The sequence below is a fragment of the Engraulis encrasicolus genome, chromosome 21 (genome assembly GCF_034702125.1).
Source record: "Engraulis encrasicolus isolate BLACKSEA-1 chromosome 21, IST_EnEncr_1.0, whole genome shotgun sequence".
NCBI classification, from domain to species: domain Eukaryota; kingdom Metazoa; phylum Chordata; class Actinopteri; order Clupeiformes; family Engraulidae; genus Engraulis; species Engraulis encrasicolus.
Window position 1 is genome coordinate 6,865,263 of NC_085877.1, and position 121,896 is coordinate 6,987,158.

The 121,896-nt window shown below is 42.9% G+C and overlaps 6 protein-coding genes and 1 non-coding gene across 10 annotated transcripts in view; 5 read left to right on the plus strand and 2 right to left on the minus strand.

Moving 5' to 3' along the window:
* gal3st4 (galactose-3-O-sulfotransferase 4) overlaps positions 1-20 on the plus strand; it is a 20,353-nt gene extending 20,333 nt beyond the window's left edge. For both annotated transcript variants that reach the window (XM_063187404.1, XM_063187403.1), the window contains exon 4: positions 1-20. This exon is cut by the window's left edge and continues 3,995 nt beyond it. The gene's annotated coding sequence lies outside the window, so the exon portion shown is untranslated.
* Positions 21-1,088: 1,068 nt separating this feature from the next.
* trappc14 (trafficking protein particle complex subunit 14) lies at positions 1,089-16,794 on the plus strand. The gene is made up of 10 exons (XM_063186983.1): positions 1,089-1,784; positions 3,804-3,899; positions 4,641-4,770; positions 5,684-5,770; positions 6,978-7,098; positions 8,120-8,267; positions 9,142-9,379; positions 10,637-10,773; positions 11,383-11,585; positions 16,001-16,794. The coding sequence occupies exons 1-10, from the start codon at positions 1,305-1,307 to the stop codon at positions 16,152-16,154; spliced, it is 1,794 nt and encodes a 597-aa protein (XP_063043053.1). The 5' UTR covers positions 1,089-1,304; the 3' UTR covers positions 16,155-16,794.
* Positions 16,795-19,129: 2,335 nt separating this feature from the next.
* On the minus strand, positions 19,130-81,984 carry zanl (zonadhesin, like). The gene is made up of 110 exons (XM_063187632.1): positions 81,974-81,984; positions 81,778-81,797; positions 80,752-80,898; positions 80,106-80,371; positions 79,687-79,771; positions 79,417-79,572; positions 79,123-79,290; positions 78,631-78,728; positions 78,062-78,140; positions 77,806-77,910; positions 77,257-77,459; positions 77,032-77,173; positions 76,662-76,906; positions 76,291-76,439; positions 75,959-76,087; positions 75,673-75,811; positions 75,436-75,577; positions 75,128-75,327; positions 74,874-75,012; positions 72,943-73,187; positions 72,651-72,799; positions 72,379-72,507; positions 72,139-72,277; positions 71,899-72,040; positions 71,583-71,782; positions 71,329-71,467; positions 70,597-70,683; positions 69,672-69,874; positions 69,435-69,576; positions 69,099-69,343; positions 68,755-68,903; positions 68,439-68,567; positions 68,199-68,337; positions 67,957-68,098; positions 67,624-67,823; positions 67,370-67,508; positions 67,180-67,254; positions 65,733-65,926; positions 65,498-65,639; positions 64,856-65,100; positions 64,489-64,637; positions 64,178-64,306; positions 63,933-64,071; positions 63,692-63,833; positions 63,399-63,598; positions 63,099-63,237; positions 62,895-62,981; positions 62,465-62,667; positions 62,228-62,369; positions 61,866-62,110; positions 61,508-61,656; positions 61,206-61,334; positions 60,960-61,098; positions 60,718-60,859; positions 60,425-60,624; positions 60,131-60,269; positions 59,941-60,027; positions 58,951-59,153; positions 58,714-58,855; positions 58,352-58,596; positions 57,660-57,808; positions 55,676-55,804; positions 55,434-55,572; positions 55,198-55,339; positions 54,897-55,096; positions 54,599-54,737; positions 54,391-54,462; positions 54,122-54,169; positions 53,741-53,934; positions 53,487-53,628; positions 52,405-52,649; positions 51,989-52,137; positions 51,601-51,729; positions 50,913-51,051; positions 50,115-50,256; positions 49,500-49,696; positions 49,091-49,229; positions 48,503-48,619; positions 47,945-48,069; positions 46,753-46,898; positions 46,178-46,321; positions 45,555-45,662; positions 44,843-45,012; positions 43,839-44,041; positions 43,026-43,167; positions 42,301-42,548; positions 41,783-41,960; positions 40,835-40,943; positions 40,200-40,294; positions 39,634-39,813; positions 38,588-38,790; positions 38,083-38,227; positions 37,150-37,391; positions 35,050-35,214; positions 34,740-34,867; positions 33,363-33,634; positions 32,741-32,946; positions 30,969-31,113; positions 30,253-30,500; positions 29,515-29,644; positions 27,205-27,406; positions 25,848-26,015; positions 24,393-24,523; positions 23,483-23,685; positions 22,734-22,869; positions 22,058-22,201; positions 21,203-21,296; positions 20,651-20,692; positions 19,888-19,937; positions 19,130-19,476 (listed from the first exon to the last, which is right to left on the minus strand). The coding sequence occupies exons 1-110, from the start codon at positions 81,982-81,984 to the stop codon at positions 19,397-19,399; spliced, it is 16,740 nt and encodes a 5,579-aa protein (XP_063043702.1). The 3' UTR covers positions 19,130-19,396.
* Positions 81,985-93,039: 11,055 nt separating this feature from the next.
* On the minus strand, positions 93,040-107,653 carry zmat2 (zinc finger, matrin-type 2). Of its 2 annotated transcripts, none has more exons than XM_063187405.1 (7): positions 107,582-107,653; positions 106,440-106,534; positions 105,920-106,013; positions 98,479-98,602; positions 96,788-96,861; positions 96,437-96,582; positions 93,040-93,522 (listed from the first exon to the last, which is right to left on the minus strand). In XM_063187405.1, exons 1-7 carry the CDS (start codon positions 107,640-107,642, stop codon positions 93,379-93,381), a joined length of 738 nt encoding a protein of 245 aa, XP_063043475.1. In that variant the 5' UTR covers positions 107,643-107,653; the 3' UTR covers positions 93,040-93,378. The 2 variants fall into 2 exon arrangements, with proteins under 2 accessions (XP_063043475.1, XP_063043476.1); XM_063187406.1 differs by lacking the exon at positions 107,582-107,653 and adding an exon at positions 107,390-107,432.
* Positions 107,654-108,103: 450 nt separating this feature from the next.
* trnas-uga (transfer RNA serine (anticodon UGA)) lies at positions 108,104-108,185 on the plus strand. Its single transcript has one exon. It is a non-coding gene; the product is annotated as a tRNA-Ser (tRNA).
* A 2,536-nt stretch (positions 108,186-110,721) lies between these two features.
* Positions 110,722-114,738, plus strand: LOC134437499 (uncharacterized). 2 transcript variants are annotated; one of them, XM_063186984.1, is made up of 8 exons: positions 110,722-110,798; positions 110,974-111,189; positions 111,583-111,721; positions 111,871-112,013; positions 112,135-112,187; positions 112,982-113,106; positions 113,375-113,689; positions 114,226-114,738. In XM_063186984.1, exons 2-8 carry the CDS (start codon positions 110,975-110,977, stop codon positions 114,568-114,570), a joined length of 1,335 nt encoding a protein of 444 aa, XP_063043054.1. In that variant the 5' UTR covers positions 110,722-110,798; position 110,974; the 3' UTR covers positions 114,571-114,738. The 2 variants fall into 2 exon arrangements, with proteins under 2 accessions (XP_063043054.1, XP_063043055.1); XM_063186985.1 differs by lacking the exon at positions 110,722-110,798 and having other exon boundaries at positions 110,955-111,189.
* A 132-nt stretch (positions 114,739-114,870) lies between these two features.
* Positions 114,871-121,605, plus strand: LOC134437500 (uncharacterized). Its single transcript, XM_063186986.1, has 7 exons — positions 114,871-115,632; positions 116,406-116,544; positions 118,408-118,550; positions 118,631-118,683; positions 119,217-119,341; positions 119,536-119,850; positions 120,684-121,605. Exons 1-7 carry the CDS (start codon positions 115,427-115,429, stop codon positions 121,026-121,028), a joined length of 1,326 nt encoding a protein of 441 aa, XP_063043056.1. The 5' UTR covers positions 114,871-115,426; the 3' UTR covers positions 121,029-121,605.
* The last annotated feature ends 291 nt before the right edge of the window (positions 121,606-121,896 follow it).

Below are 121,896 nucleotides of genomic sequence, written 5' to 3' on the forward strand. Positions count from 1 at the left end.
TGTGTTTGTGTTAAAGTGGAGATCACGAATGTCATCTGTTTTTGCACACCAAAGAGTCATCATTTTTGTGTCTTGTTGTTAGAATGGAATGACAATGATAGGTTTAGTCATTATGTTGACAGGAGGGGAGTAGGATGGCTCAAGTTTTGATAGTTTGTAAGAAGATGAAAGGCAGGATTTTTTTGTTTAAAACGCAGCCAGCATGATTTCTGACATGAGAACTAATGAACCACAGATGAACCAGATGGCCTTCAAGATGAGTCATTGTGTTTGGCTAGGAAGTAGGCGATCAACGCAAGGGTCCAAACAAGAACGCAGTGCTGAAAACTGTAAATCTTAACGCTATAATTCAGTTCAAGGTATCTGATGGTGATTATAAGGATAGTCTGTTTTGCTCTGAAGTGTAATGTACATACTTAATAATCAGTGATTCCATGACATCAGATGGGAGGTAGGCCTACTACAGTGCAGACACTAAAGCATTACATGAAAAAAGGTCTATCCTGTTTATGGAATTTCTCGTATTACTTGAATTTTCGTAATGTAAGATTGGGTACACATCAATTTTCTAATTTATGTTTTCATGCTACCTGATGTTAGGCTACAATAATTGGTTATCCTTATCATGATTTGTGCTCTATTGCACCTAGGCTGACCTTTACATACATAGATGAAGAAATCACTTGCTATTTTTCATATGCTTTTACTGTTGTATTAATTAAATAAACTTGACTGGAAACAAAGCAGCTGCGCTCGTGTTTATTATAGGGGCTGGGTACATATGAGTAAATTGGGCCAGATAGCATAGGGCCAGGGGTCTCAGGACTTCTCATCAATTTAAGATATCAAGGAGGTGGTGATGTCAGTCTTAAATGCACCTAGAATAATTAAGATGTTCACAAAAACAACAGGTCACCTCATGTCAGCACATTTCCATGAATAAAATTAAAGCGTGGATTACTATCGATAATTCTGCGCTCTGCTGCTGCGCACTCGGGGCTCGATTGAGGAAACTTGCACTGTTGTCACTTGGACTTGCATGAGCCAATGAATGCAGCGTTAACCCAAGCTAGCAAGGCAGCGGGCTAGCAGGTGCACCGGCGGAAATAATGGGCTGCTTATAAACATCATATTAAGTTGTAATTATTAGTCTTTTACATTTCAATGATTCGATCTAGTAACGTGTGAACGTGCACAATGAACAGTACGAATATGTAACAAATTTCGTTTCGTGGTGTAGACTAACGCACAACAGAATGCTTTCTGACTGATGTCAGTTACTTGCCATTGTTTTATCGTCAGTGATGCTTTTAATGATGGAGTCCCAGTGTGAATATTTCATGTATTTTCCGGCCGTTCCAATCTCCGATTTGTCTGACCCTGCTCGATATCGCTCACTTCCACGTCGCAGTCACCTCTACCTGGGCGAGACTGTGCGCTTTTTGCTCGTCCTGCGCTCTCAAAATGGTGCGTCGGGTATCATTGGTGGCAGCGGAGGTGAGCATCCCAACAGCGGGGCCTGGAAGGACCTCGCCAATTCTTTGTGCGCGGTCGCCAGCGTTTGTCCCGGTGACAGCCGGCAGCGATCATCACACATGTATCATGATTACCACAGTAGCGGAGATGAGGGCATGGAAGATGTTGATGATGACTATATGGCGGCTGGTGGTTGTGGAGGAGGAGGAGGGGGCCCTAGAAGACGTGGATTCCGAGAGTGCAAGCCATTGCTTATTCACAACAGTGCCGGTAACGGTGTGCGAGAATTCCGCAAGGCACCCATGCAGGTATGAATGAATGTCTGTAATGGGTGGTTGGGAATGCAAATAATGAGGCGAGACGCGTGTACTGTACAGCATCCTGTTGGCGGACCGACTGACATTTCACTAACAGGAAGTCTGCTTGTTTCCTCTGTCTAGCCAAGGATGCCACATAGAACTCTCTTATGTCAAGAAGTAGCCACAGCTCCTTTCATACCCCTGTAATGCTTGCCAAGTTGTCATTCAGTTATTCTGTGTACATTACAGCCAATTACCAATAGCCTATTCTCTGTTCTCTGGCTGATGATTCGAGAGATTCTGAATAATTAGTTCAGGAACCGACTTGTTCAAATATGTGGCAAGGTGTTTAGTGCTTCCTGAAGCCGGGTCTCTGCCTGTGCCAGTTATGTTTGCATAGGCTATCTTTTCCTACTTAACCCCCGCTTGAACGTCCTGTGAAGTCAACTGGAGATAGGGCTGTGTGGCTCTGTCCTCTATTGGTTTAATCCTCAGCTGTCAGTGGTTTCTGAGTCATTGCAGATTGAGGATTACTCGTATCAACAAAGTCATGCAGATAAAAATGACATGGCAGACTCAAAGAAATAAACAGACAGTTTTCACCTGAGTTTGGAGGGCATTTGGAGATAATGTGCATCTTGATTTTTAAAAAATTATAATGAAACTACTTTAAATTGGAGGTGTCAAAAGTAAAAAAAAAGAAACACCATTTCCTTCCAACTAACTTATCTGAGTAACCCGTAGACTTGTGCACCTGTCTTGTGACATCAATGTGCTGATTGCATTGGATCAAATTTGAGGTGGGTTCTTGTTAGGGTTTTAGTGTTCTTTAGTAACACCACTGTCTATCCACCTCATTTGGTACGATGGATTAACTGGTGTAACAGCTATGTATATATCATGCCAGTGTTGTACTTACACTTCAAATTTACCTTTGACACCTCTGCTTTAAATAAACAATAAGCCATTGCTCAATGGGCAGCCATGGCTCAATGGTTTAGATCAGAGGGTTGCAGAATGAAATCCTGCCCTCACCAGCACCTTCATCCATGGCTGAAGTGCCCTTGAGTGAGGCACCTAACCCCACATTGCTCCAGGGACTGTAACCAATATCCTGTGCCTAAAATAAGTCTCTTTGGATAAAACGCGTCATCTAAGTGTAATGTAATAATAATAAAGCCAGTGGGAAACATAAAGGATACAAACATGCATAACTCCAACCAAGTAGTTTTCTATCGACTTCGTTCCCTATGTTTTGCGAAAAGGAACTTTGTTTACTTGCTTTGTTTACTTTGCTCTAGATCCGCCTATTTTGTGCCCTAAGGACAGGATGATGGAATGGCAGCCTATGGTTGAGTTATGCAGGGAGTCTAGTGTGCTCAGTCATTGAGAACCCCCGTGAGTCATAGCTGTGCAGCAATAATCCTGTGCGCAAATAATACTGTTCATGATGGCGTTCCAAGCAGGTCTTATCCGCTGTGTGTTGTGTTACAGGGCAGTTTTGACCCAGCTGCAGTTTATAATGTGTCATGCTGTTTATCTAAATGTTGTTCTCATTGGCCTTGGTGACATGGGACATTTAATCCCGAATTAATTCAATTTAATTCCGAATTAAACTTTATTACGCTTTGAAAACATCATGTAAACACTTCACAATTTGTTAATTTATGTTAATAGATTTAATGTTAAATTTATGTTAAACTGTTTCCCACGACACTCCCACGCGGACCGTCAAAAGTTAGATGTGGGGTTTCAGACAGTGAAAGTGGTCGCGAGAGTCATCGTTCACTTACTAATGACTCAAATGAGCATCGGCTGACTTGGGACAGTGATTAATTAAACTTTTAATCCCACATAGAGCCCCTTTAAATGAAAGTGCAATGTAAACTCGATGGAACTATTTAATTCTGAATTATAAATTCGGCACGAAAAGCACCATGTAAACGAGGCCATTTTCCATCTGAATTCTTGTCCACTCTGCATTCTAGTCCCTTTTGAATGTTTATTCTTCCCTTCCATGCGTTGCAGTCCCTGGTGGATGAGCCTGTGGTCCTGAATGATGAGGTCATTTTCCCGCTCACCGTGTCCCTGGACAAGCTTCCTGTCAGCACCCTGAAAGTGAAGGTGAGAGACAAAGGGCCCCATAACCTCTGTAACTAACACACACCACCACCACCACCACCACACCGACCCTCCCTAAAGTATCTTACTGCGCTACCTGCGTTCCTTATCAGCCCTACTTTATTGTTAAGACATTTACAGATTAGATAGAGTAGGTACACATTTTTTGGAATCTGCACGGTGAATAAATGACATTTACCTGATTGTGTCTTGTTTTGTCTGCCGGGAAAATATGTTTGCTCTATGGCTAATGATTAGCATAGCACATAGAACTGTGAACGGTTTCACACTAGGGAGGTCGATGTGATTCATGAGCATGTTTGCACATAGAAACACTCCCCCAACTTTAATATTGACACCCCACACATCATAGTGACAGTTTGGAAGTTTGGACACAGTTTCGGACAGTTTGCACTTAAAAACACTCCCCTAAATGTAGCATTTGTCTCAGTCACACAGTATATTTTTGCAGTGTGTTAATTCAACTCTTAGAGAGTGGAGTGTATAACACCTATAGTGCTCCTGCTCTGTCAGTATTTTTGGGGGGCTTTTCAAGCCTTTCTTAGTTTTTTTTATGAGAAAGGACAGTGAAGATAGCGACAGCAAGCGAGTTGGGAGAGAGACGGGGAAAGGTTGGCAAAGGACCTGAGTGGGAATCGAACCCGGGTCGGCCGTTAGCACCACGGTAGGGCCGCTCTGTCAGTGTTGACTGACCACTGGGGCATTTTACTGTGTTTCTTTCAGATCATAGTGACGGTGTGGAAGCAGGAGGAAGAGCGGCCGGAGATCCAGGATCATGGTTACCTCAACATCCTGCAGCAGAAAAGCCCTTGCCAGACCTTCCATCAAGACCTCAACACCTTCAAAGCCCAAGGTAAGAGAAGTGTGGAGAATCCCAGTCAAGTTCAAGTTCAAGTTCAATGAGCAACCCAGAGGGTATGTTCGAATATGTGACCTTGAGTCCTCCACTTGTGCTTGTGACCTCGTACCAGGAAGTAATATGTCATGATGACATCACTGACAACAGCATTATATTTCAGTATCTCGCAAAAGTTCAATTGTAAAGTCATTTTCTCATTTCCAAACTGGATGGTGAATGAAGAATAGTCCCCCAAAAATAGTTTTGGCTAGGTTGACAGCGGGGAAACTTTATTGTTTTCTCCACGGAGGAGGGACCAGAAGGCGGGGCGAGGCCACAAGGCACAAGCACAAGTGGAGGACGCAAGGTAGCTTGGAATGCACCCAGAGTCGCCATAGTACGGCGCCATCTTGGAACGTCATGTCACACGTGCACAGTCAGATCTCACGCACATTCGATTTCTTTTAGCCGGGTGCAGAGTCAAGACGTAAAGTTCGTGTAAGGCAAGGGAGACCCGCACATCAATGAGCTCCCTTTTATTTCATTTTTATTCTTGTGACGTTTCGGGCCACCACGACCCTTCAGCTCATCAGTGTGTGGTTCTTTCTTGCCCTACAAGGGGAGTGACAAGGCTACTTTGTCCAAACCACCTACATGCTTTTCAGACTGAGGACATAAACCATATGCCAAGGCACTCGCACACACCCCCACATACAGCCACGGTGACACACCAGTATTGATCTTGCTATTTTAATCCTTTGCCTAATTTCTGCTTTCTTTCTCTCTCTCTCTCTCTCTCTCTCTCTCTCTCTCTTCCTCTCTCTCTCTCTCTCTCTCTCTCTCTCTCTCTCTCTCTCTCTCTCTCTCTCTCTCTCTCTCTCTCTCTCTCCATTTAAACATCCTACTATTGGTTGGATGCCCTGATAAGTAAGCACTACCTTGAACGTCCTGCCCCCTCCTGCCTTGAAATGTCAGCAGATGACAGTGTCTGGAAAACACCTCACCGTGCTGAAAGGTGAGGACCGACGCCTTGGCATGACCTCAGTAGGCAGTGATGGACAAGCTGCTTATCTTGAGTTAGGATGTAGTATCATGTTTTTTCCATCAACATGGTTTCATGCGCTAAAATGCACACATAGTTTCATGTGTTTTTTCCAGTGGATCACATTGCCAGTAAAGCAGTGGGCCTATTCACTCTTTGCTGACAGCATTCAACAACATTATAACAACATTGCAATGGCCGGCTATTACCAGCCGTCTTTAGTGACAGATTAAGACTTGGACATTACCATTTTGGTGACATTAAGGTTGAAACAAGAGCCAATTACCTGATTCAGAAAGAGGAGAGGGTTATATAAATGACCTGTATTACGTTCACGGGTCCAGCCAGGTCAATGTGGTATTACATTTCAGATTCTGAGTCCAGGTTTCCCATCATTTGTTGTAGGGAGCATTTAATCACAAATGAATGTCTTTATCCTCAGAGCCATGAATGCTTTTGAATGTAGCCCATGTCAGAGTCCATATTAGCCCCATTTTATCTCAGAGCTGGACTGAACTTGCTTTTACACCCACTCTCGCAGTAGTGCGAGGCAGTACTGTGTGCTAGTTTTTGGGTCATCACAGCATGGTGGGGAAGTACATTGTGGGTAGGGGAGCCCTGACGACAACTGTAATTTGAATAAATGCAAAAGAATCCTGCATTTGAAGCCATGTTGTTGGCATGGTGCTTCCACACCCATACCTTGGTGATGTTTGACCATTATCAACCACGGGAGACAAATACATTAATTTCTTCAAGAATACTGTAGGTGATAAGCATGAAATTGAAGCAGGAAAGAACAGAGAGTTTTGTGTTCTTGAGTTTAAGTTTGTATATTCCCAGAGCTGTTAGAAGAAACTTCTTTTTTACACCGCAGCTGAAAAGCAGGCCTTCAGTGGCCTCTATTGTCCCTTCATAGTGCCGCGTGAGAACTTAACTATTCAGATACAAAACATTATTCAGAGAAAATATGTTATTTAGACATAAAATGTAGTTCAAACACAAAATGCACTTCCTTGTTTCAAAATCGCAGCCAATTCTACAACAAAAGGAACTGATCCACTGATGTTTTATCAGGGGAAATGGAATATGCAATGGAATACTGCGTGTTTGTGGTTGGATCTTTTCTTCTTTGAGTTGCATAATGTCTTTGTGCTGTGTGTGTCCCACCTGCGTGTAGTCCTGAATGGGAGCTCGCAGGAGGAGGTGTGCGTCCGTGACATCCGAATCCTGCCCAACTTCAACGCCTCATACCTTCCCATGATGCCCGATGGCTCAGTCCTGCTGGTGGACAACGTCTGGTACGACCAAGGCACTTTGTTAACACGACAAAACATTTTTTTTGCTTTGTTTTTAAGGCACATTTATATTTTATAAATGAAATATGTTATATGTACCTGACTATTTTGTGGCTTGCTTTATGATTCTGATGGGTTCTGTAAAATTACAGTGACCCGGCTACACCACACTTTGGATGTGAATTGTGATATTGGGGGGATAGTGCACAAAACATTAAAATCATTGCAAGTCAGAAGATTTCTGTTCTCATAGTCCAGTGAGAAGGGGTGGGGGGATCGTCCTTCTCACAGGGACCAACCGTCCCTTTTTCATTTTGAGATGTGAATTGTGTGAAATTTGATTCTAGCTACAGTGTAACATATTGTGCTGGTTATACAGATGGCATTCGCTTTTCACTGCTCCAACAGACCTGCATGGGCTCTCATTGTTTCTAAAGTGTTTGACTTTGTCCTGAGTCATCATATTTGTTTAACTCTTAATACTTCCATCGGTTTATTCTTGCACACATTGATCAATTCAGAGCATCAAGACTGAAGGCCTCACCGCTCCCGCTTACACACCCTAAAAAGTAAATCACCATTCACAATACCATACGTTCCTATGATGTGCTTTCAAAGTTAGCCTGCATATGCCTATACATGGGTTTTTTGTTTACAAACATTCATGTTTTTTTTTTTTATTTTTTGTTTTTTTTTATTTAAGTATGTGGTGCGGTTATATTAAACTCAATCATGTATTTATTTTATTTATATGGACTGAAGATGTCAAATAAATTTCATCATTCATCATTCATTCATTCATTCAACCGCATGAGCTCGTTTTTTGACCGACAGCAGTTTCCAGCAGAGGTTGAACATTGCTCAGCCAGGGTTGTACATGTATAGTAATGGACATGTTCTTTGCATTAAAGTCATTAGCGCGTGTATGAGTCGGCTAGACTGAATCCAGTTGTGCTATCTGACTCTACATTCTCCTTGTGAGCTGGATCATTCTCATTCGCTCTGTCGTGTTTCTGTGTTCCAGCCACCAGTCGGGCGAGGTTGGCATGGCGTCCTTCTTCAGAATGGACAGCATGACCAACCCCCTTCCCAGCATGCTCAGCGCCCTGGAGGAGCAGAACTTCCTGTTTCAGATGCAGCTGAATGATCAGCCGCAGGAGGACACAAACGAGGTGCGAGTTTAAAACTGTAAAACAAATGAATGAATTATGCTTAACTATCAGCAATGATCGTCAACCTGCCTTGAGAAGACAAAGTACAGCACCACATATTTGTTTGGCCGTTCACTAAGTCAGCGGATAGTAATTGCCAAAGTCTGCTGTAAGGTAGAGGAATCAGAGGGATTATTTTCTGATATTGTTTATATGTTAGAGGAGAGTTCCAGTGTGAATTAAGCCGTATCCCTGATTTCCAAGGTCAGCGAGTGCTGCTGTGGGTAGAAAGAGAACAGGAACATTTGACGCAACGTAGAGAGAATTTGGACCTATGCCCCGGGTCAGTTAGTTTTGGAGCCAGGGGATTTGTAACGTGTGGTATTGGATTGTAGCCTCTGAATTTGCCTACCACTACATATCCAGGCTTCAATCTAAGTGGAATTAACAAAACAACACTCCAAACTTCCATTTAAACAAAACATCTGAGAAGTATGCGATGTGGGCTCCGTCTGCTGCCTCAACATGGGTACTGTTAACTGGAGTTCAGGCAGTAACTACCCGTTGGTAAATATATTGGGCAGTCATGGGTAAGCGGTTAGGGCGTCAGACTTGTTGTAGCCCAAAGGTTACCGGTTTGACTCCCGACTCGCCAGGTTGGTGGGGGTAGTAATAAACCAGTGCTCTCCCCCATCCTCCTCCATTACTGAGGTACCCTGGTTCATGGTACCATCCCGCCGCACTGCTCCCTTTCGGGCACCATTGGGGGCTGCCCCCTTGCATGGGTGAGGCATAAACACAATTTCGTTGTATTCAGTGTGCACTTGTGTGCTGTGTCACAATGACAATGGGAATGAATAAGAATATGCAGTAACATAGTCCTTGTCCCCCTCAGGGTCTGGAGGTTCCCCTGGTGGCCGTGCTGCAGTGGTCCACGTCCAAGCTGCCCCACACCAGCTCCATCTACACGCACTACAGCCTGCCCAGTGTCCGGCTGGACCGGCCTCGCTTCGTCATGACCGCCCGCTGCCCCAGCGCCGTCAGGGCGCGAGAGCACTTCCGGGTCCGCTACACGCTGCTCAACAACCTGCAGGACTTCCTGGCTGTCCGGCTGGTCTGGACGCCGCCTGAGGGTAAGGGAGGCTTCACAACAATTAGATATTGAATTATAGTCTAATAATGATGTTCTATTGATTTACAGTTGTAGTAGTTATACATATGTTGTAATCATCCATTGTGCTACATATTATTAATAGTGATGATTTATTACATGTTATTATAATTATACAATAACTACATTTAGTAATTAACCATTTACAGTGGATGAGATTTTAGATCGAGTTGTGGACTTACAGTATGATCTTCACTTCTGCTATATGTATGAGACTTTTAGAGTGGTGGACACATGTTTGGTTCAGAGAGACGAAAAAAATGATTGGTTTGGGTTCCAAGGCAATTCTATAGAGTAGAAGGAGAGTTCGGTACTTCTCGCCTGTTCATTGGCAGTTAAAGCTGCGGGAACTTTCAGCGAACGTTCCATGAAAGAGTGGCGAGTGTGTGTACGCCGCTTCTGAACCAGCTGATTGTCATAACTACAGCTGTCTTTATAAGGGAGATAAGAGAGAGGGTGTTTTGAGTAGAAAAGGGAGTTTTGTAAGGAACCGCCAGCTGCATGACTTCATGTTTCAGGACCAGGCCAGAGAGAGAGGGATGTGCCATGAGGTGGGGCGCGGCCATTGTAACAGAGACACACAGACACACACACACACTCCAGATGTTCGCATGGAGTGGATCGGCAGTTAGACATTTAAAACACTCCGACTGTGTGTTTGTGGACTCAGGGCTGGGGGACAGATGATGTAAGGGTCTTGCTTGCGCGGCTGTGAAACCGCTCTACAAGAGTGTGACCGCACACATGGGGCCGTTTAAGGGGCCACAGGGGCTTCTCATAACACACCCACACTCTCCCTCCCTCCCTCTCTTGGCTGCCAGTACTCCCACATAGCATAGACATATACACACACATTTCAGACTCGTGCTTATGTTGTTTTCACAATGTAGAAACAATAGGACCTTTTCGTTGTCTTTGTCTGGTACCCGCCTTGTTTTATTTAGAAAATGAGGAATGGGTCACTTTTTAGTTCAGTATGTGCCACATAACAATTGTTTTGTATTGTCCATTTTTATATTATATTTTATATTATATTGTCAATGTATGAGCCATTTTGTAATATATATATTTTTTGTGCAATATATACAATATGTATAAAAAAAAATTCTATGGGTAGAACAATATATTATATTTTCCATGTATGAGCCATTTTGTAAGCTTTATATATATGTGTATATTATATACGGTATATATACATCTGTCTGTTTTCTATGGGTAGGCCGAGGTCATAAGGAGGACCCTGCGGCCAAGGCGGTGGTGTGCCACTCGCCCCTCAGCAACCTGGGCTACTGTCGCAAGGGCAGCACCCTCTCCGTCACCGTGGCCTTTCAGGTCCTCAAGGCTGGATTGTTTGAGGTTAGGGATTTGGGAATTTGTTGGAGTTTATACCTCATGGTATTTGACAACGCACTTTGATACAAAGTAAAGCGTACTTGGTTGAATTAAAATTATAACCAATGCAATTTAGGAGTGAGTGTGTGTGTGCGGGCGAGAGGATGCCTGTGTGCGTGAGTGGATGTGTGTGTGCACGCACATGCATAAGAGAATCAGTGCAGTGTATACGTTAAAAGATTGTGGTCTTGTGATGCTGTGTGTATGTCCTGTCTTAATTGAGTCTTGCTCAGGGATGCAAAATGAATTTCAGTGTAAACTGACAATAAAGTATTATCGTATCATATCATATCATATCATATCATAGATTGAAAGGAAGGGCTGCATTAATACGCCATGTTTTTTACTCAGATAAATGGTCCACAAATTTTCACTTGAAGAAGCCAACTTCTCCTTACCCAAATCTGTACACGTTAAAGACATGTCCAGGTTTTAATGTATTACTGTGGAGTGTTATTGCAGTGCAGCATTATGGTAGCTAAGCCTTTTCAGTGGCTATTACAGCATTCCAGTGGTGGAACAGTGTGTGCATTACGGGGCTACCACCTCTTGCTATGTCTCTTACCTCACCAGCTGAGCCAGCATATGAAGCTGAAGCTGCAGTTCACGGCGTCCGTCTCAAACCCTCCGCCCGACGCCCGGCCCCTGTCTCGCAAGAGCAGCCCCTCCAGCCCGGCCGTGCGGGAGCTACTGGAGCGCCACCACCAGGCCAGCCTGAGCCTCGGACGATCACAGTCCTTCTCCCACCAGCAGCCGTCCAAGTCCCATCTCATGAGGTACAGTGTGTGTAGTAGCGTAGTAATAATAATAATAACAATAACAATAATAATAATAATAATAATAATAATACATTTTATTTTAAATGTGCCTTTCAAAACACTCAAGGACTCTGTACAGAGACAAGGAATAATACAAAAACAAGACTCATTGAAAGCTCATAGATTGTAAACACAAAATAAAAGTTTTAAAGAATAGGAGTCAATATTGCAGATGTCAGGGGTAAGTGTACTTTATTGTCCCCAGGGAGAAATTTGTATTGGGCTTCGCCCACATTCACCCACATTACATGCAGTACTCACATACCCAGCATACAACATAACATATAAAACATAAAAACATAGAAAGCGTAAAAACATAAAACTGTGCCATGCACAATGTATGCTGCCCATTTACAAAGTTGGATCTGTTCAATAATATTTACTAATTATTAAGCTTAATGTTTACAGGCCTGACCAATGTACTGTGAGTTTTTCAGCCAAAGATGTCTAACTGGTAATTCAAAATGATGGACATTGAGAAAAGTGAAGTATTTCATGTAAAAGTCTTAATGAATACCTACAAATTGATGGTGGTGCAGTGATATAGATAATTGAAAAAGATAACATTTGTGAATGGGTAGTATACATTTTGGATGTAAAGTACAAAAAAATTACATACTAGCTTCCCCCTTGTACATGTTTAAATGAATATTCACCTTAAGACATCGAGCCTTTTGACTCAATACATTTTTGATCAATTCATAATCACTTCTGCTGCATTTATTTCACTGACTGAAGTATGACAGCCTGCTGTCGACCATCATGTAGAATAGAATGTTTCAAGTCAATGTCATCCAAAAAATCCTGACAGAGTCAAAACAATGGCATGTCATTCATTAACAGCTTTTTTGAGAGTAAGTACTGAACACTACTCCAGATGAAGGAATTGGGGGCGCAAAACAGGTTAGTCCATAAGAGCAGGTAGGTATCGTCATAACATATGGCCTCTAGTGGCATGTCACGCGCAGAGGCATGCACACACTCTTACGTAATACACATCAATGAGCATGTTTACAATGCACTTCAGTATGCCGATGAATATATGGCTTATCCTGACTTTGATCACATAATGGATAAGGTGCTTGTATGAATGCCCAGTGTTCGGGTGCCAAAAAAAAAATCATGATTTATTTCGGAGTATTAATTTCCCACCTAGCATATCCCGATTCATCCAAAGCTGGGATAAGGTCTTAAAAAGTCTTTACATGCTCAAATGCTCAGCCAGAATACTTAATATTCCTAACATTGCAAATGGGCTCAGGTTTGGTGTTGAACTCTGTAGTCGTCTGTAGAATTCAAAGCCGCCGAGATTATATTTGCTGAAGGAACAGCACTGCCATGTGTAACTTTGAAACCCATCTCCTCTGTTTCTTGCTAAGCCCATTCTCCATGTGTTTGGTAATTTATGCGGTTGATTGTGTGACTGTAATTACAGTTTTTCTCGATTGTTTCCACACAATTTCTGGTACTTCACACACAATTTTCGAAACATCTCACCCATTTCCCAACTCCCCTAACTAATGTCACTGAACTTTAAACACAATTCCTTCTTTACACTCACATTTCAGTTTTAAAACACACTCTTTTCAAAACATTACACACAATTATCTGGATTAGACACAATTTTCATGAAGAAAATCCCTGTTTTTGAGAATTTGAGACCTGATTCCGAAAATGTTGTGTAACCAATCAAGAAAAACTGTAAAGCGGTTATCTCAATTGGAGACATTGACAATGGGTTAAGGCCAAAGTATTGCTGAAAGCCACCATGAACTTCACGATGAACTTCCAGAACCAACATACTCATCTGCACTTGGCATATCATCAGAAGAACAAGAGGCCATGTTTTTTTTGTTCTTCCTCCAGCATTGAATTACTATTCTAAGAGGTAAATTAAGCACTGTAGAGTGTTTCAGGCCCAGAAGTAATCAGTACCATCTGGATCTGGATCTGTCAAACAGCAACAATGATTGGAATTGGAGTGTGGTCATATGGTGGGATTTGTATCAGCTGAAAAATGGCCTGGGATCCTACTGTGCAAAAGAGAGAGAGAGAGAGAGAGAGAGAGAGAGAGAGAGAGAGAGAGAGAGAGAGAGAGAGAGAGAGACTAAAGCGAAATGTGAGAGAGAGACAATGGGAACTGTGCAAGCACGCAGCCACCTAACCACATCTTCTCTGTCGTGCTTTCTTAAGCAAAATAGTCACTTCCTGTCTGGGTCAGTGGCGGTGACTTGCAACATGATAAGACACTGTCTACATTTAGCTTTCGTATACACTTCTCTGCCTCTGAGATTCTCTGTGATAGATAGATAGATAGATAGATAGATAGATAGATAGATAGATAGATAGATAGATAGATAGATAGATAGATAGATAGATAGATAGATAGATAGATAGATAGATAGATAGATAGATAGATTTCATAGTCCCAAGGGGAAATTCATTTTCACCACCATCATGACTTGTCACCAATAGATGACTGATATGACCACAGACTCCTCAAACTGAGCACTCTGTCAAGCTGAAATATCGGCTTCCACAGTAGAAGTACTTGTACTTGTGGGCCTTGTCGTGCTCTCTCTCTCTCTCTCTCTCTCTCTCTCTCTCTCTCTCTCTCTCTCTCTCTCTCTCTCTCTCTCACACACGCCCTGACTCCTCCAAATCATCTCTGTGTTCTTGAGGGTCGGGAGGGTCGGGAAGGCTTGGCTGGAGCTCCGGCATGTGTAATGTAATGGGACACTAATCTAAAGTCAAAGCAAAACAGCAACGCAGCTCTTCAAGGAGCTATCCCCTCTCCTCAAGACATTCTTAGTTGAGATCAGAAAGGCTAATAAGGGTGTCTTGGTCTGAAGTTTTCGGAGATTTCACAGATTTCAAGGACCATCTACTGTGCCCCCCCCCCGACTTTTTTTTTATTTTTGGTCGGCTGTGGCTTTTTTATTTAGCAGCACGTATTCATAGCTCTAAATATATTTGAATATTATAAATTGTCGGGTAAGCATGTTTCCGTACATGGAAAAGTGTTTGGGATTTAGTAACATATTAACCACAGTGGGAGGGAAGGAAGGAGAATGGAAAGGAAGGAGGTAGGGAGGAGGAGAGAAAGGAAGAGAGAGGGGGGGGGCTGGTAAGGAGGAAGAGAGAAAGAGAGGGATAGTGTGAGAGAAAGAGATGACATTTAAATCACCCTGCACCAAGGAGTAAATTAACAACAGCAGACCAGGCAGCAGCATCCAGTGTTTTTTTCTCTCCTTTGAGATGGCTCCACTTTTATGAATTGCTTACATGGAGAGAAGGTCTATTGCAGTCCACCGTACCGCCTTGTTTGGCAGTTTATAAAACACAAAAGCCCTAAGTGAAAGAAGATGTTTTTCACCACTATGCTGCAAGCTTCCTCTGCCGGCCTGAGGCGATGGAACGTGCGACTCAGCTCCGGTCTGCCTGGTTACATCTCAGTGTGTTAAAAGCCACTGTGCTCTTGACTCGTGCTGGTGCTTGTATGTGCAATTTATGTCCCCGGCACACTTCCCGTTGCCCCAAGACAACAATCTCAGTCTTTCCTCTGCTTTTGCACTGCTACATCCCCATCACTAATTAAAAGTCCCTTTATTATGTTGTCCTTGCTTGCTGGGGTCAGTGAGAGCGATCTTTTATATGGTGGGGCCACGTCTCTTTCTGCCTCTGCCTGCCGCAGGTGCTGTTCTTCAGTTGTCCAGCTGTACGGGGGGTCTGTGAGTCCCATTCGCCACAGATATTTTGTTTGCACAAACTTTTTAATATATTTGGGGGGGGGGTGGCTTTTAGTACGTCTGGAAGGTATTTGGTCACTGTCTAAGTAATCTGAATGTAGACGTATGTATAATTCCAAGACAATCCCTGAAATATGAACATGTGAAATATGTATAACAGAAGTTACAGCAATAGGAATATAGGAAGCAAGGGATGGAATGCTGTGACATCATTTGATTGGTGGCCATGTGTACTGAATGTACTGTATATATACGTGTGTGTGTGTGTGTGTGTGTGTGTGTGTGTGTGTGTGTGTGTGTGTGTGTGTGTGTGTGTGTGTGTGTGTGTGTGTGTGTGTGTGTGTGTGTGTGTGTGTGTGTGTGTGTGTGTGTGTGTGTGTGTGTGTGTCTGTGAGAGAGAGAGAGAGAGAGAGAAAGAGAGAGAGAGAGAGATTTTTTATGAATAGGCACTAGAATTGTGTGTGTGTGAGACCATGTGTTTCAGGAATCACATTCATTTATTGGGTGTGGGAGAGAGAGAGAGAGAGAGAGAGATAGAGAAAGAGATAGAGACAGAGAGAGAGACTTTCCAGAAGTGCATTCATTTATTGGGTGTGGGGTCTTTGTGTGTGTTTGTCTCTGCAGGACTGGAAGTGTTATGGAGCGGAGGGCCATCACCCCTCCTGTGGGATCCCCCGTGGGCCGCCCTCTCTACCTCCCCCCCGAGCGAAGCATCCTCTCCCTGGACAAGATTGCCAAGCGGGAGTGCAAGGTGTTGGTTCTGGATGCAGCTAGATAAACACTCTGTCAGAGATGCGATACACTCTTAAATACTGCACACCACACTGGAGTATTGGGAATTTAGGTGTAAATATTGTGGAATGAAGAAGATACTTAAAGAGGGTGAGCTGTGAGAGAATATGTGAAATGTATTAATATGTGAGAACTTGAACAGCACACTCCACAGAACACACGTATAGATGCCTTCTGTTTTAAGATTACAAGAATTGCAAGGATTTTTTATTTGGCACATGCACAGACATAAAAGTACAGTATAACATGCCGTGAAAGTAGATTAGCTGTGATTATAGAATTCAACAAGTGAACATTTCAGTCCGGACATTTCATACAGTTCTTATAAAAGGTTCTTGTTGTTGAGCTTTTCAGAAGGTTCCTTTGGGTTGGGTTTGTTTACTGTTTTTTTTGGTGAAGGGACTGTTAGTCTGAACAAAAATGTCAGCCCATGTACGCACAGCCTCTGTCTGTCTCTGTCTGCCTGTTTCTCCCTCTCTCTCTCTCTCTCTCTCTCTCTCACACACGCACGCACGCACACACGGTAAAACCCAAAACATTGAACTAACTTAATACTGTGATCTGTTGCTTGGATCCTTTACTGTTCAAGCATGGTGAACACACATGGTGTTGTGTAAAAAGATCTACACCACCACCACCACCACCACCACCACCACACACACACACACACACACACACACACACACACACACACACACACACACACGCACACACATTCCACACAACAGACAGCCCATGCATTAGGAATGCTGTAGAGCACATATTGCCTGTATGTCTGACGTGGGCACACTGACATCCCAACCCAAATACACTCTCTCTCACCCATTCCTATTTGCAATGTTATATATCTCCTGTCTGTGTGTAAGGGGGCAGCTAAGACAAACACTGGGCCAAGATGTGAACTGGTCAGTCGGACCGCACTGTGAGAGTCTCTAGACTGTACTGTGCGTGTGTGTGTGTGTGTGTGTGTGTGTGTGTGTGTGTGTGTGTGTGTGTGTGTGTGTGTGTGTGTGTGTGTGTGTGTGTGTGTGTGTGTGTGTGTGTGTGTGTGTGTGTACGGGTGCGTGTGTTATTTGCTGACAGCTCCTTGTCAGTGTGGATTGTGTTCTCACAGCCTGTTGATAGGCTGGCCCATGCCACCACTCTCTTCAGTTTGTTTGTTTTGTTTTTCATTTCATCATCTTTTACAGTTGCCTCAAGAAATAGCGAAACGGAAACTTATTTTTAACTCGTTTGTTCATCTCAACGTCTGTGCACTCGTTAAGAAAAGATTTGTTTGCACTGTTTTATTTAATTCCTTGGTTAAAATGTTGTCCTAAAATGGTCTTATCTGTAATGGCATTTTTCCTTCACTTCATTCCATGTAACTTTTACTTTTTTATTTTTGTTTGTGTGCCATCCTCACTTTATGTGCCTCTCTTTTTTATTTAAAAACTCTCGCAGTCTCCCTCTACGGCCTATTGTTCTGTTGTGCCAACTGCTTGACTTATTACTCGCCCTCCCATGACCAAAATATGCTACCATGGCTTTAACCTCCCCCAGGTCCACAACTCCTCCATTCTGGAGGCGAGTCATGCGCTTGCTTATCTTCCTCCCTATTCCAGTATCTCCTACTAATTGCCACACGTTGTTGATTTACGTAACCCCCCCACCACCCCCCATAATTCCTCCCACGGCAGCCTTCGTCTTGTCCTGTTGTCAACTCAGTTGTTGCGTCCTTACCCCCACCCCCCGCCTGTTCATTTCCCATCTGCAATGCCATTCATCATCACTGAACTATGACGGTTGTGTCACTGCAGCCGTCGCTATGTGCCCCCCCCTCTCTCTTCTTTGCCCCCCTTTCTGCCCCAAACAGCTGAATGTGAATAAATGCTGCTACCCAGTGCTAGCCCCGCCCCCTGCCCGTGGGCTGTATTGGTGATCGGCCAGCCTGTCGTTGTCACTGCTGCTGCAGTGGATGTGAATGGGGCTAGTTAATTGATTTTATGAGCACCGTGTTAAAATGTTTACAGCTGTGTCCGAATCCTGGAAGCTGCCGGTTTGGAAGTTCATAACTGGGCAGTTTTAATAGATTTGTTTGTGGGGACTGCAACACAGAACATCCTTGTAGCACGATAAGCAAAGCGTTGTGCACTCCTCTCTAAAAGGAGACTTGGTTTCATTTGTTTGCCCCCAGACTGATGTGTACACTCTTTGGGGAGTAAAGCAGACAATCCAATGTGAGTCTGTGACTGGGGGGATGATCAATAGCATTCCTGTGCACTCTTGAACTGTGGCGTTGTTCTGCTTGAATGTTTTTTGTTTTTTTTGCTGCTGCTCCTTTTGTGTAGTAGCTTTGCTGAAGAGTTTCTCTCTCTCTCTCTCTCTCTCTCTCTCTCTCTCTCTCTCTCTCTCTCTCTCTCTCTCTCTCTCTCTCTCTCTCTCTCTCTCTCTCTGTCCTCAATTTCAGTACAATTCTTGGATGTTCTTGAATGTATGAGTAGGCACAATGATGTCCTGTTTCAACTCCCAAAAGAGCAGCTACTTCACACAAAATCATTCATGTCTTGGGTTTACTTTTTTGATGGTCTGTCCATTTCAGTTTCGGTCAAACATCTGACAGGGTTTAATTTTGTTTGTGTTATTTTAAAGGGGATTTATTTATATTTTTTGTTTTCAAGCACTTTATTTTTACAGATTTAAGTTATTACATTCCAGAAAAGAAAAGAACTTTGTAATGTCAATGTATTGGCTCCATGTTCTGTCTTATTTTTCCAATTTTTTTGAAGATATTTTTATTGTTGGCTGAATGTTTTAACGTGTTGAATGTCTGGAAAAATGTGATGTACTTATCCTTGAGCTTGAATAAATAAATGCAGGGGCTTTTTGTCTCTTTTCTTGCCTTGTAGTTACTGTTGTAGGCTACTGCTGTACTTACTGTTGTATTTACAGTTTTTAGTTGAGAAAGACAATGGAGAGAAGTTTTGCTGAAAAATATAATTTTTATTTATTAAATGTACCTGCAATATCACCTTTTCCCTCAAGAAAAAAAATCACTATGCCATACGGCCAAACATTACACCATGCAGAAATAAGTTAATGTCAAAGCTATACAAATTACATACATGAAAAGTAGCACAACAGAAAAAAATCAATAGGACATCATATTAATTGCGTTTGCAAATAAATACAAAAAAACACCTGTCATCACATCTCAAAATGAATATTCTTGATTTTCCAAAAGTGTTTTCAGAGAGCGGAAGACTTCAACACTTTATCCTTTTCCTGTTCACTCCTCTTCAGTAAGTCCAGATCATCACTTGCTCGTCCTTGTTAAAAGATATTAAAGACATTGTTATTGTTATAGTATAGTACATATGGTAGAACTATGCAGTCTTCCTGTGCTAGTAGGCTAGGTCTTGATGTTATGAATTTAGGCTGTTGGGATGTTATGATCGCTTTCATAGTGATCTTTTTTAGGACTATTATTACTGTGTGTGGGGTGTGTGTGTGTGTGTGTGTGTGTGTGTGTGTGCGCTTTCTCACGTGTACCTCGGACAATTTGGCGGCGTAAGGCAGCCTCCAGAGCTGGTGTGTAAATGTGTATGTGTATGTGTATTTGGAAAGCGCTTTGAGTCATCTTCATCGTTGTGATACTGCGCCATAACTACATGTTGTGTTGTATTGTATTGCACATGCACATGTCAACTGGCATACGAAGTGTTTTGCTATGTGCTTACCTGTCGAGGACAGCTCCACACTACTGGAGTCGTAGCTTCCTTTTCTTTTGCTGCATAGAAGATCAAGAGAGCATTATTTCACTTGTATTCATGGTACATGCATCGTTCATTCGGAAACTAAAACACATGCATACACTCTAAGACAATTTTTTGACCCACTTACAAACACGCTCAATCTCATTCTCTTTTAAATTACACACTAATACACATACACACACACACTGGTTACTTGCTTACTGTTGCATCCACATGCATGCACATGCATGCATGCATCTGTTACACACACACACACACACACACACACACACACACACACACACACACACACACACACACACACACACACACACACACACACACACACACACACACACACACACACACACACACACACTGGTTAGAGAGACATGCAGTGCAGCACATGTGAGGGAGAAGAACACATCAGTGCGATGACAGATCCATGACCCAGCAAAGGAACACATCTGCTCTCGTGGTGTTAACGGAGAGCAGACTAGCGTTAAGAGCAGACACAGGCAAATCTGCTGCCATTTGCGTAGGAATTACACGGCGGCAAATTTGTCTGAATAATTTCCGGTCTTCATTACCTTATCTTACACCTTTTTTACAAGTAAGATAAGTAACAGAACGAGAAATTACATAACAGAAAAGCCGTCAAGCTTAAATGCATGCGTATGTATACGGTACGTCAAGTGTAAATGCATGCGTATGTATACGTCAAGTTTAAATGCATGCGTATGTATACCTATAATAGTCCGCATAATGGCTGGGATCATAACTCTTTGACCTGTGCAGGTGTCGAGGGGGAAAAAAGGAGAAAAAAGAAAATGTTCCTTACTGCTTTTAAACAAACAAAAAATGCTCATGGTTAGGATTGTTCGAAGTCGGCAAAACACATGCTTGCCCCACTGTACATCTGAGCATTTCTCCGCCAGGGGGCTTATAATGAGCAACCAGAGTTACGCGGTAAAACCAAACCACTCTCTGTTAATTAGCTACCAAACCACCTACTTTAAGTAGAATACTTACCCCAATGTCACTGTGTGCACTTTAAAGTAGAATACTTATCCCAATGTCATTGTGTGCACGTTAAAGTAGAATACTTATCCCAGTGTCACTGAGTGCACGTTAAAGTCGAATACTTATCCCAATGTCACTGAGTGCACGTTAAAGTAGAATACTTATCCCAATGTCACTGAGTGCACTTCTCAACACAACTGCAGCCCACAACCATTGTTGACTTTTCAAACACATAAAAGGAGTCAACATATAAGAGATAAATAATTTGACATCTTACCGTGCTCTTCTGCAGCAGCAGCAGCCGATGATGAGGGCTATTAGTATTACACCCAAAGGCACCAGCACTGCTATCAGTATGATTGTCTGTTTATCTGAAATGTAAAAAAAGCACACATAAATGAAATTCCTGTATGGATATACCAGCTCACAATGATGGGTTTATAGAATTTTTTCATGTCGCTCTATAGTAGGCGATGTTAAAGGCTAATATATAATTACAGAAAGTCAGTTAAAAACATCCAATGTATGCTCATCATTACTGAGTCAGGGACACTGTTGAATGAGCAGAGTGCTTAGGGCACCAACCAGTGAGTGGGCCACCAACTACTTTGGGGCCTCTTAAATAAAGGGGGGCCTCCTTAACGGGACACTGTGTGAGATTTTTAGTTGCTTATTTCCAGAATTCATGCTGCCCATTCACTAATGTGTAATTCACTAATTTTTCATGAATACTGACCACCACCATCAAATTCAATGTATTCATTATGACTGGGAAAATTGCACTTTTCATACATGAAAAGAGGGATCTTCTCCAAGGTCTGCCATTTTGAATTTTCAGAAATAGCCATTTTTAGCTGCAAAAATGACTCTACTTGGACCATACTAGAAAATATTTGTTTATTACTTAGAAAACTTTCATGTAAAGATCAAATTTGGCAATAGGCAGCTCAGTGTCAATGAGCAGCATAGTTGCAGTACCCTTTTTGACCATTTCCTGCACAGTGTCCCTTTAAGGCCTCCAAAACCATAGTAGCAGCCGTGTACATAAGCACTACTTGAGAGCTTTTGGGAAACGCAGCCCAGAGTAAGGGTAGCATCTGTATTGGTGGTCTTGCGTTTGTGGAGGGCATACCTAGTCCGCCAGGGGTGGGCTGCTTCTCTATCTCGCAACTGGAGCCCTCAAAGCCCTCGGGACAGATGCAGGTGTAGCCAGGCTCCCCAACGGCCTCCTGACATGTGCCTCCATTCTCACAAGGGTGGGTGAGGCATGGACCCTCTGGGAGAGGAACAAGAACAAGAGTGTTGGTGTGGGTGGGTGGGACAGCATTGATTCACATTCCTCTGATCACTCATAAATAACAACCACATACACAAATGCAAGACCCGCTGAGAGAAGAAAAATGTGTGTGTGAGTGTGCATGTGTGTGTGTGCGGGGGAGAGGGGGAGAGAGAGAGAGAGAGAGAGAGAGAGAGAGAGAGAGAGAGAGAGAGAGAGAGAGAGGGTAGGGATGTCACTCTACATTCATGGACCACTCGGAAGAATACAATCAGCTTGGGTCATCACAACGCCACCGGCCTAATAGCCAATATGGCCATATACTGTAAATACAAACATTCTCACATGCACATAAAAACAAACAAGCGTACTGTAAGCATCCGGTCAACAAATTAGCACATGCGCAAATTCAAAATCACACACACACACACACACACACACACACACACACACACACACACACACACACACACACACACACACACACACACACACACACACAGATGTAGATGCATGCATTTGGTCCACTCACTTTTGTAACAGCCGCGGGTGAGGTTGTATATGGTGCAGACATCGGTGTCTGGGCAGCCCTCTGGTTGGCACACGGCCCCCAGGGCAGTACACTCACATCTTTGGCCACAGTCCTCTGTCACAAACCTCTCTTTCAGCTAGAGGGGGGGAGGCAGAGGGGTGGAAACAGGGTTGGGGAGGGGGGGAGGAAATAGGAAAGAGGGTTAACCTCAAAATGTCAACACAACATCAGCAACAGTAACAATACGCCTCCGAACAACACCATGTTGATCTGTTGTCGATTAGAAAAACAAACAAACAAATAAGCTTTGCTTCCCATTTTTGACTTGCAAATAAACAAAACACTGCAATAAAGCACAACATTTTATTCACAAAACCTGACAGCTCCAGTCCACGGACGCACAGCAATTTGATATGTTCAGTGTCTCCAAGTGATAATCTACCAACCATGAATCCTTTTTTTTTGCTTGCAATCTTTTCTTTAAACCCTGGAGGGTGCACCCAGGAATTGACTAAAATTGAAAGCGACCGCTAGTCTGTCAGGCTGTTTCTGATTCAGTGGTTTGTTCTTTTTTTAGGGCAATGGAAGCTGGAATCCAAATTTAGACCAGCAGGAAATGTGGAGTAACGAGATTATTCAAAAGGCAAATAGTATTAGGATATGTACACTACACACACACATACAGATGGCCAGGAGGGAGAAGACGTGCATGCACACACACACGCACACACACACACTGATGTCCATACCGGGTAATAGCGTCCGAGGAAGTCGCAGCCGCAGTCGGTGTAGGGAACGCAGACGTCTCCGCTCAGCACGTATCCAGCCGCGCACTGGCAGCCCTCCACACACTTGGTGAGCTCGCACTCGGAGGGGAAGGCCAGGTCGGCACAGGAGGACGGACAAGGGGACATGCAGCTGGAGTAGGTACTGTGGGGCCCACAGGCCAGTTCTGGAGGACACAAGCAAACACACAAACACACTTACAAATGCAGACAAGCACGTGCACAGTGCACACATACACAAATACACAAAATATGAAATCAGACATGCCCATACTGCACACACACACACACACAAAGACACAGGCACGAGTACAGACATACCTGTACAGCACTTTGTCTATTTGTTTTCTCTCCTAGTGTGCTTGTGTGCATACACAAAATCGCAGGCACACATACAGATATTCAAACAATATTAATACAGCAAACTAGTCATAAATTTAGTCATCTAGTCATACATATTCACTGTTGTAGAGATGTGCATATTTTCTAGGTTCTCAATCTGTCTGTGTTTGGTTTTTGGTCAGATTTTTTCTTAATTTTCATGTAGACATGACACAGTATATTATAGATGTGCATATTTCTATATCATCTAGGTATTTGATTTTTTTTCTAGTCGTGTTTGTGTGCGTGCTAATATGTGTTTGTGTACACATACAGCAGAAAATCACAGCACAAGTACACACATGAACCCACTTCTAGCAAAAGCAAAATAGTCCTGAATTTCACATGCAGACCTATATTTCCACTGTAATACAGATGAACCTATTTTGCAGGCATTTGAATCTGTTTTGTTTTCCCTAGCCGTGAGCATGGGTGCACATGTGTGTTTGTGTGCAGATGTGTGTTTGTGTGCACATGTGTGTTGGGTACATACCACAGCCCAGCTGTTTTCTCCAGGGCCCCAGCGAGACTCCTAGCTCCTGACAGGCCTGTGCGTAGAAGGCGTAACTCTCACAGCGCAGCGTTGCGTCTCCTTGCTCGGCGCACAGGTCAAACACGCAGTCTCTGCCGTTGCAGAAAGAAAAGTACAGAACATGCTGGATCAGAGGTGGCCAAACCCAAGGCCTGGGGGCCACATGTGGCCTGCTGAGCCATATCATCTGGCTCACAGAGCCTTTTTAAACCTTTTTTTTTTACAAAAGCCCCCTTGACCTCATCCTACGCCTCCCAACGTCCCCTTATTAAATAGAAAGCCCCCTGGGGGACCCCGTTGAGAAACACTACTTTATAGGAAAGGCAACTTTTAAATTCAAAGTGATACTCTCATCCAACATTCTTCAAATGTGTCACTACCCGCGACAGTGGGTTTGACATTACCTAAGGCTGCTGTACATACATCGAAATGCACTTCACTACAGTCTGCCTCTGTTTGCTCAATATGGCATCATCCAAAGTGTTAAGATAACATGAAGACTTGAACTGTCTATCGCGTTTGTGCAGCAGAACTTTGCAAGCTAACTCATGAGTTGCTTTACTGACAGATTAGGGTTGGGTTGGTTTTGGTCAGGGCACAGCAGTGCATTTTCTTGTTTAGCAACAAAAGTTCGTCACAGCAACCGAAAAATGGCGACACATCGGCAAAAGCAAAGGTGCACAAAGGTGCTTAACCGCGGTGGTGAGCAGATTGACTTAACTCGCAAAGGCGTTGCACCTCAACACAAAATGCACTGGCATGAAATAAATATGCCTTTGCATGATGCCAGTCTGGTTTGCTCAGTGCACAGCTCAAACAGCCAGTCGCTGCCATGCAGAAAACGTGCACGCTAGATAAATACTACTCGTTCTGTACGTCTGCCTCCCCTGCACACTCTTCCCAGACACTTTGGAGGCCAAAAGGAATTCACAAGTACTGTACAGGACAGTATAGCTGACATACACACACACACACACACACACACACACACACACACACACACACACACACACACACACACACACACACATGTACACTCGGACTCAGAGGCAAGGTATGTGCATACATACTCTCATACACACACAAACATACCATGCATGCATATGTATACACATAATGTGCACAGTTGGCAAGCCAAAAGAAAATACTGTCACACACACAGACAAGACAGGATTTCAGACGAACACACATGAATACATGGCCTGTCTCACACACAAATATACCACTGCAAATACAAACACACGCACTGCTGCACTACATCACACACACGCTCACACACGCACACACACACACGACACACACACACACACACACACACACACACACACACACACACACGCTCACACACGCACACACACACACGACACACACACACACACGACACACGACACACACTGTCTGGTGTTGGGAACTCACTCCTGGAAGGCCTGGGGCTTGACGGTAGCGTGGCAGGCCTGGAAGGGGCCCGCGGGGTCGGAGAGGGCGCCACATTGCCTGCTGGTGTTCAGCTCTGCCAGCTGGGCCTCCGTGCAGCCCGTGGTCTCGAAGCCGGTGTCAGGCTCCTCTTCCTCTCTGACATCACGCCTGAGTCACACCAAGAGGAGACGAGGATGGGGGGGTGGTGGGGTGGCAGAGAAGAGATACACACAAGTTTGTCAGAGGACGCGCTCAACTTCTTGGAAAAAATGAATGACTTTGGGTGCGCGATAAAAGGTATCAACTTCAAGAAGTGGTATGACGCACTGATGAAGGCTTGAGAGCCGAAACGAGTTTGCTTGTGGACATGGTGGTAATTCATGAATAAATAATGAGACTTAGCTTGTGAGTGCGGATTTTTCTTCTATAGATACACACACACATGGTCACCATTAACCTTGCTTCCTCATTTTGCAGTGTGTTCATGAGTTTTTTTCAAATCAGGGGATTGCAGGTTTGAAACCCGCCCTAAGCAGTCGGTAAATTGCTCATGGGCAAGGCGCCTACAGTAACCCAAAATTGCTCCAGGGACTGTAACCACCACTCTGTACTGCACTGTCATATAATGTAAGGCAATTAGAAATAGATCGTCATTAAACTTGCTTTATATTTTAGAAGTTTTTTGGTGCTGTGTTTCTTACCATTTTTGTCACTTTATTCATCTGACTTTTATGTAGTTAAACTCTCATTCAATTTGTGCAATCCAAACTGAATTTCATCAATGCAAGGTACAGTAGGCATAAAAGGCTAACAAGTAGGAGTGTCATTCACAGATAAGATGGCCGATCTCTGTGCACCTCTGCATTGTCAACTCACACTTGGGCAGTGACGCAGGTTAGCCATACAACCTTCCATCACGCCCAGGAATAGCCTCGCGAGCCATCCTACGTACTTCCGCCAAAGGATTGGCTCCAATACTGTAGTCTGGCCGTGCTTCTCTGTGGAGTGCTTGCAGCAGTAGAATTTTGATTGCAACGCCCCCCCAGAAAACAGCCAATAATCGAATACGCCCCCCACGTGGGGACGAAAGGGGGAGAATGCTCGTGACAATGACGTACACATCTGCGCCAGAGCCATTGGTCTGCGCTATGTTGTTGTTGAGTAACTGCCAGCGATTGGGTGAGAGGTGTCCAATAATTTCAAACTATAACTGAGTGCAAACTTCCTGCTTTCTACAATCGCTTCAGAGCAAACAAATGCCAGACCATAAATACGAAATGAAATGGTAGTATTATGGGATGGTCAGGACCAGGCTAGCCCAGGAATGGTCTTTCGTTCCATTCCTTCCCTGTCTCACCTGTGCAGGTGCACTCTCTCGGGCAGGTCTGACATGTGGACCCTTTCTCCCGCCCTGTCGGACACTCGCCAGCTGTCTCCGAACTCGTCGAGGTTACGTGTCAGGGTGCCGTCGGGCTTCATGTACTCGTTGTTGCTGCGCCCGTCGTAGTTGCCACACAGGCCACGCACCAGATCTCTGTAGGTGCTGGGCAGGATCACCTCTGAGAAGAGAGGAGAGGAGAGGAGAGAAGAGAAGAGAAGAGGAGAGAAGAGAAGAGAAGAGAAGAGAAGAGAAGAGAAGAGAAGAGAAGAGAAGAGAAGAGAGGAGAGGAGAGGAGAGGAGAAGAGACAACCTAAGAGAAGAGTGGAGTAGAGAGGAGAGAAAAGTGGAGGAGAGAAGAGTGGAGAAGAGAAGAGAAGAGAAGAGAAGAGAAGAGAAGAGAAGAGAAGAGAAGAGAAGAGAAGAGAAGAGAAGAGAAGAGAAGAGAAGAGAAGAGAAGAGAAGAGAAGAGAAGAGAAGAGAAGAGAGGAGAGGAGAGGAGAGGAGAGGAGAGGAGAGACGAGACGAGACGAGAAGAGAAGAGAAGAGAAGAGAAGAGAAGAGAAGAGAGGAGAGGAGAGGAGAGGAGAGGAGAGGAGAGGAGAGGAGAGACGAGACGAGACGAGACGAGACGAGACGAGACGAGAAGAGAAGAGAAGAGAAGAGAAGAGAAGTAAGTAAATGGCTTTTCTTTTAGCTTCCTTGCCATCTTATTGAGATCGACATACATGGTTGTGAGGCAATACTGGCAAATACACTGATTCAAATGATTTGATGGATTTTGTGCCGGTGTTACAGACTATCTGGGTCCCCCGTATCAACTGGCGAGTCCAGATGATAGAAACACAGCGATTGGTCAAAACGAAAGTCTATCAATCTTGCTCTGAATGAATACGCCCTAAATTAAGAGTGACATTTACTTACAACCAATAACCATTGCTTCTAGCATCTGCAATCGCCAGTTATTACGGACCAAGATAGTCTTTCACACCGGTCAACGAGGTCGCAGTGGCAGCCACCAGGAAGACATTGTTGAGGCCTTATTACAACACTGTCTCTCTCTCTCTCCACCAGTGCAGACAGTCTACTCACGCTGGCAGTCAGAGCACACAGCTGCGGAGGATCAGGAAAACTCACAGCTTGTTGCCACTCCAAACAAACACAGACAATGTGAGTGATAGCAGCAGCACAGTGCTGTGCTGTGCTGTGCTGTGCTGTGCTGGGGTGCATTTCTCGAAACCGTAGTCACTAACTAGGTTATGCTACTTTGTTGTTTGCAATGCAATTTCCCATTGACAACTACTCAAGTTGATAACTGGCTAACAACTGTGCTTTCGAGAAACGCACCCCTGTGCAGTGATGTGCTGTGCTGTGCTGTGCTGTGCTGTGCAGTGATGTGCTGTGCTGTGCTGTGCTGTGCTGTTCTGGGGTCTTCTGTGGTGAGAAGGGGTGGGGGGGCTGGCTAGGCCATGACAGCAGTGCTATCTTGCTCAGATTAGACATGGCCAGCAGGTTAGACAGATCCGGATTGTTGTGCCCATGGCCATCTCCTGTTTCTGTGCAAGAATCAGGGAGATAGATATCTGACCCATGTCAGCACTTCCCTGTCTGCGCCGCCACTGTCTCTATCTCCGCTTCATCTGGAGGTGGGCCAGCTCTCCAGCCACACTCGGCTCTCAAACACCCTCATTGTGGGCTGTGTTGCGTTCGGGGGGGAAAAAAACCTCGCTCTTCTACACGAGCTGGCACAAAACCAAGGTGTGGGCGTGTTGAGGGTTTGAATTCTTCAAATGAGACATTGGGAAAAAAGAGAAAAATGCCCACAGGAATGTATTCCTAGATCAAAATTGCTACTCAAAATGGCCTTACCGGTAATTTTGTTCCTCCGAAACAAATGAGGCCTTATTTTAAGCGCGCTGTAGGTACATAATGAATAGTAGTGTTTCTCAACGGGGTCTCTACAGCCCTCTCCTGGGGGCGTTAGGAAGCCCTTGGGGAGCGTTGAGGTGGATAAAGCCTATTGTCTATAAAGTATATTGTCTTTTTAATACTGAGGGAGGCGTTGGGCGGCGTATGATGAGGTCAATGGGGTGAGAACCACTGCTGTATTAGATTTAGCCTAATGTTAGTATATGATCATGTCTGCATATACACGTATGTGTAGCATACGGATGGTATTGAACAGAAAGGTCATTGTCACCATATAGTACACAATGTGAACACTGATGAGACTGAATGCATGATGCCACTCATTAGTGAACATGTAGAGTAATATGTGATGATCCTCACCGGCTTGGCTGTTGCCATCGAAGCGGACGGTCAGGCCAAAGTCTGTGGAGAGCTGGAGGAAGCGGGAGTTCATGGCCACGGTCAGGCCAGATCTGGGATTCACAGGTGGGACCACCTTCTCTCCATTGATCTAACAAAAGACCAAGCACACAATACATCAGACCATGACAATAGTAAAAAAACATAATCAAAAACAGAAAAAGAGACACAAGCATAAATACAGTGAAAAAAGACAAAGATATTTAAACAGATAGTCCTTTCAACTAAATTTAAATGTATGAATACTGCTGTGGGCTGATATATCTTTCAGCTCCATTTCCTTCTGAGTTTCGGGACAATTTATGAGATTATTTAGAGAATGAGATTTTGCAAATGTGCAAGTCATGTCAATGAATTTGGACTAATAAGTAAATGTGCACCGATGTCTGAGTAAAAAATAACATGACCAATTGCAGCAATTGCAGGTGTTATCTGAGTAGCATTATGTTCAGTGGTTTTTGGATTTTATTATTAAAGACATCTCAGTTTTCATAGACCAGAATTGAATAAATGTCCCTGAATATTGGAAAAAAGATTGTTGCTAGGCAGATTAAGTGTAGTGTTTATGGAAATGAGCCATCTGCCCATATCTCTCTCTCTCTCTCTCTCTCTCTCTCTCTCTCTCTCTCTCTCTCTCTCTCTCTCTCTCTCTCTCTCTCTCTCTCTCTCTCTCTCTCTCTCTCTCTCCCCCTCCCTCACCAGAAGTGTCTTCTTTTGAAGCATGCGGACATTGATGTCATACACGTCCACGTAGACCTCGTGCAGGAAGGACACACGTCTGTTGCCGCCCCGGCGTGCGTTCTTGCCGCGCACGGTGAAGGGCGTCAGGTTGTTGGGCAGGTTGTGTCCTTGGGTGAGGACGTAGGTGTACGGGCCCTGGTAGTGGTGGTTCAGGTTGTCAAAGGTTCGATAGTGGGGGTCTCCAGATATGGAGCACTTATCAAACTCTGCAGAGCAAAGAGGGACACGGAGAACACACAGAAATAATCTCTTGTTAAACATGCTATAATGTTGGCAAACACAATCTCAAGGTAACACTTGCCCATTCAAATGAAGTGTGAAAAGAAGGCAGGCGTGTGTTATGTAATTACAATGAAAGGAAAGCACTGTGTGTGTGTGGTGTGGTGTGGTGTGGTGTGGTTTGGTGTGGTGTGGTGTGCGAGAGAGAGAGAGAGAGAGAGAGAGAGAAAGAGAAAGAGAGAGAGAGAGAGAGAGAGAGAGAGAGAGAGAGAGAGAGAGAAAGAGAGAGAGAGAGAGAGAGAGAGAGAGAGAGAGAGAGAGAGAGAGAGAGAGTGAATATGTTTAAATGTTCAAATGTGTGTCTTAGTGTGTGGGTGGTGTGGTGTATTAGTGTGTGGGTAGTGTGGTGTATTAGTGTGTGGGTGGTGTGGTGCAGTAAAGAAGCAGGCACTCACTCTCTGGCTTGCAATACACTTCGCCGTCTTTGTCCAGTGCACAGATGGACTTGTCGTTGCACTTGAAAGCTTCACATTTCAGAACACCTCCCGGAGTACAGCTGCACTTCTTATCACAGTTACCCGTAATCCAGGAGTCTCCCACCTGAAACAAGAGAGTTCATTGCACATGAGGGTACATGTTTCTATTTATTTGTATCAACTGAAATTCATTCAATGGATCTCCACAAGGAAGTAGCCCCTTAAAGGATAAATTCAGTCAATTTCAACACGCAGTTTTAATGCTCACTTTACCCTGGACTTGTCAGTACCTGAGTTTTTTTTTCTTCTTGAGCCTTTTCTGAGATACTGGCCATTGTAATGGGGGCAGCGCTTTGTTTACATTAAAAAAAAAACATTTTTATTTATTCCCAAAAACATCCAAAAGGTTATACAACATCAGCAGACAACTATCAAACAGCGGCACCTTTTGGGAAAATATTTTGGAGTAGGCCTATATTATTTGAAAAAAAAAAAGTAAACAAACGCTGCCCCAATTAGAATAGCTCATATGTCTCGGAAAGGGCTGAGCCGAAAAATGTGGCATCACCGGGTACTGACAAGTCAAAGGTAGCGTGAGCAATACAACAGCATATTGAAATTGACTGAAGTGGTCCTTTAACAGAGACCGCTCCACCACTGGAACGTTGCAATAGTCATATACTACCATAGTACTACACCACTACAAGAGCGCGCACAGGACCTTTTGTAATACATTACGACTTTGCCATTCTGGTAACAGCTAATTTATAAAAGGGGCCGTGTCTTAAGGGATTAATACAATGTCATCCTTCTCTGTTATATTGCTGCTCTTCAAATAGCCCCCACTCTTGCTGTAGGAATAACCTGAAGGAGGAGGAGTAACAAACTGTAGGATACTGCACTACTCGTAGATTGATCGTTGACCTGTGGTACTTTCGTGTTCAACACTGAAATCAGTATTTTAATTAAATGATCACTTACTTCCTGATGGCACTTGCCACAAACATTTCACCTGTAGCCCTTTTAACTAAAATGAAAGTAAACAGGTCGATGTAATGTGATGCTTGATGGCTTTCTTCAACAGAGAAAACTCTGGTGGAAAACAGTACAGAGTGGTTCCTCGCCACACATCCTGTTGATTCACTGTGGTGTGCAGCATGAGGGCATGCGGGCTATATGCTGTAAACCCCCTGCATGCTTTCAGAGTGTAGATGCAACCTCAGCGCGAAGGCGCTGTTTGCACACGAATCCAGTCAAGTCGGTTGTCTGTAAAGTCTCACACCAAGTGCATGTGGTTGCTTTGATGATGATAATGATGATGATGAATCGTTCATCATGAGCGCTGCAGGTGATGTGTGTGCAGGGGGCGGATCTAGCCATTTTGTGGCCCTAGGCAAAATATTAACATGGGACCCTCAAAAGTCATTCTTGAAACATGAGGGCCTTAGAACTTTTGATACTATTTCATTTATTTGTCTCATATATGTTTTTCAATTGCATAAGGGCCAAATTAAGATCAGGTCTACTATTTTGTGTGTTTACCTCAACTGATGTTACAGTTGGGCCCCCCTATGGAGGGCTGATTTGGTCAGGGCCCTTGGCAATTCAATTGCCTAGGTTTGCCTAGTGGGAAAAACGCCTCTGTGTGTGTGGGTGCGCTACTGGTTGTTGTGAGCGAGCATGCATTTTGTTGGCATTCTGCTGTGCTGCACCACCAAGGGCTGTGTCTTTTTTTCTTTGTTTTTACTTACGTCATGGTACTCTCCGTTGTCCATACAGCCGCAGTTGGATAGAGCCACACACTTGCCATCACTGAGCACAAAGCCTGCGTCGCACATGCAGCCCTCCACGCACTGGGTGGGCGGCTGCGAGCAGAACATGGGGAAGAGGTCGGCACAGGTCGGGGGGCAGGGAGGCGTGCAGTCGGAGTAATAGCTGTTCGGGGGACAGGGGAGAGCTGCAGGGAGACAAGCACACGTGCACAAAACACACACAGAAACACACATCACAAAACACATACAGAAACACACATCACAAAACACACACAGAAACACACATCACAAAACACATACAGAAACACACATCAGAACAGTGAATCATTGTGGGGGGGAAACAATTATAATACTGTAGATACCCAAAGTCATGAGGTTTTCTGTCAGCTAGTCTTTCTTCATCAACTTCTTCAAATGCTGGATGCTGTTTTAGACATTAATATTCTTTTCAAGAAATTCCTTGTTTGACAAAGCTTTGCAAGGGCCCGCACACCTTGAAAGTTTATTTTTCAGCAGGTACAGCTTTTTATGGTACTTCCAATCTGACAACTGATGGGGGAAAGAAACAGCTAAAAATAACCCTTAACCTCCCCTGACTTACGGCAGAAGGTGCTGTTCCTCCAGCTGATGGTGACGCCAGCGCTCTGGCAGGCCTGGGCGTAGGCCTCTACGTTGTCGCACAGGGTGGCCTCCATGCCGTCGTACTCGCACATGTCGTACACGCAGTTGCCGATGAAGGGCTCGGGCGGCAGCACCGAGTGGCACGGCTTGAACTTGTCGGACAGGATGACACCGGAGCACTGGGCCTCGAAGCCGGCCTCCTCAGATGGGGAGCAGTCGGGGTGGATGTCCGGACGGGTGTCTGGCTTGCACCTGAAGAGGAGGACGAGGAGAGCACACAGAGGTGTCAAAAGTAGAAGTCAATTCATGATGTAAGTACATTAGTACACGTACATGGAGTGCATGGTGATAGTCGAGGGGTGGTCACCCTGGGCCTAAAGCTATATCTAACTATATCTAAAGCTAAATCTAGCTCGCTGAATTATTTAAAAACATGTTGTTTTTGACGTACTGCATAGGGACCCACTACAGGTCGTTGCACAGTGAGCAATTAGCTCCGCTCTTGCCAGTACATGACATTACTCTACGTACATAGATGTTATACCAGTTCACATCTGGGGGGAGGATGAAGAGAAAGATAGATGGTCAAGGACAATTGAAGGAATGTGTAAGAACTACATGGTACCGCAGAAACTAGGGCGCTGTTTGACCGTGACCTGTGATAAAATCGATGAAGTCATGCAAAAAGCGTGGGCTTCATTAATTTTTGGGATGCTAGAATTCCTATTCAGCATGACGCCTCAGTGATGTTTTGGGTCGCTTTGCCCTGTGCTCTTGCCTGTTATGACAAGTGCCTGTAAAATAAACTCCCTTTTTTGAGCTGATCCTTTTGAATGCCTGTCATGCTTTGCTATCAAAACAAAACGCTCCTAAAACAAACATGATCACACAACAAACATGCCCACGAATGCATGCCCTCTCGCCAGCACGCACGCACGCACGCACGCACGCACGCGCGCACATCCAACGTTTTTTCCCTTGAACTGAAAGAACTATTTTCAGTTGTTTAAACAAAAGCAGCCCTGATTCACACATTTCCTGCACCAGGCAGTACAGTTCCTAATCGCAGGGAAGAGCGCAAGCGTTTTTTTTTCTCTGCACTTTTCTGCTCATGAATGACACTCATTGTTGGAGGGTAACCCAAGCCCCGAGGTAACTTTTCCACTATTTGAAGTCTGCAGCCTCTGGGACACAATGCTGCATTATTGAGCAGGGGCCCCGGGTTCTTGTAATGTGAGCGTGTCCTATTTTGCCTGGCAGTGCAGGCCAGCCAGGGGGCCTTGCTCCTGATCAGCCTCCACAACAACTGCATTCAGGCCTAAAGGCTTCTCAGCTCCGCTCAGCTCCACTCGCTCACCCGGGATCGCTGTCTCCCTCCGATTTCCAGCTATTGCCCAGCTCAATGACGTCTTTGGCCGGCTTACCACCCGGCATCAGATTATCGTCCGCAGCGTCGCCGTTGTAGTTTCCGCACATGCCACAGACCTGCACACAAGGTTGAAAATGGATTAAAAAATATAGTGATGGGTTTTTTTGCAACTGGGAAAAATTTTAATCAAACTCCAATTTACGTTGGCAAAATAGCCAACACAATCGTTTTTTAAACTCAGGAATTCATGGATGTGCTTGATTAAAATGTGATGCTGTGAAGTGTAATACCATCTAACCTTATCAAAGTAATCGCCTGGCACAGTGATTTCCAGGTGGTGTACACCATCGAACTTGACAATGAGGCCGAAGTCGGTATCCAGCACTGTGTAGACGCCGCTGGTGGCGATACGAGCCGGTGCCCCTGGGATGGCCATGGGGGTGCGAACCCTTCGCCCGTTCAGCTGGAGATGAAACAAAAGGAGGGAGTGAATGTGAGGCTTCAAAATCATGTAGCGTACGGAAGAACTACCGGTACACACTGATGAGTTACCTTTTTAAAAGATTGTTTTGGCTTTTTGGGCCTTTATTTTCAGATAGTGAAAGTGAAAAGAGGAAAGGAAGTGAATGTGGAGAGAGAGATGGGGAAGGGTTAGGAAATGACAGAGGCTGGATTCAAACATGCGTGCCTCTGGGCATGCAAGCCCATAAGTGGGGGAGCTTAGCGCGCGCTGTGCCACAGTGCCACCCGATGAGTTCCCTTTTAATCCAATTTGATTTCTGTGACGTTTCGGGCCACCACGGTCCTGACTTTTTGACCTTACATTTGGCTAAAAAGACATTGCGTGAGATCTGACTAGGTTTCAAAATCATCCAGTCTAGTGAAGTGTAACCATATACACAATACTCGAGATCAGAAGCATTGTAAACTGTGCCATATGTTTTGGGTTGGAATTGGACAGAAAAGGTGTGTTTGTAGGATTTTCAGATATGTACTGTTGCTTGTGCTGTTACCATATTATTACGAACATTTTGCCACGAGACAGAGAGCAAATGTTAATTTATTACTATTATTATTACATTACACTTAGCTGATACTTTTATCCAATACGACTCACAGGTATGTACTGGTACAGGGTATTCAGGTATTTACAGGGCTTCAGTCATGGACGGAAGTGTAGGGAGAGCTAAGGGTGAGATTCAAACCTGCAACCCTCTGATCCTAAGACCAACTCCCTAACCATTAGGCCACGGCTGCCCCAACGTCTAAATGTTCACTCGTCAGTATGTAAGAAAATTGCACAAATACATTATGCAGTGTTTAACATAATGAGCAAGTGGATGATTTGGACAGAGCCAGAGACTCCCCCTCATGTTATTGTGAAAGAGTAAGTGCCAGCCACGGGAGTCAATAGAAGCTATTTTTAGACGAGCCCATCAATATGCTTGTCAAGCTCCTGGGCGCCTCTGTCCTCTAAACCAGGACATGGCAGATGGGATGCCCTGGCTCATTGGGCTAAGGTGCCATACATTAAATCCAAGGAACTGGGTTCGAGTCCGAAATGAAGTCATTTTCCAATCTTTCCCAATCTCTCTCAATCTTTCACCATCTCTCTCTGTCCAATTACTTCCCTGTCACTCTCTCACACTGAAATATCGATGAAGGCATAGAAAAGGACCATAAAATATCTGTCTAAACTAATAATGAGTGCGTATACATGCAGTTCAGTATCCCGAATATGATCGGGATATTAAGTATCCCGAATTTGCGTTTGAGCATATAAACACCTCAGTATCCCGAATAAGCCCTTATTCGGGATACTGAGAAATCGGGATATGCTAGGTGGAGTATTCCGCAAGAAGCCGGGATACTGACGCATGTAAACACCTTATCCCGAATACAGGGGCTTCTCATAGAACACTGTTGCTGGTATCCAGGCTACACACATTTGAGGAGAATTCTATAATGGCCAAGAATGTAGATTGGGATATAACGTTCTGTGCTCATATAAACACATTATCCCGAATATGATCATAACCGGGATATGCCTCATATTCGGGATACTGAACTGCATATAAACGCACTCACTGCCCTACAAAGGGAAATTGCAGTAACTATGCCAACCTCAAAACTCAGAAAAATATCTATATATAAAACGGGACACGGTTGGGCCATATACAGCTTTGTTACAAGATAAAGGAGGTGTAGCCAATGTCCATTTCCAGTCTAAATTCAAGTGTGATAGATTGTATAGTTACTGCACTGTCATGTGTCACTGTCAAACACCATGGTGACAAAAAAGTGACTATTCCCATGTATTTTTACACAGTCACTTTCATTAAAAAGAAGTTTTTTAAACAAAAGAACAGCATGGCGGATGGATGACGGCGTCTCTCACCAGCGCTCGGCCGCTCTTGCTGAGTGTGACGTTGGCCCCTGGGAGGTAGACGGTGGCCGATCGTATATAGGAGGCCTCGGGCTGGCCACGCTCCTCGTTCTTGGCCACGATGGTGAAGGGCGTGACCTGGGTGGTGTTGCAGACCGACACCAGCGTGTAGGTGCACGTGCCCATGAAGGTGTGCATGACGCCGTCGAAGGTGTAGTAGTGGGGGTCGCCCGCTACGTGACACACGCCCACCCCTTCAGAAAGGACAGTCAGGCTGATTACTGTACAGCAATAATCATGCAGCTTGTCAAAAAATCAGACGAGGTGTTAGACGAGCAGGCCTTAGACAAACAAGAGCTCTCAACATTGTCTACAGTTTCATATCAGTACCTGGCCCTGGACTCTGGCCAAATGCCACTTAGCTACAAGTATCATGCACGCTTTAAAGATAAAAGCATGAGATTGTGAGTGCAAACAGCATAATCTCTTTCAATCTTGTTTTTCCCCAAGATTTTAAGATACGCCAAGCGCTCAGAGAGTGTTATAATAAAGCCTAGATAACGACAATGTGATTATCTAGGCAGATCTAAAACAGACATCCTTTTCCAAATATTCTTAGGCGCCAAATGATTTACCAGGAGTTCAAAACACAATATAGCATGCTCCAAAGTTTGGAATATGAGGAAATGGTGTACACATAAGGGCATATTGGTATGTAATTACTATGTTGGGGGGGGGCTTTTGTGCTTTATTTATGATAGGACAGTGACAGAGGGACAGGAAACGAGTGGGGTCAGAGACACGGTGAGGTGATTGGTGAGGTGAAGGCAAATGACCCAGGCCGGAATCGAACCCAGGTCGCCGGCGTGGTAACCTAGTGCTCTAACGTTACTGAACAATAATTACTTTGGACATGGACAGACATCAGACATCCAGTTAACGTACCGCTTGAGTGACAGCCCAGCTCCCCATCGTAGATCTTACACTCCTGGGCCGGGCTGCACTGCCAGGGCTCACAGGTGATGTTGTTGAAGGGACCACAAGAACAGCGCTCAGAGCACTCCTTATTAGTGAACCAGTTGTCTCCAACCTAAACTCACACCATACAAGTACACATACAAATGTGTTTGTCAACTTTACTGTCACTACACATGCATAAATAGAAATACATAATGAAATGCATGCAAACACACACTCGCATGAGCACAAACACACACACACAAACACCCCCCCACAGACACACACGCATGCACGCATGCACGCACGCACGCACGCACGCACGCACAGATACACTCATACACACACACACACACACACATACACACACACACACACACACACACACACACACACACACACACACACACACACACACACACACACACACACACACACACACACACACACACACACAAAGGGGCCCAATCCCAGCTGTGTGTGGCAGCCGTACCGGTCGGTAGTTGTTGTCCTTGTCAGTGCAGCCACACTGGTTGAAGGGCACACACTTGTCACCGCTGAGCACCAGGCCTTTATCGCACACGCAGCCCTCCACACAGCGCTCAGCACAGGTGTCAGCAGAGCCGGGCTCCTGGCAGCTGGCGGGGCACGCGTTGCCACACAACTCATAGTGGCTACCAGCGGGACACTTCAGAGCTGCAGCAGACAGCAGGGAGAGGGAGAGGGAGAGGGAGGGAGAGAGGGAGAGAGAGAGAGAGAGAGAGAGAGAGAGAGAGAGAGAGAGAGAGAGAGAGAGAGAGAGAGAGAGAGAGAAAAATAGAGGGAGAGGGAGAGGGGGAGGGAGAGGGAGAGGGAGAGAGAGAGTTGGAAATGGAAGGATTGAAAAGGAGAGCGGTACATGGAAAGAGAGAAGAAGGTAGAGATAAAGAGAAAGGGGTAAGGAGATTGTGAGTGCAATGACAGAGCGATAGAGCGAAAGGAGGAAAGGAAAATGAGAAGGGGAGTAAGGAAAAAGGTAAAGACAGGGGAACAGAGAGGTCAACATGAGGATAATAACATCAACAAAGGAAAGAAATGCAGAAAAAAATGATAGAAACATCATGAAAAAAAGGATAACACAGTAGGAAAGAGACTAGATTAGGAACAAGAATGTAGTGGCAAATCAAAATCAATACATCAGCATGTCTGGCCTCAGAACTCTCTTGAGAGCTGGAACTTTCCGACAGGCCCGAGCAGGCCTGGAACTGTCAATTGGTGCATTCTAAGTAAAGACTTCTAGACAGATTTACAGCATGCCCTGTGGGCTCTATGTCTCGTTCTCTCTCTCTCTCTCTCTCTCTCTCTCTCTCTCTCTCTCTCTCTCTCTCTCTCTCCATCTGCCTCTCTCTTACTCTTTCTCACACCTTTTACACATGCAAACCCTTCAAATGAAGCGCTCACTTGATAAAAAAACAAAAGCGAAGAGTTTTTTAACACTTCCTGCTTTCAGACCGACAAACCATTTTCGCACACAAACCAGAGTTGACGAGGAGGACTTACGACAGAAGGTGTTGTTCCGCCTCCAGTCGATAGACACCCCGGCCTTGGCACAGAGGTCGGCGTAGGACTCCAGGGCCTGGCACAGCGCCACGGCACTACCACCTGTGCCACACTGGTCATACACGCAGTTCTCAAAGTAGGGTGCGGGGTCCACCACCTTATGGCAGGCCTCGAAGATGCCTGAACACGACAAGACAGAAATCTGGTCAGCCCTCAAGGGGGAACATGAGGGAAAAAAAGGACATGTATGCAAATAGCCTTTGTGTGCAATATACTGTGCTGTACATGGGCACGTGTGTGTGTGTGTGTGTGTGTGTGTGTGTGTGTGTGTGTGTGTGTGTGTGTGTGTGTGTGTGTGTGTGTGTGTGTGTGTGTGTGTGTGTGTGTGTGTGTGTGTGTGGTAACTAAATGAATATTTTTTTTCTTTATTCTTAACTTCTTAAGGCATGGCCCCTGTTAGCTGTGTAAGTGGCTAAGTGTAACATCGTAGTAGTGTAGTACTATGATAGTTAAGTCTTTTGAATGACTAGTAATGATGCTCCATGTGTATTACAGGGTGTGAGTACCTTTGAGGTCGGTGATCATGCCACAGCTGCTGGGCTTCTGAGCTTCACTCTCGATCTTATCGTCACACTCGTCTATGCCGCCGTCGTGAGAACAGCTGGGGGCAGAGAGATGGTGGTGAAAATCTCAGTGCTATCCCAAACCTTTTGATATCCCAATGTAGAATTGAAACCACTGAAAATGTTTGATACTTTGACATTGAATAAAAAACGTATCGTATCGTAAACCAAAAAGAAAACACCAGTGAATTTTGTCCCACAGTAATGCAGGTGACTATGTTACCCCAATCCAATTAACTCAAATGCAGACAGCATTTAACTTTTCTGTTGTAACATAAAGATTACCCTAACTGGAGACGTTAGAGAGATGGTAATGAAAATGTGTTGAGAAAATAAAAGACAAGTGAATTTTGTCCCACACATAGTGAATGACTTTAACCCAATTCAATGACCCCACCTATAGATACCACTGAACTTTTCTTTTCTATAAACATTCAACTCCACTCAAGGTCTAAATGTTTAATCCTAAAAAAGTCAATTTTAGGAGCAGTGCAATTTTTGGATGTGTATTTTCCAGAGGGAGAGGAGCGGATCATTTTCATGGTGATTTTAATTTCTTCAGAGATTAAACAACTCACTCTGGCCGCTCGTCAGGGACCTGCCAGCTTTCTCCCAGCTCATTAGTGGTGGCCGCTGGAAGGCCGTCTGGCTTCAGGTTGTCGTCTCCTGGTTTCCCGTTATAGTTTCCTGCGTTACAAGGAAAGACAAAATGTAGCTCAAGTCAATTCAAGCCATCTCATTTATAGAATACATTTAAAAGTAAAAGTAGGAGTAGGCCCCAAGTCCTTTGCATAATGAGGTAGTGCCCAGATTATAGGTATACAGCACATCCCTAAAATTTGTATTCACTCACCTAAAAACAATTGTAAAGAAAGCGTTTGTCCTAACTCATGCCATGTTCAAAGTGGAATAGAATTAACAGACCTCACTTTATTGTTTTATCACTACCTATTCTCAAATCGACATCTAAAGTGTACGCTATGAGAAATGCAACAGTCACTGAAAGTGAATGCAGCCATTGAAAGTTAATCCTCTTGTAACTCTTGCTAGTAAATTCAAATTAATGAACACCTACTTCACAATTGTTTATCTAAAGTATGTGTATGTTGTTTTTTTTCGAACACCCTATATAGTTTGGCCAACCCTAAAATAAAAAAGTAGTAATTGAACTTCAACTGAAGTACATAATAGAGATACGGCCAGTTGAACTTTCAAGGATATACACGTATGGGCCTCTGGAAGTTGACGAAAGACAGAGTCTCATCACAGACAAGCAGGAAAAATCTGGGAAAGAGTTTAGGTGCCTGTTGGTCATAATTCTCAAGATGGATTACTGCTCGGGCCAACTGGGCCCAGACCCAGGGGCCCAAGAGTCAAAGGGGCCCTGAAGACTATATAGATAGATATAGATATAGCTGGCCTAAAAACCCTGAATCTTTTTGTAAACTACCCATGGAAAGGGGGACCTCTCTTGTTGTCTTGCCCAGCGGCCCTTGGAGTCATAATCCGTCCCTGATAATGCTTACCGCACATGCCGCACAGGAGGCCGTTGTAGGATGAAGGCAGGGTGACGTCGGCATGGTGGTTGCCATCGAAACGCACGCGCAGCCCAAAGTCAGTTTCAAGGACCACAAACTTCCCGCTCAGGTAAATCTTCACGTTCTCAACCAGGGTGACCGGCGGAGTGACCCTGAAGCCATTTACCTGTGTCAGCAAAGAGAGAGAGTAACGCACGTCATTCCCATAGTTGTTAAACAATGTTGTTGGACTGTTACTGCAATTAGTGAAAACCTTCGCTTCGAAAACCAGTCCTGTGATAATTGTATTTCCCTGTAGGCAAAAAAAGATGGAGGCCGGCCCTACTGGTTTAAGTAAAAGTAGAGCCTAATCACTGGCTTCACTGAGCGTGCACTGTCTTGCGCCACCACCCATGTCATTTTCACTATCCTCTAATCTCCAACTTGTTTTCCTTTGATGGGTGAAGGGGGGTCTCACTGCAAGCACCCATTTAGTACTTGTGATTGTTCAAAGACAGGGGGCTCACCTGGACTTTACGACCCTTCTCCAGGATGACGCGCTGACCGTAAACCTCCACGACCACCGCCCGGACGTAGGAGACCTTCTTGTTGCTTCCGCGGTGCTCGTTCTGCGTGTCCACGGTGAAGTACGGCAAGCCGGAGGTCTCGTTGCAAGGCTTGGTCAGCGTGTAGGAGCACGCGCCCATGAAGTGGTGGGTCTTCTGATCAAACGACGTGTAGTGGGGATCTCCAGACACAGAGCAGGTTCCCTTACCTGCAGCACAGTGGAAACCTGTTTAATAACTAGATTCAGTGATTTAACGGGCAGAATTACCGATTTCAACAGATTTACAGTAAGAGGATTTCACAGCTCGCAGACAAATTGGCATAATTCCTTAATCTGTTAAATCGTGACCTCTGTTCTATTTTTTGGGGGTCTTTTTCAGACTTTATTATGGCCGTGACAGTACGAGAGGTAGACAGGAAGCGAATGGGGAGAGAGACGGGGAGGAGAATCGAACCGGAGTCAGCCACATGGCAGGCGAGTGCCCTACCAGATGGCCACGGCAGGGCCCTATGTGATCTCTGTTCTAAATGTGCTGTTACCACAATGGCAATGGCCAAGTCGTGATGGAGTTACTGTAATGTCATTTTAGTGTAGCACTATGATAGTCTTTCCAATGACTAGTACAGTTGTTCCACTAGTGGGAACAGTGTGCATTATAAAGGCTACTCAGCTAACGGATCGTACTGAGGGGCTGGCAGCCGTAGTCCCCGTCCTCCAGTTTGCACTCTTCCGTCGGGGAGCAGGTGGTGTTGCGGCACTCGATGGTTCCTCCACCATGACACGTGCACTGCTGCTTGCAGCCCTCCAGATACCAGCTCTCGTTCGCCTGCAAATACACACAAACACAAACACACACACACACACACACACACACACACACACACACACACACACACACACACACACACACACACACACACACACACACACACACACACACACACACAGTGAGTTATTCCTTTGCCCATGGAGGCACTGTGTACCATTTCATCCCTGTGCCAGTTCCAACAAGAGCAGGCCCCTGTGTGTGTGTGTCCACTGGACCCTGTCTGTGAGAGTCAGCGTTGGCCCTTTTATTCTGCACAGCCTCCTCAGATGTTGCCTGGCGAGCCATGGAAACAGGAGCCTTGTAAATGGCTTTATGGGCAACCACAGGGGAAAAAACCCTTGTTAAAGTTCAACCAAATTTCATTCATTGGTTCAACAAAAAAAGCCCAGCTGAGCCACTACAGTCTGTTTGAGCAACAGGCTCAGCATATGCACTGTATATGGGCCTCAGTATGTAGTGCTTTCAGCATGAAATATAGTTCAAGTGCATATCTGTGTTAGTTTAAGTGTTATGATGTCGATTTTCAGGTTTTTTTCTGCCAGCAACCTTTGAGTGTGTGTGTGCGTGTGCGCGTACGTGCGTGTATGCGTGAAAGAGCGAAAAAGAGACCAGAAAGCAGAAAGAAAGACCAATATATGGACAGCACGCGGTGGGTGTTGGAGACTCACGGGATGGTATGAGCCTTGCGAGTCTTCACAGCCGCAGTCCTTGAGGGGGACGCACTGCTGGTCGCTGAGGACAAAGCCGGGGTTGCACTGGCAGCCCTCCACACACTTCTCACCACAGCCAGGGGGACCGCTCACCCCCAGACACGTCTCCGGACACGCGCTCACACACATGGTGTAGTGGCTGTTAGGAGGGCAGAAGAGAGCTGCAGGGACACAAGGAAGGCGAGAGAGAGAGAGAGAGAGAGAGAGAGAGAGAGAGAGAGAGAGAGAGGGAGGGAAAAATTAACTATAGGGGAACCACAAATTGTCTGCAAGATAACAATTGTCTTAACATGAACATGAAATTTCCCTATATGTATGACTATATGTCCATAATTTGATATCACTGATAATTTACAAAGGACAATCCCCATGCCCACAAAAAGAGGGTGTAGGGACGGGGGAGGTGGGGTGAGTGGTAAACTCGAGGCAAGTGTACGAGTAAGTTTTGATGGCAAAGCAATGTGAAGGGCGTGTTGCACTTTAGTGTGAAAATTGCATTGGACATTTTTGCCTTGGGCATTCGCACACTTTCGTATGCAGCAGCTTGTGTGCGCGTGTGTGTGCGTGTGTGTGTGTGTGTGTGTGTGTGTGTGTGTGTGTGTGTGTGTGTGTGTGTTTTAAGACTCTAAATGTCTGAATTGGTTAGCATTACACTGCTTGCAAAAGCATGGCTGTCATAACTGGGTGGTGTAGTGTGTGTGGTGGACATATGTGTAGTGCACTCAAACACAAAAGACAGAAGTGTATGAGAGAGAGAGAGAGAGAGAGAGAGTGGCGAGAGATAGGAGAGAGACAGAGACAGAGAGAGAGAGAGAGAGAGAGAGAGAGAGAGAGAGAGAGAGAGAGAGAGAGAGAGAGAGAGAGAGAGAGAGAGAGAGAGAGAGAGAGAGAGAGGGAGAGAGAGAGAGAGAGAGAGAGAGAGAGATAGAAAGACACAGAGAAAGAGACAGATAGAGACATACGGCAGAAGTCTGGCTCCCTCCACTGGTGTACGGTGGCTCCTGCGCTCAGGCAGGCGTCGGTGTAGGCCTGCAGCTGTTCACACAGCATGGTCTGCAGGCCGTCGTAGCGGCACATGTCATACACACAGCTCTGGAAGAACGGCAGCGGATCCACCACCTTTATGCAGTCCCTGGGAGCGAAGTGCAGCAGAAATGCAAAAAAATGGGAAACAGCTCTACAGGCTTAAAGGTGCACTGTGTAGGATGGTGGCCAGAGTAGGTATTGCAACTATGCTGCTCATTGAAACGGTGCTGCTTATTGGCAGGTTTGATCTTTTCATGAATATTTACTAAGTAATAAACTATTATATAAACTATTATTTAATACTAGTATGACCAAAGTACAGTAAGTTTTGCAGCTACAAATGTCTATTACTGGAAGTTCAAAATGGTGGACATTGAGAAGATACAACTTTTCATGTATGAAAAGTGCAAGTGTTAGGGAGTTTGTCTTCATAAGTTCAGAGGGCTGAAGGGTCGAATCCCACCCTTACCTATCCCTACACCTCCATCCATGGCTGAAGTGTCCTTGAGAAAAGCACCTAAACCCACGTTGCTCCAGAAAATACAACCTTCAATACCCTGTCCCTTTGGATAAAAGCGTCAGCTAAATGTCATGTAATGTAATGTAATGTAATGTAATGTAATGTAATGTAATGTAATGTGTCCTCACCTGAAGGGGCCCTTGGTGTCCTGCATCTTGCCACAGTTGGCAGGATTAGTTACAACAGCCTCCAGTTCGGGTTTGCAGGGGGGATCAGGGGTCACATCAGGCTTGCAACTATGAAACACATGAAATACATTTGATTTTCATTTTAGTTTAACCTTTATTTATGCAGACAGGATTGTCCCATTGAGACTGGGCGTCTCTTCTGCCAGGGAGCCCTCAGTTAAAATGGCAACCAAACAGTAGTTCCAAATACAGACATGTACGTTCATAAACATAAAAAAAACACTTACATAAAATACAGGAGCAAAAAGTTGAGTGAAATATCTTTAAAAGCAACAAAGTTTCATGTAGTATGGGCCACGTCATTTTGGTACTATTTCACAAGACAATCAGAATTCACGAATACAGAATTCAGAACACAAAAAGACTATTCCTGAGACATAAATAGAAAAAAAAACAAAAGAATCAGCTACAGGCTTTACGCAAAATCCCCTTAAAATTACTTCAAAATCTAAAAAGAACCTTGTGGGGATTTTTCTTAGTAAGGTTTTAGTGATTCCAGACGCTAATTCTCAACGGCAGCCGCGGGGGCCTGCAGAGAGAATGAGAAGGAGACGGCAACTCACACATCATCTTCGTCGTCATCTGTCTGCCAACTGTTCCCAAATTGATCGGAGCTATCGGCCTGGGTACCATCTGGCTTGGTGAAGTCGTTTCCAGGTTTACCATCATAGTTTCCACACAGCCCGCACATCTGGTCATGGTATGTGCTGAGGGAGAGAGAAAGAGAGAGAGAGAGAGAGAGAGAGAGAGAGAGAGAGAGAGAGAGAGAGAGAGAGAGAGAGAGAGAGAGAGAGAGAGAAAGAGAGAGAGAGAGAGAGAGAGAGAGAGAGAGAGAGAGAGAGAGAGAGAATGGAAGAAAGAAAGAAAACACAGATTAGAACCACACGTGCAAATGCCCTTTGTGGATTATGTGAAAATGATTATCTATACACTAGGCAGAGTCTTGTTTTCAACTATGTAAGGCATAGGTGCCATATACAATACTTAAATCGCAGCAAACTGCGATACTGCATACTCCTATCACGCCACATACATATATAACAGTAGCTCATTTCTTATTTGTTTCATATACTTGCTTTTTTGCATGGGAACCTCAAACAAAACTAAACAAAAAAGTTTCCGATCCTGGCGTCCTCACCTGGGCACGGTGATCTGAGCGTAGTGGTTGCCGTCCCAGCGCACCTTGAGGCCAAAGGTGGTCTGGAGGGTGACGTACTGGCCGGCCACAGACAGGGACATGAGGGGGGATGGAGAATGGGGGAGGGCCACCCTGCGTCCTGCCACCTTCGCCACGTGAGAGGAGGATATGAAAAGAAGGTAACAGATAGAGATGAGCTTTAGGGGGTCGGGTGGGGTGGTGTGGTGTGGTGTAGTGTGGGGTGGGATGGTGTGGGGTTTGATAGGCTTGACAGACAAAGGTCAACACATCCTGGCCAATGCCTCTAAATGTCTTCCTTGTTAAGAGGGAAGACAAACGCAGCCTCCGGGAAAGCCTCTCTGATCCCCGCTCAAGATTAAAGAACAAAAGGATTGCAAGTCGAGGAGGGAGCGCACTACCACACGGGGTGGAGAGACTTAAATGGATTTGTCTGTGGCTGCGGAGAAGATATGGAATAGATGAAGGATCAAATGGATGAAATACAAGGAAAAACAAAGGATAAAAGACAGATCTGATCCTAAGATGATACTATGATACTAATCCGGAGATTAGACAGAGGTTGTGACAAGCGGAAAGTCAATAATGTGTGTGTATGTGTGTGAGTGTATCCCTGTATTTGTGTGTGTGTGCATGTGTGCACACACATTTGTACGTGTGTTGTGTATGCGTGTGTATGATGTGTAAAGGGTATAATGTGACCTAAACACCAACTAAGCGCTTTTGAGGAATATCATTAACAACCTGTTGTGGACAACTCAACAGCTGTAGGACACTGGGGAGATTCAAAAACTCTGCAGCACCATATTTAAGTAGACGGCACATCTCTGATGATGGCAGTCCCCATCTGCTCACCAGCACAGTGATCCATAAAAACCAGGACAAAGAGACTACAAAACAGTATCTACCCAACAGCATTTACTTCACTAAATTGTGCTACCAATATGGATGGGATTAGTATGGCTAATGTACTTGTATTTACTAGTATGGCTCTATGTTCTTGTATATGTGCATGTGTGTGGTTGGGATACAAGTGGGTGTGTGATGTTTTGTGTACATTTTAAATATACTGTATATTTTTATCTTTCCTTTACCTAACTTACTGAGAATGGACTACCTAATGCCGCCATACTTGTTACAACAATATGATACACATTCTATTTCATCTGCTCACCAGTATCCTTCTGCTCTTCATCATTGTCACGGTGATGCCGTTGACGGTCACGTAGAGCTTCCTGAGGTAGGAGACACCGCTCACTCCTCTCTCTTCGTTCTTGCCCTCCACAGAGAAGAAGGGGCCTGAAATGTAAAATGTCAATTTTCAGCATTTCATATTTTAATTCGAATTAAAAAAGATTCTCACATTCCCGGCTTAGTCCATATCTAACATTGTCAAAATCATAACAAGAAGGAAGTTGTAAGTGTGATGAATATTTTGAGAGCAAAAGCAGGAAACAAGATCAAGGTTCAGATACAAGAATATGGGGTTTATGTATACTATATATTTACTATTGACTGCTGCGTTGCCAAATTCACTCTTATTGACATTCGATGAGCCATGTACAGTACACCCACCCAATACCAATATTTATATTGATTGAATTGGACTTTTTCATCTTTTTTTGTATGTACTATTGTGGTCCGTCTCCCAGGTCAGCCGCTTGGATGTGCATGTTTGAACCTGTCTCAGCAAGCAGCTGTCCACTACTGTAGCTGCCGTCTCTTCTCTTACCGGTGTGATTCTTGCAGCTCCGTGCCAGAGTGTAGGTGCAGGTGCCCATGAAAGAGTAGAACTTGTCATCAAAGGTGTTGTAGTGCGGGTCCCCTGAGATCGTGCAGTCCTCAAAACCTGGGAATAATACAGTACACAATGTTACCTTTAGGCAGAGTGTTAAAACACACCATGGGTACTATTGAATTAATACACGGGTCAACAATGATGTTTTAGTAGTAGCACATGTCAGGGTGGTGCAACCACAGCTAAAACCACTATTGTGCACATTGAATGATTGTTTTGTTTTCATTAGATTATCTAAGAAGTATATTCATTGCAGTGAGTAGATTAATTACCAATTACTAATTAATTCATGGGCATTAGCTGTGGTTGTACCACCTGACGACTGAGCCCCAAAACAAACGTCATTGACCCACATACCGGTTTGTACAGGTATCTGTGATCTTTCATGGCCAGATTGGAAAAGCGTGAGAAGAGGTGAGAGTTAGCTAGCATTAGACAGTCCTCTGATTAATGCCACACTCTTCCTCAAGTGGGGTCTGATAGTTGAGGCTCTGGTTTTCTTGAGAAGAGACCAATTCTTACCGACAGGGTAACAGCCCACCACTCCTCCTTGCACTGCGCACTGCTGCATCGGGGGACATTCAGTGGCCTGACAGGTGATATTGGGCGAGTTGCACTTGCACTTCTGCTTGCAATCGCTGGAGATGAATTCCTCACCAGACTGTGGATTACAAAAGAGTGTTAAGTATTAAAGACGACATGATTTCAACTGAAAAGGGACCATATCATGCTCTTGGAATAGGCGTAAGTATTTCTTATAAAGACAAGTTCAGTCAGTTCACGTGAAGGAACATTGGTGTAGTCTATCCTTTTTTCTATCCTGTGGGTTTTTGCATTGTATGATACCCAATATTAGACAGCAGCAACCCCATCCCTAGCTACATTTCGTTACGGTTACAGAAATGACCAAATGAGAAAAATCCCCCCTCACCTCATAATATAGTCCGTTGAATTCACATCCGCAGCTCTCCTTCTTGACACACTTGTTACCACTGAGGACATATCCTGGGTCACACACACATCCCTCTGAACATGTGCCATTGCACTGGCCGGGTGTCGGCTGGACGCAGGAAGGCTGGCAAGGGGACGCGCATGGCTCGTAGTGGCTACTGGGGGGACACTTAAGAGCTGTCAGGGGTGAAAAATAACATTGTGCTTTAGATTATGTGCTGTGGCCGGCGTCCTGAATCCATCCTCCCATCTATCTAGCACCTACAGTACACGTAATGTAAAAATCACAATGTGAAAAGGTGTCCTAACACCTGTCGGTGAGATGAAATTAGAGGGACTAAAACTCTTTAATTAACATATTGAAGTTAAGTTCTGACAGGTTATCTTTACTATAATACATGTACAGTATATAAGACTTTGGAAAAATATACATTATTGCCAGTATTTTTACACTTGTCTTTGTGTAATGGTGCTATTGTCTATATGCCCAAGTGTTCAAATTCACTTTGGGGCAATAAAGTTTTCATTCATTCATTCATTCATTCATTCATTCATTCATTCATTCATTCACAAGCACCCCTGCCCCGAAACTCACGACAGAAGGTGGCGTTTCTCCAGGTCCCAATGGTGACTCCACGGTCCTGGCACTCATTCACATAGGCCTCTATGGCCTCGCAAAGGGCAGAGTGGAGTCCATCCAGTTCACACAGGTCAAACATGCAGTCCTTGAAGAAGCTCTGGAAGACAATTAGTGTTGTGATTAGGAAACTGAATATTGAATATAGGGCAGAACTGTGAACTGTCGAGTTAGAATGAGGTTGTTGATATCAGGGTATTTTCACACCTAGTTCCTTTGACTCAGTTCTGTTTCTGTTCATATTATATTGTGAGTGTATTAAAAAAGAACCGGCTAGTCTTTCTGGTCTCATAATGGTTTTATGGTGTGCCAGTCCTCTTTTTGATAACATCCGGTCCTCTAGAACAGTGTTTCCCAACCTTTTTTGTCTTGTGTACCCCCTAAGCCTTTTTGTCCTAAGATGAGTACCCCTCACTCATGCTCTATATGCCAATGTGTCTATTCCCCATGCATTTGTTAATTTTTCCACGTACCCCCTGCAGTGTGCTCGCGTACCCCTAGTGGTACCCGTACCCCTGGTTGGGAAACACTGCTCTAGAGCTCTCCTTAGGTGATTAAATCTAGTCAAAGGTGTAACTTGTCAGGACTCATAAGCGAACAGTACTGAGACCACGTCAATGAAGGTCTCAGTACGGTTAATTTCCAAGGGGTCTGGGTACACTTTGGAGTGTTCAAATATGCACAGAAAATGCTGAATCACAGGTCTAAGTTCGCTTAAAGGCTGAAAAGGACCAGATGTGATATCCTTAGACTCACATTGGGATTTAGTCGAGGGTGGCATTCAGCGAATGGGCCTTTGCTGTCCAGTATGATTCCACAGTAAGCGGGACTCTCATATTGATCCTGTTCGTCGTCCGTACATCCTGGAATGACCTCATCAGGCTTCTTGTTGCATCTGAAAATGACAAAACAGCAAAGTTTACGGTTCCTCATATGATATGAGAAATGACTGCGAAAAAGACATCCATCTTGGTGAGTCACCACTGTCACAAGGGTTAATGTTAGAAATATAAAGCAAGCAAGCAACTTCAGTTTGTGTTCCACTTTCTATGAAACAATACATGCCGATTTGTGAGTGACATTTCAGTGCGATTCGGTACTGTTTTTTCACCATTGTCGGAAATAAATGTTGGGTTCAAACACTGATTTTCTTGAAAACTAAACTATAACACAGCCAGCATATTTGTTTTTAAAATGCTATTATGATTTGCTGGTCATGGTTTTTAATATGGGTTCAGAAACTTGCCTCTATTATTATGCCACATTCCCACATTCAGCTCTCCTCATCCCTATTCATTTCAGCCCATTACACCTCCGCCTGTCCTTTATTTATCCACCACCACTGACACTTCATATTATTTTTGTGGGAAAGAGCACACATGCGTGACAGCAAATTGTCGTAACAACTGTGAAGAGTGTATTTATACTACACAGTGTGTCTTACTTTGGGTCGGCGTTCCAGCTATCCCCAAACTCCACGGGGCTGGTGACCAGCTGTCCGGCCGGGTTGCGGAAATCATCCTTGGCCTCTCCGTTATAGTCTCCACACAAGCCACACACCTTGTCCTTATAACTGCCACATGAAATGAAGAGACGTTAGACAGTGCATCACTGTGATAATAAAAACAATGTCCCTACATCAAAGCTTCAAGTTTCTTTGGTTTCAGACATGTCACCTTCGAAACATGCCAGGTAAAAGATAAAAACTTGTACATGTCTGAAACAGAAGGAACTTGAAGATTTGATATAACTCTAAGACAAAATAAATGTTACAAATGGACTGTATGTCCCTACATGTTATGTCTGTAACAGTGTTTATTGTTTATACATACTCTGCTATCACTTTGATGTCCATATAGTGGTTGCCGTCATAACGAACTGTCACTCCAAAGCTCATAGCCACTGTGTAATGTTTTCCAGACTTGTAGACAGAAACATCTGGAGCCGGGTTCAGAGGTAGGTTCACATTGGTCTTGTTGAGCTGGGTAAGGATATTAAGTATGAATATTAAAGACCCACAACCACAACCACAACCACATGCACCCAGCACGTACCCACACAATACTGCATATGCACTATCTAGATAGATTTTATACTCTATTTTATGTGCAAACAGTTCCCATACAGTGACAATTCTCATTAAACCAGGTCATGGGCGTCAAAAGACTTATGATAGCTTATGAAAGCACTGAAACACCTGAGCACGTTTCTTTTTTCTTTCCCTCTCCACTATTTGCCCTCTCCTCACCTGCACAATTCCTCCTTTCAGGATGGACACAGTCAGACCACTGACGTGGACGTGAACCGCGTCCACATAGCTGATTTTGTAGTTGTTGTTGCGGTTCTTGTTGGTCACGTAAACCTCGTAGTGTGGCACGCTGGTCGTGTTGCAAGGCTTGGACATCAGGTAGGTGCAGTTGCCCATAAAGTTGTACTTCCGCTTATCAAAGGTGGTGTAGTGGGGATCACCAGAGGCAATGCAGGTGGAGGTAGCTATCAGGGAAAGAATGAACCCAAAGAATTTGTTATGAATCACTATGGAAAGGCATGCCAAGCACGAGAAACACTTGACTGCTCGGTGACCCCCTGACGATGTTTCTACTCTCTGCCGACAGTTTTACACAACATTTTGGTGAACTGATAGTATTGCTGCTGTGCCATTACCTTTTATTTATTTTACTGATCTGTAAAAGGCTTAAGTAGACATAACACACATTTTCTTCAAAACATAGATGTATTTGTATTTTGCTTTTGATTCAGCCAGAGTACTGCTTGAAAATGATCTATCATTAAAATATTCTATTGATGAACAAGCATTTCTCTAAGTTCTAGATGGACATGTACGTATGTATGTGGTTGAATGCTATTCTTAGGCGTACTATGTATTTCAGCTCACTGTGTTTTAGTGTTTCATGTTGAGCCTTGCCAACCCTTAAATGTAACAGAATGGAATCGAACAATAGATGGGCAAATAGTTCACTCTGTTCAGTGTTCACACAATGAGGTCAAGGCCCTGAACTGATGAAAAGTATTGGTTTACATAGTTGGTTCCTGAACAGGAGGAATGTAACCGCAAAATGTGTGACTTATCTCTGGTTTCACATATTCAAAAAAAAGCTCTAAAGAAAGAATCGTATGAGGAGATATTATTTTCAGAAATAGTTACGGCCTTTGTGGTTCCATTCTAAAATAAACTCCGCTGTTTGCCAGCAAATTGACGTCACAATACTTCTTTCAATTATAGACTGCGGCAACAAATCTTTGATGAAAACACCCTTAGTTTTCCGCTTTCTAACAAAGCAAGTAAAAGTCTTAAATAACTACACTTACATTTAGGGTAACATCCACTGACTCCATTAACCTCTCTGCACTCCTCTGAAGCTGTGCAGCTGTTGTCTACGCAGTCAAGAGTGTAGTTTCCAGCACAGCGACACAGCTTAGAGCAGCCATCCCCAGATATGATCTCCCCAGGCTAATAGAAGAAAGAAAGAAGACAATAATACACAACATAAACTCTTACGGTTACAACGCATTGCTTATTAAGAACATAATACGCGTAATATCAGGGGACAATGTGTTCATACCTCATAGTAGCTGTTTTCAGCATCCAGACAGCCACACTTTTCAATGGGCACACAGCGTCGACCTTTGAAGACAAAGCCTGGCTTGCAGAAGCAACCGGTGATGCAGGAGCCAGTGCAGTTTGTGGAGGGCTCCTTACAGCTTGGGATGCAGGCTGGGCCACACTCTATGTACTCCGCATTAGGTGGACACTTCACTGGTAGTCAAAATAAGTGTTGGCATCCACACATTTACATGTGCCCCGATTGGAGGAGAAGAAAGACAGAGAGAAAAAAAAACTTCAGATGATGAATGCATTCGACAAAAGACCATTTTAGGTAAGACATATTTAAGAGTCAAGGTTTTCCTCAAAACTGAATGTGAAATATTTTAAAGTGCCATACCAGGAGGTGTGGTTGGTTTGGGAGTTGTTGGTTTTGGGGTGGTTGGCACTGAAATACACAACAAAATGTTACATTGTACAGTTCTACTAAGGTATAACACAATGTAACATTCATGAAGCCCAAGGTCGCTTTACAAACAATAAAACCTGTAAGTATGCCTTTAATTTACGTACAGAATACAGAAATGACAAATGTTTCTCGTTCTTCTGCAGATGTTTACTTGATCATTTAAGACACAGTAAAACAGAGACCATGATGTGATGACATACCTGGAGTGGATGGTTTTGGTGTGGTTGGGACAGGGGTGGAAGGTCTGGGAGTGGTTGGTTTGGGAGTGGTGGCTAAAAAAAGAAAACATTCAGTAAAAGAATGTGAAACTGGTCATCAGTACAGATGATATGAATTGCCAAATTGGTGTGTATTCAGAGGATTTTATTTCACACTAATGTAAGCAAGCCAAACAAAACCAATACGTACGTATTGGATAGCATCCCAGAATTCCTCCCTGGACGCCACACTGCTGTGAAGGGGGACATTCTCCACTACTGCAGCTGACAAACGGAGGGTTGCACCTGCACTTCAGGTCACAGTCTGAGGTGTAGAACTCCTCTCCGGGCTTGTAGCAAAAGCAAAAGAGATGGACATACAGTATTTTAGCTAACAATGGGGGTTTACTTAACAAACAACATAACTAATTTAAAAAGGAGGCTTCAGTCATTGTGTCAAGGCCATTCACAGTAGAAGAATATAAAACATGTGATGTGTGTCTGTTCACCTGGTAGTATTGGCCATTGGTGTGCTTGCATCCACAGCTGTCGCTCTTAACACATTTGCCAGCACTGAGAACGTAACCTGGGTCACACACACACCCCTCTGCACATGGTCCGCTACACTGCCCTGGAGGAGGTGTGACGCAGGAGGGCTGGCAGGGTGAAGCACAGGACTCATAATGGCTGTTGGGAGGGCAAGTCAGGGCTATGGGGAGGAAACAAAGAAAAAGATGGATGTCAATACGGTGTGTAAAATGACTGGCAGGGAAAAAGCAAAGAAACTCAATGTAGATGTCAGCAACTCACGGCAGAAGGTGGCGTTTCTCCAGGGCCCAATGGTGACTCCACGATCCTGGCACTCATTCACATAGGCCTCTATGGCCTCGCAAAGGGCAGAGTGGAGTCCATCCATTTCACACAGGTCAAACATGCAGTCCTTGAAGAAGCTCTGTATAAACCACAATACAAACAGATGAATATTAACAAGTGAAAGACTTTTGCATTTTAAATTCTGAAATGGACCTAAATTTACAGAAACTCACGTTGGGATTGACCCTGGGGTGGCACACAGCAAATGGACCTTTGGTGTCCAGAATGATTCCGCAGAAGGCAGGTTTCTCATACTTATCCTGCTCCTCTGGAGTACAGCCAGGGAGAGGAACCTCTGGATTTTTGTTGCACCTAAAATGAGGCAATAAAGAAAGATATTGATTAGTTTTACAAATATACAGTGAGCAGTAGCTCACGTTATTTTTCTCTTTTTTTGTATATCACCAGATCTTACTTGGGGTCAGTATTCCAGCTGTTGCCGAAGTCATTTGGTTTAGTCACTAGCTCTCCAGTGGGAATGCGGAAATCATCATTGGGGTTTCCATCATAGTCTCCACAAAGACCACACACCTTCTCCTTGTAGCTGCACAAAAAAGCAAATTATACTTGTCAAGTGAAAAGACCACATCTTAACACCTTTTCTAAGCATTGTTAACTTTAAAGAAATCCAAAGAGCAACTGATCATACAACATTAACAAATTTGTGCTAAAAAGTTAAACAAGTCACCATGTTGTGCAAAAACACAGAGCTTAAGAGTGATTCTCTAATTCGCCTACACTTTTAAGTCCGTGGATTTTATTTGGCAATTCCACTAACTATTAACTGCATCCAATGATGTTTTGGACATTAGAAAACGTTTATCTTTCATATAATACAGAAAGTGTAGACATAGCATTATTTCCCTCAGCAAGAATGAATATTTAATACTGGTTTTGGGCGTTTTCATGCCGTCCTGTTTTCCAAATGTCAGATTCAGTCTTCATATTAGCATGTAAAGAAACTTGTTTTGCCCAAGACGATTGCAAATGTTGATTCAAAGTAATCATCACAATATGACAAAACTGTCAGAAAGACCACTGTCCTTTCCATTATACATGAAATTTGCCATTTTGTGTGTGTCCACGAAAACTGTGTTAACCGTGTCACGGTCTGAAACCTCCTCCATAAATCAGTAATGGTTTGGTCTTAGGCCATACGAATAACATCATGTGATGTCATAACCTCTTTGGCAGGATACGGGAAGACTTTTTGGTAAATTTTGGGCTCCATCCTTCCATAATTTAATCCATTCTTTTTCATGTTCTCATAGCGGGAAAATTGCCTGTCAACAGTGTTATCAACATATTCATAAGAATCTGAATTAGAAATCACATGTAGAAAAACACAGATAAAGCATACAGATACATGAATTGATTAAGGTGTTGTGGTGGAACTTCTGAGGTCCTCAGTTAGCACAACACCATGAAAATGGCTGAAATGTCAACGGTGTTACCGTCAATGGTGTTACAATTAAGTATGACAGTCAGGGTTGCCAGATGAGGCTGATGATTTCCAGCCCAAAAAATGATCAAAATCCGCCCTAAAAACCCGCCCAATTCTATTGATTTATATGGCAGTGGGAAGGTTTTTTCTGATAGATGCCATTTTTACCCGCACACGGCCATCCTAAGCAGCCCAATTGGGCGGGAACCAGCCCAATCTGGCAACACTGATGACAGTTGAGGAGGAGTATGTTTTTGCCAATTTATATCCATATTGAGAGACAAACAAACAAAATAATTTGTTTTCTAGGGAGATGGGTTTGTCTGCTCTGTTTTTTTCTCCTAAAAAAGTGCCGACTTGTTCCCCTGCACTGTTGACCGTAACACAGTTGAGTTACACCGTTGACTGTTTTGAAAGTGTTTTTGTGCTATTTATCCCTTATGTGTTGGAAAAAATCCTATGAACATACACTAGGGATTATCTCTGGAGAAGGAAGTCTTGTGTAAGGAGGGTGACTATATTCAAATCAGACGTTACAGGGATTTATGATGAAAAATGTGTCAGTCTGTATCACACTGACTCATAAAATCCTACTTATGAAGCTCAAAAATCACATTTTCTATATCAGTTGCACAGATTAATGACAACATTACTGCTAAGGGACATAAGCACTTTCAAACATATATTGTTTCAACTCTGTAGTATTTTTATATAGGTTTGAAATGACATAGTATTTGTCCATAACACTGTTGACAAAATAATTAAGCAAATGTTCGCTTTCATTAGAGTATTTATCAAATGATTTAAGATTAAGCTTGGCAATTTGTTTGTTTGGAAACTTAAATATATACACTATGTAAACATCTAGGTCATTTAGTTGAAAAAAAATACTGATAATTGACATTTTGCTTTTGCCAAAAGCGTAGGGAAATCGTAGAATCACTCTTGAACTTACGCTGCTATCACTTTTATGTCCATGTAGTGGTTGCCGTCATAACGAACTGTCACTCCAAAGCTCATGGCCACTGTGTAATGTTTTCCAGACTTGTAGACAGAAACGTCTGCAGCTGGATTCACAGGCAAGTTGACATTGGTCCCGTTGATCTAGGAGACAAATAGAGATGATAAAAGAAACGGTTACACTTAACTTGGTGTGTCGCTGCATAACACATTCATAACAGCTGTTATACACTTTGCATGAAGGATTCATGACTGATTCGTAAGACATTCATAGCAAACCTTTCAGAAACCTGGAAGACAAAAGGACAGCAACTTGTCAAAATAAAAGCTTCATCTAAACCCCTCATCTAACACGCAATGCTGCTTTGTTTATCTTTTATTTTAACGAGTTGCTGTACTTTCATCTTCCATGTTTATGCAAGTTTTGGCATAAATGTATAATGAAAAAGTCACGAATGCTCCATGCAAAGTGTATAAAAGCTGTTATGAATGTGTTATGCAGGGACACACCAAGTTAAGTGTTACCGAAGAAACTCTAAGAAACAGTTGAGAAACTACAGGATAGTAATGCAAGAATTCTACATAATGGAAAATCATTTGTTCAATGCTTTATATGTACATCCATTAACATTTTCTTTTCCATTTTTTAATGGAAAAGCAGTGCGCTAAGGTCTCCTTTTATCTTACCCGCACAATTCCTCCTTTAAGTATGGATATAGTCATGCCATGGACGTATACATGCACCGCTGCCACATAGCTTATTTTCTTGTTGTTGTTTCGGTTCTCGTTGGTCACATGGACCTCGTAGTGTGGCACGCTGGTCGTGTTGCAAGGTTTGGACATCAGGTAGGTGCAGTTGCCCATGAAGTTGTACTTCCGCTTATCAAAGGTGGTGTAGTGGGGATCACCAGATGCAATGCAGGTGGAGGTGGCTGTGGATGGACACAGTTTCAATGACACAAAAAATACAAGAATCTTTGAATCACTAAACATGTGAGAGTGGCAAACAGCACCTTGAGAAGAAAGAGAAATTAGCTACTAAGATATACCTTGAGGATAACATCCAGGAACTCCATTGACCTCTTTACACTCCTCAGTGGGAGCACAGGTGTTGTCCACGCAGGTGAGACTGTAGTTTCCAGCACAGCGACACAGCTTAGAGCAGCCGTCACCAAACACAACCTCTCCAGGCTAATTTGGAAAAGAATAAACGTTACTACATCACCTGCATTTTGTTAAAAAGCATCTAACTGGTATATTTCTGTTGTTTGTTGTCTTAATTGCACCTCATAGTAGTTGTTGTCCTCATCCAAACAGCCACACTTGTCAGAGGGAACACATCTGTTTCCAGACAGCACAAAACCTGGTCTGCAGAAACAGCCACTGACACAGGACCCAGTGCAGTTGGAGGAGTTAATGGTGGGCTTCTGGCAAGTGGGAACACATGATGGACCACATTCCAAAAACTCAGAATTTGGGGGACACTTCACTGTATGGAGAAAATGTTAAGGAAAAAAAGGTCAGAAGATGAACATTAATAGATGTGCAATAAAAGCAGACATGCCTGTAGTTGGTAATATGATGATAAATGACATGAATGTCCATGTATAATGCTAAGCTTTGTCATCAATGTTTTCCCAACAAATTAACCAGCATCCTGGACTTTTCAGCTGACTGGTGCACCTGATTCTAAATCAGCATTTAATTCATGACTGTGCCTCAGCTGTTTACATTTGCCTTGTGCCCTGACCTTATTTCAAACCTGGGATGCTCCTTTGGTAAATCATTACCATTTGGCCAATATGCCGATGAGAATGTGTGCAGGTTGTTGAAATAGATGCTTTCTAGATTTGCTGTGTATAGATAACTTTAGACAACTCTGCATCTGACTCCTTAAGAAAGTAGCTAATTTTTTGACTGGCAGGTTGGAATTCTCAGTTTATTTGCTAGACTTGTGCACATCAGTCCTGATCCACAGCTGCTATAAGCATAGCGTTTTGAAACTGGGGAAGGACGGAGCAGGTTACCCTCGTTAGTTACAAATGGCACAGTTAACAATGACTCTTCACTGGAGAAAATATTACTTGCACTTTGGGAGACATGTGCATTGAACTTGGCTGTGAGCCACTCTGTGGCTGTCTTCATCATTTGAAATGTAGATGTGAATTATTTTCAGGCATTCAGGCAATTTCTTCATGATGATTTAAGAGCGGTCAAAGACGTTTAAAATGATCAAACATTACTATGGAGACCCAAAGAAAACAACAATAACATACCTGGTGTTGTTACTGGAGTAGTAGATGGCTTTGGTGTTGTTACTGGAGTAGTGGACAGTCTGGGGGTTGTTGGCTTGGGGGTAGTGGCTGGGGAATGAAAACTCACATTGAATTTCTACTACAGTACTCTTTTCTTACAAACACACAAAATCACACAAAGGAGAAACAGCAAAACAAAACCAATACGTACGTATTGGATAACATCCCAGAATTCCTCCCTGGACGCCACACTGCTGTGAAGGGGGACATTCTCCACTACTGCAGCTGACAAACGGTGGATTGCACCTGCACTTCAGGTCACAGTCTGACGTGTAGAACTCCTCTCCGGGCTGATGACAAGATAAATGGTCAGAATTTAAACAAATTAACGATTCTTTATTCCTATAACAGACAACATATTTTACCTTTATGACAGACATTTTCCATCCAGCACACATGACACTTGGAGTAGAAGGAAATAAAACAAACAAAGCTGTCTGTTCACCTGGTAGTATTGGCCATTGGTGTGTTTGCATCCACAGCTGTCGCTCTTAACACACTTGCCAGCACTGAGAACGTAACCTGGGTCACACACACACCCCTCTGCACATGGTCCGCTACACTGCCCTGGAGGAGATGTGACGCAGGAGGGCTGGCAGGGTGGAGCACAGGAGTCATAATGGCTGTTGGGAGGGCAGGTCAGGGCTTTGGGGAGGAAACAAAGAAAAAGATGGATGACAATGCGAAATAAAAATTTCTCGGAAATAAAGCATACAGAAATGTATACTTAGAACTTACGACAGAAGGTGGCGTTTCTCCAGGGCCCAATGGTGACTCCACGGTCCTGGCACTCATTCACATAGGCCTCTATGGCCTCGCAAAGGGCAGAGTGGAGTCCATCCAGTTCACACAGGTCAAACATGCAGTCCTTGAAGAAGCTCTGTAGAAACATCACAATACATACAATTTAGAATGCAAAAGTCTCTCATTTGTCAAAAGTCCCCCGTCAGTAAAATGGTCCCAAAGTCATGGTTACTCACGTTGGGATTGACCCTGGGGTGGCACACAGCAAATGGACCTTTGGTGTCCAGAATGATTCCACAGAAGGCAGGTTTCTCATACTTATCCTGCTCCTCTGGAGTACAGCCAGGGAGAGGCACTTCTGGATTTTTGTTGCACCTAAATTGAGGCAATACAAAAAGATATTGGTTGGTTTTGCAAATACTTGTATACAGCGAGCAGTGGCTTGTTATTTTTCTCTTTTTTTGAACATCACCAGATCTTACTTAGGGTCAGTGTTCCAGCTGTTGCCAAAGTCATTTGGTTTAGTCACAAGCTCTCCAGATGGAATGCGGAAATCATCATTGGGGTTTCCGTCGTAATCTCCACAAAGACCACACACCTTCTCCTTGTAGCTGCACAAACAAATGTTAAGTTTGTCAAGTGAGACAGCATAACCATTTGCCAGCTGTTTTGCTAGTAACTTTGTTTGATCTTGTTCACACATTGGGTTACAATCAAAGTGGCAATTACAGTAACTGAGTATGCCAAGAAACAGCGACAGATAAAACTAATAACAATAACTCACGCTGCGATCACTTTGATGTCCATGTAGTGGTTGCCGTCATAACGAACTGTCACTCCAAAGCTCATAGCCACTGTGTAATGTTTTCCAGACTTGTAGACAGAAACGTCTGCAGCTGGATTCACAGGCAGGTTCACATTGGTCCCATTGATCTGGAAGATGAACAGATCAAAGACAATAAGGACACAAAAAGATGCAAAACCTTTTCATGAACTTTCAGATCTGTTTAAAATGTGTTGTGAAATAAAAGATGTCGAAATTCAGCTGATAAATAACCTTAATAAGAAATTAAAATATTAAAAGTATCTGCACAGGTTCACATTTTCGTTTTTTTTTATTTAAAAGTAGAGTGCTATCTTACTCGCACGGTCCCTCCTTTAAGAATGGAAATCGTCATGCCATGTACGTAGACATGCACCGCTGCCACATAGCTTATTTTCTTGTTGTTGTTTCGGTTCTCGTTGGTCACATGGACCTCGTAGTGTGGCACGCTGGTCGTGTTGCAAGGTTTGGACATCAGGTAGGTGCAGTTGCCCATGAAGTTGTACTTCCGCTTATCAAAGGTGGTGTAGTGGGGATCACCAGAGGCAATGCAGGTGGAGGTGGCTGTGGATGGACGCAGTTTCAGTGACACAAAAGATACGAGAATCTTTGAATCACTAAACATGTGAGAGTGGTAAACAGTGCCTTGAGAAGAAAGAGAAATTAGTTAATGGGATTTACCTTGAGGATAACATCCAGGAACTCCGTTGACCTCTCTACACTCCTCAGTGGGAGCACAGGTGTTGTCCACGCAGGTGAGACTGTAGTTTCCAGCACAGCGACACAGCTTAGAGCAGCCGTCACCAAACACAACCTCTCCAGGCTAATTTGGAAAAGAATAGATGTTAATTCATTACCTACATTTTGTTAAAAAGCATCTAACCGGTATATTTCTCTTGTTTGCTGTCTTAATATTACCTCATAGTAGTTGTTGTCCTCATCCAGACAGCCGCACTTGTCAGAGGGAACACATCTGTTTCCAGACAGCACAAAACCTGGTCTGCAGAAACAGCCACTGACACAGGACCCAGTGCAGTTAGCGGAGTTAATGGTGGGCTTCTGGCAAGTGGGAACACATGATGGACCACACTCCAAAAACTCGGAATTTGGGGGGCACTTCACTGTATGGAGAAAGTGATAAGAAAGAGGGTCAAAAAACTGAATTAATGGACGTAGAATAAAAGCAGAAATGCCTGCAGTTGGTTAGTAATATGATGACACATAATGTGTCCCTGTATGATGCTTAACAATTTTCACGATTCTTTCAGAAGTATCCAAGATGCTTCCAGATAAGGTTGAAATGCACAGACATCACTATGGATACCCAAAGAAAAAAACAATGACATACATGGTGTTGTTACTGGAGTAGTAGATGGCTTTGGTGTTGTTGGTGTCGGAGTGGAAGGTCTGGGGGTTGTTGGCTTGGGTGTTGTGGCTGGGGAATGAAAAATAAACATTCAATTTCTACTTCACTACTTCAATTCTACTTAATTCACTTACAAACACACAAAATCACATAAAGGCGAGGCAGCAAAACAGAGCCAATACGTACATATTGGATAGCATCCCAGGATTCCTCCCTGGACGCCACACTGCTGTGAAGGGGGACATTCTCCACTACTGCAGCTGACAAACGGAGGGTTGCACCTGCACTTCAGGTCACAGTCCGAGGTGTAGAACTCCTCTCCGGGCTGATGACAAAAAATGGTCAGAATTTAAACAAATGAACAGTTCTTTATTTCTATAACAGACAACATACCTATACTTAACCTTTCTGACACTGATATTTTTCCTCAAGCATACATGCCACTTGGTGTAGAAGGAAATACAACAAACAAAGCGGTCAGTTCACCTGATAGTATTGGCCATTGGTGTGCTTGCATCCACAGCTGTCGCTCTTAACACACTTGCCAGCACTGAGAACGTAACCTGGGTCACACACACACCCCTCCGCACATGGTCCGCTACACTGTCCTGGAGGAGGTGTGACGCAGGAGGGCTGGCAGGGTGGAGCACAGGACTCATAATGGCTGTTGGGAGGGCAAGTCAGGGCTTTGGGGAGGAAACAAAAAAGAAGATGGATGTCAATGTGAAATGAAAATGTCTCTGAAATAAAGCATTTAGAAATGTATACTTAGAACTTACGACAGAATGTGGCATTTCTCCAGGGCCCAATGGTGACTCCACGGTCCTGGCACTCATTCACATAGGCCTCTATGGCCTCGCAAAGGGCAGAGTGGAGTCCATCCAGTTCACACAGGTCAAACATGCAGTCCTTGAAGAAGCTCTGTAAAAACATCACAATACATAGAATTTAGAATGCAAAAGTCTCCCATTAGTCAAAAGTCACCCGTCAGTAAAATGTCCCAAAGTCATGGTTACTCACGTTGGGATTGACCCTGGGGTGGCACACAGCAAATGGACCTTTGGTGTCCAGAATGATTCCACAAAAGGCAGGTTTCTCATACTTATCCTGCTCCTCTGGAGTACAGCCAGGGAGAGGAACCTCTGGATTTTTGTTGCACCTAAATTGAGGCAATACATAAAGATATTGATTGGTTTTGCAAATACTTGTATACAGCGAGCAGTAGCTCGTTACTTTTTCTTTTGTTTAACATCACCAGATCTTACTTAGGGTCAGTGTTCCAGCTGTTGCCAAAGTCATTTGGTTTAGTCACAAGCTCTCCAGTGGGAATGCGGAAATCATCATTGGGGTTTCCGTCATAATCTCCACAAAGACCACACACCTTCTCCTTGTAGCTGCAAAAACAAATGTATTTAATTTGTCAAGTGAGACAACATAAAAAGTACCTACTGTTTTGCAAGTAATTTTGTCTGATCTTGATCACAGTTGAATTCATTGGGTTACAATGAAAGTTTTAATTACAGTAACTGAGTATGCCAAGAAACAGTGACAAGTAAAACTAATAACAATAACTCACGCTGCAATCACTTTGATGTCCATGTAGTGGTTGCCGTCATAACGAACTGTCACTCCAAAGCTCATGGTCACTGTGTAATGTTTTCCAGACTTGAAAACAGAAACATCTGCAGCTGGATTCACAGGCAGGTTCACATTGGTCCCATTGATCTGGAAGACGAACAGATCAAAGACAATAAGGACGCAAAAAGATGCAAAACCTTTTGAACAACTTTCAGATCTGGTTAAAAGATGTTATGAAGAAAAAAATAATGAAGATGTCAGAATGCAGCAGAGAAATGACCTTAATAATAAATTAAAATTTTAAGTATCTGCACAGGTTCACATTTTCATTTTTTTTCTTATTTAAAAGTAGAATGCTATCTTACTCGCACGGTGCCTCCTTTTAGAATGGAAATCGTCATGCCATGGACGTAGACATGCACCGCTGCCACATAGCTTATTTTCATGTTGTTATTTCGGTTCTCGTTGGTCACATGGACCTCGTAGTGTGGCACGCTGGTCGTGTTGCAAGGTTTGGACATCAGGTAGGTGCAATTGCCCATGAAGTTGTACTTCCGCTTATCAAAGGTGGTGTAGTGGGGATCACCAGAGGCAATGCAGGTGGAGGTACCTTTGGGAGAAAATGTACATTTTGTAGATATCCAAAAAGGAATTAAGGGTCTGGTGTGTTTTTAACAACCACATATGTTTTTATTAACCCGTTGATGCCTAAGGCACCAGCAAAAAACCCTACTAAATCCCTAAGCCCTTTTTGGCAAAAGGTGCCCTCAGTCTATAGAAACCTAAATATCTCAGCCACCGTAGCACATTAAAACATGAAATGGGTTGCATTTAAAATCCAAGATCCTAATCTTGCATGAGAATGTGTTCAATCAGCTCTAACATATCGACATTTCTAATGAAATATCTCAAATCTCATGAGCTTGAATGCTGCGTACGTCCAGCTTCAGGTGCCTGGGTCAATGTCGCGTATACATAGTATCCAGCATCAATGGGTTAAATTTTACCTTGAGGATAACATCCAGGAACTCCATTGACCTCTCTACACTCCTCAGTGGGAGCACAGGTGTTGTCCACGCAGGTAAGACTGTAGTTTCCAGCACAGTGACACAGCTTGGAGCATCCGTCACCAAGCACAACCTCTCCAGGCTAATTTGGAAAATGACACATAAAATCCTGTTAAACTTTAAAGATCTTGCCAAATCAGAACAGTGCCAACAACCAAGGACTATCAGTTCATACCTCATAGTAGTTGTTATCAGCATCCAGACATCCGCACTTTTCAATGGGCACACAGCGTGGACCTTTGAAGACAAAGCCTGGCTTGCAGAAGCAACCAGTGATGCAGGAGCCAGTGCAGTTTGTGGAAGGCTCCTCACAGCTTGGGATGCAGGCTGGTCCACACTCTATGTACTCCGCATTAGGTGGACACTTCACTGGTAGTCAAAATAAATATTGGTGTTCACATGTTCCACAAACCACAATTGAAGGGGGAGAAGGACAGAGAAAGAAAAAAAGGAATTGTTAACCTGTGAAAGGAATAGCTGCTAGAACTATCAGTCTTCTTGCTCTTGCCTGAAGTTATAACATTTTTGTGACTGACTAGTAGGACACTGAAACACCAGTATAGCCTCGTCTAACTATAGCCACGTACCAATTTCATTCGTACAGAGAGGCTCTATCGGCCAGATTAAGAAATGATTACTAAATACAGGAAAAATTGTCAGACCTGATGTCATTAGCTAAAATAGCAGCTTGTGGTTTATATTATAGGACCCTGATCCATCTAATAAAATCATCTGCCAAATCAAATGTATCTAAGCCAGGGATGTCAAACTTAAATTGACAGAGGGCCAAAATCAAAATCTGCAAGAAAGTTGCGGTCCAAACTCGAGATAAAAAACAGACTAAAATTGTGCATACACACAATATTCATATTAATATTTCACAAACAGATCCCCATCATAGTTCAAATGTGCCTGCACATACAGTACTCCATAGCACATGAGTGTGAGCTGTTTCACTGGCCTGGTCCCACTCATATTCCTGTGTCACACCAAAATTCATGTTCAAGTCTAATTACACCATGTATTAATGCTGTATGTGGGCCAAATAAAATTTACCCAGATTTGGCCCCCGAGCTTGAGTTTGACCTCCCTGATCTAAGCAACAAAATAAAAAAGAGTATTCTAATCGGTCAAATTCTTTCTCTGCGTCCAGGGAAAGCACTCAACCATAAAGCTACAACTTTTAAACACTTGTATTATGTTCAGAAGACGTCTAACATTATCATCAGAATTTCCGCCTCTTGTGAATCCATTTTTTTCGAGAAATGATTACTGTGGGGTGAACTCTGTAGAAGTTTGAAATGTGCATCTGTTTTTCCATAATCGCTAATGTCTGGTCATGACATCAAGAAACAAGTACTGGTGGGAGCAATATTCTCTTTAGAAATTTAAGATATGTGTCCAACATCCCTCGCCCCTCTCCCATTCGCTGATTGGGTGGTTGTCTGGCAACAAGAATAATGTCCTCCCAGAACAACAGACCCAAACGTAACATGGAGGGAAGTGTAAATTGACTGTAGCATACTAAACTAAGAATATAAACATTTGAAAACAACAATGCAGACCTTGACTTATGCAGATGAAATAGACCTTTCAACAGGAAACGCAGTGCAATGACAAACCTGGAGTGGTTGTTGGTTTTGGTGTTGTTGGTTGAGGGGTGGAGGGTTTGGGAGTGGTTGGTTTTGGAGTAGTGGCTAAAAAAAAACAAGATTAACATCCAACTTCAGTCAACAAAACTGTCAGTGATCATAAAAAAAGCTTTTTAATTACTTCTGCAGAATGACTGTTTAAACCACAGCCAATACGTACGTATTGGATAGCATCCCAGAATTCCTCCCTGGACACCACACTGCTGTGAAGGGGGACATTCTCCACTACTGCAGCTGACAAACGGAGGATTGCACCTGCACTTCAGGTCACAGTCTGAGGTGTAGAACTCCTCTCCAGGCTGATACAGAGAAATGGGCAGATTTTAATAAATTATGGTTAATTATTTAACATAACAGACAGCAAAAATATTGCTGAGCACTGATGCTAGTTTTCAGCAATGTGTGTCTGTTCACCTGGTAGTATTGGCCATTGGTGTGTTTGCATCCACAGCTGTCGCTCCTAACACACTTGCCAGCACTGAGGACGTAACCTGGGTCACACACACAGCCTTCTGCACATGGTCCGCTACACTGCCCTGGAGGAGGTGTGACGCAGGAGGGCTGGCAGGGTGAAGCACAGGACTCATAATGGCTGTTGGGAGGGCAGGTCAGGGCTTTGGGGAGGAAACAAAGAAAAAGATGGATGTCAATACGGTATGTAAAACGTCTACGAAATAAAGCATATATTGTAGATATGTATAAAATATAGAATCTCAGTATAGATGTGGGTGGTGGTCAGGAACTCACGGCAGAATGTGGCGTTTCTCCAGGGCCCAATGGTGACTCCACGGTCCTGGCACTCATTCACATAGGCCTCTATGGCCTCGCAAAGGGCAGAATGGAGTCCATCCAGTTCACACAGGTCAAACATGCAGTCCTTGAAGAAGCTCTGTAGAAACATCACAATACATGGAATTTAGAATACAAAAGTCTCTCTTTTGTCAAAAGTCACCTGTCAGTAAAATGGTCCCAAAGTCATGGTTACTCACATTGGGATTGACCCTGGGGTGGCACACAGCAAATGGACCTTTGGTGTCCAGAATGATTCCACAGAAGGCAGGTTTCTCATACTTATCCTGCTCCTCTGGAGTACAGCCAGGGAGAGGCACCTCTGGATTTTTGTTGCACCTAAATTGAGGCAAAACAGAAGGATATTAATTAGTTTTGCAAATATACAGTGAGCAGTAGCTCACGTTATTTTTCTTTTTTTGTATGTCACCAGATCTTACTTGGGGTCAGTGTTCCAGCTGTTGCCAAAGTCATTTGGTTTAGTCACAAGCTCTCCATTGGGAATGCGGAAATCATCATTGGGGTTTCCATCATAGTCTCCACAAAGACCACACACCTTCTCCTTGTAGCTGCACAAATAAATGTGTTTAGTTTGTTAAGTGAGACAACATACAACGTTAGCAGCTGGTTCTCCAGTACTTATGTTAGATCTTGTTAACCGTTGAATTCATTGGGTTACAATCAAAGTGGCAATTACAGTAACTGAGTATGCCAAGAAACAGTGACAGGTCAAATACTGTGATAACAATAACTCACGCTGCTATCACTTTGATGTCCATGTAGTGGTTGGCGTCATAACGAACTGTCACTCCAAAGCTCATGGCCACTGTGTAATGCTTTCCAGACTTGAAAACAGAAACATCTGCAGCTGGATTCACAGGCAGGTTCACATTGGTCCCATTGATCTGGAAGAACAGATTAAAGACAATAAGGACCTAAGAAATGCAAAACCTTTTGAACAACTTTCAGATCTGGTTAAAAGGTGTTGTGAAGGAAAGAATAATAAAGATGTCCGAATGCAGCAGAGAAATAACCTTAATAAAAAATCGGCACAGGTTCATACTTTCGTTTTTTTATTTAAAAGTAGAATGCTATCTTACTCGCACGGTCCCTCCTTTTAGAATGGAAATCGTCATGTCATGGACGTAGACATGCACCGCTGCCACATAGCTTATTTTCTTGTTGTTGTTTCGGTTCTCGTTGGTCACATGGACCTCGTAGTGTGGCACGCTGGTCGTGTTGCAAGGTTTGGACATCAGGTAGGTGCAGTTGCCCATGAAGTTGTACTTCCGCTTATCAAAGGTGGTGTAGTGGGGATCACCAGAGGCAATGCAGGTGGAGGTGGCTGTGGATGGACAGTTTCAGTGACACAAAAAAATGCAAGAATCTTGGAATCACTAAAAATGTGAGAATGGCCAACAGTGCCTGGGATTTACCTTGGGGATAACATCCAGGAACTCCGTTGAGCTCTTTACACTCCTCAGTGGGAGCACAGGTGTTGTCCACGCAGGTGAGACTGTAGTTTCCAGCACAGCGACACAGCTTAGAGCAGCCGTCACCAAACACAACCTCTCCAGGCTAATAGGGAAAAGAATGAAGGTTAATTCATTACCTAAATGTTGTTAAAAAGCATCCAACTGGTAAAATTCTGTTGTTTGTTGTCTTAATTTTACCTCATAGTAGTTGTTGTCCTCATCCAGACAACCACACTTGTCAGAGGGAACACATCGGTTTCCAGACAGCACAAAACCTGGTCTGCAGAAACAGCCACTGACACAGGACCCAGTGCAGTTGGAGGAGTTAATGGTGGGCTTCTGGCAAGTGGGAACACATGATGGACCACACTCCAAAAACTCAGAATTTGGAGGGCACTTCACTGTATGGAGAAAAGGAAATAAATGGCAATTAGATACACGGGAACAAGAAGATGCACAGGTGAAAGAAAGATTTAATCAAATAATATGTTATGTTGCCTCTTTTTGCAGATGGGCCCACCGTCGGGCCCGTTCACTATTTGCCGAAAAAACTCAACTACATCATAATAACATTAATATATATAATATGTATAATAATACATCATAATAACTTAAGTAACAGATTAAGAGTTAGGCATTACAGTCTTGATGACAGTAAGGTTATAACCGGTTACTGGTGTGACACAAGATTGCTGTAATGTTCCTTATATCCTATTGGAACTACCATGCCCAACTCTGTAGCACAGCAGAGTAGCTCAAAGGACATTTCTGCTGACTGGTGCGTTCAACTCTGAATCCAAAGTTGTCATCTGGTCCTGGACTTTGCCAGATGACTTCAGTAACTCCCGAGCCAGATTTTAAACCAGAGTTGCAACTATGAAGGTAACTGCTTTATGATGGCGAATAGGATTTTTTGTGCATATACAACTTCCTCCAAGCTGACTCCTTAGAAGACATATTGGTGTTCATATTGACAGTCTGAAACTTTCGGTTGGCTTATCAAATAAGGGGGTATATTGTACGAAGCCTGAGTTCCTTTAAAAGAGTGGCATATTAAATGGATTTTTAAAGTAAGGGATAAAGACTGATCAACTACACTATAAAGCAAACAACAATAACATACCTGGTGTTGTTACTGGAGTAGTAGATGGGTTTGGTGTTGTTGGTGTGGGAGTGGAAGGTCTGGGGGTTGTTGGCTTGGGTGTTGTGGCTACAGAATAAGAAAAAAAAAAGAGTTTGTACTTCAGTATTTAAGACTTTAGCAGTAGTCTATTCACCCAATATTTATTGCTCTTCATTTGCAAACATGGAAAATGAAGAAAAAAAAGTATCAAGGGGCTATTCCAAGAATCTGGCTGAGTAGTAAACCAGGTTAAGCTAACCTTGGGATAGTGGGTAAATCATCTAATAGAAGAGCCTGGAGTGCTCAATTTAGTAACTACATGACATGTGTGGGCTATCTATTAGATGATTTAACCCATCTCAGCCTACTGCTGCGTATACGCTGCATCGACCTAGGCACCTGGAGTGACATATACACGCTCAGGCTCTTGAGATTTTAGTTTTTTAAATAAAAAGAAGACAATCCGCACACTTCAGGTCTATTTTTTATTTATCACAACTTAAGTTTTTTAAATAAAAAATGTGGGTATGTTAGAGTATGTTTCAGAGGCTGAGATATTTAGGTTTTTATAGGCTGAGGACACCTTTTCCAAAAAAAGGTCTTAGGCATTCAGCAGGCGTTTTTGCAGGTGCCTTAGGCTTAAATGGGTTACCCTGGGTAACTACTGAACCAGCTTCTTGGGAATACTGCCCAAGTCAATCAAGTCAAGAAAACAAAACAGGCAATACATACGTATTGGATAGCATCCCAGAATTCCTCCCTGGACACCACACTGCTGTGAAGGGGGACATTCTCCACTACTGCAGCTGACAAATGGAGGATTGCACCTGCACTTCAGGTCACAGTCTGACGTGTAGAACTCCTCTCCAGGCTTATAACGAGAAATGGGCAGATTTTAATCAATTATGATTAATTATTTAACATAACAGACAGCAAAAATATTGCTGTGCACTGATGCTAGTTTTCAGCAATGTGTGTCTGTTCACCTGGTAGTATTGGCCATTGGTGTGTTTGCATCCACAGCTGTCGCTCCTAACACACTTGCCAGCACTGAGGACGTAACCTGGGTCACACACACAGCCCTCTGCACATGGTCCGCTACACTGCCCTGGAGGAGGTGTGACGCACGAGGGCTGGCAGGGTGAAGCACAGGACTCATAATGGCTGTTGGGAGGGCAGGTCAGGGCTTTGGGGAGGAAACAAAGAAGAGGAATGATGTCAATACGGTGTGTAAAACGTCTCCGAAATAAAGAATTTAGAAATGTATAGAATGTAGAATCTCAGTATAGATGAGGAACTCACGGCAGAAGGTGGCGTTTCTCCAGGGCCCAATGGTGACTCCACGGTCCTGGCACTCATTCACATAGGCCTCTATGGCCTCGCAAAGGGCAGAGTGGACTCCATCCAGTTCACAAAGGTCAAACATGCAGTCCTTGAAGAAGCTCTGTGAAAAAAACAGTAAATAGAATTTAAAATACAAAAATATCTCACTGGCCAATAATAATCTCTACCTAAAATGATCCTTAAGTCACAGAAACTCACATTTGGATTGACCCTTGGGTGGCACACAGCAAATGGACCTTTGGTGTCCAGAATGATTCCACAGAAGGCAGGTTTCTCATACTTATCCTGCTCCTCTGGAGTACAGCCAGGGAGAGGAACCTCTGGATTTTTGTTGCACCTAAATTGAGGTAATACATAAAGATATTGATTAGTTTTGCAAATATGCAGTGAGCAGTAGCTCACATTAATTTTCTTTAATTGTACATCGCCAGATCTTACTTGGGGTCAGTGTTCCAGCTGTTGCCAAAGTCATTTGGTTTAGTCACAAGCTCTCCAGATGGAATGCGGAAATCATCATTGGGGTTTCCATCATAATCTCCACAAAGACCACACACCTTCTCCTTGTAGCTGCACAAACAAATGTGTTTAGTTTGTCAAGTGAGACAACATACAAATTTGCTGGCAGGTTTTGCTAGTAATGTTGCAATTACTGTAACTGAGTACAGTATACCAAGAAACAGCGACAGGTAAAACTAATAACATTAACTCACGCTGCTATCACTTTGATGTCCATGTAGTGGTTGCCGTCATAACGAACTGTCACTCCAAAGCTCATGGCCACTGTGTAATGTTTTCCAGACTTGAAGACAGAAACATCTGCAGCTGGATTCACAGGCAGGTTCACATTGGTCCCATTGATCTGGTAGACAAACAGATCAAAGACAATAAGGACACAAAAAGATGCAAAATAATAAAACATTACCAAGAAATAAAAAAAATTTCAAACTATCCACACAGGTTCATATTCTCGTTTTTTTATTTAAAAGTAGAATGCTCTCTTACTCGCACGGTCCCTCCTTTAAGAATGGAAATCGTCATGCCATGGACGTAGACATGCACCGCTGCCACATAGCTTATTCTCTTGTTGTTGTTTCGATTCTCGTTGGTAACATGGACTTCGTAGTGTGGCACGCTGGTCGTGTTGCAAGGTTTGGACATCAGGTAGGTGCAGTTGCCCATGAAGTCGTACTTCCGCTTATCAAAGGTGGTGTAGTGGGGATCACCAGAGGCAATGCAGGTGGAGGTGGCTGTGGATGGACAGTTTCAGTGACACAAAAGATACGAGAATCTTTGAATCCCTAAACATGTGAGAGTGGTAAACAGCACCTTGAGAAGAAAGAGAAATTAGCTACTAAGATATACCTTGAGGATAACATCCAGGAACTCCATTGACCTCTTTACACTCCTCAGTGGGAGCACAGGTGTTGTCGACGCAGGTAAGACTGTAGTTTCCAGCACAGCGACACAGCTTAGAGCAGCCGCCACCAAACACAACCTCTCCAGGCTAATAGGGAAAAGAATTAAGGTTAAGTCATCACCTAAATGTTGTTAAAAAGCATCTAACTGGTAAATTTCTGTTGTTTGTTGTCTTAATTTTACCTCATAGTAGTTGTTGTCCTCATCCAAACAACCACACTTGTCAGAGGGAACACATCGGTTTCCAGACAGCAGAAAACCTGGTCTGCAGAAACAGCCACTGACACAGGACCCAGTGCAGTTGGAGGAGTTAATGGTGGGCTTCTGGCAAGTGGGAACACATGATGGACCACACTCCAAAAACTCAGAATTCGGGGGACATTTCACTGTACGGAGAAAATAAAATAAATGGTAAATAGACACACGGCAATAAGAAGATGCACAGGTGAAAGAAAGATTTAATCAAATGACATGTTATGTTGCCTCTTTGTGCAGATGGGCCCACCGCCGGGCCCGTTCACTCTTTGCTGAAAAAACTCAACTACATCATAATAACATTGCTGTGAAATTACACACAGCCTTAAGTCACAGATTAAGCTTTAGGCATTACAATCTTGATGACAGTAAGGTTATAACAGGTTATAACACTGGTACACGTATTGGTGTGACACAAGATTGCTGTAATTTTCCTTATTTCCTATTAGAACTAACATGTCCAACTCTGTAGCACAGCAGAGTAGCTCATAGGACATTTCTGCTGACTGGTGCATTCAACTCTGAATCCAAAGTTGTCATCTGGTCCTGGACTTTGCAAGATGACTTCAGTAACTTAGGAGCCAGATTTTAAACCTGAGTTCCTACATATGTAGGTAACTCCTTTATCATGGCGAATAGGATTATTTTGTGCATATACAACTTTCTCCAAGCTCCTTAAAAGACATATTGGAGTTCATATTGACAGTCTGAGACTTTCTGTTGGCTGATCAAACATGGGGGTATACGGTACGAAGCCTTCAATAGAGTGGCATATTAAATGGCTCTTTAAAGTAAGGGATAAAGACTGATAAACTAGACTATAAAGCAAACAACAGTGACATACCTGGTGTTGTTACTGGAGTAGTTGACGGTCTGGGGGTTGTTGGCTTGGGGGTAGTGGCTAGAGAAAGAAGACAACAATTTGATGATCTACTTCAGTAACTAGTCATTATTCACCCAATATTTATTCTCTTTTATTACAAACATTGAAAATAACAAAAAAAAGTATCAAAGGAATATTACGCGAACCTGGCTGGGTAATAAACCAGGTTAAGCTAACCTTGAGATAGAAGTAAATCATCTAATAGAAGAGCCTAGAGTACTCATTTTCATAGGCTCACTAAATAACACCTGTGGGCTATCTCTTAGACGATTTACCACAACCTCATGGTTAACGTAACCAGGGTAACTACAGAACCAGCTTCTTGGAATACCGCCCAAAGTTAATCAAGTCAAGAAAACAAAACAGAGCCAATACGTACATATTGGATAGCATCCCAGAATTCCTCCCTGGACGCCACACTGCTGTGAAGGGGGACATTCTCCACTACTGCAGCTGACAAACGGAGGATTGCACCTGCACTTCAGGTCACAGTCTGAGGTGTAGAACTCCTCTCCAGGCTGATACAGAGAAATGGGCAGATTTTAATCAATTATGGTTAATTATTTAACATAACAGACAGCAAAAATATTGCTGTGCACTGATGCTAGTTTTCAGCAATGTGTGTCTGTTCACCTGGTAGTATTGGCCATTGGTGTGTTTGCATCCACAGCTGTCGCTCCTAACACACTTGCCAGCACTGAGGACGTAACCTGGGTCACACACACAGCCCTCTGAACATGGTCCGCTACACTGTCCTGGAGGAGGTGTGACGCAGGAGGGCTGGCAGGGTGAAGCACAGGACTCATAATGGCTGTTGGGAGGGCAGGTCAGGGCTTTGGGGAGGAAACAAAGAAAAATATCATAAATATCAGTAAGCGATGTAAAATTTATGCTTAGAAAATGCATTCTATAGAAGCCCTATGTAGATGTCAGCAACTCACGGCAGAAGGTGGCGTTTCTCCAGGGCCCAATGGTGACTCCACGATCCTGGCACTCATTCACATAGGCCTCTATGGCCTCGCAAAGGGCAGAGTGGAGTCCATCCAGTTCACACAGGTCAAACATGCAGTCCTTGAAGAAGCTCTGTAGAAGCAAAGGACGGATATAGAAAATAAAAAGTCTGTATCTCGTCAATAATCATCTCTAACTAAAATTATCCTTAAGTCACAGAAACTCACATTGGGATTGACCCTGGGGTGGCACACAGCAAATGGACCTTTGGTGTCCAGAATGATTCCACAGAAGGCAGGTTTCTCATACTTATCCTGCTCCTCTGGAGTACAGCCAGGGAGAGGACCTTCTGGATTTTTGTTGCACCTAAATTGAGGCAAAACAGAAAGATCTTGATTAATTTGGCAAATGTACAGTTGAGGCAAATGAGGCAAAACAGAAAGATCTTGATTAATTTTGCAAATGTACATTTTCAGTTCATGTTTTGTCTTTTTTTGTATCACGGCATCTTACTTGGGGTCAGTGTTCCAACTGTTGCCAAAGTCATTTGGTTTAGTCACAAGCTCTCCAGATGGAATGCGGAAATCATCATTGGGGTTTCCATCATAATCTCCACAAAGACCACACACCTTCTCCTTGTAGCTGCACAAACAAATGTATTTAGTTTGTTAAGTGAGACAACATACAAATTTGCTAGCAGGTTTTTTTATCACATACTATTTTGTCAGATCTTGTTCACGGTTGAATTCAGTGGGTTATAATCAAAGTTGGAACTACAGTAAATAAATGACAAGTGCCAGTATGCCAAGAAACAGCGACAGATAAAACTAATAACAATAACTCACGCTGCAATCACTTTGATGTCCATGTAGTGGTTGCCGTCATAACGAACTGTCACTCCAAAGCTCATAGCCACTGTGTAATGCTTTCCAGACTTGTAGACAGAAACATCTGCAGCTGGATTCACAGGCAGGTTCACATTGGTCCCATTGATCTGGAAGATGAACAGATCAAAGACAATAAGGACACAAAAAGATGCAAAACCTTTTGAACAACGTTCAGATCTGGTTAAGTGGTGTTGTGAAGAAAAATAATGAAAAAAAGATGTGAGTAGGCAGCACAGAAATAACCTTTGTAAGAAATTAAAATATTAAAAGTATCCACACAGGTTCATATTTTCTTTTCTTTTTTATTTAAAAGCAGTGTGATATCTTACTCGCACGGTCCCTCCTTTTAGAATGGAAATCGTCATGCCATGGACGTAGACGTGCACAGCTGCGACATAGCTTATTCTCTTGTTGTTGTTTCGGTTCTCGTTGGTCACATGGACCTCGTAGTGTGGCACGCTGGTCGTGTTGCAAGGTTTGGACATCAGGTAGGTGCAGTTGCCCATGAAGTCGTACTTCCGCTTATCAAAGGTGGTGTAGTGGGGATCACCAGAGGCGATGCAGGTGGAGGTACCTTTAGGAGAAAAGGTGCATTTTGTAGATCTCCAAAGATGAATTAAGTGTATGTGTGCATGTGCGAGTGTGTGCGTGTGCGAGTGTATTTATTACTGTTTTAAGTAAGTTCTCTTTAAATGTTACCTTGAGGATAACATCCAGGAACTCCGTTGACCTCTCTACACTCCTCAGTGGGGCTACAGGTGTTGTCCACGCAGGTAAGACTGTAGTTTCCAGCACAGCGACACAGCTTAGAGCAGCCGTCACCAAACACAACCTCTCCAGGCTAATAGGGAAAATAATTAAAGTTATTTCATTATCTAAGTGTTTTAACTAGTACATTTCTGTTGTTTGTTGTTTTAATTTTACCTCATAGTAGTTGTTGTCCTCATCCAGGCAACCACACTTGTCAGAGGGAACACATCGGTTTCCAGACAGCACAAAACCTGGTCTGCAGAAACAGCCACTGACACAGGACCCAGTGCAGTTGGAGGAGTTAATGGTGGGCTTCTGGCAGGTGGGAACACATGATGGACCACACTCCAAAAACTCAGAATTTGGGGGGCACTTCACTGTATGGAGGAAATGGAGGAAAATCAGAGAGAATTTGAGAAGGACGAATACATATTGGTTTCGTCCGCATATTTTGTTCAAAACAGCTAGTTTTATCAGAATAGAATATGCTCCACATAAGGCATGCTAGGGGTTAGACGGGGTAAACCTGGTGTTATTTTTAGAAGGCTTCCACAGGTGGGCTGATAATTGTAGCACTAACATGATTGTAGAGTTTAGTCTGGTTTCACACAGATAGGCAATGGAGCCAAGCTGTGCCCCAGCAAACATGACCTGGCCTGAGAAAAGACGTGGGTGCTTTCTACCAATACAGTACATTACAATTGACTCAAGAGAGAACCTCACATGGGGTTGTTGATGAAGGGGTAGTTGGCTTTGGTGTTGTGGGTTTAGGTGTTGTCGGTCTTGGAGTAGTCACAGCCGGTGTTGTCGGCGCGGGTGTTGTAGTCACTGCAGAAATAGTGCAAAGTAAGGCAACCACATCAATGGCAACACTATTGTTAACATTATGCATAGTGTCATTTTCAAACGCAGATTCTTGATTTAAACACTAAAACTCATAGTATCATTTTTTATTTGCTTGCTTTACTGGCTTTGTTACCTTTGCAGGTTGAGATGCATACACTGTCGATGGCAATGTCAGTCTTGTCTGTGTTTCCATAAACACCCACGATAACAAACTAGAAAGGAAAGGATCACCCCAGTTAGTGACGGGACAAATGAGTAAAAAAAACTATAAGTGGTACAGAAACTTTTATGACACCTTTACAAGCTTTACAGCTTACAAGTATGTGGAAAACATTCAAATGTGGATATTTTTTATCCATTTACTTGTAAGCATGATAAAAATAAAAACTGTATTGTGACAGGTGCTTTTTAGCCCCCTAAATGGGACAGTTGTAAAACCAGACTTTTGCAATTCAAATTCTAAAACTCAGTTCATGTGTAAACAAGCAGCCAAAATCAATGCCTTTTTCAAAAATATCCATACACGTGCAAACAGCTTCTTAAAATATTTTCTTTATACTTTTTCCCCCTTTTATGACTTTTAAAGGCTTTGGAATCACTGCTGATTACATTTGGCCAAGGCAATTACAGTAGATTGCCCGTTCCTTTCCAAGATAAAGAAGCAGTAGTTAAGTGGTGGTTGTAAAACGGGAGTGTAGTCACCTGGATGGTTTCTCTGCCAGTGTAGTAGACCTCTGCCAGCTTCCACGCCTCACCCTGGTCCCCAGTGAGGCTGAAAATGGCTGGTCCCATCACACCACCTAAAGATCCAAATCCAAGAATTAAATATGAATAGATTGCATCTATGTATATCATAGCAATGTCTCACTCTGCATTACTCCAAGCCAAAGCCACTTACATTTAGAGACTGATGAGAAAAGTCACTAACTAGCACTGTGGGGAAAGTAGAGGGTTCCGTGTCTGTCTGACCCTTCAACCTATTCAGGAGGAATCAAGTGAGTGAGCCTACAGTCACTGTGTGAGCTCAGGGCTTCTCCCCTTGTACCACTACCGCATTAAGGCAGGAGCCAAATACCAGCCTATACTTTGAAGGAAGCTAACAACATTTCCGAGTGTTCCCGCAACACAGGCGGGGGCCAGGAAAATGAAGTCTGATATCAGGTCAGGGTACCATCCCAAAGCTTTATACCGTACCTGTAGCAACATGGGCACTGAGCTGCATTGTGGTTGCAGTGCCGAACATGAAATACGCGAAGGTCAGCTGTAGACAGCCAGTAGCTGTGGGAGTTGCAGAAGGACTCCAAAGCTGGCTCGAAAGACCAGGAACTGCATACAATCCATCCAGAAGAAGGTAGTTTCCAACTGAACACACCAACACACAACGGGAAAAAATAAGGACAGCGATATCAAACAGGGATGCTCATAGTGCAGTTGCTAATGTTTTATGTATGTCTCTTTTGAAACAGTGTTTAATAGAGCAAGACTCACAGCCAGGTTTGGAGAAGTCATCATTGGGTCCTGATCCCTCTGAGTCTGTTGGACCATTGAAAGGTTCCCATCCAAAAATGGCGTCATCGGGGGTTACTATTTCCCAATTGCAAAGGTCTCCTCCGCTTTCGTCAAAATCACAACCGAATACACAACCTGAAAAATGGGACAGTTGATCGTCTCAGTATCAAAGCCAAAATACAACTGGCAGGCTTAGGGTGTCTCAGGAATGAACGTTGATAGTACAACTTATAAAATGATCAGTTTTACCTGGACAAGCTCCTTCACTGATGACAATATTGTCAAGAGCAGTGTCACAAGAGGAAGAGAAGCCACGCTTTGCTTCAAACACGATCTAAAAAAATAACATTACACATTTGTAATCACTTTTTTTATGATATTTTTATGCAGGTCTATGTATGTATGTACAGTATGTATGCATGCTGCTTCTTCTGATTATTATTCACAGAATCAAGGCATACCTAAACTATGCAAACAATCTAAAAACTAAACTATGCAAAAAATCTCTGTGTGCTGCTGTTATACTGTTATAACGGGCCCCTGGTGTTTACACCCGTTCAAAAGATAGTGACAGATAAGATGTATTGTGAACGCCCTGAGAGCTATAACCATTACAGAGCTGTAAAGAAGCAGTAAATATATACAGTTAAATGTCATCGCTGACTCACCTCCACGGATGTTCCTAGGGGTTTTGCTACACTCACAGATCCTTTGAGCCAAGACGGACTTTGCATTCCGCTCTTCAGCCAAACCTCCTCTTCCGTTGAGGCTCGTTTGGCAAGGACCCGTAGTTGGTTCTGATTGTCGGCGCCGTACATGTAGTAGTAGAACTGCACACAGATCTGTTCTGGTCCCATGCTGAGGGCTGGGCTTAGCAGACGCGCCGTTTGTTTATTTCCTACATTGTCACATTCATGGTATATGTAGAATCCCTCTGAAAGACAAAATCACCCACAACTTTTTACTGACAGTATAAAATGATGGATGTGTTAATACACTGATCCATTTTTATTCAGAAGAATATTTCATGATATGTGATCCAAAACACATATTCAACTTCAGGACTAGTATATTGTATTGCGAAATGTATTAAAGTAATGCATTAAAGCAGGTGTGTCAAACATAAGGCCCGGGGGCTGGATGTGGCCCGCCGGATGATTCAATCTGGCCCCAGATATAGAGAACTACGATATTTTGCAATTATGTTACTGGTTCTGCTCATGTAAGTTCAAATCGGCTGCATGTGGCCCCTGGACTGAAACCAGTTTGACACCCCTGTATTAAAGTAATGTACTGTATGTAATGGCCACTCACTTCCATCCGGGTAGTCTCCGCTCGGCCCAGTACCAGGTGTGGGAGTGCTTCCACGGTTACGGGTCCAGTCACTTTGGTCTGTGTAGTCTTGGCGGAACTGACAAAACGGCGCATCATCATTGTTAAAGTTGCAGGAGGTCAATGTAACTGCAAACAGGGACAGATACAAAAAATCACAAAGAGACAAACAGAAATATCAGGAGTGCATACAGAGGACACCATCCTCACAGGGATAAAGATTGTCCAAGGAATATGAAAGCTTCAGATCTGTCCATTTCAAATTAACATTCATGTTGACATCATCTTGAAGCATGGCATTTGAATGTGCAACATCCCTTCATTTCAAATAAAATGCTTTACTCTATCATCATTTTCAGGAAAAGATCAAGGTGTGTAGACAAATCAAACCATGCAACCCACCTTAACTTTTACTTTCCTTGCCATTTATATCTCAATACTGACATTAAGTTTAAATTGGCAGATTGGCACAAGATTCTGCTATGCCTCATATTTTTTTATATAGAAATACGTATATTGGTTTTCTTAAATGTTGTTTTTGTCTTCCTTTTTGTATTTAGCTATTTGAGCATTTTTGTGAATCTGTATCTCTCGCACTATACTGCGCGGCCTCCCCATTCTGCCAAGTTGTATTGTTTTGTGTTTGATTTGGAAACTCATGTTATAACACTGTGTTGGTAAGTGGAGAATTCTTGCACACCTCCTTGGTCAGGTGCGTAGGAGTGGAACCCCAAAGTCACCAACGTTAAAGTAAAGAAAGAGCTTTCTTTACTATAACACTGTGTTGCACAGAAACACCTTGTACCAATATTGGTTGACTGGAGGACTTGGGAGACTATTGTCAGAATATTTCTAAAAGGGGGCAAAAAATGCTCAGTTTACTGTAAGCTCTAAAGCATACTGTAAGGTGCCTCGTGACCAACACCAAGCATTGATACATTCCTGTGAAGTTTTTCCAGTGTGCTGGGGCTAGGCTTTTCAGAAGTGTACATATTACAGGTGACTTACCTGCATCCCCAGTTCTTGCTCTGAAATGATAAGGGGCATACAATAGCTGTTATTGCTTTATTATTGTACATGTACATTCTTAATAATATGTGTGACAGAATGGTTCATCTTCTAATGAATAAAGTAATGAAAACACATGTAAACTATGGGATGGCTCTCATATTCATTTAGTATCAACAGAAATCCCATCAATTACCTCTCATTCATACCAAACCATCTTTGATAAAGATGATATGCATCAATTTCTTCAAATGCTCTCATTCACATTTACTTTTCACTTTATGTATATTTAGACTATTGCTTACGTATGGATTCAACAAAAAGCCATCAATTATATCAATCATCAATCAAAATCAATCATACTTACAATTTTTTATTTTCCACAGATAAGGATGCCCCTATCCAACATAGAATGACAACAAGCTTCAGGTTGTCCATCATGCCGATGGAGCAAGCTGAATAGAGACTGAGCAACGGGACAAGGTCACCCTTTTAAAGACTTGGGTAGGGAGAGGACAGATATTGTAGAGGGGGTGGACAGGGTTGGAGCGGCGACTCTATCAGTGGTTTGTCATGTATCCATGCACATTATTTTTTCCAAAGCTCATTGCAAAACCAGTCAAGTAAATCAATAACAGCTTTAGATAGGAATTGGGAGTGCCACTGTGCGGAAGGTGTGTCTTGTTGTAAAAGCGTGTGAATTGTCATATTGGAGAATTTCAAGGTGGAATTTCCTTACTTATATCTCGCAGATTCTAAAAATGAATTGCAAGTTGTCTTCAACTCATGATTTAACAATTTTCCAGCCTTAATTCTGTCTCTATTTTTAAAAAGGAGCTTTTGCACACCTCTGTTCTCAGTCACGTGTATTGGTTCTTAGCCAGGTGTATCACAGTGAGGTTATCATTGAAGTGTAAGAAAAATCGTGCACACTATTCATTCCACAAGAAAATTGTAATAAAAACAATAACTATGTTTCTGTGATCTGAACCTTCTTCAAGTACTTCAATGAAGCATTACACGTAGTTATTATGACCTTTATGTTTACTGTATACATTACATTAAATACAGTAATATTATGTTTTTGTGTATGGCCATAGAGACTGTGAGGGGGATTCTTCCTACTCTTGAAATGTTGCATCCATGCCAACGGTCATTATTTCTAGTGTTAATAAACTGATGGATTTCTAATAATCCCATGACGTGCCTTCTTCCAGAAACTGAACCTTCCTCCAGGTAGCCACAGCCCTCGGTATGACCGTTATGACCCACGTGCTTCACCCTCTCTACAGATAATTCTTGTCTCATAAACCAACCTGAAGCCACAGTTTGGCTGTAAGCCCATATTATCAACCACCTGTGCTGGCATCTGAAACTTAAATTCCACGACTAAGAGCAATGGCATTCATTATACGTATTTGCTTTTGCTTGAGGTACAGTATATGCAGAGATGTGGAAAAAATAACACCAGTTACCAAATCTATCATGTTTTGTAAGAATTTGTTTGACTGCGTGCTGGGAAGAAGTCAACTGAGAGAGGACATTTTCCTCTTTTTTAATCTTTGGGGTGGGCGTGGCAAGACACGATGATAGCTAATTAAAATGAGTCATTTGATTACATAATAGCAGTAGTCAGGGGAGTGCAGAAGCCATTTGAATCATAACAACAACAACAACAACAGTTTGTTCCCACCCACAGGCCTCAGCTACCTGAGCTGAGCCATGTAATTCCACACTAAACATATTAGGCCTACGTTTTGGGTCTGGCTCGCCAGGCTACATAGATGTAGCTAAAAGTCATAAGGAGCAACAGATCCAGCGATCCTGAGTGGGATGTCATCTACTATGGTTCTGAGTAGGGCTGCAGAGCGATATGGAAAAAAAAAACATTTATCATGATATGGATCACTTCATATCACGATAACGATATAGATCACGATATAGATCACGATATACCACAATTATGCACATTTTCAGTTATTCTCTTTGTTTTCTCTTTATTGTGTCATGTTGCGAACCACGTGTCTTGAAATGAATCTTTTTATTCTTCTTTTTACCGTTATATTAACTTAGGGCGTGCATAGTCACAAAATGCTACTAAATTATATTATATTGCATATTAGCTCTAATAGTGGATACAATTAGTTTATCACGATAGAAACAACAGAGGCGAAAGGGCACAATAGAAACCTTTCTATCACGATAACGATATACAATAATCATGTCCCCCAGCCCTAGTTCTGAGCCTATTTATTTCATAAAAGGTGTCAGGAATCACTTTCCATAGATGAGAATACTTGAAGAGGGCATGGGGTCCATTCCATGTTCCAAACTTCCGTCCTCAACTTGTGCTTGTGTTCTCTCGCTTCACTGATGCCCCTACTCTGCGGAGAAATCAATAAAATTTCCCTGCTGCCGATCTAGGTATACAGGGGTTAGACAAAATAACCGAGACACCTGTCATTTTAGTGTGGGAAGTTTCATGGCTCAAGTGGACCAGCCTGTTGGCCAATCTTCATTAATGGCACATTGCACCAGTTAAGTGTGTGAAGGTTCAATTAGCAGGGCAAGAGCACAGTTTTGCTCAACATTTTGCAATGCACACAACATTATGGGTGACATGTCAGAGTTCAAAATGGAGGAATTCTTGGTAAGTGTGTGACTGTTGCATCTTTGACCGAGAGTCATTGTGATGTAGGCCTATCAAGAGCCACAGTATCCAAGGTAATGTCTGCATACCACCAAGAAGGATGAACCACATCCAACAGGATTAACTGTGGATGCAAGAGGAACTAAATGACACTAAAATGACAGGTGTCTCAGTTATTTTGTCCAATTCCTGTAACTTTTGAAAGATATTTCCCCATCCAACATCCCAATTACAAATGAGAAAATGATTTGTGAATAGCTGAGATACTGAGTAAAAGTTTCTGCCGTCAATGACGTCTTGCAACATCATCGCAAGGCCACACGCACAAGAGAGGACGGGAGTTTGGACGATGGAATGGATTCATGCTGCCTTGTGCTCACCTGAGGATTAGTATTAGATGGTCAAAAACCAGCATTTCGAAATGACCTGAAAGGGCGGGCAAAGACACACTAGTTCTGCTATTGGCCCTGCTGGTATTAGCCATTGTCGAAGTTTTGAGACAACAATTCTTCATTAATATTTACAATTATTTATTGGAAATTAACAGAGAATATCTTGTATGTAAACTAGCTTCATTTTACACTTAACTGTGGTTCTGTGACTGTGTATTTCTGGGGCCTAGCTGAGTCCAGAAGACAGCTGCCCTGTCGTAAAACCTAGCTATAGAGGTGTCGATTGTCACACAGCCACTTGGGCTGGAATTAGTGAGTTGGTTATCAGGAATGACCATTTCCTTATTTGACTTAGAATGTATTCTGGTATATTCTTGCTGCACTGATGCTTTGACCATGTATGCACATGATGTAATACACTTGTGGGGTTTAAATACTGTTCTCAGATGCAGCTCAAAAGAACAGTTGAGAAAGAGCTGGGGACGACTGGGGAAGCGCTTGGCGGATGGGCGCTAAAGCCCTGATGCTAAAGGCACTATGCTACATTATGGTATTCTAAGGGTTAACTGAATTGCTCTTCTCACTTGCAATGTATCAATAAATGTAACTTTCTTGATGGCAATGGCATTCGTCTTCTCCTGTGATTTCCTGGCTTCTGGTTTCTCTTCACTGTTCTCCTGCACAAAGATGGGTAATGTATGCTTATGGCTGATTGAGCCCAATGAACTAAATAATAACTAAGTATGTAATGGTAATAACAATAATATAAATACTTGGGTATTAATTGGTAAATGGTAAACATATACGAGTCAGATAGCGGGTAAGATGGTTATCCATTGTGCAACAGGCAATAGCCCAGATTAAGTCTTATTAATTAAATTGGGTTATGGACTATTTTATTGGCCCAGCTAATAATCTTAATTAGCAATGTGGGTTAATAAAAAAGTTACCACACCATACAAAAGGCAAAGTGCAGCAACTACATATTTTGTCAAAATTGAGCTAATATTGAAAATGGTTTTCATAACACCTCCTTCATCTTGTGAAAAAAGCCATAAGGTCCACATGTGTCCCATTTTAGAGATATTATGACAAATATGCAGTAGGCCTAACTACAATATCCAACCTAATAGCCTACGCAAACTTTGAAGGCATTTTTCTCTGTTTCAATAGTTACTGCACTTTGTCTTTGTTGGGTAGTTTAGCTGTGACCAGTAGCTTACAGAAGCATTTGATGAATGTGGTCTAAATGCTGGACTCTGGACTAGGGTGCATCAAAAGCGCTTGAAAACCAAAAGTTTGCAAAATACCACTCTGCTCTTTTGCAGTATTGTTCCTTTGCACTATCATAACTTCCTTGCAAATTCAATTCATGTCAAAAAAGTGGCACAATAGTTTGAAATTTTGAATGGCAGTAAATTGGCGATTTTAGCTAAGTCATTGCAAAGTTTGTTTTAAGGCTGTTTTGATCAAAACTAGTTTGAAAGAATGCCCCAGTTGCCTTTCCACTTCCCGATAACATGAAACACCCAAAAGATGGCAAAAGGATGGCTTCACGGGTGTTTAAACATTGCTAAAAGGTTAGCACATAGGGGCTTAAATCTTGCCAAAGGAAGGGTGCAACAAGCATGCACTAGGGCAGGGTTATTCAAATGGAGGCCCTGGGGCCAGATGTGGCCCTTGGATGGCAAGTTTCTGGCTCCCCTTAAGGTCAGAACTAAATTAAAACAGAAATTAAAACAAAAAACAAAAAATTATACACCTGTGCCCGTGTATAATTTGCTATCACTAACACTTCAGGTTGAGGATATCTCTCCTATGCATTCACTTGAGAGTGAAGTCTTATCTAAAACAGTATCATAAATAGACCATTCTAAGGCTACTAAGAAATAGAGAAGCGAATATCTGTTCTCAGGGCCGCTGACAGCCCAATAGATATAATGTAATGAGGACACAATTATGGGCCCCCCTGGGCCCGGGACAATTATCCCCTTTGTCCCCCAGTTGGCACCCCTGTCTGTTCTCTCTGGAAAGCTATCTGCTTGTTTCGCACTCTAACCTCAGACACCGTGCAGCTCGCAGTTATACAGATTCTATGTTCATTGGAGGGAATTTGAAAAACTGTCCCTCTGTGACTTTTAATTGAATACCCCTGCACTGAGCCCATTCTCGGGAAAATCAACTACATGCTTCGTGGTGCCGCTATAGCCTCATTTTTCGTAGTTGGGCAACGCGCGCTGTCGTCAAGAGTGGGTGAGAGAGAGGGTGAGAGAGAACGAGTGAGAGAGAAAAGCGTGCATTCCAGGAGGGGAACGCTGTCGTTGTGTCAGCTTCATGCCATGTCTCCCTTCCTCCAACATTATCCCTAACCTTAACCCTAAACCTAACCCTAACCTTAACCCTAACCTTAACCCTAACCCTAAACTTAACCCTAAACTTAACCGTAAATCACTTGTTTGAAATGTTTGATTACCATTGTTTCCAGTTAGCCTTCACTCACGCTTGATTGTTGACGTCCGTCCGCATTATTCTTCCCCCCAGAACCAAACTACCCCAATTGTCAGTTCCCCCTTTCGTCGCCCAACCACGAGAAACGAGGCTATTCGTAAAGGCACCACGAGGCTTAAAGTTGATTTTTTTCTGTTTTTCTCGTAAAGACTTCATGAAAGGGCCGAATTATTGTTGCTGCACTATGGATTTTGAATCTGGGAAAGTGGAAAGGCACTTGGAGCAAGTGATTCTACGATTCTTCGAAGTACTTTGGATCAAAATAGTCTAAAAACACACTTTTAATAGATTTGGCGAAAATCGCACATTCACTGCCATTCAAAATGTCAAGCCTATTGTGCTCCCCTTTAACCTTGACCAAATTGTCTAAGATTTTACAAGGGCGTTGTGTTAGTACAAAGGAACAATATTGGAAAAGAAGAGGAGAATTTCCAAACGTTTGGGCATTTGATGCACCCCACTCTGGACTGGACTGACAACTCTGAAATCATCACAGTTTGGCCAGACTATAAATTCAAAAGAACTTCATAGTCCCAACAGCCAGTTTAAGCTTATGTTGATTACACTACGTACACTATGTCAGTGGGAAATTCCTTTGAAATGGTCATTGCTGTTTACATTGACCAATAAGTAGGCCATAGGCTAATCATCTTAGTATTACATTAATCAATTCAACCATTATAATAAAAATGGCAAACACTTGATCTTAATCCAATAGAAACTAAAGTAGCAAGCTGTTTTTGATCCAAAACCATGAAATGGAAGGGGAATTGTGGACTCTTGTTAAATGCTTCTAGACTGTAATACTAGTTCCCATGCGGTTGGAGTTGGTTGACTGTTGGTTAGACTTAATTCGTTCATTATTTTCTGACATTCTGCTATTATTTTGTAGTGCACTGTACCTTCACATGTGCCATTCATAAAAAAAGATAACAGAATGTAAATCAGAGGTCCAGTCATTCTTTGTGTTCTAAGAAACTTTTTTTTCTCCCTTTCTTCCTTTTTCCACTGTACCTGTCAATACGAGTCAACCCTGCCACTGGAGGGTTTGAGCAAACAACACACAAAAGGCTGGAGCTTACTCATGCAATGAATGGCAGAGATTTCACTTTCTGAAGCTAGCAGTCACCTCCAACGACCTGAAGCATTGCAGGAGCAGGGAAAAGGGTAATACAAAATGGAAAGAAACATTTGTGTGTATGTTGGACGCTCATCTCCAAATTTACAAGCAAGCCATGTCTCTCATTTACAGTCACCTGGCTGGTTGTGTGTGTGATGTGTGGATAATTAAGCCACATCAGCCATCCTACGTAAATGATGTAGCAGTGGAGAGAGAGAGAGTTAACAGTTTTAGATTCCATCAGTGAAGCTCGAAGTTGGTCTCATCACATTAATTAGATTTATTGATTAGAAGGCTAGACATCAGTCAGATGTACAGGTATGGCATGGACAGTAGAATCCTGGCCAATTTCTATCACAGTACCATAGAAAGTCTTTAACTTCAAGGGTAACTTCAGACAATTTGAACATGCAGTTGTAATGCTCACACTACCATGGACTTGTCAGTACCTGAGATTTTTTTTCCAGCCTTTTCCGAGATCCTGGTCATTGTAATGGGGGCAGGTGTTTGTTTACATAAAAAAAAAACACCTCGGTTTATTCCCAAAAACATCCAAAAGGTTATGCAACATCAGGGCCGCTGACAGCTTTTTCTGGGCCCAGGACAAAGTCATCTAAAAGGGCCCCCTACCCAATACATACAACATAATGGTGACCCAATTCTGGGCCCCCTGTCTCTCTGGGCCCGGGGCAACATACCCATTTGTCCCCCTCTGTCGACGGGCCTGTGCAACATCAGCAGACAACTAGCACACAGCGATTCCTTTTGGGAAAATACTTGGAGTAGGCCTATGATGAGATTTTTAAAAATGTAAATAAAAGCTGCCCCCATTAGAACGACTCAGATCTCGGAAAGCAGCATCACCGTGTACTGACAAGTCAAGGGGAGCGTGAGCAATACAACATATTGAAATTGGCAGGAGTGCTCCTTTAATTTCACAGCCATCTGCTTTTTAAAATCTTTTACTTTTATTATTATTATCTTTCCCCCTTCTTTTCCAATTAGGTGATTTGTTAATATTTCACTGTTGAGAGCAGTTGCAACCTTCCTTTCACTGCGAATTGTGCCAGAACAAGAAAACATGTGACAAATAAAATCTTGAACCTTGGTATGGTAACACTACTGCTAAGAACAGGACAGCCTTTCAGTGGGTAGTCAGGTCTGCCAATCGGGTCATAAAAACTGAGCTACCCAGCATCCATTTATAACTAATGTTGTGTAAGGAAGGCCAATCGCATGACCTCTGATCCACACCCCAGTATGTGCACCTCCACCAGCAGACTAAGGGACAGTTTCTTCCAGTCGAGTCATTGGGATGTTTAAATGCCATGAAGCACCACAGACAATAGTGACTCCTCCTTTACTCTTCATCTCTTTTTTTGACTAAGAAGACTTCTACCTTCTGACATTTTTTGTCTTTTCGGTACTTTTTGAGAACAAAACTTTTCATATTCATGAACTTCATGAAAATATGACAATATAACACATATTTTGTGTCTTGGTTGAGGAATAGTCAGCTGACTTGATGTGACATGAGGGAGAATTGTCAAAATGTCTAAAAATGTCTTATTTTAAATTTGTACAGGGCAGCCTGAATGTTTCTTCATTTCTCCACACATCAAGCTACAATTCTGAATATTTGGGCCTATACTGTCTGACAGGGCACAAGAATGTGCATATTGTAGGCCTAGCAATATTTGTAAACAAATCACATTCTGTAGCACTGCCAGAAGACAACATGCAATGTCTCACGCACACAATTAGTGTTTCCCAAGGGGGAAAAAAATCTGCCTATTCAAAAGCTGCGTGACTGGACGCTCTGGTCATCTTTTATCATGATGGGAAACACCTCTTGAATAGTTAATGGATAACTACGCAGTTGAGGAACCCACCCAAGATGTTGTTCATGCCCCTCACATCAAGATAAAGTTGATGCCAAGGCATCACGTTTTCACGACATATCAGTCAATCTAATCATAAGTAGCCCTGGCGTTCCTAATAGCTTAATTACAGTATTATTTTCACAATATCAGCTCTTTCACAATGTAAACTCTACTGTATAAACAAAAGACGAGAGGAAGTACTTTTCTATTGGAACCTTACAGTTATGTCAAATAGAGCTCCTCAGGTTGCCATGGTTTTCATTATGTAAGCAGCCAAACAGAAGAGTCACTCTGGCCAAAGCCTACCCCACTCGCCTGCTTTATAGGCTCTTTAAAGTCATGATACCAGAGATCATGATCATGTCTGCCCTGTAACTCGTGAACCCATACTGTACCATGCTCATATCTATGGTAACAACACTGAAAAAAAACAGATGCTGAAAGACTGTAAAGTCACCTAAGTGACTCAACTGATCTTTGTACAGAGGGCTGAAAATGATGTTGTAAGGGCAAAACAAAGGGTGGAGTCCCACGTGCAAGTTCAAGAAATGGCCATGGACAGTAACTTGTTTATTTTATGACTTGACATCCTGAAACACCCTTTTCAATAGCTGTGTGTAATATGAGTCCAAGAGATACTGTGGACATTCTGTAAATCAGTGGTTCCCAAACTGGGGGTCGGGGCAACCAGACGGGTCGCAGACAGAATGGACTTAAAAGCGGGCTATAAGAGGCTATAAAAGCGGGAGATAACACAGGTTAATAGTTAACATAATAATACACGTTTTTATTTTTTCTGTGAATATTAAATTAGAATTGAGAAATATTAACATAAATCATGTTTGCCGTTTGAAATAGGGGGTAGGGGTCATGAAAACTCTTAGGTGCAAAATGGGGTCCCGGCCGAAAATGGTTGGGAACCACTGCTGTGTTGTACATTTGAATCTGATATGATCTGGAGAACATATGTATGATAGGAGAGGTCCAACTCCAGCACACCTATAAAAAAATAACTTGAAGGGTATTTTGTGCGATGTCAAATGCTCATTTCATATTAATATGATTTTCTTCTCGATTCTTTCACTCACATTTGAGATGATTTTGTGATTTAAAAAAGTAAAGATATATGTCATTGTGAAATCGGTAGTGCGTCAAGTTCTTTTCTGAACTGTACTCTTTAGGTGTATCCCTTATGCCTTTCAGGGGCCAGGACATACAGATGAGGACAAAGGGTAGTTTTTCTTGAGATATGCTGTAGTAACCATGAGACACAACAATACACTGTGCCACTCCACCTTTTTTACAGGTCTGATATGTTTGGTCCGTCAGAAAGGAGATTACACATAATGTACAACTGCCAAAAAAACATATTCCATCTGATCTTGTGCCTCAGTGTCACCCATCCATCATCCAGAAAACCGCTCCCCCACCATCAAGCAACACAGAGCAGGTTACTGACGGGTTAGCCCCCAATTCAATATTCTTCTTGCAAATTATCTCTTTATTTGCAAGATATTAAATAAAATCTTTGATCACTAATTGTGCTTCATGTTACATGACTGGAGGAAAGGAAAGGACAGCCGGAACAAGAATCATTTGCAGTCCTTGTCTTCAGGGTTTGACATTAAGGTTTTTGGCTCTTTGGCTTGTAGTTTTTCAGCCATTCAGCCTTTCTGCTAGCCACAGTTGATCTCTGATTCTCCACACACACAAAATGATACTATGCATCTAAGAAAAAAAATGTTCTAATATAGCTTCCCGAAAATAAATAGAACAGATCTGAAACTGAGTGAGACCACTGAGGTTTGTCTTGATTTTATATAAATACTCAATGCACAGGGATCAAACACAACAGGATAGAGCATACTCTGATGTACTGCGGCTAGTCAGTGAGACTGACATTATCTCTAGGCACAGCTAAATTTTAACCAATTCTGCCTGTTGGCAGGTGCCAATGTCAAGCCCTGCTTGTCTTACCTTAAAGGGGTATGCCACTATTTTGGGGCTTAATACAGGAGCCCTGAGGAAGGTCAGTAGACCGAAAGCTTGGCCTATTAAAAAGAACACAAAGGGGATTTAAGTGTGCAGACATTTTTCTTTCAATTTTACGGGGCTTAATACAGTTAAAATCGTTGGCTGGGGTTTATAAAGGTGGTAAAGTGTCTTATTTTTCATGTTAAGCGTTGTCTTGCTTTAAGACAAGTTAAAAGAGGGAATATGTTGCTAAGCTAGTGAAAGTCAATGTATCCATGTAGCATGCTACAATGCTACACGGATACATTGACTTTCACTAGCTTAGCGACATACTTAAAGCAAGACAACGCTTAACATGAAAAATAAGACACTTTACCACCTTTATAAACCCCAGCCAACGATTTTAACTGTATTAAGCCCCAAAATAGTGACATACCCCTTTAACATAGCGTTACAGTCCAGGAGCACTAGCAGATTCAGATTGGGAATGCCATGTCACTACACTGCAGCTTTTGGCGCCCTCTACAGCCCTATAGCGTTAAGAAATCACAGCGGTCAATATATGATGCCAATGTGTAAGGAGAACCGAAAATGATTTTGCAGCATTGCTTGTCAACATTTGTATCGATGTCAATGTAATAGATGTAATCGATGTCGATAATCAAAAAATAACATTTTAAATATACACCAAAACTCACTGAATTTAATAGGACACATTAACAATGAGAAGGAAAATCTACTGAAGTTATTGTTTAATATAAAAAAATCATTAAATTACAAATAAGGGTTCTTAAAACCACCTCTTTTAACTCTGTTGGACTTGATTGAAGGGGTCATCAAACAGCTGGGAACATTGTCTTATTCCTATAGCTGTTGGACTACATGGACAGCTTCACACATGTCAAGAAATATCAGTAGAGTATCAGTAGAGAATATTTTACATATTGATCCATTTCTCAAAAAAAGAAAAATAAAAAAAAATAAAGAAAAGGAGTGAGAAAAGAAAAGTCCACTGGTCCTCAATTGACAGCAGTTGAGTAGGACAAGTCTATTGGGTGACGAGGGAAAAAGTGTTCAATGGCTCTTCTTAGAACCACCAAACCCTGAGAATCCCATCACTGCCGCCATCTCATCGTCCTCCTCAAAGTTCAAATCCTCTTCTGCTTTCCGCTTCTTCTCTTTCTGCTTCTCCTTTTTGTAAGCTTTGGCCTTCTCCTCCTGATCAAGTCATGATGGCAAGCAAACAGGAAGGACAAATAACCGTGAGCATCAGAGAAACAGTACTGCACATCATCCATAGCCATGAAAGCACATCATGAAAAACTACAGAGGCTGCCATTCAGTACCACATTCAGCCTCTGCACACCCCTCTTCAAATGTTTCAATACTTCAAAAGTTTTTGCGATGTAAAAAAATGACAGAATCATTTCACAACTTTTAGCACATTTGATTTAAAAAAAAAGAACATAAATAACTTAAATGAACATGGTTGCATAAATATGTACACCCTTACACTAATACGGTGTTGCAGTACCTTTGGCTTTTACAAAGCGGATTCCAAAAAAGTTGGGACACTTTGTATTTTGTGAATAAAATCAAAACGCTGGCATTTTCAAAACATTCAATATGTTAACAAGGTAGAACATTATGTACAGACAACAAATCAGTTGTTAAAGTCAAGCAGAATTATTGTTTTGAGGTAATTATGTGATCATTTAAAATTTCACCCTTGCAACAAATCCCAAAAAAGTTGGGACAGGGCCAATAAAATGCTTTTTATATTGGATGAGACTAAACACAACACAAGGGATGATACTGAAAAGTTAAATACTTTGACTGATGGCATAATTTTATTCAAAAATTAGATATTTTGATGAACGAGACATGATTTGAGCACCTCAACTTATAGGTATGTTCTTCAACTTGTTTACCTTTTATTATGCTGAATATGTGGCATATCCTGACTGCAAGAAAACAAATTTTGTGACCCGTTTACTCTTATGATGGAACCACACTGTTGGAACATAGTAGAGATTGAACTTTGCCACCATTAAGGGGCAATATCTAAAGGCGGTGCTCCAAAATATAATGCCTTGGTAGCTATGTTTGCTGTTTAAAGACTGTATGTGTCATTCAGCATTCATTTTAATGCTCTATATGAGTAAGAAGACCCTAACCAAGTCACCTGTGCACCCCCTTACCATCATATATGCTGTCTTTCAAACTGACCACTAAATCAAGCTGTAGTATTCATTTTCTATATAACCTGGAGGGTGCATGACTCCATAATTTTCAAAAAGGATTAAATATTTTCCATTCTGTAATCAGAGGACAGTTTCACATGTCTCCTAGGTCCATAGAATGAGCTTTTCCGCATGCAACACTGTTTAATGTCTGCATCACGTCCATTAATCAAATGTTGTGTTTATGGTCATTTTTTCGAAAGCTGTCATAGTTGGAGTGTCATAGTTTGCTTATTGACCACGAGTACGTCATGATCTCACAACTCGTGCAATGATTACACAGAACTCTATATTACTGAAATGGGCCTTATATGCCTGCAATTTTAATAATTCAATCTTTCTGTGTAATAGATCAGTAATTAGTCCCTCAAAATCATCGCTGCTGAGTGCCACAGCCTCTATGTGATGCTATTTTATTTGTGCGTTCATGTTGGCAGTCAATATAGTTCCTTTTAGAATATTCTTCCTTGTGTAATTTTTAGAATTATCCAACTATTACAACATGTTTTGGCCCTGTCCCAACTTTTTTGAGATTTGTTGCATGGGTCAAATTTTAAATGATCACATAATTACCTCAAAACAATAATTCTGCTCGATTTTAACAACTGATATGTTGTCTGTACATAATGCTCTACCTTATTAACATATTAGATGTTTTTAAAATGCCAGCATTTTGATTTTATTCACAAAATACAAAGTGTCCCAACTTTTTTGGAATCCGCTTGTATTACAGCACTCAGACTTTATGGGTAGTAGTTTATCAGTGTAGCATGTGTGTTGATGTGGTGATATTATCCCACTCCTCATTGCAGAGGACATCCAAATCTGACAGATTGTGAGGGCATCTCCTGTGCACAGTCCTCCTCAGATCACCAAACAGATGTTGGGATACAGGTCTGAACTCTGTCTAGGCCAGGGATGTCAAACTCAGGCCCGGGGGCCAAATCTGGCCCGCGGAGTCATTTTATTTGGCCCGCGAGATCATTTCAAATGTGTATTACAGTTGGCCCTCATACATCATTAATGTACAGTGTACCAAGACCTGAACATCAAATTTGGTGTTTCTCAGAAGTATGAGCAGGCCCAGGCCAATGACACAGCTCACACTCCTATGCAACACAATGTGCCAGTGTGTGTGAAATTAAACTATGAGTATTAAGGGCGTGCCTGCAGGATTTTAGTCCATTTATTACAAATAAATCTTGAGTTCGGCCCTCGACTTCGTTCCATATTTTGATTTTGGCCCTCGGTCAATTTGAGTTTGACACCCCTGGTCCAGGCCATTCCAAACCCTCAATCTAATTCTGCTGAAGTCATTCTTTTGTTGATTTAGGAGTGTGCTTAGGGTAAGTTCCTCTCCATCATTTACTTTCTAACGGGGGTTGGGAGGTGTTGTGCCAATACAACTGCCACTGTGGAACTGTCCATAATTCCCTCCTCCCTGACTATGGCCCAAGTTCCAGCTGAAGAAAAGCAGTCACACAGCACGATACTGCCACCACCACACTTCACTCTGGGCATGGTGTAATTTGGGTGATGTACAGTGTTGAGTGTTGTTTTGCACCAAAAACATACCTTTTGGAATTATGTCTAAAACATTTAACCCTGGTTCCATCAGACCATAACACATTTCCAATATGCATTTGGGAGATTTAAGTATGTCTTTTTTTCAAAATGAACTCCACCGAGTTCTCACATAATTCCAAAAGCAACCATGTCATTTAAGCTTTTTATTTAAGTTACAATGTAGGTTCTAAAGTCACATTCTAAATCCAGGTACCATTACTGTTTTTATCATAATTTATCTGCCAGCAACAGCAGTCTCATTTACTTCAAAGATTTAGATTTAGATGAAGAATCTTGCTAAGTATGACTTTTTGACTACTGACCTCTTCTCGAAGCTCCTTCATCCGTTCTTCAAAATCATATTCCTTCTGCTTTTCTTCCATTTTCTTCTTGTTGACTTCAAAACGTTTCTTCACCTGGTCCAAGGAGGAGCGCTCCACGCGCATGGACATGCCCAAGTTTCTCTGATCTACAATGACGAAATAAAACATCCCCTTTCATGTACTTGTTTGTTATAAACTGATATACAGTGAGTCTGTTACTAATACTTGATTACAATTTGCAAAACTAGCATGTCTGCTTAATCACACGGCAGAAACATGTTCCCTTTAGTATGATTTAAAAAAAACAGCATTGAGGTGCAAGTAATAAAAGAAAAACAATCGTATACTTACGTTTTTTCCCATTGATGTGGTCCAAGAAGTTAATGGAATCCTTCACAACACAGTCACATACATTGCAGTAATACCTTGAGTTACAGAAAACACAAACAAACAAAATCTTACAAATGTTGTTGAGCTTGTTTTGTTAAATAAATCCTTCTTCGATACAAACTAAAAGCAAAATAACATTTGCTGATAGAAATTAAATTGTCTTCGCCAATGTAACAAGGAAATCAATAAAAATTTACTAAAATTTGGCAGTATTGTATCTACAATGTATTATTTCTGAAATAGGAAAAATGCTGTTCAACTCGGCTCGTGTTTTAATGTTTTTCATCCCAGAGTGCCAACAGTCCGTGCATCTCCTGCAAAGTCAGCTTTTCTAATGAGAAGTTTTTTTTCCCCCCAACAACACTTGTTTGGACACAAATTGTCATTCAATGCTTTCTCTTCATTATCGTGACTATTTACAGTACGTTATAGATTCTTGCAGAGGGCAAAACTGTGCATGAACACATATAGAATTATGTGCTTAACAAAAATATAAATTCTAGAAGTTGTCCAACAGCGATGTCAGCCGTCTATCCACCTGACGTAAACACGGCACAACTGATGGTTCCACACATTTCAGCAAGCTTATTTTTTTTCTATTTTCAAGTAGAAACATGCCGGCAGTCAAATCAATCTTAATTGAACACAAAAGTCCACCAATAACTCATTCGAATTGTAGAAATGTGTGAAATGTTAATACTATAAATATGTTCATGCAAAGTTTTGATGCCCTCTGTGAAAATCTACAATTTACTGAAAATAGCCATGCATATTAAAGGGGTATGCCACTATTTTGGGGCTTAATACAGTTAAAATCGTTGGCTGGGGTTTATAAAGGTGGTAAAGTGTCTTATTTTTCATGTTAAGCGTTGTCTTGCATTAAGACAAGTTAAAAGAGGGAGTATGTTGCTAAGCTAGTCAATGGATCCGTGTAGCATGACTTGTTCACTTGTACACTGTTTGGGGAAATTAAATTATCACTTTGTAATGGTCGTTTTCCCACTACCTGTATGTTATGTAGGCTATGGATGATGGTGACGATGTGACAGAGAGAGGTGCGCGTGTCTGTGTGTAGAATCGAGCGCATTGAAGAGTTGGTGCCGAAAGCTGTAGGAGTGACGGACAGTCTCCGTGTGTGTGTCTGTCTGATCTTATTACATTGAACAGAGTTGGTGGGGGTGTTTAGTTATTCATGAACGGTCTTGTGCAGGTCATGCAAGTGAAAATTCAAGCTAGTTAGGAATGGTAAAATATTTGACCGTCATTAAAATGTCCGGAAGATGAAAACTCGGCCGCAAATGCAAACGCAAACACAGGCATATTTATGCATCTAATGGACATGGATTGGTTCAAAGTTGTGGGAAATCGCGGTGATTGGTTAAAGTTGCACTGTCGCGCAGAATTCGCGGGAATTCATTGAAGTTGCGAAAAAGTTGCAAATCGCAACATCGCGAATTCCTGGAGGGACTGACTGACAAAGAATGGATTAACGTAGTTTCTCCAATAATATAGCTTGTGGGGCACTCAGTTGACAAGAATCAGTCATAGTGACAAAAGTCTTCCAACCTTTATTATGCAGAAAAACAAATAATCCTTTCAAATTATTTAATGCATCCTCTAAGAATGCGTCTAGGTCATTTTGAATGACATACCCGCCCATCTCTGCCTGTGGTGTGGTCTTTGTGATGACGATGGTCTTCCCCAGCTTAGACTCCAAGTCCACCTTGTAGTCTCGGTGGCGCAGGAGCTCGCGCTTGACTGGGGGCATGGGCTTGCCTGAAAGAAAGACAGAAAGAAAGAAAGAAAGAAAGAAAGAAAGAAAGAAAGAAAGAAAGAAAGAAAGAAAGAAAGAAAGAAAGAAAGAAAGAAAGAAAGAAACAAAATTGAAGTTATTTCACAAACCATTCTCATATTCTAATTTCTTGACAACAAAGGAAGTGGAGTACAGAAGTTGCCCAGCTGTAGTATATTGGTCAATGGAATGCTTCAATTCCCTCTAACCCGGTGTTCTTCTTTCGTCTTGTGGGGATTTGTGTTGTTGTGTTGTGTTGTATTTTTAAGATGCAATTTCCTGCATGCTAATCAATTTTAGGGTGTCCAATGGCAAATCCCATTTGACATCTCACTCCCTCAGATTTTTGATGTACCTGAACAATTAATTTCCATTATTTGTCTTACTGAATTTGACTTGACACACATTTCAAGCATTTTCAAGCACTTCACCAAAAATTCAAGCATTTTCACAACCTTGAAAACACTTTCTTGAAATTCAAGCATTTTCAAGGAATTCAAGCACCAGTGGGAACCCTGCATACAGGACTTGTGTGCGGTTGATGGTACTTCTTCGATGAGTTCTCGCTCATGTGGGGTAGACAGCCATAGATTAACTTTTGGCCGACCAGTTCAAGGGTGTGTCACGCGAGAGTTTGAGACATTAGGTGCAATCGATTTCAACGCCAGCCGACATTGCAAAGTAGGTCAGTGAGAACTTGTCGTCACACGACGTGGGTGGTGGTGTTAAACGCAGCACATTTAAAGTCGACCTCAAATTTGCACAAGATGATGAGCTCACACCAGTTTGATCTACATAGCACACCAACTGCGAAGTGTGGGGGGACAGGTGGGGAAGAGGAGTTGAAGTGGGGTGCAGTGCAAACATTTTAGGGGTGTGGGACAAAGCGTCTACACAGACGTCAGTGAACTTTTGGCCAACCAGTTCAAGAATGCATCACTGACCGCACAGGCGCTATGCAGACTCTTACAATGAGCATCAACGGGGATAAGCAACTGCACGAGTTGCCAGGTCCATCTGCAGATACATTGATCCTGCGATAGTTTGACATCAGGACACACATCTCGTCTTCGGCACAGCTGGACTGAATATGGTCAAGTCGAACACAATCTCTAACCATCATGCAATATTTCCAGGCCAGAATGCATTGCTGTCTATAAACACATGCAATCGTTGCGGAATGTCAAATGCGCTTAATGTTGACGTGCACATGTCATGGCCATCATGAATGAGGCAGTGAGGTTGGCTAGAGGAGAGCAGTTAGTCAAGTTCATTATGTATTTTTGCTGGATTTTTATGGGGATTTGGAAAACTATACATTTTTGAAAAGTAGATAGTATAAGCAATCAGAAAAACAATGTTTCCATTTGCACAGGTGGCGGCCATCTTGGATTTTTCAAAATGGCGTCCGAAAAACCTATATTTTGTCATTTCTCAGCTTCTGAATAAGTTAGAACATTGATTTTAACTGCTTAACCAACATTTTCAGGGTCACTGAATCGAATGGTGTTAGTTTTATTGTTGTCAGACATTTTGTTACCACACCAATTTATTTGAACTATTGATTTATAGTATTTATGAGTAGATGGCCCACCATTTAAAACATCCCAGCTTGAATGTGCAAAACTGGTACAGTTTACATGTCCACCATTTTGCTGTACATTTACAGGCTTGCCTGTGCAAATCTCACAGCTACATTGTATCCAGTATACAGGAGCAGCGCCACATAGTGAATGTTTTGAGTGTCAACAGGTGTTCAATTTTTTCATTTAGGGGAATCCTTCAGCATGCATGCATTTTCTGTATGATAATACTGGAAACGACTGCAAGACAGAGTGACAAATCAATTGGTGTTATTAATATTATTAATGCACATTACGAGCATGTCATTAACTGGTGTTGGTGAGTGTGCTTTAGTGTAACAGTGAGGGTTCTGTTTGCTGTTTGTTCTGGTTATATTCATGGGTGAAGAACATCGAGGTAAACAAGAGACATGTCAAGCCCATGAGCTCATTAACTGGAAGCTGTGTATTCTATGCCAGTCTGATGATACCAAGACGGTGGGTTCTGGTCCAGAATCCAAGATTAGACACTAATGGACATGTACGAGAAGTAGTTCAAGAGAGGGGTCAGTCTGAGTGATTGGGACCATGTTAAATCCAAAGACGACTGCAGAACTGCACAGCTGAGACACCAGGGACACAGAAAGCAGTCTAGTATCTCTCCTGTCACTCAGGTGCAACCAACAAGGTTCAAATACAGCATGCAAGCAACCAAACATGCACATCATTTCTACAGGACGATGCACAGCCAAGAAGCGTGGCAAGAAGAGAGGATGAACAGAAATGGATGACCCAGGCCCCCTCAACATCTAATTCTTCTCCACTCCACTCGTCAAGAAACAAAGCTCCATCTGCCAAAAGGCCGATGGTGAACTACTTTATCTGGTCAGAATTGCAAATGCCGAAAATCTCCAAAGGCTGCTTTGGAACAGTCCCAGAATCTCACACTCAAAACAAGACTGAACAGCCGCATCTCAGCAGATGATGCACATGCAATTGATGTATGATATCACAAAGATTGTGGGACAAAACATGTGTCATGTACGGCGAGACTCAGGCCTGACAGAAATACAACTCTCAAAGAAGCCTTGACGTTAACATGTCTGCTTGAGCTGATCAACCGTATTGATGTGGAAACACAAAACAAAGCATGGACATCATTGAAAAAATGTATGTCAACATGCTTGATTCAGAAGCCTTGGAGAATCATGAACTTGCATTCAGTAGAAAGTGGCCGAAAGAGAGACACACCCTTGCTAGTCTGTACAATTCAGCTGGGACATCATTGATGTTGCTGGATACTTGTATGGCATCTGTTCCCTGGCCTGTCTTGGTGAAGGTTGCAATGTTTGTCCTTGTCACCTGTGCTGCTTTGTAAATTGTTTTCATGTTATCATATTCATCAGTTGTCATTGCAGCATGAACCATGTCTTCTTCACATGCTTCTGGATAGTAGGGACTTTTGACTTCTTTACAGTATATCACAAAAGTGAATACACCCCTCACAGTTTTGCAGATTTTTGAGTATATCTTTTCATAGGAAAGCATTACAGAAATTTCACTTTGACACAATGATTAGTGACCTTTTAACAACATATTTAACCGCTTAAATTTCTTGTTCACTCAGAAAAAAACAAAATACAGCCATTAATGTTTGAACATGTACTCACAAAAGTGAGTACACCCCAGATTAAAATCCGGTAGAGAAGGGGCTATGTTGGCTCGAATCGTCTCGAAATGAAACGAAATGAAAAGGGATGACAAGGGAGGTCATCAGTGTGCGTTTCAACCTTTCTTTACATTGAACTTTTACATTTTGAGTCTGCATCTGGCTTAAATAGATTGGTGTGAGATTTGAATGCAATCCTATGGAGAATATCATGATCTGCTTCAGTAGTCACACTGCATGTTGACATGTATGTTTCTTTTAGGTGTATTTCAGATTGCCAATGTTGACAGCATTCATGCAACCCCAAACCATGTCAGTCCCACTACCATGCTTGGCTTATGAGAGGATACACCTTTTTTGTAAAACCCACTTGTTTACCACCACACATGCTTGACACCATCTAAAGCAAATTAGTTTATCTTGGTCTCAAGAGAGATTAACAGACCAAGGATATGGATCACTGGAACCATGCCGTGTGATCTGAAGAGACCAAGATAAACAAATTTGCTTTAGATGGTGTCAAGCATGTGTGGTGGTAAACAAGTGAGTTTTACAAAAAAGATGTATCCTCTCATAAGCCAAGCATGGTAGTGGGACTGACATGGTTTGGGGATGCATGAATGCTGTCAACATTGGCAATCTGAAATACACCTAAAAGAAACATGCATGTCAACATGCACTGTGACTACTGAAGCAGATCATGATATTCTCCATAGGATTGCATTCAAATCTCACACCAATCTATTTAAACCAGATGCAGACTCAAAATTTAAAAGTTCAATGCAAAGAAAGGTTGAAACGCACACTGATGACCTCCCTTGTCATCCCTTTTCATTTCGTTTCATTTCGAGACGATTCGAGCCAACCTAGCCCCTTCTCTACCGGATTTTAATCTGGGGTGTACTCACTTTTGTGAGTACATGTTCAAACATTAATGGCTGTATTTTGTTTTTTTTCTGAGTGAACAAGAAATTTAAGCGGTTAAATATGTTGTTAAAAGGTCACTAATCATTGTGTCAAAGTTACATTTCTGCAATGCTTTCCTATGAAAAGATATACTCAAAAATCTGCAAAACTGTGAGGGGTGTATTCACTTTCGTGATATACTGTAGGTCATTTAGAACAGACAGATTTCAGTTATGGCAAGACTGTGAGAATTCTCTTTTTCAGCCACTTTCTACTGAATGCAATCTTTGTGATATTGGACAGCAATTGAATGTGCATCATCTGCTGAGATGCTGGTGGTCATTCTTGTTTTCAGGGTGGGATTCTGGGACTTTACAGCAGCCTTTAGAGTTTTACTGCCATTTGCAGTTTTGACCTGATAAAGCAGTTCACTATCGTCCTTTTGGTAGAAGAAGCATGGTTTCTTATCGAGTGGACTCGTACGAAATCTTGTGGATAGTGGAGAAGAATCAGATGCTGAGGTGCCTGGGTCAGTCATTTTTCAGTCATTTTTCGAGACTTGGTCTGACCAAGTCCATAACAATTAACATTTCCCAAACGGCTGATCTGCCTCCTTAGGTTTGCTACTGGTTGACTGTTGTCCGACCAAGTGAGTGGAGTTTTTTGAGTTTTTAGATTTTTTTGAGATCAGAAACAATATTTACATTTCTCTTGGCCTGCCTAGAAGCAGTGCAGAAGGTGCTGCATCACTGGGAGGTTGTAGTGCAGTTCTGCAGTCGTCTTTTGATTTTAACATAGCCCCCATCACTCAGACTGGCCCCCTCTTGAACTACTTCCAGTACATGTCCATCGGCGTCTAATCTTGGATTCTGGACCAGAACCACCTTTTGGCATCGTCAGACTGGCATAAAACACACAGCTTCCAGTTAATGAGCTCATAATGCTTGATAATGCCTCTTGTTCACCTCGATGCTCTTCACCCATGATTATAACCAGAACAAACAGCAAACAGAACCCTCACCGTTACACTCCACCACCATCACCAACACCAGTTAATGACAGTATGTGCATTAACAATATTAATAACACCAATTTATTACTTGATTTGTAACTGTGTCTTGCAGTCAGATTCCAGGATCATCATACAGAAAATACATGCATGCTGAAGGAAGGCAAAAGGCAAAAATTTAACGCCTGTTGACATTCAATATATTCACTACATGGCACTGCTCCTGTTTACTGGATACAATGTAGCTGGTATGAGCTTTGCACAAGCAAGCCTGGATATATACAGCACAATGCTGGACACGTAAACTGTTTTGCACATTCTAGCTGGGATGTTTTGTATGGTGGGCTTGACAGACATGCATCTACTTGTAGATACTATACAGTAAATCACCAGTTCAAATAAATTAGCATGGTAACAAACTGTCTGAGAACATTAAAACTACCACCAGTAGATTCAGTGACCCTGAAAATGTAGGTTTAGCAGTTTGAATCAATGTTTTAGCTCATTCAGAAGCTGAGATATTGCAAAATTATGGTTTTTCGGAAGCCATTTTGAAAAATCCAAGATGGCCGCCATGCAGACATTTGTGCAAATGGAAACATGGTTTTTCTGATTGCTTATACAATATACTTTTCAAAAATGTATAGTTTTCCAAATCCCCATAAAAATCCAGCGAAAGGTTCAGATCCAAACGTAATGAACCTGACTAAGTGTGACGGAGTGACCCTCACTAGTGGATACGCTCTTACTGTATGCCAACAAGCCTGGCTCTTTCTTTGGTATAGTGGTCAGAGGCCCAGTTTCGTACCAGTGCAGGGCAACTCGACTACAGTCAACTTCAAAATCCAGAAAGTAAATGACATGTTGTTTTCAACATAACCAATCCCCTACATGTTTTGATGAAAACAAAAACAAATAAAATGAGTTGGAGACATTTGCAACCATAGCTTTGTCTTGGCATTGTAAACAATATTTATGACCACTTTTCAGTAGAGTGACCATGATGTCCGTGACAGCAAAAGGGAGGACGTATTTTGGCCGGGGGGGGGTTTGGGGGTCCTCCCCCTATGCATTTTAATGCATTTTAATCAATTAGGCGTCAGGCTTAATAATGCGCCTTATGATGGCACAAGGCACTGAAAAGACGTCTGGCCATTCAACTTTTCAGGCATTTCCAAGCACCTAGGTATTAGACCAATCAGTGATGCGCGGGCTGACCCGAAAGCAGCGGGCGCTTGCAATTAACTGCGGTCGACCGCAGGCACGGGTTATGAAATATTATTTTTAATGAAATTCGGGTCGGGTGCGGTCGGTCAGGACCTTTGAAATGATGCCGAATTTTAAAGTAGGCTATAGGCTAGCCAATAGGCTATAGTTTACTTTAGCAGACAGGGACATTTTTTTGCGAAATAGATCAAAGTTTATATGGCTGAATAACTACGATGGTGCCACGCGCTCTGCAGGAGACTTAATGAGGCTCCTGCGTCGGCCGAATATCTTCTGCGCGCAACTGGTGCAGCAGGTGCAACCATTGAGTGCATTTTGAAGAACACAGAGGGTGCTCTCTAAACAGTGCAGTGATGGATATAGCCTACATATTTTCTTATACAATTGTAATGGTTTCGAACGCATGTGTTGCTTACAGAGTTTGTTTTCATTTCCTGTGTCGTACCATGACTACGAGGCAATCCACTAGTCGACTGGCTCCGTCTGCTCACCAACCTACAGATTAATTTCCTCCATGTATCCAAACGACGATGTTACCGAAATAAACAGGTGACAGTCGGCAGTCGTCATTGCATGGCCTCGGTTCAAAAATCCAACATGTCCTGTTGAAATGCACAGCTGTCTTGTTCTTGACGCACATTCCTTTTTTTTAAGACCTTTATTGACGTGATTGTGCTTTGCCAATGACGCTAGGGTGTTCATAAAGACGCACGGCTACTATTTTCAAAGGCGGGTCGGGAAGCGGGCCGGGTCAATATTTTTCATGAATATTTCTTGCGGGCAGGGCAAGCGGGCGGACTAGGGAAAAAAGCGGTCGGGTGTGTCTTGTTTTTTCGTCGACCCGCGCATCACTGCGACCAATAGTGCCAAGTTCTAACCACAAGCCAACTAAAGATGTTTCCCATGAAAAGCTTGTAGAAAAACTCACCATCTTTCTTCTCTCTTTCCTCTGTTAGTCTTTTTTGCGCAAGCTGTTCGTATTCGTCCTTGTCCCACTTGCGACGAAAGTCGCCCTTATTTTGCTAAAATAAATGAACACAATATTATTGTTATAACATAACATTGTGTTCTGCATTGAGACTGGAAAAACAATATTTGACAAGTATGTGAAGAGTGCAGCACACAAGCAGAACAGTAGGCTAGATAGGCGTACATGCCAACACATGTGCAACACAAATTGCAAGCTACAAAACTCAATTTTGTTCATATTATCGCATTTCTCCTCCCGATAGGGATTTGTTTATGTTCCACAAAAATAGTGTTGGTAGCAGCAGTAGCCCATAGCTCTAACGTTAGCGGAAACAACACATTCGTTACAAACCTATTTGTCGATTAAACTCAAGCAATTACGTTCTGAGTCGAACCTTTGAACATTTAGTGTTTTTATTGTTGCATGTGAAACTATCAAAAGAGCTTTATCAACGTTTAAGACAATTCATTTTACATACCCCACTGCCAGACGCCATTTTTCCTCTGCTATGGTCAGTCTCTTTCTCGTTGGTTTTCAGTAACAATTTCACATTGGAGAAAGACACACCACCGCCTATCGGAGTGGAATGTATTAGTCACTTTACGTCTGCTTTACGTGATACTCGCTTGCCTCCTAGCGGACAAAATAGATACTGTTCTGATGTTTTTAAAAGGTAAAAAACAAGTTGGCTTAAGCTAGATTTATGCTTCGCTCGCATAGAATCTGCGTCCGTCCGTTTTCTGTCTATGCGAGTCCACGCCCCCCTCTCAGAGGCTCTGCGCCCGTCGTCTAGCGCCTCGAAAAAATTCTAACTATCCGTCGGACGGACGCGGAGTACGCAGACAAAAAGGCACTATGATTGGTCGTCTCGCTACTTCCTTGTTCTGTTCTTGTGGCAGCGCAATGCCAGTAGTTTGCGAGAGCAGAGCTGTATTCTGTTAAAAACTTTATTAATGCCTTGTGTGTAAATGTGTGTAAATACACGAAGCTAAGCTAAGTAACAAACAATGCATCAGTTGAACACTCGTGGCACAATGCCTGCGGTTTTACTACCGTTCCTCCACCGAATGTAAACACACATCGGCAGAATCAACTGTCTTTACATGCTTGCATATTCTGCTCGTGAAAACAGACTGGGTATGTCAGATAATGATACCACTGCATTGCCTTTGCAATTGGTGTGAAAATACCTAGCTAACCGGGATAGAAAGCAACATTGCTTGACCGCAGTGCTTACAATGTAGTGAAAGTATCCTAATCGCGCAATTTCAAATGTGGCTGGCAACGAGACCTCGGACCTCGCAGAGCTCGCAGATGCATGAATACAAAATTGGTTCGTGGCCACTCCCACGCGACTTTTCACGCTCGCAGTTGCTGAAGTCTAATCTGACCTATACACGCCAAATGCACTGCACATCATTGACATACGGTAACATTTATGGTTCTTTTCCGCCATCAATGGACACAACAGGAATTAGCGCATCCGTCATGGACACAACAAGGGGAAAAGCGCATCCCCGGACAACAATTTGACGTGTCGGCACGCGTATTTTTTGCGTAGTCAAGAAAGAGTAAAAATCGGACCAAGGTAGCAGCTGCAGTTAAGTCTGGAAGTTTTACGTTTTCTCGTTTCCTTCGCACCATTGCATTCAAATAATATTACGATGCGAACAGTTGTCATGCATGCACGTAGACTAGGCTACAATCCGTCACCACTTGTGGTTTACCCCGCGTCTTGTTTGGGACCAGCGTTGAAACTATATGAATCTGACTGAGACCACATTGTGGCAAGCCTTACAAAACGTCAACAAACGTGTTAGTGACTCTACATTATTTGACATGACTTCAGTTCGATTCCATAACATTTTCTCAAATGTTTGAGGTACATTTTATATTACAAAAGATGGCAAACTTGCTGACATTTTCCTCTGCTTCTTTCTGACTTGACCGAGCTGTGTTTAGCTTGGAGATCAGTCAGAGTCCTGAGGCAGACACTATTGACTATCGGCGATTAGTATTATCATTAGTACGAAGGTTTTCTTAAACATACAATAAATCCGAACCGAACCAATGATCCGAACTCAGATCACTGGCAGGAGTACTTTGATTAAAGACTAAAACGGCTTGCCACGATGGCATGGAGCTGCGATGGCCGAGTGGTTAAGGCGTTGGACTTGAAATCCAATGGGGTCTCCCCGCGCAGGTTCGAACCCTGCTCGCAGCGATTCCTTTTTGAGTACTCTGACCATGAAAATGCATGAACTATTTGGATGCGTGAAGGGCCTGTAGTCTTCTACGACTATAAAAAAAACTCGTTGTGATGGCCGTAGACCGGTGTTCTGACAGGTTTTCCTACATTGTCATATTTTCCTACATAATATTGTTTACAGTAAAATACAAAACAGTAACACCAAACAGGATGTTAGATTTACGAGATGAAAGATACTACAATAAAATCGCATGGTCATGGATACAAGTAACCAAAAACCTGGATTTGTATTAAACGTTACGTAAACGGGTTAGCTAAGTTGCCAGGGTCACACTTCAATTTCAGACACACATACAAATAACGATAGTAAACACCCACTTGTAGTGTAAATTGTAAATTTAAGTTTTGTAGTTATCTGTTCTCCGCTAATATTGCACAGTAGGATCAGCTGGTGTTGACGTTTCATGGTTTGCGCATGCCCAATGGGGGTTTGTAAGATTATCTGGCATGTAGGAGTATTTTACAGAACACCAGCTAATACTGTATTGGACAACTGGATAATAAGATATGTCTATGTTTCATGAATTACCTCTAGGGGTCAGTAGAGGCCCATTAAAATAGCCTCTCACTCACCTTTACCATAGGCCACACCAGTTCTACTCATTTGGGGGCCCTAAGAAAAATACAGATATGGGACCATTTTGAATTACTTTTGCTGGTATTTATCATGGTGGGGCTGACTGTTTTGGGGTCAGAACAGAATTAAATGACACTGGTTGTAAAGGCCCTAAGTAATTGGTTGCAGTGTATGATTAACTTAAAAGAGTGGTCAGAGTTCTCGACCTCTCTTGGACCACCAACACTACATCACTGGCGAAGAAGGCCCATCAGCGTCTCTACTTCCTGCGCAAACTAAAGAAGGCAAGTGCTACACCCTCCATCATGACAACATTCTACAGAGGAACCATAGAGAGCGTCGTGTCCAACTGCATCACAGTGTGGGGAGGAAGCTGCACGGAGAAAAACAGGAAGACACTCCAGCGTGTTGTGAACACAGCGAAGAAGATCATTGGAGTACCACTCCCCTCCCTGCAGGACATTTACACCACACGCCTCACCCGGAAAGCACTGATGATCATCAAAGACACAAGCCACCCTGCACACAAACTGTTCAGCCTCCTGCCCTCTGGAAAGAGGTACAGGCGCCTCCGTTCCCGTACCACCAGGCTGGCGAGCAGCACAATGCACCAAGCGATCAAGATGCTGAACACTCAACCCACTCTCCCTCCACTGTCAGCCTCTAGCCAGCAAGGCCACTGACAACCCCCCCCCCCCATCCCCCACCACCATATATACTTGTGACTGAACTTTCAACCTGCACTAACTCAAAACATGCACACACACACACACACACACACACACACACACACACACACACACACACACACACACACACACACACACACACACACACACACACACACACACACACACACACACAAGCACACTGCACTTTCTGCACTAAACCCAAACATAAACACACTGACACACACACACACACACACACACACGAACACACACACAGACGCACACCGCACCTTCTACCTGCACTAAACACATACACACACACACACACACACACACACACACACACACACACACACACACACACACACTGCTGCTGGTGTACTTGACAACCTTTTTAATATTTATTTTTCTTCAAAATGCTACTATTACCATGTCTAGAACGCTATAAAGGACTTTTTTAGGAAAAGCACAAAAGCACAACAATACCTCTTAATGTATGTCCTCTACAAGTCTTCTGTTGTCCAGTCTTGCACTTTAAATGTCTGTATGAGCACTGTCTATGTCCATACTGTCTTAAGTCCATGTATAAGTACTGTCTATGTCTATACTGTCTATGTCCTTACCTAGATTAGTCTATGTCTGTATGGGAAAGCAAGAAATGTAATTTCAAATTTTTTGTATGACCAGTGCATGTAAAGAAATTGACAATAAAACCTACTTGACTTGACTTGACTTGAGTTTCATAAAACAGTGCAATAAAATGGCGTTTTTCGGAACACACCACAGTTATGGAATGGAATTAATACGAGCATAAAGTCATGATACTGTCAGTGACAAAAGTTTAAACAGAAGGTTGCAAAAAGGACAGAAAAAATGTACAGCCTATTAGACATAGTTTGAGCAAAATTCACTAATTGATCGTGCCCAGAAAGTTAAAAAGCCTTCTAAAGTTGCCATCCAACACAACTGACTTTGACTGGTCTGCTTTTTCTTGAGTACTTGGGTTTATAATGATTTAGTGATTGTTGGATCAATTTTGTGGCAGGGCTTTAACTGTATGATCCCGGGATGGACATGCCTGGGATGTTTAGAAAACAAACTGTAGAGGGATACTGTACATGAGGGTGGTTTATGGGTCAGCACAGAAGTTAAAAGTGACAGTCTGACCTTTAGCCCTGAGTTCACCATTCGCTCAGCTGAGACAATTAGTACCTGAAGGGTTAATGATTTAAAAGATGTTTTCAGGGGTGGAGTTTAGGCAGAAACTTCCTTTGGAGACAGAGCGGCCCAGCACACATAAGAGGAGGATCCAAATTTGCTGTAAGTGTTAAGTATGACTTCTTTTTAATCTTTATCATATTCTCAGCAATAAATCATAACATATGGTAGCAATGCTCATTTATATATTTGAGAAACATGCCCTTTAAAATACACAATGGGTTACCAAATAAATGATGTAGGTGTGCATTTGAGAAATGCTGTCGTCTCCAAGCAGAATGTCTGGACGCGGCCGATTGCGTGTTGCTGTCATTGGAGCCGGGGCAGCTGGACTGTGTGCTGCGCGTCACCTTCTCTCCCGTCCTGAGCTTTTTGCTCCACCTGTAGTGTACGAACAGACCAAGTATGTTGGGGGAACATGGGTGTACGAGGAAGAGGTGGGTCAGAGGCAGAATGGCATGCCCATTTACAGCAGCATGTACCGGGATCTCAGGTGAGATTTGAGAAATAAGGAATTCTACTAGATACATTCTACTAGATACATTTTACTAGATACATTTTACTAGATACATTCTATACTGATACATTCTACTAGATACATTCTATTGATACATTCTACTAGACACATTTTACATATTGAACCCCAAAGTATAATTTGTTGCTTGTGGCAATACAATGTTTACACACAAATTACATTTTGAATCGATGTGTTTTTACATAGTAGAGCAGCACAGTAGAACAGCATCTATGTTTGAGTGATTGTAAACGTCGTGATCGTAAATGCCAAGTTTCGTAAGAGTAACAGTAAATACATTTCACATTGAAACATCACGTTTCGTAGAGACAACTGGCATGAAGTTTAACATGGCATGTCTCCCTTTAACAGGACTAACATCCCAAAAGAGGTGATGTGCTTTCCCGACTTCCCCTTTGATAGCCACCTCTCCTCATATGTGCATCACACTGAAGTGAGGAAGTATTTAGAAAAATACTGTGACCACTTCAACATCAGGGAACATATTCAGGTAAAACATGATTATCAAATTCGTCATGATGCTTCCTGTTAGAGAACTTAAACTAAAACATGACAAAATATGAAAATGGAAATGTAACAAGTACTAGAGTGCGTCTACTTTATGAGCCTGTAAGAACTGTTGCATGCTTGTTTGTAAAGTTCAATATAACAGTGGATGCTGTGAAACCAGTGAAGATGGAAAGCGGATGGCATGGCTTAGCTTGGGACATCACCTCTAGCGATGGGATTGATCCAAATACTTCAGTCCAGAGGCGATTTGATGCTGTCTTGGTGTGCAATGGGTTCGTTCACTGGTGCATGTCATTATTTCAAAAGAGGGATGCATTTCTTTCCTGGTGTGTCCTGCTTGAAAGATTTCCAGTCATCCTGTGTAAATCCTTAATGCTATCTGTATTTCATCAGACACTTCTTTGACCCTTACATGCCACCAATCCCTGGCCTTGCCAAATACACAGGTGGGTATATCCTCCATCTGATGGATTCTAGTTTTCTACTGTAAGTGTCTAAAAGTAATGATGTGGGACATGGGGCAATGGATGTGGAATAAAAAAGAAAGAAAGAAAGAAAGAAAGAAAGAAAGAAAGACAAATCTTATAATTATAGGCCCACTCCAGCAGCAAAAACTAGGCAGCTGTCTGTGAAAAATTACCCAAAGTCGTACAGCAACAACTTGCACTTTTAACACACACACATGCTCTCTTCAACTCAATGATGCAATGATGAAATCCTTGCAGCATGTTATCAGTTAATCGTTAAACAGGCTGTCTTGGGCTTCTAGGAAGGCCTGAACAATACAAATGGCTGTGGCTATAATCCTGTCCAGTGCGCTGTTTAGCTCAATGAAGGTTTTGGTAAATGATTTGTTTGAAATGCTCAGACATTACAGAGGTTATCTGTATTTGAAAGGAGTAAATCAGGACACGTGAATGTATTGACTCTTGAATGTTCAGTCCACTGCATATCTATACTGTATACTGACATGGAAAAAAAGACTTATTTTGCATGCGCTTATTTTGACATAACTAACTTTATTCCTCCTCAAAGACAAATTATGTTTGTAAAGAAAGCTACTTGTTCTAATATTAACACAAGTTCAAAGATACAAAGGGGGTTGTCAAAAGCACACAAATGATGCCGATTATGCAAATGACTATACATTCCAATTGATCAAATACTAATCATGTACTTATGTACAACTACTTGGATGCAAACTGAAATTCCATCTATGTCTGTGTACATATATCGGTAGGTTCTGTGATGCATAGCCACACCTACCGCAGTGCAGAGCCTTTTGCTGGGAGGTCAGTGGTGGTGCTTGGAGCTGGACCGTCCGGTTTGGACATAGCTATGGAGCTCGCCAGTGTTAACGCACAGGTCAGTAGCAGAGAGGGCAACATTGACCCTACACTGTCCCAACAAACAGTTTGAATTATGAGCAGTTTCATTACCAATAGGAAAGACAAAAAAGGGAAAATGGAAAGCTATTAAAAAGTAGAATGTGAATTTTATGTGTGTTTGAGGACTGACGTTTTTTATCATAAATTAACTATGAGATAAGTGCATAGGGAAATAGCCATCATACTGTATGTAGATATTGGTTATTTTATTCTCAATAATACGCACCTCTGTTATTGACCCAAAGGTGGTGCTGAGCCACGGGCAGAAGCGCCTGAAGGGCCCTCTTCCTCCAGGGGTGCGGCAGGCGCCCCCCGTGTCCAAAGTCCTGGAAGACGGCACCCTGGAGTTTCAGGATGGCCAGCTGGCGCGGCCTGATGTCTTCATGTTTTGCACCGGGTACAACTACAAATTCCCCTTCCTGGACGAACGAGTGGGTGTGGAGGTGAAGGAGCACATGGTCTATCCGCTCTACAAGTTCCTCATTCCACCAGCGTTTCCATCTCTCTTCATCGTTGGACTCTGTAGAGCCATCTGCCCCTTCCCACATTTTCATATGCAGGTGAAGTGGACACACACATACACACTCACACACACACACACTCTCTCTCTCTCTCTCTCTCTCTCTCTCTCTCTCTCTCTCTCTCTCTCTCTCTCTCTCTCACTCACACACACACACACACACACAGGGCCGCTGACAGCCTTCACTGGGCCCGGGACAAAATCATCTGATGGGATAAGTATACAATGTAATGAACCCCAATTCTGGGCCCCTCCCAACTGACCTCTTTGTCCCCCCTGTCAGCTTCCCTGCGCACACAACCAACCAACCCCCCCCCCCACACACACACACACATACACACACACACACACACGAATAAATGAATTTATGTGTATTAGGGAATGCAATGGGATAGCGCGTCCATAGTTTTTGGGCGGTTGGGTTCAAGATTTTTAAACTTTTCCTGAATTTGAAAACAATCATCCTCTCCTTCTATATTCAGGTGAAAAGTTAAGTTTTATCCACAACTAAAGAAAAATACATTGTGCTTTGTCACTTGGAGTCTCAATGACCTCTTGCTGTCATTAATTCTTCAGATTCAGTTCATCGTGTCTGTGCTGGACGGATCTTTCCCCCTCCCGTCTCCAGAGGAGATGGAGGAGGACATTTCACTGGATGAAGCTGCTCGCCATGACAGGGGCATCGCCACACGGCACATCTTGAAACTTGACTCAGACCAGTGGGCGTACAACCAAGACCTTGCTCGTATTGGTGGTTTCAAACCACTTCCTCCATACTGGAGAAGCCTGTATGAGTCCAACAAAGCGTTCCGCTCCAAGGACATGCAGAACTACAAGAGCTTCAACTACAGAGTGCTGGGCGATAACGAATGGATGGTGCTGGGCCCACAAGGACAGCCTCTTCCCAAACCACTCCCTTAAAAAATGCTGAGTAAATGAACCTATTGTAGACTAAACACATCACAAAAAATAAATACAACAATTAAAATGTGATCTTTGGTGGCAGTTGCTGTTGACCCACCCCTGACCCCAAGGAAAAGATGTCCCATCACTAACAACAAAGATATTTTTTAGAGATTGTATTTTGGCATTCATTAGGCTAGAATTATATTTAATAGTCTACAACTTGTTTTACAGTAAACACGAGACACATTTACACATTTAAGCAAACAACACAAGTAAGAAGACGCCACAACCACATGCACACGCGGCACGAGCGTGTCAGAAGCGCGCGTACCTTGGTGATGTTATGTGACGATGAGGCGCCTCACAAGGGGTTAACTAGCCGTTTGCTTCCTTGAGAAGCGCTGGGGTCACAGACCAGCTCTATCAAGTCTGTGACTCTCTATGCAAAGGTCCGAAGGAGGGGACAGATGATATAAAATCGTTTGCCTCACTGGTTTGTTGTGAGTAGCTTTAGTAGCCTAGTTGTTGTTGGCTATTCTTATTGTTACCCAATACCCACACTGCAGCGGTTCGTAATAGGAAGAGCAGTGCCACTGCTGTAGTTGGCGTAAACATGCGTTGGGACTCTTACAGAAACTAACCCGGCCAGAAAATATCTTCTCTACAGATCATTTAATGCATAGCGGCACTAAAATACAGCAGGACAATTACGTAGGTTGTTGCTTCAAGACAACTTTACTCGCAGTGCGCACAAACTGAAGGACAACTATGGAACCCCCGGAGAGAATGTCACGAGTTGCATTTATTTCGTTGTAGCGCACCATGCGTGGTGCCATTGCGTTCAAGGCTGCCCCCGAACTCAAACTGCAGAATGTCCAGATTATGTGTCGCCATTATAGGGGCAGGCGGTGCTGGATTGTGCGCTGCGCGGCATTTGCTCTCCAAACCTGGCACATTTGCTCCACCAGTAGTTTATGAGCAGACCAATTTTGTGGGCGGGACTTGGGTGTACGAGGACAAGGAGAGCAGATATGACGACGGCAAGCCAATCCACAGCAGCATGTATCGGGATCTCAGGTAAGCGAAATTAATACAGTAAACTATTGTGGCCACGCCCCCTGCATGCATGTGTTTGTTTGTTTGTTTGTCTGTATGTGTCTTCAGTGAGTAGGCCTAATATTACCCAAACACTGCTGATTACTGTAGTGTGTAGATTTCAAACAAATCTTCCTACTCGTCCCCATTTTCGACTTCACAGTGGTGAGTTTCTCAAAAGAGAAGTTGTTAGCCTGATAGCAACTTCGGTAGTTGCCAATGGGAAAATGCATTGAAAACAACAAAGTAGCTAATGTAGTAAGCAACTTTGGTTTTGAGAAATTCACCCCAGTACAATTTGAGGGGCAGGTTAGAAAAGGTAAGCAGGGGTGGGTTTTGGAAGTTGGGCATGATCTGCTCCCCCACCCCTTGGGATCTGCACCCATGTAGGGCAGTCATGGGTAAGTGGCCCACTTGACACTATTTGGGCTACAAGTCCAAAAATTGCCGGCTCGACTTCCAACCTGCCAGGTTGGTGGGGACAGTAATTAACCATTGCTCTCCCCATTCTCCTCCATGACTGAGGTACCCTGAGCCTGCCGCACTGCTCCCTTGGGGTGCCATTGGGGGCTGCCCCCTTGCACGGGTGAGGCATAAATGCAATTGCGTTGTGTTCAGTGTGCACTTGTGTTGGAGTTGGAGTTGGAGTTTTAATGAAGGCATCAGCTAATTAATGGAAAGTGAAAGGGCATTATCATGTATAATACCTGTAAATGTTCCTTCTTTGCTGACTGACGGTTGTTTCTATAAAACAGAACAAATATCCCTAAAGAGGTGATGGCATTTCCGGATTTCCCTTTTGACGATCACCTTCCATCCTTTTTACATCATACTGAAGTCAGGAAGTATCTGGAGAGATACTGTGACCACTTCAAAATGAAGAATCACATCAAGGTAAGCAGACAGAAATCTACATATCAGGTGGTGAAGGTGTCAGGATAGAAAGCCCAAGGGTTCCCGACCGGCCAAGTTGGTTTGGGGGAGTCAATATAACCAGTGCTCTCCCCCATCCTCCTCTATGACTGAGGTACCCTGAGCATGGCACCATCCCCCTGCCACACGTGTTCCCTTGGGACCCCGTTTGGGCCCAAACCCTTGCAAGGGTTGAGTCATAAATGCAATTTGATTGTGTGCACTGTCTGTGCTGTGGAGTGCTGTGTCACAATGACAATGGGAGTTTCCCAGGTGGGCTTTCTCTAAATGGGTTGAATTCCATGTGTTAAGAACGTAATTATTCTAGACAAATAATAAACCAGGACAATCACACTGATATTAATGGCATTTACAGTTATTTCCCATTTCAACACAAAGATCTTAACGTCAGGGCTCGACAGTGGAACCTGCCAACCGGACAAAATGGGTAAGACTTAGCCGTGGCAGAGGTATCAAAAGTAAAAGTACTTTTGTGGTGTAATTACAACACTAGCACATGGCATTACATAGCTGTTACACCAGTTACTCCATACATGTTTTTTTGTTTATAAACATGGTGTTGTGAGGAGGGGCAAGACACAGGCAGCCAACCACGTGAGCTAATTTTTTTTGACCGACAGCGGTTTCCTATAGTCAGAGGTTGAGTTGTGCGCAGCCAGGGTCGCGCAGCCAAGGGAAAACAAAAATGTAGAACACATCTATTGTACCTAATGAGACAGGGAGACTGTGTTGTTACTGAAAAAACTGAAAAATCTAACAAGGACCCACCACAAAGGAAAGGAAAGGAAACTGTGTTTCATTTTTTAACTTTTACTTTTGACACCTCTGGCGTGGCTAGTAATAATTTCAATCTCACTAACCACTTTGCCTGGCAACTAAGGGCTTCTGCACAGGGGTTCCGACAAAATGCAGAGTGAAAGCAAAGTGGAAGCGTGAAAGCCCATTGGGAAACTCCAACTCCCATTGTCATTGTGACACAGCACACAAGTGAACACTGCATACGGCACACAACGAAATTGCATCTATGCCTCACTCGTGCAAAGGCGCAGCCCTCAGTGGCGCCCCATGGGGAGCAGTGCGGTGGGACGGTACCATGCTCAGGGTACCTCAGTCATGGAGGAGGATGGGGGAGAGCACTGGTTGATTACTCCCCCCACCAACCTGGCGGGTCGGGAGTCGAACTGGCAACCTCTGGGATGCAAGTCTGATGCCCTAACCGCTCACCCATGACTGCCAGAGCACTGCTCTGCCAATGTTCGGTTCCTCTGTTTTCAATATAGCCCTGCACACTGGTGCCGATGTCCACGGATGTAAGCTGCCAATTGGGGGAGGGCTATATTTTTGTCGGAGCTCCCCATTGGTTATCCATACTCTGCTGTGATGTAATTGGCTACTCATTCTGTATAGCACGTCTGTGCCAGTGTGAAGGTGTAACCGAAATCATTGGAACCGATAGTGCTCCTCAGTGCTGTCGGAGCCGGTGGGCGAAGGACCTAATTCTTGGGCATTACATATCTCAGCAGCCTATACTGTTTTCCCCTCTTGTGTTACATTCACAGTAAGTTCAAGAAAGATCATTTAGATTCTATTTGTCTGATACATAGTTTCATTTAAAACAATATGTTCATAGCACTGATCATCTTGTTTTATCACTTTTTTCTGAGCTGAAATGTATCATGGTAAAGAAAATACTGCCAATAAAATACTGGCAAAACTGTGTCTAGTGGCGCGGTTGAATGGCTTGTGACTCTGGAAAACCACTAGCCACTGTGGCCGGTGAGCAAAAAGTTACTGTCAAGCCCTGCTTAACATGTCTGTTTGCAGTTCAATACAACAGTGGATGCTGTGAAACCAGTGAAGGTGGAAAGTGGATGGCGTGGCTTAGCTTGGGACGTCACCTCTAGTGATGGGAGGGATCCAAACACTTCAGTCCAGAGGCGATTTGATGCTGTCCTGGTGTGCAATGGGTTAGTGGAGTCTATCTGAAGACAGTTTTTTTTCTTCTGGGTGAAAATTTGAAATGCTCTAACTACTATTACTATTTCAGGCACTTTTTTAACCCCTACATTCCAGCAATCCCTGGTCTAGAGAAATTTTCAGGTTTGTACATTTCACGTATTAAATCATTTTTGAACATAATTTGAATAACTGTCTCTGTCTCCATGTATAAAAGAAACAACAATATCACACTGTAGACGTGATTGCCACAATACATTATCAGCCCTCATGTCTAATTAAGCTGTTGAATTTGCAAGAGACAAGAGCCATAACATAATGATATTGTAAAATGCTTTAATCTTTGATTTTCTGTAATTCACAGGAAACACACACACACAGCCATTACGTCTGCTATCAGTTAGCCTACTGTACTTGCTAAGATGGATTCATACTGATTGTGACTTAGTATGAGGGCTTATGAAATCAAATCAAAATACTGCCTGTGTAGACATGACCCATTACACTGCTGTTGGGTCATCAATTGACTGTAGCACAGGTTTTGTACTGGGAGCTATAAAATACACTTTGCCACACTGGTCAGCCAATGAAGTGTGTGTGTGTGTGTGTGTGTGTGTGTGTGTGTGTGTGTGTGTGTGTGTGTGTGTGTGTGTGTGTGTGTGTTCCATATACTGTAGGAGCTTTGATTCACAGCCATGATTATTGCAGTGCTGTGGCGTTTGCAGGGAAGTCTGTGGTGATGTTAGGAGCTGGTCCCTCAGGGACAGATATCGCCATGGAGCTCAGCAAAGTTAATGCAAAGGTTTGTGTTAGTGTCACAATACAAAGGATTGTGCTTAAAGCAGTGTTGTATGACAAATCCATGTGTTAAACAATAACACACAATGAGTTGGTTAATAAATTACAAATAAACTACGAGATACAGGACATTGAACAATAGCCATCATCTTGTATATTTTATTCTCAATAATACGCACCTCTGTTATTGACCCAAAGGTGGTGCTGAGCCACGGGCAGAAGCGCCTGAAGGGCCCTCTTCCTCCAGGGGTGCGGCAGGCGCCCCCCGTGTCCAAAGTCCTGGAAGACGGCACCCTGGAGTTTCACGATGGCCAGCTGGCGCGGCCTGATGTCTTCATGTTTTGCACCGGGTACAACTACAAATTCCCCTTCCTGGACGAACGAGTGGGTGTGGAGGTGAAGGAGCACATGGTCTATCCGCTCTACAAGTTCCTCATTCCACCAGCGTTTCCATCTCTCTTCATCGTGGGACTCTGTAGAGCCATCTGCCCCTTCCCACATTTTCATATGCAGGTGAAACATTTTTGCACAGGTAGCTTAAAGTCTTTGGTGGAATTACACAGTGGTTATGTGGGTCTTTGTCTGACCAGACAGTGTACATTACGAGACAAAAGTTTCAATAAAATCTGTAAGGGCGTTCATTTTTCCTATTCATTCAGGCAATCTCCAGATCTGCTAGCAGCAAGTAGGTTGGCGTTATTTTACAGCAGAATGACAGCATGCAGCTGGTCTCATCTGATTGCAGGACACAACCGTTCCGACAGTGCAGAGCGCTATCGGTGCCAACAATTTTGGTTACTCCCGTGCACTGGTGCAGACATGCTATACATAATGAGTAGCCAATTTCATCGCAGCAGAGTATGGATAATCAATTGGCGACTCTGACAAAACTAGTCGGCAGATGACGTCCGAGGATATCTGTGGTCATCGGCGCCGGTGTGCGGAGGTTGTATCGAAAACGTTTGCAGAGAAGTGCTCCACACTTTGTTGGAACTAGTTTGTGGAGGCCCTTACACAGCTAGTGTGCTACTTCTTGGTCCATGTAAATGGATTCAAACACAGTAAAACTGAACTGTTAGCCCAAAAATGACGCGAAAAGTAGCACTCTTGTGATTGAGATTATTTAAAAAATATATATCTATTTTGTTTTTTGTCTTCAACAATTCAAGCATCAAGTCAAAGACCCAAAAAAGTGTACTGCTCAACCTCGAAGAATTTTCAGGCTGCGATGACCATTCCAGAACATACTTGACCATTCCAGAACATTGTAGCATTGTGCTTCTGCATGACTAGATGATGAAAACTCAGACTCAGTGTGACCTTGTTTTTTCCCCTCTATTCTTCAGAGTCAGTTCATCGTGTCTGTGCTGGATGGCTCTTTCCCCCTCCCGTCTCCAGAGGAGATGGAAAAGGATATAGAGCTGGCTGAAGCTGCTCGCAGAGCCAAAGGTATTGCCACACGGCATATCTTGAAACTTGACTCAGACCAGTGGACGTACAACCAAGACCTTGCTCGAATTGGTGGTTTCAAACCACTTCCTCCATACTGGAGAAGCCTGTATGAGTCCAACAAAGTGTTCCGCTCCCAGGACATGCAGAACTACAAGAGCTTCAACTACAGAGTGCTGGGTGATGATGAATGGATGGTGCTGGGCCCACAAGGACAGCCTCTTCCCAAACCAGTCCCTTAAGAGGAGAACAGGCTAACTTCACATCGCTTCTGACAGCATTGTGGAGCAATGCCAATCTCTGTTACCCCCACCTGTTACCCCCACAGCACACTTTATACAGCAAACAAGCACAGCAGCAGATGGATTCGAACAAGTGGCCTCAACCAAAAACAAAGCTCAATGGTAATCAACAGCCGAGATCAGTCAGTGGACATTGGCACAAATGTGAGGCGTTGTATTTTTACAACAATGAAATCGAATATTGGCAGAGAAATGCGCTGCTCTTTTAAAAAATATATGTTTTATTCAGGACAGGACGTGACAGGAAACGAGTGGGAGAGACAGAGGAATTACTATGTTGCATACTTTTTCATCACAGCATACGTACATAACTGCACGTTTCACAAGGGGCTCTCTCTTGCAACTGCCTGTTTGGCTACTTGTCCCTCTTTTTGCAAAATGTGCAAATGCTGTCATACACTCTAGTTGGATTTAGGACTACAACTATCCAGAGACTTCTTGTGGGTAAAGGTGCTCCTACATGCCCTGTGATAGTACACATAAGGAACATGTAAAATTGTACACCATTGTTACCTCCTCTGCATAGGCGCCGACTTCGCGGGTGCTCCGGGGCCCGGGCACCCACGAGAATCTGTGGGCACCCACGGAAAATATGGGCACCCCATGCGCACCTATAGCCAACTTCGTGCGCTACAGTAATATGATCTGCGAGAGAAGGTCGAAATTTTACATGTTTAGCTATTGAGCGTGTCTCAAAATGAGGAAGATTGTCAGACTTATATACCCATCCTGTTTGAAATACATCACGGTGGGCAGTGAAGTCTAATCCTTTCCATAATACAGGGGCAGCAGAATCTCTACAAGCAAA

Excerpts from the sequence above, each read along its gene's own strand:
- LOC134437499 (XM_063186984.1), top strand. The coding sequence starts at position 110,975 with ATGTCTGGACGCGGCCGATTGCGTGTTGCTGTCATTGGAGCCGGGGCA. Across the intron at positions 111,722-111,870 it reads ACATCAGGGAACATATTCAG|TTCAATATAACAGTGGATGC; the intron begins GTAAAACATGAT and ends TTGTTTGTAAAG. Across the intron at positions 113,690-114,225 it reads TCCCACATTTTCATATGCAG|ATTCAGTTCATCGTGTCTGT; the intron begins GTGAAGTGGACA and ends TTAATTCTTCAG.
- trappc14 (XM_063186983.1), top strand. The coding sequence starts at position 1,305 with ATGCTTTTAATGATGGAGTCCCAGTGTGAATATTTCATGTATTTTCCG. Across the intron at positions 8,268-9,141 it reads CGCAGGAGGACACAAACGAG|GGTCTGGAGGTTCCCCTGGT; the intron begins GTGCGAGTTTAA and ends TGTCCCCCTCAG. Across the intron at positions 9,380-10,636 it reads GGTCTGGACGCCGCCTGAGG|GCCGAGGTCATAAGGAGGAC; the intron begins GTAAGGGAGGCT and ends TTCTATGGGTAG.
- zanl (XM_063187632.1), bottom strand. Across the intron at positions 79,291-79,416 it reads TGACTTCTCCAAACCTGGCT|TTGGAAACTACCTTCTTCTG; the intron begins GTGAGTCTTGCT and ends TGGTGTGTTCAG. Across the intron at positions 72,278-72,378 it reads AGCTGGAACACTGACCCCAA|GTGCAACAAAAATCCAGAGG; the intron begins GTAAGATCTGGC and ends ACCTCAATTTAG.
- zmat2 (XM_063187405.1), bottom strand. The coding sequence starts at position 107,642 with ATGACAACTGTTCGCATCGTAATATTATTTGAATGCAATGGTGCGAAG. Across the intron at positions 98,603-105,919 it reads GGAAAGAGAGAAGAAAGATG|GCAAGCCCATGCCCCCAGTC; the intron begins GTGAGTTTTTCT and ends TCTTTCTTTCAG. Across the intron at positions 96,862-98,478 it reads CCACAGGCAGAGATGGGCGG|GTATTACTGCAATGTATGTG; the intron begins GTATGTCATTCA and ends CTGTAACTCAAG.
- LOC134437500 (XM_063186986.1), top strand. The coding sequence starts at position 115,427 with ATGTCCAGATTATGTGTCGCCATTATAGGGGCAGGCGGTGCTGGATTG. Across the intron at positions 115,633-116,405 it reads AGCATGTATCGGGATCTCAG|AACAAATATCCCTAAAGAGG; the intron begins GTAAGCGAAATT and ends TCTATAAAACAG. Across the intron at positions 119,851-120,683 it reads TCCCACATTTTCATATGCAG|AGTCAGTTCATCGTGTCTGT; the intron begins GTGAAACATTTT and ends TCTATTCTTCAG.